The sequence below is a fragment of the Tachysurus fulvidraco genome, chromosome 6 (assembly GCF_022655615.1).
Source record: "Tachysurus fulvidraco isolate hzauxx_2018 chromosome 6, HZAU_PFXX_2.0, whole genome shotgun sequence".
NCBI lineage: Eukaryota > Metazoa > Chordata > Actinopteri > Siluriformes > Bagridae > Tachysurus > Tachysurus fulvidraco.
In genome coordinates, this window is record NC_062523.1 from 6,891,410 (window position 1) to 6,993,909 (window position 102,500).

The following is a 102,500-nucleotide window of genomic DNA, read 5'->3' on the forward strand; positions in this document are numbered from 1 at the left end:
CTCTAGTAGAAGATGGCATCCACATTTGGACTTGTATTGATGAGAACAACACACATCAATACACAATTGACTGTAGAAAGGACATTATTCATAATAACACTCTGGTGTTTATAACAGTTTATAATCACACCCTCCAGTGTCACACAAATGAGGATGAGGTTCACTTTTGTGTCTGGTTCCTCTCAAGGTTTCTTCCTCCTCCATTTAAGGATTTTCTGTTTGAATAATATTTATGTTGTTATTTTAATATTTGATTATTGCTATAGTAACAGCTCATACACAGGGACTTGTATGGCTGATACGATATGATATGTGACTAAGAGCAAAAAGTAAAAAAAAGCAAGTTGTTTAAAAAGTGATAAAAAGTGAATTCTTATAATCGTTGATGTGGTGTGTGTGTGTGTGTGTGTGTGTGTGTGTGTGTGTGTGTGTGTGTTAGAGTCTGTTAGAGAGAGAGAGAGAGACAGAGACAGAGACAGAGACAGAGACAGAGACAAAGAGACGCTGGTAAGGAAAACACAGTGGTATAGGTTGAATAACACAATCAATAGATAGATAGATAGATAGATAGATAGATAGATAGATAGATAGATAGATAGATAGATAGATAGATAGATAGATAGATAGATAGATAGATAGATAGATAGATAGATAGATAGATAGATAGATAGACGCACAGACAGACAGACAGACAGACAGACAGACAGACAGACAGACAGACAGACAGACAGATAGATAGATAGATAGATAGATAGATAGATAGATAGATAGATAGATAGATAGATAGATAGATAGATAGATAGATAGATAGATAGATAGATAGAACATCACTGCCTGTCATTTAATTCTTCACCATGCAATATTTTTTATTGCATCATAAATCCGATTATCACCCCGAGTTGAGTTCAGTGAAGACTCTAAAGAGCAGATTGTTATTAGCTCTCAACAGTTCAGCCACAGGTTTAAGTCACTTGTCCATTTCACCTTCCACAGAATGTGTTGAACATCCTAAAATGAGTCATAGAGACTGGCTGCTGTCATACGCCACAGGACACATAAAATTACAGTTGATGTCAGAAGCAGGTGAAAGGTCATTAAATGCAGTGTTCAGTCAGGACAAATATAAAGGATCTCCTATGTTTAGGAAAAGATGTCACTCTGCAAACAGAGATCAGATCACAGCGTCTTTAATTACCGAACACGGATAAATGTGATTACATTTTATTTGTATAGCACTTTTAACAATGGACATTGTCACAAATCAGCTTTACAGAAATTTAGAAATTCAGGATAAAATATATATTTGAAGCTGATCAGGAAAAGCTCTCTGAAACGATATAAGGAAGAAACCTTCCTCAAGAGATTCAAAAGTGAACCCAGCCTCGTCTGGGTGACACCGAAGCATGTGATTATAAATCGTTTCCCTTTCACTGTGTAAACAGGACCTTCATACTAGTTTTAACATGAAGATGTTTTGTTAAAATGATCAACTATTCACTGGTGGAGACTTGAGTGATGATTGAGATGGTTGTTGAAGGTTGTCAGAAGAGCACAGAGCGACTATTCTACACTCCACACTGATAAATCCTTTGTGGAGATCCTCAAAGCCAAACTCCAAATTCCATGAAGTTCAGCAGTCATTAAACCTCACCTCATGAGAACCTCATCAGATTCTTACCCTAATATCTCAAACTATTTTGTTCTCACTCTCAGTTTTAAATGATTAAATTACCTAAGGCAATTCTGCTTGGCCTGTCCAGCTATCAGCTATCGAAACCCAGTGCAGACTGCTCAAACGTGAAGACCATCAAAAGTTACCTTCCAGCTTTCCTCTTTTTAAACTGATTAATAAATATCTGGGATGTCTTCCATGGAGATCAAGAGAAACACCAAATTCCTGGGTGTTCACCTGGCAGTAAAGCTCAGCGGCCCCTTAACACCAGCTTCATCCCCAAAAAATCCCTGCAGCATCTCTACTTTCTGCAAGGCCTATAAAATCTCCCACCACCCATCCTGACCACATTTTACAGAGCATCGTGAGGAGTTGCATCACTATCTGGGAATCTTGAGAATTGCACCGTCACGAACCACAAGACCATGCAGTAGATAATGAGGAAAAGATCATTGTAGTCTATCAACCATCGAAAATGGATATTTACACCACAGGTTGTAAATCCAACATCACTGTGGAAATTATGTCAAAAATTCAGAAGTATCTCAGCTCAAAAAAAAAAGAAGAAATAAGTGGCAGACAAATTCTCAACCACCTTCATCTACAAAATAAATTGTAGCTCTCAAATTCTATTTTTTATGCTTGTTCGAGTCTCGCAAATGTGTGCGATTAACCAACATATCGTCGCTGTCGGGCGGTAACCTCCTATGTCCAAAGTTTGTCAATTTCATATTTTTTCACATATCGATGCTATTGGTCAGTCCCCACATGGGTCTGTTATTTTTACAAGTTATTAACCAATCTAAAGTCTTGAAAATAGCTTGAGCGCAAATCTCTTAAATCCATTGGACACTTCAACTGTCCACCTCTTCTTCACTTCACGGGATATCCTCAAGATTAAGAGTCGCAACGAATCAACATGTCTTCTGAGGTAAACGTCTTCAAAACACTGGGCTCAAAGAAAAAAAAAATCTTGACCCCCTCTAGTTCTGGTGCTCGTCTGAGGACAGGAATTTAGCGCAAGACAATCCACTGTAACGCGGTTTTTTTTATTTCCTGAAAAATAATAGTTTTGAAGATTCCGCACGACAGCGACGATATATAACATACAATATAAACAACTTGTTTACATGATATACTGATTCTCTACATAGGGAGCTAGAAAGCTGATTGAGACACACCCTCTGAATATTATATATCCCACACCATAATATAACACAGTTAATATAGGATAACCCCATTAGCATAGAATGTTTTTGTTACAGAAAACTGTCCAGGCTCAAATTTTCAGGTAGCCAGTGTATAGATGATAAAATTGGTGTTATATGATCATATTTTCTTGTATTGAAAGAACTGTGTTTTGGACTAACTGTAGCCTATGCAGGAGAACCACCTAGTAATGCATTATAATAGTCCAGTCTAGAGGTCATGAATGCATGAACTAGCTTCTCAGCTTCAGATAATTACATTTCAGCAATATTTCTAAGGTGGAAGAAGGCTGTTTTTGTAATATGGGCGATGTGATTTTCAATAGACAAGTTGCTGTCTAATATAACACCCAAGTCTTTCACTGTCGAGCTAGTAGTTACAGAACATCCCTCTAAATGAAAGTGTAATAGCTTCTGTGTACTGCTTTTTGGACCGATATTTAGTATTTCTGTCTTATCATAGTATAATAACAGAAAACTACAGCTCATCCAATCCTTAATCTCTTTGTCACACTCAGTTAACCTATAGACAACTTAGATATTTCATCTTGTTTTGAAGAGATATATAGCTGCATATCATCAGAATAACAATGGAAGTCAATCCCATCCTTTTAAATAATATTTCTCAAGGGAAGTATTTATATTGATAAAAGCAGAGGTCCTAGAACTGATCCTTGAGGGACCCCATAATTTACTGGCAATAAACTGGAGAATTCTCTATTTAAATCTACAAAGTGGTATCGATCAGACAGGTAGGATCTGAACCAACTTAAAGCCTGTCCCTGAATATCTGTGTGAATATGTAAGTGGTCTAGGAGAATGTTGTGATCTATAGTGTCGAATGCAGCACTAAGGTCAAGTAGAACTAATAGCGAGATGGTCCAGAGCTAAGAACAAGTAACTTTTGTAACTTTAACAAGTGCAGTTTTTGTGCAATGATGGGGTCTAAAACCTGACTGAAACTCTTCAAAGATATTGTTCTCCTCTAAGAAGGAGCTCAGTTGAACAGACACAATCTTTTCTAGTATTTAGACATAGACAGAAGGTTTAAAATGGTTCTGTAATTTGATATTTTGTTTGGATCTAAGGTTTCTTAATGATGGGCTTAATAACTGAAAGCTTTAAGGATTTAGAGGCGTGTTTAGAGGGGTTAATAATATTAAGAAGAGGCTCACCAGTTATTAGTTCTGGCAGTTACCAGTTGCGCTCTTCAAAGTGTTTTGCTTTTAAATGTACCTAGAATTTTTACTGAACTGGGGCATTTTCCTATTTTGAACCTTTGGCATGGAATAATTTGCAAAAAGATTTAAAACTAGAGAAATTGGTGTCTATTGGTGAATTTAAAGGCATCATAAAGAAAGTGGAAATGAATGCATGTGATTGTTTTTGTTGAGAGGATCCTGTGTTTTAATATTTCTTTTTAATTTTGTACTTGTTGTATTTTAATATGTTGTCAAATCATCTTGGCTGCTACCTTGGCCAGGTCTATCTTGTAAAAGAGATTTTAATCTCAATGAGACTTTCTGGAAAAATAAAGGTAAATAAAACCAGCTTTATGTAACACTTCACTAGATCAGCTGAACTTGGTTTGTTGTCCATCCCTCCTTTCCGTCTGTCTACTGTTGGTGGAAGGTCATTTAGTATAAATGCTCCTCAATTATGGAATTCGCTGCCTCCTACACTACGAAGTCCCAGTTAAAAACATATCTATTTAACAAGCATTTCGGATAATGCAATTATATGTATTATGTGTTGTGTATATGTAATTTTCTGAATGTACTGTATTTGTGAAATGTAAAGCGACCTTGAGCTATGGAAAGGCGCTATATAAATAAAACTTCTTCTTCTTCTTCTTCTTCTTCTTCTTTCAGTAATTTAGTTGGAATGGGATCTAACACACAAGTTGTTGATGTAGCTGTAGTAATAGGTTTATCTAGCTCTTCCTGTCCTGTACTTGTAAAGCACTGTAGTTGTGAGTGTAGAGCTTTAGATGAGACTGGGTCGCAAGATGCTCTCATATGTTGAACATCAACTACAGTATTTTGTTCCTGATACTTTTTTATCTGTGAAGAAACTCTGAAAGAAAGGCTGTAATTTGGGGAGAAATCTGAGTATACTGAGGGGAAAAATAAACTAGCCCAAAATGTCCTAGCAACACTGCCGTTAATATAGCTGCTAATAGCCCTCAATGTGATTGCGAAATAAAGAGGCTGAATTGCATTCCTCTTAATTGCACACCGCTTTGGCCAAGAGACAAAAATCTTTAATTGCCTTCCCTGCAGTCGTCCAGCAAATTAGACCCTGATGCGTGACTCCCACTTGGCCTTGTAATGAATTCCACCGCCTTTGTTCTGCCCACTCAACCTTGTGCATGCTCGAGGCTTCAAAAAATGTAAATTGTAAGATTCTGTGATTATCATGCATTCTCCAAAGCAACAAGAAAACATGGAAATTTTAATCTATTCTGGACCCGACGGTTGCCATGACAAAGACATGACGCTATATGTTCATTTACCTCATGTTCAAAGACATTAACTGTGACTCAAATCACATATACGTAAAATATTTACTATTTAGCTGAAGTACAGTAGAGATGAAAAACGATCGTGTGCTAACGAAAAACTAACGATGAAGACAGAGAGGGAAGGATGTAAATAAATGGAGTTATTAACCTAAAATATTAGTAACAGTGCAGAAAAATAAGAAGAAGCAAAAAATATGACCAGATCAAAAATATCGGAACAAGGACTAATGAGAACAGAAGACAACCATCATCAGCTAATACTCAGAACAGAACAGAGACAGGTCAACAGAAGTGAATAGATTCTCAACTGCTAGGTAAAGTTAAAGTCGAACACAAACTTTACAAAAACCAGAAAGGCAATGTCACTTACGAACCGACTTAGTAACATCACAGACCAAAGGAACTCACAACGTGGCACTGAAAACGTGGTGCTTATATAGTGTGCACCACCAACCGGTGACTGAGAACATATGAGCACTGGTGGCTGCTTTAGGCCGTGGCAGCCATGTTTGTTGTCTGGGACTTTACACGATTAGACAAACGCAATCAATTTTTCTAGATGCTAATTTCTGTTCATCTAAGGAAAAAATAGCCAGCTTGCTAACGTTGCCTCTACATTGTCTCCGAAATCACACAAGCCAGAACCAACATGCTGCTCATACAACATTGTGTAGTAGATAGATAGATAGATAGATAGATAGATAGATAGATAGATAGATAGATAGATAGATAGATAGATAGATAGATAGATAGATAGATAGATAGATAGATAGATTCAATTCAATTCAAGTTTATTTGTATAGTGCTTTTTACAATGGGCTTTGTCTCAAAGCAGCTTTACAGAACATAAACATAGAACAGAAGGTAAAAATAATCAGAAATATAGAGAATTAATATAGTAAAAAAATCAAGATATATATAAATATATATAGTTCACAGTGTGTATGTATGTATGTATGTATGTATGTATGTATGTATGTATGTATATGCATTTATCCTCAATGAGCAAGTCTGAGGTGACTCAGGCAGCAGTGGCAAGGAAAGACTCCCTTAAATTGGTAAGGAAGAAACCTTGAGAGGAACCGGACTCAAAGGGGAACCCATCCTCATATGGGTGACACTGGTGGTGTGATTATAAATATACAGTTAAACAAATGTTGTATTGGTGTAAGGATCACATGGAGTTCAGATCTTCTCTTAGTATTACAGAGTCCAACTGGAGCTGGTAGATCTGTAGATGTCTCAGGATTCTCAGAGACAGCCTCATCTCATCAAGATGATCCGAGCTGGTACAATGTCTGGATGCCTCGGGATGGGTGTGAAAGAGAAAAGCAGTGTAGAGGGATTAACATATCTGCTGTTCATAAAAATGTGCAAGTCTAATGTAATGGTGCATAATTTTATGGAATGAATTATGTGTGTTTTGAACTGGGAAAGTGTGTCTGAGCCCCGAACACTATCAGGAAGACTATTCCAAAGTTTGGGAGCTAGATAAGAAAACGCCCTACCACCTTTAGTAGACTTAGATATTCTGGGAACTACCAGGAGTCCTGAGTTTTGTGATCTCAGAGAGCATGAAGGATTGTAACATGTTAGAAGACTAGTTAGATAAATGGGAGCTTTGTACGTAAGTAGCATCAGTTTATCTTCCAAACAAAAAAAAAGAAAATTTATGCCATAAAACATTCCAAAACTTAATATTTGAATTCATAATAAATTATACAATGTAGTGCTGGTGGTTAGTAGATGATAAATTCGTTATTTTATAAAATGTCATGAAACCGGGGCCCCTGGCACCTTCTCGGTGCCCCCGGTTTGAGAACCACTGACCTAGACTACTTGTTCTGAGCACGTGTTGTCAGTAAACAGGCTGTAAAACTGTTGGCTAAGTTACAGACACTCATGAAAACCTGATGCTGTTTATCTGGGAAACGTCTCTAACAGCAGTCACAATGTCATTGTTTGTGTCAAACAAGTTGTGAGTTTGTTGTAACATTAAAACAGGAGATCATGACTTACTCTGTGCTCAAAGTGATGCTTGCAGCTCCAGTGGTTTTCTATGTGGGTGAACGAGGATGATGCTGAACAATTCCAGGATATGTTTTTTTTCATTGGTTGCTGCATTAAATCTTACCCAGATACAAAAGTGCTATTTTCTAATTGGCTATTGTGCAGCCTCTTTTTTTGATTGGCTAATAAGTGTCAGGCTCGACTGTGAGCTCCAGTGGAGACGCGCTTGATACCGGCCTGGTTCCATAGAGACAGCGGTGCGGACTGATACATTTTGGGCGCTGCGGCTTATTAAATATATGATAAATAGTAAGTTTTTGTGCGTGAGACATACAATGTTTGGCGGGAGAGCGTGACAAAAGACCCAAATGCGTGACTGTCACTCTCAATGCGTGACACTTGAGAGCCCTGCTTTATCTAGCTAGTCTACAAGCCTGCATAAAATACCATGACAAAAATGTGTGATTAAGCTAACACAATTAAATAACATACTGAATAAAACTGAAAAATTTGATCTGTTTGGGTTTTTACACAGGTAAAATTATAAAAATTCATCGGTCACCGTTGTCCCAATGCGTAGTGAGTCTTTTCCAGTGTCCCAACTCCTGACATTTTGATTCAGTAACAAGGGAACTAGAGAGCTGATTGAGATACACCTTCTGTATCTTTTCTTCGAAGATTATTTTTTATGACTATCCCACAAAAGAAAAAGCTGGAAGCTAAAGCTAAATGAGTAAAGAAAGAGAAACCTTCACATGTACAGTACCCATCAGACAGTAAGTATCAGCACTGGGGGAAAACAATGACCTAAAACAATGGATGAGTTTCAGACATCAGACTGACAGTTCAATTCAGATCAAGATCACATGAAAAAGTGTTTTAAAGCATTCTGCCATTTGTCTATGGAGTTTCTCATAACTTTCATCTCACTAGATGTGTACAGAGCCTCAGATCAGTTGCCATGAGGAAGTCTGTGCCTAATCATGGATATTGGATGATTTCCAGAGCTCTGATATCTGTAACATAGAATAAATGGGGAAAATTAGATTGATGTATCTTGGGAATCTCCCAAAAATGGGCCTATATCCACTAGTTGGCTAAGACTGATTTTTCTACACAAATTGTGTCAATTGTGTCTTAACACTTTACAATATAACATTTTAAAACATTTTGAAATCAAACATTTTTTTATATTTTCTGCTTTACAGAACGCACTACACGGTGAGAGTTCAGAAAGTACTGCGTCATTGTTTTCGCGGAAACGTGGCTCAGAGACAGAGTTTCGTACTTCGCCATTCAGCTAGATGGGCTCACCTCTTTTGGTGCCGACAGAAATGAAGCACTGTGCGGTAAGGCTCGTGGTGGTGGCGTGTGTGTTTACATCAACACAGAATGGTGCAAGAACTCTGTGCTTGTTTCTAGTTACTGCTCATCGCTAGTGAAGTTTGTGACTGTTAGATGCAGGCCATATTATTTACCATGGGAATTCACAAACGGTTTTCATTGTCGGAGTTTACATTCCCCCGAGCGCTAATGGTGGAGAGGCTCTACGTGAACGACCGTGGTGGGTCTCATCTGCAAGAACGACGAGTCAGCATACAGAGAGGAGGTGCAACGGCTAACTGGTGTAGAGCCAACATCCTGTCTCTGAATGTTGATAAAACCAAAGAGATGGTTGTTGACTTCAGAAGAGCACAGAGCGGCCGCTCTCCGCTGAACATCAACCGATCATCTGTAGAGATCATCAAGAGCACCAAATTTCTTGGTGTTCATCTAGCAGAGAATACCTGGTCACTCAACACCAGCTTCATCACCAAGAAAGTCCAGCAGCATCTCTACTTCTTATGAAGGCTGCTAAAAGCCCATCTTCTTCCCCCCATCCTGACTACTTTTTACAGAGGGACCATTGAGAGCATTCTGAGCATCTGCATCATGTCTGGTTTGGGAACTGCACCATCCTCGATCGCAAGTCCCTGCAGCAGAGAGTAAGGACAGCTGAGAAGATCATTGGAGTCTCTCTTCCCTCTATCACGGACATTTTACACCACACGCTGAATCCGCAAAGCCAACAGCATTATGGATGACCCCACACACCCCTCACACATACTCTTCAACCTCCTGCCATCTGGAAAAAGGTACCGAAGCATTCGGGCCCTCACGACCATACTGTGTAACAGTTTCTTCCCACAAGCCATCAGACTCCTCAATAACTGAACTGAACTATACCATGTACAATACACACACACACTCACACACACATACACACACACACACACATATGCACAATCAGCTGTACGGACTGCAATGACCCACACCAAATACACACACACACCAATTTTACATCCATGTCTACAGCACCATCATATCAAACTGTTTACATGCTGTTTTGCACAATGTTTAAGCTCTTTGCACATGCTGTCTTTCACATTTCAGTCGATTGCTGTTTTGCACAATACTTTATAATACCACATGTAACTGCTGCTATAATACTAATGTGGGCAGTGGTGGCTCAACTGGTTGGCTCTGGGTTGTTGATCGGAGGATTGGGGTTCAAGCCCCAGCACAGCCAAGCTGCCACTGCTGGGCCCTTGAGCAGGGCCCTTAACCTTCCCTTCTCCAGGGATGCTGCACTCTGACCCCAACCTCCTCAGTTGGGGTATGTGAAGAAAAGAATTCCACTGTGCTGTAATGTATATGTGGCGATAATAAAGGCTTCTATTCTATTCTTTTCTATTCATCTGTTCATTCAAGTATTTCTGCACTTGTAATATTGTTTGAACATACAGTATTTACACTGGGCGGCGCTGTTTTTGTGTATTGTCTTGTATTTTTTGTTTGCACTGCCATTTGTCCTGCACTGTTTTTTTTTTTTTGTCTTTTGTCCTGCACTGTTTGCACCAGTTTGCACAGATGCACTTTATGTATCTAGGACTAACTTACTAAGTCCTCAGCTCTGTCTTTGTTCTATGTAGCATCATGATCCCGGAGAAACGTTGTCTCATTTCACTGTGTACTGCATCAGCTATATATGTTTGTATTGACAATAAAAGCTTCTAGACTTTTTGATATTGTCTTGACCTAAAGGAGAATTCTGATCTTGTTCTTTCTCTTTTCTAGATCTGGGTCTGTATTTTAGCAAATTATTAGTGTGAAGAGTTTCACCTAGTGATGAAATTCTGAAATTCTGAGAAAATGATTAGAAATGTGAAGAAAAGAGAAGATCCTAGTAAAGATAAAAGTTATTCACAAAGCATAATAATAATAATAATAATAATAATAATAATAATAATAATAATAATAATAATAATAATAACCTTTATTTTCTATAGCGCCTTTAAAAGAACATCTCAAAGCGCTTAAATAAAAAAAAATAAAAACAACAAAAATACACACATAATATAAAGATTAAAATTAAAGCAACAAAAATAGACTATAAAATAAGCATTATGTACAATTACAATTAGTCAAATTAAAAGCTACCCTAAAAAAAAGTATCTTAAAAAGACTCTTAAGGCCAAAAAGTGTTAAGAGTTGTGAGAAGGGGTTTAAGAATTTCTCTGTCAGAGGAGAAAATGGATGAAAGGTGAAGAGGGAGAAGAAATGTATTGTATACAATATTTAATAGTGATAGTGAGTTAATAAAATGATACAGATTAGATCATGCAGTTATTATTTTTGTGACCAATCAGATAATAGAGATAACAGAGCTAAAATGCCATAGCAGGAGAAAGGATATAATTTGGCACTATGACGTTTCCGTGCTGTGTCGGAGATGTTTACAGTTACATTTGTAACATACATTTACATTTGTAACATACAGATTTTAATATGATCGATCACGAACGTAATCCCTACATGATATAACCTCAAATATCTTAATATAGAGTCTATATAAGTCAAGGCTTACAATAGACCAGATATTTGAAAGCACTCCTATTTTTCATCTTTTATTGGACAACCAATCACAGTCTTCAAAATAACATGCCCTACCTAGTAACAGGGTTTAGCCCCGCCTCCTCTCTAAGATAAAAGTTGTTATATTTTCCTTTCTCAGAGTTGCTATGATTGGTCCTGAATCTCTCTTAAGATAAGATTCCTAGTTAGACATTTTAAAGCTAAATTAGGAGCTGTCTGAGATCATTCTTAGAACCTTTATGAATACAGGCTCTGGTGTTTACTGTTTAACCTTAATATTGTGTCAGATGAACCTAGTGATACTAAACGTGGAATCACACTAGAAATTGTTTTCCAAGCTATTCCTCCAACATGGCACAGTTTCTTCCGTGAGACTAAGGCCACGTTCACACTGCAAGTCTTAATGCTCAATTCGGATATTTTGCTCAGATCTGATTTTTTTTTGTTTGGCTGTTCACATTACCTTTTAAAATGTGGCCTATATCAGATACCAGTGTGAACTGTTTGCTGTTTCGAACTGACCCGCATGCGCAAACGAACAATAACAATGATGTCACACGCAACACGCCGTCGCACTAACGTTGGCGAGGTTATGGAGGAAGTAAGCATTTTCACTTTTCTTTCTAAATGTCTGTGTAATGGCAGCACAGAGACGCAATGTTTTGAAAATTTTCGGATGTCGAGAGCAACTTTTGATTATTTTATCCATTTTGTAGGCGTAGTCATGTTTGTGCGTACTCGCCGACGCATAATTGTGACGAATGTCGATGTAGATTGACGTAAAAGTCGCATCAAATCTGCCTTGGTTGTTCACACTGCGGCCACATTGGAAAAAATCAGATTTGGGTCTGATTTCAGGACCACATTTGGAAGTGGTCTGAATCTGATTTGAATAAATCAGATCCGGGCTAGATTTGAGCCACTTTTACCTGCAGTGTGAACGAGGCTTAAAAACCTATTTTTGATTACAGATCTTAGCGCATAGCTACAACAGAAATGCCTGACAATAGCAACATTTGTCAAATTTGACTACAGATCTATTCATCGTGCCTTTAGAAAAATAATTCCATATAACAGTCCATTTCTTAAATCTTATACACTCACCATCCACTTTATTAAGAACATCTGCACATTCATGCTAATGTATTCTAATACATGCATTCTAATTAGCCAATCATGTGGCAGCAACATAATGCATAAAATCATCCAGATACATGTCAAGAGCTTCAGTTAATATTCAGATGTGCCAGATGGGCTAGTTTGAGTTTTTCAGATATCAGACAGAAATCAGACAGATCAGACTTTTTCTTCATTTTGATGTTTAATGTGAACTTTATCTGAAGCTGTTGATGTGTACCTGCATGATTATTTGCATTTGGGTTTGCTGCTACATGATTGGTTGATCAGATAACTGCATGAACGTGTTCCTACGAAGCTGCACTGCGAGTGTATAATATCAATTTGTATAAAACCCTATTTTTCTTCCTGCTTTGTTCTGCCTCGGGTTATGGTACACCGTTTCTTTGGCTCTTTGGATGTTGTCCCTGCATTACACCAGCTGTCATTCCTAGTAGTGGAATTAAATTAAAGTTAAAGCAAAACAAAGTTCATTTACATGAATTTAATACCCACTCCCACTGATGAACACAAACCACTAGGAGGAGTCCCAAGCATGGGAATGAAACTGGTTCACTTTTTCATAAATATTGTTCAGCATAATCCTAATAGAGATCCAAAAAATACATACAGGACTTTATAACAAATGTTAAATTTATATTAAATCTACAAGAATATTATTTTTACTGATTAAAGGATGTTATAAGTTGATCATTCGCAATTGTAAATGCAAAAAGTTTCACGTATTATTAAATTCCATGCATTCATGATCAAAACAATAAAATTTAATATATGTCATATAAAATTAACCAGGTCTCAATTTCCTGACTGTTGTAAAAGAATAAATAATGCTGTTTTCAGTTCCACACACATAAAAACCCCAAACCAAGGCCCTAGATAATGTCCAATAGAAGGCAGCCCAGAGGACTGAAGATCTCAGGAGGCAGGCTGAGATGTTTACTGAATTATGTTCACAGCATTCACCAAACACCCTTATCCAGAGCAACATACATTTTTATCTCATTTTATACAACTGAGAGTTAAGTGCTGTGCTCAGGGGCCCAGTGGTGGCAGCCTGGTGGACCTGGGAATCAAACTCACAACCATCGATCAGTTTTCCAGCGCCTTAACCACTAGGTTACCACATCCCAAGAATTACAGCTCCCCTCATATGGCTAATTAAGTGAACAGAGTGGAAGAAATCCAAGCTATAATACACAGAATGTCTTTGCTTTTATAATCTTCATATGTACAAATTTTAGGTCTCTGTCCGAGATGAAAAAACATCAGCATGTACAAGGTGGAGTAAAGAAATAAAAACAATTAGGCGTTTCTGAACTCATCATATCTGATGTGAACAATATTTATTTTACAGTGCATTGGTTGAACATGGCAGGACAGGACAACTGTTAAGGAATAAAACAGGGTTTTTAGTTATTAAAGAATGAGACATGCTTTTATGTATATACTGTATTTAGAATTAAAGCTTTAAAGCATCAGCAGCGAAACAAGATCATTTCATTCATTCATTCATTCATTCATTCATTCATTCATTTTCTACCGCTTATCCTGTGCCTATCTAAGGCGTCATCGGGCATCGAGGCAGGATACACCCTGGACGGAGAGTGCCAACCCATCGCAGGGCACACACACACTCTTATTCACTCACACAATCACACACTATGGACAATTTTCCAGAGATGCCAATCAACCTACCATGCATGTCTTTGGACCGGGGGAGGAAACCGGAGTACCCGGAGGAAACCCCCGAGGCACGGGGAGAACATGCAAACTCCAGCAGTGGTGGCTCAAGGGTTAAGGCTCTGGGTTGTCAGATCTATGGAGGCCCACTTCCAGGACTTAAAGAAGCTGTTGCTAACCTCTTGGTGACAGATACCACAACACACCATCAGAAGACTTGTAGAGTCCATGTCTTTCCAGGTCAGAGCTGATTTGTTTTTACAAGTGAGACCTACAATAGGCATGTGTTAATGTATTCAGCATGTAAAGGCCTTGTGACGTGACGTGACATGACATACGGCTAAGTAAGGTGACCCATACTTCGTTCTCTGCATTTAACCCATCCAAAGTGCACACACACACAGCAGTGAACACACACACACACACACACCGTGAACACACACCCGGAGCAGTGGGCAGCCATTTATGCTGCGGCGCCCAGGGAGCAGTTGGGGGGTTCGGTGCCTTGCTCAAGGGCACCTCAGTCGTGGTATTCCCGGCCCGAGACTCGAACCCACAACCTTAGAGTTAACCTTATGTTACCATTGGTATGGAATTTCATGCAAGAATTAGCAATCATGGTAAAGGTGAAGGAGCTTTCAGAAATATTATTAAACACAACTTAATTAGAAAAAGTTTCAGATCCATAACAAAGTCCTTAAAGTTCCCCTTGGGTACAGTTGGTTTTGCTTATATGCAGGTCATGGAAGAACAACTAATCATTCTGAGACGTGAGCCACACAAGATTTCATAACACACTCTCAGACTAATGCTAAGAAAGATAACAGAGAATCAATCACTGAAAAAGAATTACATTTACAGCATTTAGTAGACACCCTTATCCAGAGTGACTTACAACTGAGGGTTAAGGGCCTTGCTCAGGGGCCCAGCAGTGGCAGCTTGGTGGACCTGGGGTTCAAACCCATGGCCTTCCAATCAGTAGCCCAACACCTTAACCACTGAGCTACCACGTTATTAAATAATATGCATATAAATAATATAAATAATAAACATATCTATTCCTACAAGCCCAGGCATAACTCCTCAGCTAAAAAATATTTTTGAAATCTAGAAGATTTTACAAAACAAAAGAAAAAACTAGAACAGAATTCTTTGGGAGGAAATCAGCTTGCCTTGTTTGGAGAATTAAGGGGTGCATGTATGATCGAAGATCTCCACACCCACAGTGAAGCACGGTGGTGGGAGCATCATGGTACAGTATGAGGCAGTCTTTTTACGGTACGGAGCAATAAACATCACACAAACTGAATCTGGAGATCAGATGGATGTGTCAAGAAGACAATGAAAATGAAAACACACCCAAAATAACTCTCCTGAATGAATCTCCTGATTTCTGAATCAAATTAAAGATTATTAAGGTCTTGAAATTGCAAGTCCATCAGAGAGATCCTCATAAGTTTAGGAAACGAGGTTGATTTGCAAAGAGGAATTGCATGAAAGTGAAGATTCAACAAACAACACAATTCTGTCAGAGCTTCTTAATGTAGACCTTTTAAGCTGTAACGTAAGTATATTGTGGTGTCTGAAAACCTTTCTTTATATTTTCTATATCTATGTTTCTGATTATGAGTGTACTTTTTATATACTGTTTTGTTTTGTCTTATTTATATGTAAAAAGACATTATGTGTGTATTAAATAGCAAAAACAAAATGTCTCAATATTTATTTGCCCTGAAGTGAAACTGAGGACTATTATTCAGTACTACTGTAAGAAAGTGACTGCATTCTCTCGGGGTTTTCAGACACCTCAGACACCTCAGACACCTCAGGCGAGACACTAAGTTCTGCAGGGAAAATATGTTTAACAGCGTTTCTGCACAGTTTTGGTCTTTTCACTGTGTAAACATGCCACATTAACGTAACATAAAAGCCGTCAATAACACCCACAAACAGCAGCTAACAGTGAGAAACCAGCCCCCTCTCAGCACCCTGAAGTTTTAAGCAGATTTATGCTTTTAAGATTTTAATCCTTTCCCTTAACTGGGGTATTTACATATCTGTGTCCCTTATTCCACCTTACCCTACCCTACGAGCCAGCATTTTATCCTGCTGCTTTCCATTCTACCCTTCTACTGTGTCCCCAATTAACCTTACTGTCCAATTTAATCTACTATCCCCCACTTTACCCTATCTTCCCCAATTTACCCCACTGTCTGCTAATTTATCTCTATATTTTACCCATTCTTTCCACCAATATTACCCAACTGTGTCCCCACTTTACGGTTCCCAATTAAACCTGCTATTCCCAGTTTACTGTGCTGTGCCCCTACTTTACCCTACTGTCCCCCAATTTACACTACTGTCCCCTAATTAACCCTACTGTACCCCAATTTACCACTGCCCCCTAATTAACCTTACTGTGCCCAAATTACTCTAATAATTACTGTGTCCCTATTTTACTTTACTCTCCCCAATTTGCTCTACTGTGTCTCTACTTTACCCTACTGTCCCCAATTGACCCAGCTGACCCTTACTTTACCCTAACGCTGCTCACTTGCCCTCACTGTGTAAACATTTATCCCCTGTATCTGTATCTTAATGTTACCAACTTTATTCTATTTTCCCCACCTTTACCCTGCTGCCACCCAATCTAAGATCCCCTTCTCTACTCTACGCAACCTCTGTTACCCTATACCCTTCTGTTTTATAATACACTTCTAACATCTTCTGCTACACTTACCACTGAAACTCTACTTAACCATCTGCACATCTTTCTGTCTCTGATACTAGTAGTCTTCTACTGCCCTCCCTAAAAAAATCTCTCTCTCTTTCTCCCTGTCTCTCTGTCTGACTCTCTTTTTTTCTCTCTCCTATTTATAGGAAGCGGAGAAAGGAGAAAGAAGGGAGGAAGAGATGGGAGGGAGGGAGAAAAAGATAAGAGAGAGAGAGAGAGACGAGAGAGAGAGAGATAGAAAGAGGGAAAAGGAAGAACGAGAGAAGGAGAGAGAGAGATCAGAGGAGGGAAGATAGAGAGAAAGAGCAAAGATAGGGCAAAAGAGAGATGAGAAAAAAAGGAAGAGGGAGGAGAACATAGGGCCAGAAAAGAAGAGAAGAGCACAAGATGAAGAGAGAGGGAATGTTAGAAAGCGATAGGGACAAGAGAGACAATAGAATAAGAGAGAGGATAGATGAGAAGAGAAGAGAGAATAGAGTATATGAGAGAGAGAGAGAGATATAATATATTATATCAATAATATCTAAAATAAACAACTAGGTAGATATATAAAAATATAATCTCTATTTAATTGTATAAAAAAGAGATATATATATCTCTCTCTCCCTCTTTCCCCCTCTCTCTCTGTCTGTCTCTCTCTCTCCATCTCCCTCTTTCCCACTCTCTTTCTCTCTCTCTCTCTCCCCTCTCTCCCCCCCTCTCTCTCTCTTCCTCTCTCACTCTCTCTCCCCCTCTCCCCCTTGTTGTAGGTTTGTTTAAACCCCAGCTGCAGTGTTAGTGTACACTTGCCTTGCTCCTGCTCTGTCCCGGTGATGTTGTGTCCCTGTGTGTGTCCTGGGTGTGTGTTCAGGTCCCTGCGCTGCTCCGTGTGCGGCTCCTCCTCCTTCTGCACCGCTGCCACTTTGCGCCTCGCGAGCACCGAGGACACGGTACCCATGAAGAGGACCAGCAACAACATGAGCAACACAAAGCACGTGGGTGTCCTTTTTTACAGCATGACAACAACGTGTCACTAATAAACCACTGCTCGCCGCTGGCAGAGAATATAAACACTGAAACTCCGTGAGCGAGTGTTATTAAGCTCATTGACCACAAGGGGCGCTGTGTAGCCTGAGTGTCAGCAGCTACAGGATTTCACTGGCATTTGCAGCATTTATCAGACGGGGATGTGGGATTTGAACTCACAACCTTCTGAGTAGTAGCCCACTCTCTTCTTCTGTTTAAATCTCAGTTCTTTTTCTTTAGAGACAGAAGCGGATTCCACCGTTCAAAGAAAGTCTAACGAATCCTTTTACATGTGGACGAGTTGCACGTGTATCGCACGCGTGATTGTGTACAATGTGATCATATATCGTTCACATGATCTCACAAGTGCACCTGAGTTTCTGAGGTGTGATGTATGTTTATTTTTTTAAGGGTCTGCAGCAAAATATTATTGAATACGATCTAACTAATCGAACAAATAATTAGAGTAGACGTACGGTTCGATTAACTGAACGTTCAATCCAACAGTAGCTTATTTCTGCTTTGTTTTAAACTACTGAGCTTTACATTAGGAATTATTGAACTAAAATCACGTTACTGATGACCGTCAGATTCTTAAAAAAAATACTAATAAAATAATCTTAAATGTTAAGGTAAAGGTTTTCTGCATATCTTTCTGTAAGAAAACACAGCTAGCAAATTCAACTCGGCAGCTTGTTAATTAACATTTAGTGCAATAGGCCTAGAGTAAAAAAATACCCTTTTCATTACAGAAGTAAATCCACTGACCTATAAACATAATCCAAATATTTGAGTGACATTAAACAAATATGTACTTTTATTTCTATTTATAGACTATATTTTTATTATTTCTTCATTTACTTCCATTGTTGTTTAATTTGCTTCTCTACTTCATGGTTGTCTCACATTGTTCTCTCTCTCTCTCTCTCTCTCTCTCTCTCTCTCTCTCTCTCTCTCTCTTTGTGTGTGTGTGTGTGTGTGTGATTCTGCCTTTGCTTTGACACTCCAACCTGCTGTCAGGTGCATCCTGTTTGCTTTCATTGTCCTTGAGATGTGTCTAGAACTCAATTGGAGTCCACTTGGTGTAATTTGGATTGATTGGACATTGTATGAAAAGGCACACACCAGGGTTTATAAGGGCCCACAATTACCGCAACACACTGCATCGAAGTCCATGAAGTCCAAGGAAGTGTCTGTCACGCTTAAAGAGATTAAATCTAGAGTTATCCATAACATATTCACTGTGATGTGTATATAATTCAAATACATAAATACATTCCTATTTAAATTCCTATTCAATTAAAATAACGCATTTGATTTTTCTTTGACTTGATTCTTTACATCGTACAGCTTTTATATCACATAGACATAAAGTGATATTACATATCTTTATATATCATAAGCCATCGTCTAACTGATTATCAGCTGATGTATTGATGAAGGTGTGCTCAGGCTTTTACCATTGGTGCTTTTCGTTCTCTCAACATGCCGCATGATCCAGTTATGCGCTTCAATTTTGACTGCGTCGCCGTGGCAACCGACTGAGTTTAAAGCGATCAAACTGGCAGCTTGTGTTTGTGCACCTCACAGTGAGCTGCCATCATTTCCCTTTTCTCACAACAATCAGGAAGCTCAATTTTTATATCATGACTTGAGGCTCAGGTCATTTTAATTTTTAGAGTATTAAGGGGAAAATATGTTAATCCGTTTTTTTCTATTAAAATATGAAGTTTTAAGAAGATTAAGATTATTTGAAAAACAATTCTGTGATTGTTATAAAATGACAGAATCTACAATCTAGATAGATAGATAGATAGATAGATAGATAGATAGATAGATAGATAGATAGATAGATAGATAGATAGATAGATAGATAGATAATTTATTGATACAGAGAAATAGATTTCGCAAGGGTGATAGCTATGAAGTGAGGTCCAATTGTTTAAATTTATAAAACTGTAAATTAACGGAAGGTTTTAAAATTTTGACATTTGCAAATTGTTAATTTTTTTTTAAAAAGCAGATCAACCAAATTCCAAGAAACTCTGGATTTGTATAAAAGAAAAACATAATTACATAAACTTTGCTTTTTCAATTTTTCAAGATTCAAATTTTCCCCTAAGTTTTTGTCATAAATTTCATTCGTAATGAAAACTGTTGTGTTTATTTAGAAAATAACACAAAAAAGAAGCATTTGTGCTCTCAGACGCTCAGACCCTGATGGAAATTAATATACAGTATATACATAAATTACGGGAAGAGTTCTGAATAAAATGTGCACAACTGAACAAGACATGTTGGGTTGGATTAGTACTAAAGATATGATAAGTCTGGTTAATGGTAATGAAATCTTTATAACAACTGATCATCCTACAGCATCGGAAACCACATGAGGAAGTCTGTCTGGGATTAATTACAGATTTGCTGACTTTCTGACTCGTCATAATCGAAGAAGACATGGAAGAAGAAGAAATCTTGGAAAGACTTGATACATTCTCAAAAGCAAAGATTAAAATCAATATGTGTAATGTGCAATTAATCAACAATCCTTTTTTCTCCAGCAACAATTCATTTGTTCATTATTTCGTAGAATTTACCCAGTCAGCCTTGAACTGGAGGAAGACAGTTGTCGTTACCCGATGACAGAGACACATATTGCAGTAAGTATCCTTCACCTACAACGATATTGTTGCTTGCAACATAATTGGTTTATGACTAAGCTGCACAACCAACAATAGCATCAACACTTTTATTAAAAAATTGTGTCAAGCTGCACAAAACAAATCCCAAAGTTACAAAGTCAGAACGAACTAAGGATGCTTTCACACTAAATAGATTATGGTTCACATGATAAACTGGTAACATGAAAGCTGTGATGTGGAACGGAAAGTGCAGCACAGTACCGAAAGCAAGACGCTTAAATTACGTTTATGGCATTTAGCAGACACTCCTATCCAGAGCGACTTACATTTTTATCTGATTTTATACAACTGAGCTTTAAGCCCCTTGCTTAAGTGCCTAGTGGTGGAAGTTTAGTTGACCTGGGATTTGAACTTACATTTTTCCAATTGTTAGACCAACACCCTAACCACTCGGCTCCACATCCCCAGCTATTTATAGGAGGTAGCGTGAGTTCAGTTGAACCGGACCTGTACAGCAATTTCTTTTAACACGAACGTGTCTCAAGGAAGTAAAGTAACTTGTGTGTGTTTTAGCCGATAACGAGATCAGTATTTCCATAGCACATGTGTGGCCCGAGTGGGAAGAGACCATTGTGGAACACAGAAGAGTTGAGGAGCCTTATTTAGATATATCCATGAGCAAGTGGTGACACTCACAGATAAAGTGACGTGACATACGGCTAAGTACGGTGACCCATACTCAGAATTCGTTCTCTGCATTTGACCCATCCAAAGTGCACACACACACAGCAGTGAACACACACACTGTGAACACACACCCGGAGCAGTGGGCAGCCATTTATGCCGCGGCGCCCGGGGAGCAGTTGGGGGGTTCGGTGCCTTCATCAAGGGCACCTCAGTCATGGGACCTGTTGCACTAAATGCACAATAAATTGTGAACCTTTTACTCTTGCCTGTGCCTACCAGTATGCTTTTTTATCAATCACACCAAAATAATATAAAGAATTCTATCATGGTTTGATAGAATCAAGTGGAGCACTGGGAACAATCTCACAGATTTGGACTAGAGCAAAGCTGTCCAGTGTGAAAACCTCCTAAGATAGATGGATACACTTTGTACCAATAATCTCCACCATATCTCATGTGAAATGGATGAAAATGTTTTTAATAGTTACCCTTACCCTTTTACTCAATTACCCTTGTTCTGTATGTCCACTTAGTTATAAAGTTTGTCTAGAAAGTTCTGAATACCAGTTTGTAAAAGTCGGATTGATTGTGTAAATAGACCACGACTAAAATACCTAAAGGTAAGGACTTAAACGACTAGACTTGTGATTTACTTGTGACTTGTGACTTACTCGTGTATTACCTGTTATTTGGACCTTTCCCTTTCAGTTACCAGTTTTACGGAGCGTGTGGATGATTTAGAAGTACATGTCGTAAGATGCCAAACAAAAAGCTATAAGCCATTCATTTTTAAGTAAATTATCTTTATTAGATACCAAAAAAAGTTTTGGTGAAGTTTAAGGATCGCTGTATGTACTGTAGTCTATTGAATAAACAAACATACATGTCAACCTACAACATACACACAACCTACAACTTTATCATTAACACTAACATTTAACATTTTATTTTTTTTACTGAATTTAAATTAAACAACAAATTAGCAGATATGATTATGGTCCAAGTCGGCACAGACGGCTTTAAAAAAATAAAAATATATTTTTCATTATTCTGTATATTTCCTGATGATTAAGTCCAGAGCATTAGCCGTGTCTTGCCTTCCTGAGAGCTTCGAGAAAAAATATAGTGTCAGAAATCTCAGAAAGCACTTTTAAGCTGATTTTCCCCAAAGGTTTTGATTTTTAATCCTTAAATACTTTGAAAAGTGAAGGGAAATGCACTGTAATGTATATTAAATGTACATTAAGGGTTTTACTGTAACTCTAAAAATAATTTAGAACCAATTATTCGATTAGAGTCAATAATTGGGTTAAGAAGTAAAATAATAACACTAATAGGTTAATAAGCTCTGCTGTGTTCCCGTGACTGATTCTCATATATATTTGTATGTATATGTATCCTCCACAACTTGTCCTTGCCAGTCTAAATGCTTGTTCCAACTCAAGCTCATATAAGAAAGAAGATCACAATTATCATGGCTATGGCCATTTCAGAAACCTCATCAGAAGCCCTGGTGCCTTTACTATTAACACACACACTCACACACACACACAATGTAAGAGGATTTATGAATGGCCAGTCAGACCATTTGCTTGTACACCAGTTTGGGGTTTGAAGTTCTTCAGCTGGTCGATGAAACCCGGGTTTGGACATGACGCTGGCCTCGATGACTTCACCTGGGAAAACGCATCATCGAATGACTGGCCTTCTCTCCACATCAGGTATCCAATGACCACAGAGACTGCCCGAGACACACCAGAGTTACAGTGGACCAGCACTACACTTTTCTGTTGGGAGGAAATAAGAGTAGGGTTGGAATGTTATATAGTATATAATGTAATAAAATCTAAACCAGAAAAAAAGGAAAATGTGGTTTACATTTTCATACAAAAGCAAGCAGCTAGGAATGGAAATCAATATGCACCATGACGCTGATAATAACATGGTAATGTTCACATAATACACACCACACTGCTTTATAGACAAAATATATAGAAATATATGTACAGTAACTACTGACAAAAGCTATCATTTCCATCTTTTTTTAGATGTCATCCATCAGGGAAATTGTTATCTACTATGTGGCTATACTGCAGTTATTTGTGCATTGGTATGTTAGTAGCTATGTGATGACTATATGTTCATATCTACATGTCAATATGTACGTGTCTACAGCTATGTGTATATAACTGCGGGTCAATTGCTATGTGTACATAGGAACATGTATACAGCTATGTGAATACAGCTATGTCTATATTGTTATGTTTATGTCTGTGTATATAGCTCCATGTCAATAGCTATGTGTACTGTATATAGCTCCATGTCAACAGCTATGTGTATATAACTACATGTTTATAACTATGTGTATATAAAAACATGTGTATAACTATGTGTATATAGCTCCATGTAAACAGCTATGTGTATATAACAACATGTTTATAACTAAGTGTATATAACAACATGTTTATAACTATGTGTAAATAACATCAGGTTTATAACTATGTCTACATAGCTCTGTGTCAACAGCTATGTGTATATAACAAAATGTTTAGAACTATGTGTATATAGCTCCATGTCAACAGCTATGTGTATATAATATACATGTTTATAACTATGTGTATATAGCTCCATGTCAACAGCTATGTGTATATAACTACATGTTTATAACTATGTGTATATAGCTCCATGTCAACAGCTATGTGTATATAACAACATGTTTATAACTATGTGTATATAGCTCCATGTCAACAGCTATGTGTATATAACTACATGTTTATAATTATAACTATGTGTATATAGCTCCATGTCAACAGCTATGTGTATATAACTACATGTTTATAACTATGTGTATATAGCTCCATGTCAACAGCTATGTGTATATAACAACATGTTTATAACTATGTGTATATAGCTCCATGTCAACAGCTATGTGTATATAACAACATGTTTATAACTATGTGTATATAGCTCCATGTCAACAGCTATGTGTATATAACAACATGTTTATAACTATGTGTATATAGCTCGATGTCAACAGATATGTGTATATAACAACATGTTTATAACTATGTGTATATAACAAAATGTTTATAACTATGTGTATATAACAAAATGTTTATAACTATGTGTATATAGCTCCATGTCCACAGCTATGTGTATATAACTGCATGTTTATAACTATGTGTATATAGCTCCGTGTCAACAGCTATGTGTATATAACAACATGTTTATAACTATGTGTATATAGCTCCATGTCAACAGCTATGTGTATATAACAACATGTTTATAACTATGTGTATATAGCTCGATGTCAACAGATATGTGTATATAACAACATGTTTATAACTATGTGTATATAACAAAATGTTTATAACTATGTGTATATAACAAAATGTTTATAACTATGTGTATATAGCTCCGTGTCAACAGCTATGTGTATATAACAACATGTTTATAACTATGAGTATTTAGTTACAAGTATATAGGTGTATAAAGCTATGTTTATAATTATGTGTATATAGCTATGTTTATAACTACATGTCTATAGCTACATGTATATAGCTATGTTTATGAGGTTATGTGTATATAAAATGCATATAGCCACATGTTTATAACTATGTATAACTAGGTGTATATAGCTACATGTACAGTATCTCACAGAAGTGAGTACACCCCTCACATCTTTTTAATTATTTTATTATGTCTTTTTATGTGACATCACTGAAGTAATGACACTGTGCTACAATATAAAGTTTTACACACAAAAAATTTTACACACCTGCTCCCCATTCACACCTGAGACCTTGTAACACTAATATGTCACATGACACCGGGGAGAGAAAATGGCTAATTGGGCCCAATTTGGACATTTTCACTTAGGGGTGTACTCACTTTTGTGGAAAGTGGTTTAGACATTAATGGCTGTGTTGAGTTATTTTTAGGGGACAGAAAATTTACACTGTTATACAAGCTGTACACTCACTACTTTATATTGTAGCACAGTGTCATTACTTCAGTGTTGTCACATGAAAAGACATAATAAAATATTTACAAAAATGTGAGGGGAGTACTTACTTCTTTGAGATACTGTAAATAGCTATGTGTATATAACTATATGTACACATACCTATAACGATGCGTATAGTTACAATACACCTATGTGTATATAGTAAAGCTGCAACCTTGTATGAATTTTACTTTAGTAATTTATTGACATGTAACGAATAGAATTTGTTGGGGGAACGACTGTCATTTAATAAGTAAAAGAAAACGCACTATAAGTGAAATAAACAGTATAAACAGAAATATTCAACCCTGAGGTGGTGATAACAACTCCACTTTGCATCAGGACACATCACACCCCCTGCTGTTGATTATTTTCCTATTACAACATGGCCCCAAGCGTTTTATCTCATTTTGGCAATGATAATGATAAAGGTTATATTTGATATGTAATTCAGGGACAGACATTTCTGCCTGCTTTTCCTCAACCTGCTGCAATTCTCCTGCACATCATTTATTTTCTGTGGCACACTTATACCCCTTCTCCACCAAAAAAGAACTGAGTGCTGGTTCAGAGCTAGCGCTGGTGCTGGTTCAAAGTTGGTTCCACTGGCGAACCTTCTAAGAACCGGTTTGCCTTTCCATCGGCTAGAGAGCTATGACAGAGCCGAGTCTGACGTCACTGTATACGTGTCATGTGTCCCAGCAACGTTAGCGCTGCAGCGGCAAACACAAACACATCATCAACAATGGCGGATGTTGCTTTACTGTTAATGCTCATGGCTTTGTGAACCTACATTGGCATCGAAATGAGGCGAATCCAACGTGTACGTGCAGCTCCATGTAAATTGTATAAACGGAGGTTGTAATCGAGAAAGTACATATTATTTTATCATTAACACAGAAAAAAGTTAGCCTTAGCATGTAGCTACTTACTATCATGTGTGCCGATAATTGATCATATTGCGGTAAAGTAAAAGTGTATTAAACATTAGTATACTTAAGGTACATTATCAAATGTGCTAACAGTAGCCCCGCCCACAGCTCCGTCCACATCTCCTGATGAAAGCGGTTCTTAGGTCTAGACCAGCAACGTTTTGGTGCTACTTAAGAACCACTTTTCCTGGTTCAGAGCCGGTGCTTTGGCTGTCGAAACAGAAAGAACTGGTTCTAAATTAGGCTCTGAACCAGCACTCAAACTGCCTCGGTGGAAAAGGGGCGTTAGACTCTCTGTCTACTCAACGCACTCAATATAACATCTCCATCATGCCTCACTTACGTTCCTCACTTAATACGTTCCCATACGTGAATGTGGAGAACACACAAAGTTGAGGCTCGGTGCTCATCTTTCCTGCATCCAGGCCTATCACTTACACATCACAATGCACTTTATCATGCTTCATGTAACCCATACTAGACTAATCACTCTTCATGGCAAAATTACAAGGTGTAAGGTGAAAGAATGAAAGTTTGGCAGTCTAATGGGAACAAGGCTTGATTAACGTGGCTTGAGTCACTCAGTTTTGTGGGGTACATGCTCGTTTTACAGAGGATTGAAACTTATTTCCAGTGGCCATTGTAATCATAAACCCTTTCATGAATTTTGCCTCATGTGGCAGTGTCAGATTAAGGCTGACTGGTGCTACTATTTGGTAAAGAGGTTGTATGGCAAACAACAGCCCTGGCAGAGATATGATCTTTCTACAACAGTATCAATAATGCATGGTGAAAACTCGACATGTATTATTCAGGCACCCGTTGGTGAGGATAAGAGGCTTGTGCCATTGGACTGGCTGTCCGGTATCAGATAGGCTGTAAAATAAACACTCAGGAAATTACTTTAGGAAAATAAAATATCTCGATTACACCCAGGCTTTTGTTATGTGGCGAGTGTTATGTCCTCTTCAGCCATAAAGTTGGCATGTGGGTGAAAATTATTCAGTGAGTTAAAACACTTACCTCAGCCTTGGCCTGGTCTATGAACTGTGCACACTCATGCAGGTGGGATATGATGTCAGTGTCGGGCAGATCCAGTATGCTCAGGGTTTTATAGATGAAGAGATCTGGGAAAGCGTTTTCCACACCGTATGCCACATTCAGTATGTGAGTTACCTGAAGTTAATAGGAATAAAATACTTTATGAACGATTAAACATAAACACCAATGATAAAAATGGATGTTTATAATAATAGCTATTTATTTAAAGTAATAACAATACTAAGAAATTCAGTACCTTGTACTTTTTTAAAGTTCCAAAGTCATGGGCGGCATCCTGTGAACCTGTAAATGTTTTAATTTCAATAATTATACAGCGAATACACGTATGATAATATACAGTACAAAATAACCTGAAAAGAGCAGACTCTGTTATGTAATATTTCAAAATCTCTATGTATAAAAATCTAAAATTATTTCTCCTGGAATTGTTTTTAACATTCTAACTGTATCAGTTTCACAATTTTTATATCCATGAAACTATTAATGTATATATTTGTAATTCAACTGCATGAAGCTCAGTTTCTTGTCTGTGTGGATTTTCTATGCATATTTTCTTCACATCCATGTGTTTTCTCCAGGTTCTCTGGTTTCCTCCCACCTCCCATGGACTGGCTAGATTGGCTTAATTGCCCCAGGTGTGTATTTGTGTGTGCACGTGTGTTCTGGTGTCCCATTTAGGGAGTATTCCCTATTCCCACCTCACTCACAGTGTTCCCAGAATAGGCTTCAGATAAATCATAACCCTCACCAGGATAAATGGCTTACTGAAAGTGTGGGAATAAATATATCATGTATGAATTGTGCAACACCTCCAGGGTCGGGGTTCGATTCCCGCCTCCGCCTTGTGTGTGCAGAGTTTGCATGTTCTCCCCGTGCCTCGGGGGTTTCCTCCTGTTTGTGCAAAGGTCTTTGCATATATTTGAAGGGGAAGTGGTAGCTCAGTGATTAAGGTGTTAGATTACTGATTGGGAGGTCCTGAGTCGGAATCCCATAGCCACCAAGCTGCTACCCCCGGGCCCATGATCAAGGCCCTTAACATTCAGTCGGTGAGCTGAAATTAATCAGTCGCTCTGGATAAGGGTGTCTCCCAAATGAATATGAAAATGAATAGGTAAATAAAGACACTCTGTTAAGCAAAGATGCCTTTAAAAATCAGAATTAATCTAATGTACCTTATTACTTATTACTTAAAATGGCAGAAGCTATCTTAAGTAAAGAACTGTCTCCTGTTTTCTAATGAATTTGTTGGTAGGTTATAGATATACTGTATATATATATATATATATATCATATGCAATAAAATGGAATAGCTGAACATGGATAGAAATAGTCATGGAAGAAAATACAGAAAGTACCAGAAATGTAGAGGAATATATATATATATATATATATATATATATATATATATATATATATATATATATATATATATATATATATATATATATATGGTAATTAAATTAAAACAGTATGCAGAGAAAAAATAGTTGTCCCCATTTTTGTTACAGTATTAGCAACTAAAATACAAAGCATTATTGTGTAGTATGTTCGAAAATAAATTAAAATTGTATAATTATAATGTCCCCATATTGTGTATACGTACAGTATTATAGTATTGAGATGATATAGGGTAGTATTTTCTAGTGCAGTTCATGTATACAAGGTATATCTAGTATTTGTTCTGTACAGTATACACTATTGCTATAGATTATATTATAAAGTATTATGATACAGACTATACAGATAATATATAGTATGGAGTCGTACACGCTCTCTCTCGGTCTCTACCTCTGTCCCTCTGTCTGTCTCTCTCTCTCTGTCTCTACAGTATTTGTAGAGCACATATTCATTACCTTCTATGTGCACTACAGAGAGCATATACTGTATTTTAAAGCAGTATTTCATACTATATACAGTGTAGGGAGGATACAGTGTGGAACATTAGTATGGAGTGTTTAGTTCTATAATGGAAGTACAGTATATACTATGTAAAAATACCATATAAATTCATATTATATATTATGTACATTCATTCATTTTCTACCGCTTATCCGAACTACCTCGGGTCACGGGAAGCCTGTGCCTATCTCAGGTGTCATCGGGCATCGAAGCAGGATACACCCTGGACGGAGGATACACACACTACGGACAATTTTCCAGAGATGCCAGTCAACCTACCATGCATGTCTTTGCACCAGGGGAGGAAACCAGAGTACCCGGAGGAAACCCCCGAGGCACGGGGAGAACACACAACTCCACACACACAAGAAGGAGGTGGGAATCGAACCCCCAACACTGGAGGTGTGAGGCAAACGTGCTAACCACTAAGCCACTGTGCCCCCCATATTATCTACAGTATAACTTAATATACTGCAATATATTAAAGTAATGACGTAAAGACTCAGTGACCAATCATCACACACACACACACACACACACACACACACACACACACACACACACACACACACACACACACACACACACACACAGAAATATAGTATAAAATACATACAGAGTAGTATTGTATAGTATATAAAGTATAGAGTATCATCATTCAGAATATACAATGCACATGAGAAAATTCAGAAAAGTCATTATACCACACCTGAGATATTATGTGCTATACTCTTACCCAGTAATAAATAAGGTCTAATATATCCCACTTGGAGATCCCATGTATTATCCTGAATGTATCCACATGGTGTCTCAGGTTGGACAGTGTCCTCGACCACATGGATGGTGGACCCTTTCCATGTTTCAATAATCCGCCTCCCGCTCAGAGTCGTCACCCGAGTGCATTGCTTCCGCAGATTGGTTTTGGAGAAAGATTTAATTTCTTGGGCAAGTGACTGCATCGCATGTGTGAACGTAGACCTCGGTAGGGCGAAATATGACAAGCTGCAGTCGTTTAGGTAGCCTGATCCACTGGTGTGATCCTTGTTAACTACTGGTCTCGTAGCTGTAGAGATGGGCACCAGCTTTTCTTACAGTCTGAAAGCTGAGACGGTTCATTACCTGGACACTAATACCTGATAGAGTCAGGACAATAGTGCCACCAAGAGGAGCTCATCACATCAGGGGCCACAGGTGAACGACCTGAATGACTCTCAGTTCTCTAGACTTTTGGAGCAAATCCTAACCTATGTTTTATAGTGTCAAAATAAAAAATATATATATATCAAATAAATTTTTATATATATTTTTAATGTCTTAGGTTTCCAACATGTGGTCCATGAAGGAACTGCAGGGCATCAATGCCTCGGTTTTCACACCTGAACTTGTGCAATGCCTAAAACTATTTAAACCAGTATAATTATCAAGGAAAGAAAACATGGGTAACTATAAATAAGTAGTAATTTTTGATAATCTGCACCTAGCCTAAGTATTACTGACATTAAAAAATTCTATTTTTTCAATGCTTTATATTTTGTACACCTTTCTTTCTTTCTTTCTTTCTTTCTTTCTTTCTTTCTTTCTTTCTTTCTTTCTTTCTTTCTTTCTTTCCTTCTTTCTTTTTACTTTTTTCTTTAAAAATGTAAATATCAGCCTTCAGAATTCAGCATCACATCTGAAGAAGAAAAATAATACTGAGTTAACTTTAAATTCAGTTTCTCTTGTAAGTTACATTGTTTGCTTAAAAATAGCTTGCTACGTTAACTGGCTAGTTAAGTTTTATAAATTATCTGGTGAAACTACCTAGTAGAGGGGGCACGGTGGCTTAGTGGTTAGCACGTTTGCCTCACACCTCCAGGGTTGGGGGTTTGATTCCCGCCTATTACATAAGCTTAAGAAAACTAACAAGCCACATTCTAGATTTGCCTGCATTTGGGAAACATTTTTCTTATGAAATAGTGAACTAACTACTCTTTTACTCTCACTCAAATACATTTTGTCTCCATACTCCCACCTTTAACTGTTCACAGTGGACCCATACCTTTTCTTTATTACATTCTGACTTTGCTTTCATTGTAGGGATGTAGACTGGTTTTGAAGCTGAGACTTCAGAAGAAATGGAAAAGAAGTGAATCCTTTCTTGTCCATTGTTACCCCAAGGATGTGAGCTGTGACTGAAGGAGAAATCAGATCATTATACAGGGATATTGCAAGATCATGACTTGGGGATGATTCACCTGGGATGAAGAGCAGTTCAGTTTTGCTAGGATTGAGCTTTAACTGATGAGCCGTCATCCACGATGATATGTCTGCCTGACATGCTGAGACCCGAACAGAAGCTGTGGTATCTGAGGGTGGAAGAGAGAAGATAATTTGTGTATCATCACCATAGCAGTGGTAAGAGAACCCGTGTGAGGAAATAACTTCACAGAGGGAGTGATTATACAGACAGGAAAGAAGATGACCAAGTACTGAGCTCTGTGGGACATCAGTGGAGAGTCTGCCTGTAGCGGATGTCACTCCCGTCGATGTTATCTGATATGAGCGTCCTTCCGGGTAAGAAGCAACAAGAGAGTGAACAAGAGAATCTTGTGGTTGACTGTATAAGAGTCGAGGAGGATGAGGACGGGTGACAGCTTGGCTGATCCAGCAGCATGTAGTTTCTCAGAGACATGCAAAAGGGCTGTTTTTGCCGAATGTGCTGCTTTAAAGCCAGACTGATTGGGATCTCGGAGGTTGTTCTGTGAGAGATAGACAGACAGTTGATTATAAACAATGCGTTCAATAATTTTTGAAAGAAAAGAGAGACGTGATACCTGTCTGTAGAAAAACAAATAGGACCAAGCAAAACACTCGGAAATGATCGAATTAATTAAAACAAATATATTAGTAAAAAAGTAATGAAAAATTATATCAATAAAAAACAAATTACTTTTAGTAAAAATCATTCAACTTATGAACGTTTCAGTATATAGTAAACAAACAAACAAACAAATAAAAATAAACCAGTCAATCAATATTTAAATATGTATTTAATGCATTCTTTTTTTTAGCTTGAAGTATATTTAATTCAATTCAGTTTTGTATGTATAGCTCTTTTAACAATAGACTTTTCTCAGAGAATTGTCTCAGAGTAGCTTTAGAGACCATGAAAAACATCATAAAAATATTTTGTGTCAAAATTGTTAATGAAAAACATTAGACAAACACTAAGATAGATAGATAGATAGATAGATAGATAGATAGATAGATAGATAGATAGATAGATAGATAGATAGATAGATAGATAGATAGAAGGCTCTCAGGTATCACGCATTGAAAGTGACAGTCACGCATTTGGGTCTTTTGCCACGCTCCCGCCACACATCGTATTTCTCACGCAGAAAAACTGACTATTTATCATATATTTAATAAGCCGTAGAGCCCAAAATGTATCAGCCCGCACCGCTGTCTCTATGGAACCGGGCCAGAATCAAGCGCGTCTCCACTGGAGCTCTTAGTAGAGCCTGACACTTATCAGCCAATCAAAAAAGAGGCTACACAATAGCCAATCAGAAAATAGCATTATTGTATCTGGGTAAGATTTAACGCTACAACCAATGAAAAAAAAAACATATCCTGGAATTGTTCAGCATACGGTAATCCTCGTTCACCCATAGAGAAAACCACTGGAGCTGCGAGCATCACTTTGAGCACAGCGTAAGTCATGATCTCCTGTTTTAATGTTACAACAAATTGAGACAAACAATGACATTGTGACTGCTGTTAGAGACGTTTCCCAGATAATCAGCATCAGGTTTTCATGAGTGTCTGTAACTTAGACAACAGTTTTACAGCCTGTTCACTGACAACACCTGCTCAGAACAAGTAGTCTAGGCCAGTGGTTCTCAAACTGGGGGCCCTGAGATGGTAAATTAAAGTGTATTTCATTGTCAATGTTATAGGTCACTTTTAAAATCATGTCATATTTGATATCCTGGCCATTGATGCATTAATCATTGCATCTGTCTTTCAAAGATGAAAACTAAAAGGCAACTAAGCATTCTCTCATTCGCCATGAGAGGAAAGCCCCCGAAAAAGGCCAGGTTGCAGGATGCTGGCCCAGAGCAGGTGGTGAAAAGGGTGAGCCTTTTGTTGTGTTTGGGTGGAGGGGGGTTGGAGATGTCACTCTTGCCTGTCTTCAAAACTTGAGAGCCCAGTTAAAGGTGGGGTCTCTGTTGTTTGAAAGCCAATGTAGACATTTGAAATCACCAAAACAAACATGCCCCTAACCCAAATGGGTCCCACCCCTGTATTGATAGCTCCGCCCACACATACATACGTAACCCAGGCAACTAATGGAAAAAAATGTGTTTTTATCGTAGCTGAAGGAAAGAACAATACAATTGCAGATAAACAAACAAACAAAAATGACACACATCATAATCATGTAAAGGACAAAAGCATATATTAGTTCTGTGTAACAAAGCAAAACCAACGTTACTCACCTATCGAGAAGGAAAAAAGCCCCTCGGCGTCTTAAGTAAAGTCGGCCACATATTCACAGATTGGAGTTTTGTGTAGTAACAGCGTTTAGCTCAGGAGTTATTGACTCGGGGTCAATAACTCCTGAGCTAAACGCTGTTACTACACAAAACATGGTTGTAGCTGTCTCTCTACATTACTATGATAGAAAAGAGGTGTTATTTGTGTAGTAACAGCGTTTAGCTCAGGATTTATTAGGAAACTCCAATCTGTGAAACCACTTCAGGAGACCACCTCCTGAAGTGGTTTGAGCGATCGGATTTATATCCCTCTCGAAACCGTTTCGGAGGGCATTTACACCTGGTCTTTTTCCGATCGGATAGTTATCGGATCACAGAAAACGCATGAAGTGACCAGGTGTAAAAACCCCCATACTGTACATCCGATCGCTCAAACCACTTCAGGAGGTGGTCTGGGACGCATTTCAGATGAAACTGGACAGGTGTAAATGCATGTGGTTGTTCAAGCCACATACGTCAGGGCTATACTCCTCCCAAACGGAAGTACGTCACTCGCAGGTGACTCGTGAGTCGTGCATCGCGCCAGAAACAAATATGTTTTCCCACCAGTCTTAAAATGCACTGCTGGCACCAGTGAAAATGCAGCAAACGGTAAATGCTGTTTTTTGTAGCAACCGCACACACCAAAGCGTGTTCCATTTCAATTACCCCGGAAATGAGGTAAAATATATTAGCATTTTGGGCGGGAGTAGAAAGATCGGATCGATATCCGATTCGCCGAGACGCATTTATGTGGCCTAATGTAAATGGAACGGTTTTAACAAATCAGATAGCTATCGGATCAGAGAAAACACATGAAGTGACCTGGTGTAAAAAGGCCCTCAGTTACTAGCCTAAACTGGGCTGAGACACGGGGCGCCCTGTAACTCACACACTTGCGTGTGTTCACAATTCACACGGTGCAGATGGGAGGGAGAACGGCAGTTTATGAGAATAAATTGTTTATTTCCCTCACAATTTCACAAAAAACTCACTGCACTGTCTGTCTGGTCTCTCTGCACGTTGCTTTGTGAGATCATGGGATCATGATCATGAGATTTAGGTCAATTGCTTGAGTCTCACGCTCAAGTCCCGACTCAGTTTTCTGAAGCATTTCTCAAATAATGGAGACCCCACCTTTAATAGATAAACAGATAGACAGATAAACAGATAGATAAACAGACAGATAGATAAACAAACCCACTATTAAACAAAAACAAATAAAAATATCCATGGATTAATCTACAGATTTAATGCTGATCTTAATGACAGAGTTGTTCAATATGCTGCTGCTCTAACACCTACAGAGGAGCTCGTCGTGCTTTAGTGTCTTTTGCGATTTGAGACACGGCCCATGATTTTCCAAATTCCAGGAATTCAAAATGGCGGATCCCGAGTGAAGTGTGCTGCGTAGTGCGCGCTTTGTGGATCGGGACACGGCCCTGCGTTGGTGTTGCAGGAAAAGAACTGGGCTGAGGTTTGATAGACGGGGCAACACCTAGTGAAAAAAAAAAGAAATCGGGAGAGGAGGAGGGAGAGAGAGAGAGAGCTCGACCAAGCCTTTTAGCCTGTAATATGGGCTTCATTTAAACACTATTTTCAGCTGTTTTATCGTTTTTTTTCTCTCTTCTGACACTACGGACAAAACGGAGACGGGTTTTCTTTTGGTTTGAATTAAAATAAGAGAGAAAGAGAGAGAGCGAGAGAGAGAGAAAATGTCTCGGGGTGTGCTGCAGCCGAGCCAGCAGAAACTGGCCGAGAAACTGACCATCCTGAATGACCGGGGTGTCGGGATGCTCACCCGCATCTACAACATCAAAAAGGTACAACAAGCTCCGGCTTTCAGCACACACACGGATCCTAAAATGGCTGCATTTATCCCACAAACGCTCTGATGCTGTGTCTCTAACTAGCGCTAGGTTTAAACCCCTGACATTCTCATTAAACACGGCTCGGGTAGACAGGAGGGGCGATAATACCACATATAACATATATGCAACATATAAATAAACAATGTGTTCTGGCTGCGATTCATCGTTTAGGATCATCTCCGTGTAAATACACAGGATTCGGCTTTCGATGTTGACGTTAGACGCTAACGCTAGCTCGGTTACGCTAATGCTAGCAGACGCTAATGCTAGCAGACGCTAATGCTAGCAGACGCTAATGCTAGCTCGGTTACGTTAAGGCCATTGATATCTATGCGCTAAGGCTAGCAGACGCTAAGGCTAGCAGACGCTAATGCTAGCTCGGTTACGTTAAGGCCATTGATATCTATGCGCTAAGGCTAGCAGACGCTAAGGCTAGCAGACGCTAAGGCTAGCAGACGCTAAGGCTAGCAGACGCTAAGGCTAGCAGACGCTAAGGCTAGCAGACGCTAAGGCTAGCAGACGCTAAGGCTAGCAGACGCTAAGGCTGTACAAGCTCACGGTTGTTGTTTCATCAAGAATCCGCGAGTAAACGTATCGTGGGGGGAATTTGTTTAAACGAATTTTTGGACCAAATCTGAGTTTTATTTACATAGATTTATATCCGCGGTGCTTAGCTAAGGTAGCCGGATAGCTAATGCTAAAGGCGAATCGTTTAGCTGCGGGTTGATGGAAGCTAAGTTTCGTTATAGCAGTAAATATATTTATACACATATTCTACTACTATTAGTAATAATTTCCTTAAGAATAATAACTATATTATTTTTACTAGTTATAACAATATTGCTATTGACCGATATATGGCTTGTTTGTTTGTTTATTTATGTATTTATTCATTTGGTATAATTGCATATTACAGGAATGTGTGTGTTTATAGTTATATGCTTATTATATTATCGTCAGATTTTTTTGTTAGTTTGTTTATCTATCTACTTGTCTATCTATCCATCCATCTATCCATCATTCATCCTTGTGTTCTTAATTTGACATAATTGCATAATTAAGATATGTTCTAGTGATTAAGATATGTTCTAGTAAAATATTGCTATTTTACACAAATAAAAATCATTTATGATGCTTGAATTAATAATCATAATTATTTATAACAATTGTATAATAATTATTTAGCCATTCCCACATTTTGCTTAATTTGTGTTTTTTTTTTCTTTATTTAATATTTATGAAATAATTGATACAATTTTTGTCTTCAATTATTTTGCACGACTAAACCAGTTTTAAAAGTATATTAAAGAAATTTTTGAAAATTATTATTAACAGCTCTTTGAATCTGAATAGTATTTATTTAATAATATTTTACACAACTAATGTTTATAATACTAAACAATATATTGTAGGAAATGTCTTTTTCTTTAAATATATTTATTTAAAATGATTTCTTTGGCATGACTACACATAACAGGAACTTTTTAAATAATGTTTTATTTATTGAACACAAGAACGACCGTCATGTCTGTAAAAGTTTTTAAGTAATAGTAGTAAAGTTGTAATTTGTCGTAATACATTTTTTGGGGGTTTAAAAGTGAAAAAATTTTTCACACTTTCTTTTTCTTTTTTGTAGAATTGAGGCTTTGTGAAATTCTGAAAAGTTTGGCATTGAATGAAAATCATTTCAGAGTGCAGTTAAAGACCCTCTGTAGAGTTTTCTGCTGTATCGTCACTTCAGTGCTGTGTGAATGCCTGGGTTTGTGCTCTGTTCTCTCTGATGGTGTGTGTGTGTTGTGCCTGAGTTACTCTGGGTTGTATACGAGTGTCAGTAGTGTTATCTGAGGTTTCATCTGCTTCCTGTTTGGGTCAACAGGTGTGTTTTGTGGTTTGCAGATGCGGTTTGTCAGTAGTAAGGAGTCAGAAGTCAGGAGTGATTTGGCCTTGGATTTAAATCAAAGATTATTTTCTGTCGTCTCTGACGGTCATCCTGAGTAACTCTCTTATCACACAAGCGGACATGAGGCTGAGATGGGTGTGAAGGAGTGTGTGCTACATATAACCAGGGTTGCAAAAGTCATGGAATTTTCAAGGCTGGAAACTTTCCATGGGAATTAACGGGAATATATGGGAATTGGCAGGGATATGGGGGCAGTCGTGGCCTAATGGTTAGAGAGTCTGACTCGTAACCCGAAGGTTGTGGGATTGAGTCTCGGGCGGGCATAGATGGTGTGTGTTCACTGTGTGTGTGTTCACTGCTGTGTGTGTGCACTTTAGATGGGTTAAATGCAGAGAACAAATTCTGAGTATGGGTCACCGCACTTAGCCGTATGTCACGTCACTATATCACTATATATGGGAATTACCAGGAATATATGGAAATAAACTGGGAATGTAAAAAAATGCAGAGTTGCCTATAACAAGGAACTTCAATGTAGTTAAAAAAATCTTGCAGCATAATTTGGTTTAAAACAATTAGATTTAATGCAATTTAACCCTGCATTCCTCGGTCACTTGCACACAGCACACTGCTTACTGGAGGGCCATTGAGGCCAAACCCCCTGCATGTACTTGTTCTTCCATAACGTACACAGTAACACTTTATTTTAGGGTCATTTAACTAGTTGCTTATTAGCATGAATATTAATAGAATATGGGCTATTTATTAGTACTTATTAAGCTTAATGCCTTATTCTGCTTTACCTTATCCTACATTCTTAATTGTACCCAATACCTAAACTTAACTACCTTACTAACTCTTAATATGCATTAGGAGGGTTACCACATGCACAGATTTGACCCTCCCCAACACACTCACTTGAGATTTGATTGGGACATTTTTAGACGTTTATATAAATTTCCCTATATTTGCAAATAATTCCTGTAAATTTCCATAAATTCCTGTAAAGTTTCCAATTTGGAATATTTCCAAAATTCCCCAGATTAAGTTTCCATTTTAAAGTTTCCGGAAATTTACCGGAAACTTTCCACCCTTTTGCAACCCTACTTAAAACCCCCTTATGACACAAGTGGGTGTCCGTGCGGGCGCCCGAGAGAGGGTGTCCATGCGCGTGCCCGAGAGAGGTTGTCCGACCGTGTGGTTGTGTGTGAGCGTGAGGGACCGTGTGTGTGGTTGTGTGTGAGCGCGAGGGACCGTGTGTGTTTGTGTGTGTGTGGTTGTGTGTGAGCGAGAGGGACCGTGTGTGTGTGTGTGGTTGTGTGTGTGAGCGAGGGACCGTGTTTGTGTGTGGTTGTGTGTGAGCGAGAGGGACCGTGTGTGTGTGTGTGGTTGTGTGTGATCGCGAGGGACCGTGTGTGTGTGTCTGTCTGTGTCTGTGTCTGAATTCTCACCTCTGTGCTGCCTTGAAAGGTTTTGTCCTGGATTCAGTCCAGTTCTCTACATAAAGAGGATTGTGGGACATTGAGCACAATCTTCTGTGTTAAACTTTCCCACTCACCTTAGGGTCATGTTCATCCCCCTATACATACACAAATGCTCGCATATACACACACACACACACACACACACACACACACACACACAAACTTTACCCTCACTCTTTCTCACCCATCTCTATTCATCTTTTCAGTTCTCCCACAGTTTCTATTTCTATTAACAACTTTTTAAAAATGTAAGTTCTAAAATTGTAATTTTATGTCGATTAAACGAAGCGACTGTAGCAAAAAAAGTGTTTAAAAAAAGCTTATTTAGATTTTATTTTAGTTTATTTAGAAAGAGCATAAGTTTATTCTAACTAGGGATGCAACAATACAGTTAGACCACGGTTCAATACATACCTCGGTTTTTAACCACGGTTTTCCTTTTGGTTCGGTTCTGATGGCTTAACACATAAGTGTTTTTTGTTATTCTATGCTTAGGCAATAGGAACATTTAAGAGGTAAAGAAGAAATAAATAAAAACGATTTATTGCGATACTCCTTTATTTCACTTAAAAGCAAAGAAAAGTCCACTGGTTCCTAGTGTTTTGTATAATATAAACATTTTTTATTTTAAAATTAACACTGACATCTCACAGCTGCTGGTAGCCCAAGTACAAACTGGGAAACACATAAATTCCTAAATTTTGAAAATAAACATGTGATGTTAGTAAACATAAATTAACCCTTTTCAAATAAACATACTTAAATAAATAAACCATCTTAATTAAACTTAACAGTACTCCAGTACAGTATCCTTCATTCAGAATGTAAAGTATCCTTCAGCTTTTCATTTCCCAATCCGACATGCAGTGAACAGTTACAGTGAAGTAACTCACGGTTGCCCGCGAGGTCCAACCATCTGTGGTCAGAGCAAGGCTCTGTGCTTGAGCCAATTCGTACACAATACTGTTGCATGTCTTTTCATAGAGGTCGGGAATTATCTCGATGCTGAAAAAAGTGCGAGTTTTTATAAGATGACAAAAGCCCGCATTTCCAATCAACGAAAACGGCTGCAAATCTTTGGCAATGAACACCCCCACTGCCTTTGTTATTTTCATCAGTGTTGTATAAAGTATTAGAAAGCAAAGATCAACTCTGGTAATAAGAATAGTGACATTTCACTGCTTTTGGTTGCCGCCGTTATAGATACCTGTAAATGCCTCCAGCTCTGACTGCGCGTGCACGCTGCGCGTACCTGTGCGTCTCCGTACAGCGTGCGGATCTGCGTAATACAATCTAGGAGCAGTGATTCGCCAAACCTCCCTTATTGCAGTCGCTCACATTTATTCAGATTTTATTTTGTAGTAAAAAATAACAAAGATGCTTAGGGGAAATATAACGGAGTAAAAGTATACATTTTATCTAGGAAATGTAGTGGAGTAAAAGTGAAAGTTGACAAATTTAAATAGCGAAGTAAAGTACAGATACGTGACATTAGTACTTAAGTACAGTAACAAAGTATTTTTACTACGTTACGTTACAAGACTGATTTTCATGTGTCTCTCGGAACCAGTTGGGTATGTATGCTGGAAGGATTCAGCGAGGGACTGTTGTTTTTTGGAGGACTTTATTACCTGCTCTGCTATCCTGCATTCAGACATTGATATTGCTGGGTGATGGCGCCGCGGATGTGCAATCATATTGGAAGTGTTTCCGTTTGAGTAGGCTACACGTGTAAAACAATGCTTGCAGACAGTCATTTTTTTTTGTTTACCGTTTTTTCTTCCTCTGCGTTATACTCAACAGCAAAACCGAAATGTCTCCACACCACAGATTTAAAAGACGCCGGCGCCTCCTCGTACTGTAGCCTCGCTTCACCACCGCTCGCCATTTTAAAGTGTGGAATGAAGGTTTAACGCCCCCTAACTTTAGAGCATAGTGATTGAACATTTACTCACGGGGAGGAGTTTCCTCATCTCAGCTCGTAGACATACAGGCACACACAAACAGTCAATTCGGAGAGAATGAAAAGCACATAAATTATTTAAACGTAAAACCGAAAAAACCGCAATTCACAAGCACGTATTGAACCGTGGATGTCGTACCGAACGGTTCAATATTATATTGAGAATTGTGGCATCCCTAATTCTAACTGAACTGAATTTAAATTCTGATGATTATGGAAAAGGAAACGTGTGAGTCTGTCCCTGTGAGCATCTGCTGCTCTTTGACATTCTCCTTCCTGGATGAAATCTTGTATAAAATCAGTTCATACGCTGTGGTTTTTAGGGAGCACACAATCCGACTTGCTAGACCACCTTTTCCTGAAGGGCTTCTTTAAAACCTCCACAACGAACGTTAAACATACCGCTAAGCTAACAGAAACTCTCTCACTCACTACTCTTTGATATATAAAGCAGAGTTGCCTTTTTATTTTAATTAAAGCTCATATGTGTATATCTATGTAGGTATTACTTTCTTTCTTTTATTTATTTTTATACTTCTCATCTGTTCAGCCATCGGAGCCAACACTCTGCTGCAAGATTTCAGCAATCCTGTTGCTTAGCAACTGACAGGCCATGAGATCAGTGCTTGGGGAGAAAACATGGGTTTTTTTTTTTGGTGACGTAGCAGAGTTTGGAATTGTCAAGGATTTGCTGTGTGTGTGTGTGTGTGTGTGTGTGTGTGTGTGTGTGTGTGTGTGTGTGTGTGTGTGTGTGTGTGTGTGTGTGTGTGTGTGTGTGTGAGAGAGAGAGGAAGAGGAATTCCCAAATATGTCTTGTGTGCCGTGTGTATCAGTTGTTTGATTTAATTTGAGTCAGCGTTCCTGTGTGTGTGTGTGTGTGTGTGTGTGAGAAATGTATTGTGTAGAGCTTCACACTGGTGCTCGGTTTAAATGAGGAGCCTTAAATCAAATAGCTGTCAGATAATCGAGTTCTGATGGACCGGCGCTGAATTACAGCTGGGAAGCGTAGTGTGACTAGATAATAGCAGTAACGCAGAACATTATGTCACAGCACCAAAATAGAATGTTGCTCTGCTGTTTTGGGGGATCCTGTTTGTTTGGCCGGTTAAAGAATTGCACAAACAAGCACCGACGATCCTATTAAAGGGATTTTCCAACACTACCATGATGACTGGTGGTCATTGCTTTACATGTATATGATAGCATTTGGCAGGCACTATTAGTCACAGCATCTTACATGCATCTTATTTTCTACACCTGAGCAGTTTTATTCAGTAGACGTTCGAGATGTATAATTCTCAGTAAAAGGTTTGAACACCATGTTAACATCCGGCTCGTCACCCGACGCACATCCGCTCGCACCCAGCATCACGAACACTTCACACATTCATCACGTCAGATGATAGCCTTCAAGTAGAAATGTCCGGCGAATCCGATCACATCACTGCAGGGACCTCGAAAAGCACAATTAACCCTTAACTGCTCAGGTGTAGAAAATAAGATGCATGTAAGCTGCTGTAATTAAGAGTACAGGCTCGGATTTGACGATTTTTGATCGACAGTGAAACTTAAAAACAAAGAGGAAAGCTGTACCTTGAAGTTATTACATATTTCCAGCGCCGTCTGTACACGGAAATGCTTTGGTTAAAACTTTAACGCTACAAACGTTCTCGTCCGCATCCCAGACCACCCGCGGATGTGGTTTGTGTAGATCACGTGTCTTTCCTTTGCCGTGGTCCGAACACGAGTGTAAACGCGCCACATTGGTCTGAGTTTTCAGTCTATCTATTCTATCAAATCCTGGAGCGTTTGCACTCATTTATGTCGTCACACACGTCGCTCTATTACGTGCAGTAAGGCTCCTCACCTGTCTTGTCTGTGCCCCACGTCATTCCCAATGTCACTCCCGCTACATGCGTGCTGTCGAAATGAAAGACTTCACGACGTCATCAGTTAAACACACACAAGCGTTACTTTGCTTTAGTACGAGTCGCGTTCACGCTCAAACGAAACAGTTCCAGCGCAACCGAACTCTCACCGTGTTATCACGTGACCCATGATCTGTTTTAGACTAAACTTCCAGCAGCCTCCATAGAGAAACACCTATACACCTACAACACCTTACCTGGAGGATGAAGTAAGAAAAGATTATGTACATTTCCCTTTGTAGACGGAAGCAGAAGTCAGGATCACTGGTGTCACAGTAGATGGAGGGAGGGATGGAGGGGGGTGGAGGAGGGAGAGATGGGGGAGAGAGAGGGAGGGAGAGAGAGATGCATTTTAGAGATAGATGTCTGTAAGAAGTTTTAAAAGTTGGAAACAAGAATTTTCTCTCACGGTTTCAGGTTTTTGGACTCAAAGGTATAGTTTTCTACATAGACGGGCGGACGGGCGGATAAACGAATAAAGCAATAAATAGAGCGTTAGTCTGATGGCATAAAATTTGAATAAATGCACAATAAAGTTGAAGGCACAAGTCTACCCCAGGCACCGAAGTGGCTTTAACGTGCAGTGGGAAGCAGAACGACTCAGGAAGCCGACTCTTATCTCAGAAAACGAGCGAATCCTCAGAGGAGAGAAGTAATTTCGCGCCGAAGGGTTGCGTCCTACATCGTGTCCAACGTCGCTCCGCCTCCCCGTTACACGGCGGCATCCAGCGTCCGAGCGCCATTTCATTTTGTATCGGATCATCACTTTAGCTTCTTAACGCCAAAAACTATTCATAAGAAACCTGTGTGCGTTGATGTTGAATTTTGTAATGAATTTTCCCTCACACTTTTGAAGCAGGTCACGTCTCGCACGTCTCCGCATGTGAGAGGTGTAGTCCAGTCACAGTAATTGTTCCATTCTTAATTTATTTCTTCAAAATTTTCCCTCACATTGTATTTTTGTGACATTTGTTTTTCTTTTTTTTTTTTTTTTTTTTTTTTAACATTTTTAGTTTTATTATTATTACGTAAAGTACGTTGACTTTGGCCTCATGTTATCGATTTCTTTCCTCGCATGTCATCCTTTCTGTAACTATCAAATTCGTTAATCCAGACAGACCCTTGTTTGTTTGTTTGTTTGTTTATTACTTTCTTTCTTTCTTTCTTTTTTTTATTAGTTTATTTTTTTTCCCGAAATTGGATCCACAGATATGCATGGTAGAGAAATTTGGAAACGTTTCTGTGTTTTATTGTGTAATTCTCTCTGTTTTCTGTTACACTGCTTCCCCCCCCAGCAAGGACAAGTTTGGAAGGTTTGCACAGCTTTTCCACCTTCCTCCCCCCCTCTACAATCTCGTTCCCTCGCTCCCTACCTCCCTCGCTCTCTCCGTTCCGTCTTCCTACCCCTTGCTTTCCAGCCTCATGTCCCATGATCTCTCTCTTCTTCTCTTCCTCTTCCTCTCTCTATCTCTCTCTTTCTCGTTCCATATGCAACACTGACACACACACACACACACACACACACACACACACCGGCTCTCTTGTTCCCAAACCGCACTACACACAGACGGCTTTTTTTGTTTTTGTTTGTTGCATAATCATCATTTTTACGCATCTTTCATTCATGTGTTACTTTTATGTTGCCAATTCTTCCCATGGCATCAAAATGTTTTTTACGCTGTCTTTTCCAGGCATGTGCTGATGAACATCAAGTCGATTTCAACCTCTGAACCGCTCAACCAATCAGGGTGCAAGTTGGAGCACATAAATGGAAATAAATAAATAAATAAAAAAATAAATAAAAAAATGCATGGTGGACAAAGTGGCAGCAAAATATTAGTCTGGCTAGTGAGTGAAATATGAGGAGATATCTGACCTTTTGGTGTCAGGCCAATAACGTCATTACAATGACGTCATATCATCGTTAAGCCGTTTAGATGATTTATGTCAGTAAGATACGTCATGATGCTGCAGTGTTATGCCGTTAAAACGACATATCAAGACATGTTATGAAGATGTCATTAAGATGTTATGTCATTAGGATGCTGCTAGATTCGCTGTGGAGACCCCTAATGGGAAAAGCAGAAAGAAGGTTTTTTAGGATGCTTTTATGTCATTGGCGTTATGTCATAAGGCAGCTGTTATATCATGAAGACGTTATGTCATTAGGCTGCAGTTATGTCATGTAGACGTTATGTCGTTAGGCTGCTGTTGTGTCATGAAGACGGTATGTCTTTAGGCTGCAGTTATATCATGTAGACGTTATGTCATTAGGCTGCTGTTGTGTCATGAAGACGGTATGTCATTAGGCTGCAGTTATGTCATGTAGACGTTATGTCATTAGGCTGCTGTAATGTCACAAAGACGTTATGTCATTAGGATGCTGTTATGTCATTTAATACAAGTTCTGAAGATGCTATGTCATTAAGACATTGTCATTAGGATGCTATTATATCATACCTTATGATGTCATTCAGATGGTATGTCAGTATGATGTTCTTACAGTCATTACTAATATTCAATAATATGCAATATTACTATAAATCATGGCTATTTTCTGTAGTGTTCACTGGTGTGACAGTTATTATAATCATTATTGTGATGATGTCACAGTATGTCACGGTTCTGAGGTATCCTAGATATCGTAAGAAAGTGACTTCAAGCAGCTGGTTAAAAATAAGATGTGGCTTGTTTTGAAACCTGTTTATTAGAATTTGCAAAAATGTTCAAAGTTATCATGATATGGAAATGTAATATCAGCACATGCTTGAGGAGGTTTTTTGGGGGGGGGGGGGTTCATTATGCAAACTCTCTAACGACATGACAGTGCATGGCTTTATTTCTTATTTATCAATCTTTGTTTATTTGCCAGTGCATCTAAATGGTTTTGGCTTTAATCTGCATCAGTCTAACAGCCCACAGCTTCTGACTAAAGACTAGGACGTGGCCGGTTCCAGGGGTTCAGTCATTGCCAGTGTTAAGATCGAGGAAAGTATGATGAAATGGTTGATGGACCAGGAGGGTAATTAGTCTCAGCGCTTTGTTCAGTCGAGTGTGCAGCTCGGTGGGGACTGAGGGCGAGTAGCTGCATGCGAACTCAGCCTGTGGTGTGTCTGGTCTCGGGGGCGTACTGCTGGTCTGTGCAAATGCGTCTTGCTGGCAGGTGCATGTGCAGTCGTGCTGATCATGTGACCATAACTTGTAGAGTCTCTCTCTCACCCTCCCTCCCTGCCACCCTCCCTCCCTCTCTCTCTCTCTCTCTCTCTCTCACACACCACTCTTTCTCACTCCCTCCCTTGCCCTCTCTCTCCCTCCCCCTCCCTCCCTCCCTCCCTCTCTCCCTCCCTCCCTCTCTCTCTCTCTCTCTCTCTCTCTCTCTCTCTCTCTCTCACTCACACACACCATTCTTTCTCACTCCCTCTCTCTCTCCCTCCTTCTCTCTCTCTCTCTCTCTCTCTCTCTCTCTCTCTCTCTCTCATACACACACACACACAGATCTACTCATTACTTAGTTGCATCCTCCAAAACACACCTTGCTTCTTTTTTCCATTTTTCCCCTGACTTTTAATTGTCACTCCATCTTTCTATCTGTCTGTCTGACTCTCACTCGGAAGTCTTATCTTCGCTTTACTCTTTCTGTATCTCAGGCTCTAATGACGCTTAGCACTGTTCTCCAAGACCCTCTAAACTGTCCTTTAACATTCTCTGAGCTGTCTCTTAATTTTCTAATCTGTTCTTCTCTAATCTGGCTTTCTAATCCGAATGCATTTTCTAATCCCGCTTAAACCTTAAAATCATCCTTTAACTCTTCAGTATGTTTGTTACTGTGCTAATCTGTACTCTATTAAACTTTCTAATTTGTTCTTTATCTCTCTAATCTGATCTGTCTATTAATTTTCTAATCAGCTGTTTAATTTTTTCTTAACATTTCAATTTTTTGTTGTTTTTTTACTGCATCATATTTCTCATTTCTCTCTTATATTTCTAATCTGTCTTAAATCTTACTTTTGGCTCCATAAAATTACTTGTGGTTCTTTCATTTTTGACTCTTCCAATCTGTGCCCTACTTCCTTTAATAAGGTTTTCGTCTGTCCCCTTTTATCTATTCTCATTTTTCTATGTAGTCTGTCCTCGACTCTGTAATTGGCCACCGACTCTGTTTGTAAACTATCATTGTTATTTTCCTGACTCTGCCTGTAACCCACCCTCCCCGACTTGCTCTGTTATCTAATTCTCACTCGTACTCTAACCTGCACCCGACCGTCTCTGTGACGTGTACACAACCCTTACTTTGACCAGTACCCGACCGTCTCTGTGACGTGTACACAACCCTTACTTTGACCAGTACCCGACCGTCTCTGTAACGTGTATACAGCCCTTACTTTGACCATTACCCGACCGTCTCTGTAACGTGTACACAGCCCTTACTTTGACCAGTACCCGACCGTCTCTGTGACGTGTACACAGCCCTTACTTTGACCAGTACCCGACCGTCTCTGTGACGTGTACACAGCCCTTACTTTGACCAGTACCCGACCGTCTCTGTGACGTGTACACAACCCTTACTTTGACCAGTACCCGACCGTCTCTGTAACGTGTACACAGCCCTTAATTTGACCAGTACCCGACCGTCTCTGTAACGTGTACACAGCCCTTAATTTGACCAGTACCCGACCGTCTCTGTAACGTGTACACAGCCCTTACTTTGACCAGTACCCGACCGTCTCTGTAACGTGTACACAGCCCTTACTTTGACCAGTACCCGACCGTCTCTGTAACGTGTACACAGCCCTTACTTTGACCAGTACCCGACCGTCTCTGTGACGTGTACACAGCCCTTACTTTGACCAGTACCTGACCGTCTCTGTAACGTGTACACAGCCCTTACTTTGACCAGTACCCGACCGTCTCTGTAACGTGTACACAGCCCTTACTTTGACCAGTACCCGACCGTCTCTGTGACGTGTACACAGCCCTTACTTTGACCAGTACCTGACCGTCTCTGTAACGTGTACACAGCCCTTACTTTGACCAGTACCCGACCGTCTCTGTAACCTGTACACAGCCCTTACTTTGACCAGTACCTGACCGTCTCTGTAACGTGTACACAGCCCTTACTTTGACCAGTACCCGACCGTCTCTGTGACGTGTTCACAGCCCTTACTATGACCAGTACCTGACCGTCTCTTTGACGTGTACACAGCCCTTACTTTGACCAGTACCTGACCGTCTCTGTAACGTGTACACAGCCCTTACTTTGACCAGTACCTGACCGTCTCTGTAACGTGTACACAGCCCTTACTTTGACCAGTACCTGACCGTCTCTGTAACGTGTACACAGCCCTTACTTTGACCAGTACCCGACCGTCTCTGTAACGTGTACACAGCCCTTACTTTGACCAGTACCCGACCGTCTCTGTAACGTGTACCAGACCTGCGACCAAACTTCTTTGTAACCTGTGCCCGACAATCTATACCTGACCTGTACCCAACTATCTTGTAGACCTTCGCCCGGCCCTCCCCCTTGCCACCTGCGCCCCCCCCCCCCCCCCTGCCACCTGCGCCCGGCCTTCCCCCTTGCCACCTGCGCCCCTCCCTCTCCCTGCGACCCGTACAAAACCTTCTTTGTAATATATAATATGCTAATCACTGCCAGTTCCTTTGTCTCTTGCTTGGGTCTCTGTCTTCCTCTCCTTTTTTGTATATCTAAGTTTGCTGTCATACTACTCTGTCTCTGTCTCTCTCTCTCTCCCCCGTTACATCACTGTGGCTAAATCCCTGCACTCTCTGTGCATTTTTGTCCTCTCACTTGTGTCTAACCGTTCTGCTTGTTGTGTATATGATCACTAAACCCCCACAGTCATATATTTTCACAGGAATCCATGTGAAGCACTAGTGGCTTAAATATTCCTCTCTCTTCTGTCTTTCTTTCCAGGCATGCGGCGATCCCAAAGCCAAGCCCTCGTACCTAATCGACAAAAACCTCGAGTCTGCTGTCAAGTTCATTGTGAGAAAGTTCCCAGCCGTGGAAACACGAAACAATAACGTAAGTCCCAGAGCGCTAAATGGACACACACTTTCCCTTGTCTGTTTATGTGCTGTTGCTCGTAACAGTTGTGACCTTGTGTTGTGAGAATTGTGTTAATATCACGCACTGGCAGGTTATTTTTGCAGGTGGAGCTTCTCGTGCTTTGCTCGTTGGATGTTGTGTTTTTTTTTACAATAAAATGTATTTGTTTTTCAGTCCATACTGATGAATGAAAGTCTTCAGCATAAAAATCCTCACGATGAATATATGATTGTCTGTATACACTGTCTATTCAACGTCGTCACGCATCAACTCAATCCGTATCTCTCCTTTTAAAATCGGCTAATACGTATAGCCGCAAAATTCGGGCACCGCTAAGAATTTAGTTACGTAGCACTCAGGCATGGCATAATTATTTATATGGTGCGTAATAACTGAATCTTTTTACTGTGTTTTAGCACATACTCAAAGCATGCAGTTTCTTTCCTTCAAGCCAGTGACTCCTGTTTATCGCCGAGATCCGGGTCCCGGAGTCAAACCTTTTATTGCTCGTGTCTATAGTAAAAAAAAAAAAAAAAAAAGCTTTTAGATTCCAATGAACTGTAGAAAAAATAATTGAGCTCATTCACCAAGAATATATGACCTTTAAATATGTCATCGATCCTACAGGTTCAGAGTTGTAGCAGAAAGTGTGTTCATTATTAAACACTAATTAAAAATGCGCACACATACACACACGTATTCTAACCACGAGCGGTGAGACTCACACTTCGTTTTTTAGCCTCGCTCGCCAGCCTTTAGTTACATAACATAAAAATATTTAATTCAAACCTTTATTTTATTAATATTCTCATGATTGCTGCTGCCTTTATTATTCTAATACTTTTATACCCCACAGAGACACCTAGAGAACCCGGCCATCTCTGCTCTCTTTGACTAAAGCATGATTAGTTTAAAGCTTCGTCTTCTGCCGAATCCGATTTCAACCACTAATCTCTATAATGACTGTTAAACAAGTCGTGACGTGCTAAGTACGGTGACCCATACTCAGAATTCGTTCTCTGCGTTTAACCCATCCAAAGTGTGCACACACAGCAGTGAACACACACACACACGCACCGTGAACACACACCCGGGGCAGTGGGCAGCCATTTATGCTGCGGTGCCCAGGGAGCATTCGGGGGGGGGGGTTTGGTGTCTTGCTCAAGGGCACCTCAGTCGTGGCTGGCCCAAGACTCGAACCCACAACCTTCGTGTTAGGAGTCAGACTCTCTAACCTTCAGGCCACGACCCCCCCCCCCCCCAATCATTATAACGATACAATTCTCAGACTAAAAAATTTAGATGTCATGTTAGTTATAGGACAGAACCTACTACTGCTGATCAGCGAGGCCTGCTGGCCCGCCACAGGTGTGCGCGTGTGTGTGTGTGTGTGTGTGTGCCTGAGTGTGCCTGAGTGCGCGTGAAGGAATGTGGGTGTAACACACAAGCACATAATTCTATCAGTTCACATTCCATTAGAAAGGTGGCGTTTCGCCATCGTCCGTCAGCGTGTCAGTCAGCGTGAGCACCAGTCACGATTAATTATACTCCACTAACGGCTTCGACACACAACAATACAGTCCGAGTTATCGTTCCATCATCATTTATTCTAATTAGAATGGACGTTTGTGGGCTCCTTTTTGTGTTTTTCGATGCTCTGTGTATTTACACTGTTTTGTGTGTATGTGTGTGTTTCTTTTTTGTTTCTCTAATAACCAGTCATTGTTTTATTTTTAAAACAAAAAAGCGTTGTATTTTTTTTTCAGATGCCGCTCTCGTAGCTTCTCTCTCTCTCTCTCTCTCTCTCTCTCTCTCTCTCCGCTCATTTAATGTCCAAGATGTTTTAACTTCTTTACAAACCAACGTCGAGCCATGTCATGTTTACCTGTTGTTGTTGTTGTTGTTGAGTTTGTCTTTGTGTTGTTTATTTATATATATCTGTCTCTTTTTCTTTTTGTGTGTCTCTTTGTGCATTTGTGTGCATGCTTAACACGGCTGTTTTCTGGATTGTTCTTTTGGTAAGTCTGGAGCCTGTTGATTTGTTTTAGAGCTCACACATATTTCTGTGTAGTCTATGTAGACTTTTTGTCGTACTCACACATGTATCGAGTCTTATTACTTACCAGACTAAAGGAACCTCAGAACAATCGGTGTCGGGATTTTCCGAGTAAAAAATTAACTACGTGTTTGTGTTCCTTCTAAATTTTCTTAATTCCTTAAATTATACCAGAACAGTGATATATTTTGTTTTTAATTGCTTAACGAATTGAAAAGTTCTACCTTTTTTTTTTTTTCGAAAAAAAAACTTTCTTGAAGATAAGACAATAAAATGCAGCTCGCTACGACGAAGACAACAAAATGCAGCATCTATAATGGCAGAAAAACACACAGTTACAGCTTCATCTCTGACACCGGAGACTTCCTTCGATAAATAAATATTAAATAAGCAGATCAATAAAATAGACGTTGTCACATAGACGTTAAAGCACAGTGAAATTCTTTCTTCACATATCCTAACTTTGGAGGTTGATGTCAGAGCACAGGGGCAGCTATGATACAACACCACTGGAGCAGAGAGGGTTAAGGACTTTGTTCAAAGGTGGCAACTTGGCAGTGCTGGGGCTTGAACCCTGATCCTCTGATCAACAACCCAGAGCCTTAACCACTTGAGCGTCCACTGCTCCAAATGAAAGTATCCGATGTCAGAAGTGGGAACATCAGATTATGCGTGTATACAAAGGTTTGGGTAATGAAACCGTAACACGGTAATTAATACATTTCTTTTGCATTACGTGATGCCGGTGGAGAAAAATCCAACAAAAAACTTCGGAGAAAAACTCTGCAGGTCTTTTAGGAGATGTTCGGCTTCATGTTCCACGCACCACACTGTTACCAGTCTTCCTGTGTGTCATCCTGATACAAAGCACCACCTTCAGGGGCCAGTGTTTGAACTATTGGTTTACCCGGTCCTCCAGAACGATGCAGCAGCCCTTGGCGTTGACTAGTAGTGGGACTAGAGATTCGGCGGCCCTTGATCTTGACCATGATCTTGCAGCCCAGACTATCGCTGATCTACTCCAATGCTTCACTCTGGGCACACAGTCCTTTTGGTAAGCTTCTTTGAGACATAGCTCTAGGATGGGGAGACAGTGAACACGGACTCATTAGTGAACAACGCATGTTGGTACAGTACGAGTGACCCAAAGGTTTAATAGTAGCAGCCTGACCATGATTATTAACCCTGCGGAGCTTCAGACCAACAGCTTCGGTGGAAACACGAGAGCTGAGGCAGTCATTTAAATCTGCAGTGAGTTGAGCAACTGTGGTGTTGTGTTTTTCCCTCTTATGTTTTGCGGAGTGCATTACTGCATATATTAGTACTGCTTTGCAATCACTCTGCTAAATCAACCACACAAACACACACAGCTGTGAAACCTACAACAATATAGTATCTCCATTTCATTGTCCAACCCCTGTATGTATTTTTTTTTTTGTTAAATACACAATGAGAAGAGACACAGTCTTGTCTTTAGTAACAACTTAAGAAGAGACTTCACATGAGGTCAGATTAATACAGACCCCAGAGTTAGATGCATCATCATTCCCGGTTGCAAACTATAGCAGGAGGCTGCGCTGTTTTTGGTCGGTGTGATGGTTATGAATTTAACATGGGTAGCCCCTGCCAGAATCTTCCTGTGTGTAGAAACCTGTCCTCATACATATAAAGTCCCTGCTGTTTTTCCTGATGGAGAACGTTTGGAGCCGCTCGAGGACGGGCGTATAAGTGCTCTCTACAGAGAACAGGACGATTTCTGCTCTGCAATCTGCCGGTTCGGAACCGAGCAGCCGGAGACTCCAGGATCTGGGGGGAAACGGTCATTTAGTTGCCATGGCAACTACTCGAGCAACTCCAATTGTTTACAGGAGTTAAAAATAAGCGAGGGTTTTGCAGGAGGAGCAAGAATCAGTAACAAGATCACGATTCAGGGAACAGCCAAGCCGAAACCCGTCCGAACCTTTACCTGTCGTCTTGCAGGCGGTTATTAAAAAGACCGCAAATATCACAAAAACTTTATTAACCATGTGCAGCGAGAGCACTCGATTTGACCAGAACTTTTAACTTTTAATCCTCTTTTTTAAAAATAAAAAAGAAATAATAATAATAATAGAGATAATAATAAATCAAAAATTAATAATGTTTTCTGGAGAACCACACCAGCACCGTCCTCTGTGAGCAACATGTATAAGATTTGTGTTCTTAATTTCCTGTGTCCTTCTGAGGTTCCTTGGTTTTGTAACCGCATGCGTCCGTGCTTGCTGTAAAGCTTTTGTCCATTATCTCAAAGCCAACATACAGTTTAGGGTTTGTGTACACACACACACACGCAGACACACACGCAGACACACACCCACACATGCGCACACAATGCAATTCATGGTGAATAACAAGGATGGTGGGAGTTTGGTTATAAAACAAAATTGAAGTCATTCAAAAAAATTACTTTAATACATGTTATTAATTTGTATCTTATTAAACAATTTAAATGTACTAAATCTAAGTCATTTCAATTACCAATCATTTAACAGCTATTTGTTATAATTATCATTTAACGGTAATTATGTTTCCATTTGGTACTAATTTAAATACACTTAGTAATTTGTTTTCTATAAATAATACCATTTTTATCAGTCATTATTTAGCCATTTACATGATATAGAATTAAACGGTCATTTTCCATTACAATCGTTTCTTTTAATTGTCTTTATTGATAAGTTTAGAAATTCTTTTTAGAATTTAATGTATGAATTGCACTATTTTATTTGATGAATTCTTATGATTTTTTTTAAATACTTTCACATCAATTTTACGTTTTCTTTATGTAATTATTACTATTTTTATTTTTTCTCTTTTTTTTATTACAAAGATCAATTTTATTCAGGTCCCCTCTTATTTACACTTGAAATAGCAACTTATCTATCTATCTATTTATTTATTTATTTTTTCTTTTATTATTATTAGTAGTAGATTCACCTACTTCCAGATGATTTGCTACGTTTTGTGGCGTTCCCTCCATCCTTGCTGTTTTTGCTCCTCACACACAGGGCTGTTTAACACCGCGATTAAAATGTCGTACGGCATTTTAATGTATCTGTAGGAGAAACGTTGAGACGGGTGATGTTTGTGAAATACTAGTAAACAGTGTACTGGTTAGTAGTGAAGTGTTTACTAGTATTTATTATACATTAGTGGTTATGGCATATGGAGGGTTACTTGGCCATCACAAGCTTGTGATAATTACTGCTATCTTAAGAGAACTGTAACGCTGTTACTAACTCGACTTTGGAGCAGATTTGCATTGCATGAGAGGGGGGGGGGGTAATATGGTTATAACAAGAGGATAACAATTGATTGTAACTTTATCCTCACTGTAATTAAATGTTCAGTTTCGCTAAGTAAGAAGTAAAACGCTTCTGAGGCATGTCGCTACAGGAAACAAACCAACAATCGGATCACCCGGTTGCTGACCCTGTGTTGGTTATTGTGCTGTACCAGATTATCCTGAAGTGTTTTATTGCTTTTACACCACAGCATTGTCACATTTTCTAACTCATTGATGCTTTTTAATGAAACGTCAACCCAAGTTATTTCCTAAGCTAATTCCCTTTTTTCTGATTATTTAATTTTTTTTTAATTAATACAAAGAAATCAGAAAGCACAAACTCCTTTCACCTTTTCTTTGTCAGAAATCTTTATTATTTACTAAATACTTCCATGTGAACGAGTAGTTTCTATAGTAACAATTACGTATTAAAGAGAGAGCATTAAAATAAACCACCCTGCCATTTGGATTACAGCCAGAACTATCCGAACCGTCCGAGCTGCTTTTATAGGACATCCTTCACCCGTCTTCTGACCAATCAGGTTAAAGATTTCACCAATGCTGTGGTATCACTTACACAATATCTCCTCCTTTTCGTAAGGCCTTTGGGTTTTCTTTTGGTATTTTGCAATGCACACTTGCTGTAAAGTCACTGGTAACTGGAAGGAAGCTGGGTTTTAAGCTAGCTTACAGTTTACGGCGCGTTCAGACTCGACGCAGGGTTCAGTCAACACACCGTTCGGCTTTCGAAACCGCTACGCAACATTTTTACGATTTATTTAAATCCTCTCAGACGTTTTACTCAACTGCTCAATAATAAATAGTAGTATAGAAGTTTAAGACTTCTTAGACACTATGTACAACGTGTATTAAAAGATAACGACAAAACATTCTTTGCCTGAAGTTTAAAGAGCTTCATTAAAACAAATAAATCAATTTTACTGGTTTGGAATTTGATTGAATTCCTTTCAGGAAAGAATCAAATACTCTTGGATTTGGATACGAGATTAAAAAGACTTGCTCAGAGGAAATATCGTGATAATATTGTGAACCGTGATTCACCAAATCTGCTTTAACGATGATGATGATTTATTATAATTAGAATAATCTAGTAGCTTTTGTCCGACGGAGATGTATATAAAACCCTGCCGACCAGTCGATCGAGTTGTTCTGATTGCATTACTTTATAAAAATATGCCTTTTTACCCCCCCATCAACATTGTGTTCCTCTTTTTTCTTTATTATTACAGCAACAGCTTGCACAGCTCCAAAAAGAAAAGTCAGAAATACTAAAGAATCTCGCTTTATATTACTTCACATTTGTGGATGTTATGGAATTTAAGGTAGGCGACTCAAACTCTCTCAGAATCCCCCCCCCCCTCTTGTTTTTTTTTCTCTGGGCATGTTCTGGCTTAGCTCTCTAAACTGGGTGTTAACTAACACACCACATTTACATGCATTTTTTTTTTCTCCTGCAGGACCACGTGTGTGAACTGCTGAACACTATCGACGCTTGCCAAGTTTTCTTTGATATTGTAAGTCGGGGGGGGGGGGGGGGGTACAGGTCGGGTTCATGTCATCCACGTTTTTTGTTGTCGCGGAGAAGCGATCATTTCCGGAGCGTGGCGCGGCCGCCGTAAACAAGCGGGACGATTACACGTGGTTACATGACGCAAAGCCGAGTTACTGTTGCAACTTCGAAGAAGCTCCTAGAAACTCATGCCTTGAAATTGATTTTATTCCTTTTCAAACTATAGTGAACTGATTTAGCAAAATTGTGATTACAATTTTTTTTATTTATAAAGGAATAATATGTAGATTTCATGCATTCATTGGTAAAGTTAATGATTTAGCTACGAATAGCCCGTTTTTGGTGGAATTTGCATTTGCAAAATCCCGGACAGACTCGTACAGTCGTATTGTCGCCGGCCTTTCTTATTTTTCCTCTTTCTTTTCATAAGCAGTTCTTATCAAAATCTTAACAAAATCTTTTGTTACTAAGATAATATTCAATTCAAGTTTTTGTTATAGCACTTTTTACTTTGGACATTGTCTCAAAGCAGCTTTACAGAACATAAACATAGAATGAAGGGTTATTATAAGAATAATAGAAAGATTAATAGAATACAAAATTCAAGATTATTATGCTATTAGATAGATTTAGTTCACAATGTGTATGTATTTATCCCCAATGAGCAAGTCTGAGGTGACTCAGGCAGCAGTGGCAAGGAAAAACTCCCTTAGATGGTAAGGAAGAAACCTTGAGAGGAACCAGGCTCAAGGAGAACCCCATCCTCATATGGGTGACACCGGAGGGTGTGATTATAAATATACAGTCTAACAAATGTCGTATAGATGCAAAAGATCACATGGAGTTCACATCTTTTTAGTATAGCAGAATCTAAGTGTAGCTGGTAGATCTCTGGACGCCTCAGGGTTTGCTGGGTCGGCCTCATCTCAGTGGTCCAAAATCTTCATCGCACGGAAGACGATCAGGGCTGGTATCATTCCTGGATGCCTCGGGATGGGTAGAAAGCACAAAGTTGGGAAGACTTTCACAATGTATGTTTCAGCCTTGCCTCAGAAAGCACCGACACTGGAGACTCCTCCTTTAAAAGTCCCTGTGTCGGTTAGTTACTGTAGAAATGATCCTGAATTAGAATAAGTGCAGGTAATGATATGCAGGGTTAGCTGTATACGTCAACATATCGAATATGGGAAGTAAAAAACCAATTTCTTTCCCCCAGACTGTAAATTTTGACCTCACGAGGAACTACCTCGACCTCGTCGTGACGTACACTACACTGATGTTGCTGCTGTCTCGTATCGAAGAGCGCAAAGCAATCATCGGCCTCTACAACTACGCGCACGAGATGACACACGGAGCGAGGTACGCTTTAATGTCTCTATCCATGAATACATCCTGATACCGGTTCATTAGATCACAGACTAAACATACCATCAGTATAAAGTCTGTAGACTTTGGGTCTAGCGAACAGAATGATGTAGTGGGAGTGATGAAGCAGTCAGACTGGAGCTCAGAGAGCAGCACTCATTTGAAAGCTTTTTTTTTTTTTTTTATTAAGATGGTGGTTTAGGGATCTCCGGAATTATAACCTTTATGACCAGTATATGCTGGGATTATAACCTTTATCTTCCAAATGACATCACAGCGTGACATATTTGTGCCGACATCACGCGTGACGTTTTTGTCCTTCAACAGCGATCGAGAGTATCCTCGGCTCGGACAGATGATCGTGGACTACGAGAATCCTCTGAAGAAGATGATGGAGGAGTTTGTTCCTCACGGAAAGGTAACATTTAATTCACTCACCCAGGGATTTCTTACTATTTAGAAAGGCATCACATGTTTAATGCAAAATGTCTTTTAATACCAATTCAGTTCAATTCAAAATTATTTGTATAAATAACGCTTTTTAACCGTAAAAAAATATTTTACCGATTTATATGGTAGAAATATGGTGTGATCGCTCCCCCCACACACACACACACTTTTGGCTCAAATGTAAAAACATTTGCCACACTGTAAACGTAAAATGTACTACAGGTTTTCCGTCTCTAACGAACCAACGATTCGACTGATTCTGCCAAATGTCCGGGTCCCTATTTGTAATGTGAGTATTTTGAGCGGTCACTAACCCCACTTTTCCTGCAGTCCCTCTCGGATGCACTGATCTCCCTGCAGATGGTTTACCCACGCCGTAACCTTTCAGCCGACCAATGGAGAAACGCTCAGCTCCTGAGTCTCATCAGCGCTCCCAGCACCATGCTAAACCCGGCGCAGTCCGACACGGTAAGACGAAGGACCGCGTCGTTATTCAGAAATCACAAGACCTTGATAGAATTCACGACCTCGTAAGGGTAGCGCATTCACCAGCAGATACAAGACTCGAATTATAATAATAATAATACGACAGAACAGGATTTAAAGAGCACTTTGGAATAAACACGCAATTTATTCATCTGTATGTGGTGTTTTAGACTTTTAGCTAATTACCGTAATTATTATCTCTATTGTATACATTACAGATGACGTTAGTGTTTTGCTGTGATGAACACATGGTCTTGCGATGGGACAATGTTGCTATTAAAATGAGCTGTGAACACATTTTACCCCACGTTGATATTTAATATTTCTCTCAAAATTGATCTGAATGACTACATATACGATAGTGAAGTAGTCAGACTGTATGCCGGAGTCCGTTTCCTGTCATTAAGAGAGCCGTTTCCTGTCTTCCAGATGCCATGTGAATACCTGTCGTTGGACGCTATGGAGAAGTGGATAGTGTGTAAGTAAATGTCTTTAGGGAAAAAACCTGTGATTTTGGACAGACTGCAAACTTCTGTATCCTCTCCAGATCATGCACAACTCTGTATAAGCACGTTCAGTTGTCTGAGAAATTTCTGAAGATTTCTTTCTGTTCGCACGTAGTTGGGTTTATTCTGTGCCACGCGGCTCTAAACAGCGACACCACCGCCCTCAGTTTGTGGAAACTTGCCCTACAGAGCAGCTCCTGCCTCTGCCTCTTCAGAGACGAGGTCTTCCACATCCACAAAGCCGCTGAGGATCTGTTCGTCAACCTCCGCGGGTCAGCATTAGTCTGATGTCTTGCCCAGGAGTTTCCTGTGTACTAACACCTTATGTCATATTTATCTTTGAAACGTTAAGAAGTCATCAGTGGAATAATTCGCAGTTGTTTTGTTTTCTTCTCTTCTCTCCAACCTGTTTATCTGTTGTAGCTACAACAAACGTGTCAACGACATCCGTGAATGTAAAGAATCAGCGCTGTCACATGCGTATGTGTATCTTTCATTCAATTGCTAAGCATCTAAATTCCCCATCAGACCCACACCAACACTAACATTCCCCATCAGATCCTAACCAACACTAACATTCCCCATCAGACCCTAACAAACACTAATATTCCCCATCAGACCCCAACAAACACTAATATTCCCCATCAGACCCCAACAAACGCCGACATTCCCCATCAGACCCCAACAAACGCCGACATTCTCCATCAGACCCCAACAAACGCCGACATTCTCCATCAGACCCCAACAAACGCCGACATTCTCCATCAGACCCCAACAAACGCCGACGTTCTCCATCAGACCCCAACAAACACCGACGTTCTCCATCAGACCCCAACAAACACCGACATTCTCCATCAGACCCCAGTAACTACGATCCTTCTTGGTGTTTCCTGCAGCGTGGCCTGTTTTATGTCTCATTCTCCTCTGTAATGTTTATGCTCTGTCCAGAGGCTCGATGCACAGGGAGAGGCGTAAATTCCTGCGTTCCGCTCTGAAGGAGCTAGCCACCGTACTGGCAGACCAGCCAGGCTTACTCGGCCCGAAGGTACTGACCTCTGAACCCTCTGCTCTTTTTTATTTTCTATACGAGTCAGTGCAAGCCCATACAGCAACGTGTACACAATCTTTTCTTTTTTTTCTCCAGGCTCTTTTTGTCTTCATGGCTCTCTCTTTCGCTCGTGATGAGATCATCTGGCTGCTCAGACACGCAGATAACATCCAAAAGAAAAGCACAGATGACTTTATTGACAAGTAACAAACACACACATACACACACACACACACACACACACACGGTCTGCTTTAGTTGTCTTAAGTGGTTTAATTATCTTGGTTAAATAATAAATAGTCTTTAGATTACTGCTATGATTAATAGTACTATAACCTGATCTTGCTTTTATACAGCAGTTTTACAAACAGGAAATAAACATCTCACACTCACTCGTGCTGGTGCGATATTCCTCTAATAGTTAAATGCATTAGCTTTGTAGCTCGAGCACAAAAAAGCAAAGAGAAGCAAGCTTACCCCAAAATTGTACACGTTTTGCTGAACATGGTGTCGATGTGAGATCAGTTCTCTGCCTGTTCTTCTTCTTACTTTCTTTACAGTAAATAAAACAAATTTAAATCATTCTACGTTACACACAATAATGCCGCACAACTTCAGAGTGTCTCATGTCATGCCGCTTATCACACATCATCCCAGGCACATTGCCGAGCTGATCTTCTACATGGAGGAGCTGAGAGCCCATGTGAGGAAGTACGGCCCCGTCATGCAGAGGTACTACGTCCAGTATCTGTCCGGCTTCGATGCGGTCGTCCTCAACGAGCTCGTCCAGGTGAGGCTGTGAAATGACACTTTATATATATATATATATGTGTGTGTGTGTGTGTGTGTGTGTGTGTGTGTGTGTGTGTGTGTGTGTGTGTGTATGTATCTGAGGAAATTTAAATACAGCATGATTTAATCTCTAGTTAAGCAAGATGCTGCTGCTGAAATGTCATGATATCAGAACATGATGGATTACAGATTCACTCCATGTTCAAACTGGTGCTCAATAAATAAAATGGTGTGGTGGTGTTGGATATACTTTATTTTTTTGTAAGCGCTAATACACATGACCACTAGATGGAGACAAACTACTAGCATTTTTGCTGTTCACCCATTCCAGTTAAAGGTGGGGTCTCTGTTGTTTGAAAGCCAATGTTGACTTTTGAAATCACCAAAACAAACACGCCCCAAATGGGCCCCACCCCTGTACCGATAGCTCCGCCCACACACACGTAACCCAGGCAACTAACAGAAAGACATGTCTTTATCATAGCTGAAGGGAAGAACAATACGATTGCAGATAAACAAACAAGCAAAAAGGACACACAAGCATAATCATGTAAAGGACAAATGCATATATTAGTTCTGTGTAACAAAGCAAAACTAACGTTACTCAGCTATCGAGAAGGAAAAAAACGCCTCGGCGTCTTAAGTAAAGTCGGCCACATATTCACAGGTTGGAGTTTCCCGAGTCAATAACTCCTGAGCTAAACGCTGTTACTACACAAAACGTGCTTGTAGCTGCCTCTTTACATTACTACGATAGAAAAGAGGTGTTATTTGTGTAGTAGCAGCATTTAGCTCAGGAGTTATTGACTCGGGAAACTCCAATCTGTGAATATGTGGCCAACTTCCTGCTCCTTCAGTTCTCTCCAGCGCTGGAAAGCTGATCCTATATTAACACGTCCTACTTCTTGCCTTATTGTAAGCCTTTCTTTGCTTTCTTTCTTTGTTTTTATCCTCCATGTCAATGTTAAAACCGCTTTCTGCTAGTGTCACACATGCGCACTGAACACTCTCTCCACCGCATATTGACAAGACACGCCCCTTTCTGCTCATTGGCTACACTTTTGTTTTGATTTTGATTTGTTTGTCGTCCCGACTCAGTTTTCTGAAGCATTTCTCAAACGACGGAGACCCCACCTTTAATTGTTTAAGACTTACAGAAACACTTTTTGTTCATCATTCATCTGTCTCTTGCAGAACCTTTCTGTGTGTCCAGAGGATGAGTCCATCATCATGTCCTCCTTTGTGAACACAATGACTTCACTCAGCGTTAAACAAGGTGAACGTTTTGTCCTAGGTTTTGTTTATGACACTAGACACCTGATGAATCAAACTAAAACTACTTTTTTCTTCTAGTAATTTTTAGTACGTTTTAACACGTCAGTGCAGAATAGATAGAAAATGTCTTTTTGTATTTTATGGCTTTATTAGAGCCAAGGTTTACATTTTAGCAGCGATGCTTTGCCGCTCCGGGTTAATTCCACGGTCGCGCGAAACGGACACGAAGTCAAATCGAACTCTGCAATATATCTGAAGATCTTGCAAAGAGTTTTCAAAATGGCTACAGATCCAAAAACCCTCTTCGATTCATGCGCATTGAACACCGGTCCATCTCTCGTAGAAAGTAATTACATATACGTCCGCTGTGTCTTCATCGGTCGGAATTAAAAAAATCTTTTGCTTGCAATTTCACTAATAATTAAAAAAAAAAAACAGTGTTAAACAAAACAAAAAAGAAACGTTATCTTTGTCGTACGATTTATCTGCATATGATTTTGTCCCTGGCCAGTGCCGTGAACACTTCTAGGCCTCAGCACTAAATTCAAGTTAGGAAGTAAAGTTGAGAGTTGAGTATTTTGGAACTGTGTGTATATATATATATATATATATATATATATAAAAAGAATAACACTCATTGCTTGATGCTGTAACCTGAATCAGAACACTGCGGAACCCAATGAACAAGAATGAATAGTGAATGTTGAGTAGTTTATCACCGAAACTCCACCACTAAAAGAAAGATCTCTTCTCTCTCTTTCTCTTGTTCTCTCTCTCTCTTGTTCTCTCTCTCTCTCTCTTGTTCTCTCACTCTTGTTCTCTCTCTCTTGTTCTCTCTCTCTCTCCCTTGTTCTCTCTCTTGCGCTCTCTCTCTCTCTTGTTCTCTCTCTTGCTCTCTCTCTCTCTCTCTCTTGTTCTCTCTCTCTCCCTTGTTCTCTCTCTTGCTCTCTCTCTCTCTCTCTCTTGTTCTCGTTCTCTCTCTCTCTCTTGTTCTCTCACTCTTGTTCTCTCTCTCTCTCCCTTGTTCTCTCTCTTGCGCTCTCTCGCGCTCTCTCTCTTGTTCTCTCTCTTGCGCTCTCTCTCTCTCTTGTTCTCTCTCTTGCTCTCTCTCTCTCTCTTGTTCTCTCTCTCTCTCTCTCTCTTGTTCTCGTTCTCTCTCTCTCTCTCTCAGTGGAGGATGGAGAGGTGTTTGATTTCCGAGGCATGAGGCTGGACTGGTTCCGACTTCAGGTAAGCAGAACGATCGTAACCGGATTCCATCTCACCACCCGAGGCTCTACCGAACAGACTCGAGTCTATTTCTCTGAATCTTATCATGCACTAATCAAGCTACCGAACTAAATAGAGTTTTATACCTCCGACCCTCTACCAGGCATAACGAATTAAAATCTGAACACGTACACTACGGTCATATGTTCTGTAAGACATAATTAATCGACTCCTTAAACCAGTATCTGAGCCCGATGTGGTGTATTGCGTCTGTGGAATGAATGAATGAATTTAACTGGGTGAACGGGTCTGACTTAATTAATCAAGCACTGGTGTCACTTCTTGTTCATAACAGAAGTTTTTTTTTAATTCGATTATTTAAAATGCGTGACATACATCTCCAAACTTTAATAATTCTGTGTTGTAACGTCTACATCATTTTCTTGATATATGAACAGACACGCACATTTCCCCACATCGTTAGCCCTCCATCCTGAAGCATTTTTGCTAGATTGTTTGAGATTTGTACCATATGTGTCTTTTATTTATTTATTTATTTACTGTGGTCAGTCGTTCCCAAAAGTCAGACTCCTGGTGAGCATACACTGGACCGTAGTCAGGTTCAATCGTGTTAAAAGCACGATTACTCATCTCAGGAGTAGAAATATCGTTGTTAAGGAAATGGGGGGGGGGGGCAGCAGCTAAAAGTCGTGGGATGAAAAACAGATCGAAACAGAATTGCACAAGTTTAATGACCTCCATCTATCCCCAGATCCAGACACATTTATTGGTCAAAAAAATAATTCTGCTTATAGGTTGATTTACTCACTCACTCACTCATTTTCTACCGCTTATCCGAATTACCTCGGGTCACGGGGAGCCTGTGCCTATCTCAGGTGTCATCGGGCATCGAGGCAGGACACAACCTGGACGGAGTGCCAACCCATCACAGGGCACGCACACACTCTCATTCACTCACACAAAAGGCACGGGGAGAACATGCAAACTCCACACACACAAGGCGGAGGCGGGAATCGAACCCCGACCCTGGAGGTGTGAGGCAACGTGCTAACCACTAAGCCACCGTTTCCTAAAATCTCTTAAGTTTCTCTTGAGCATATGAAACCGTTGAATTTTTTTTTTTTACTATTTTTTTCCCCTCCACTGTACTGGATTCTTAATCGGGTCTTGAATAATTGTTCATCAGTGTGGTTGTGAAGAGCCATAACATTTATCGACGTTATTTACTTCACCTGTCGGTAGTTTTTACCCTGTTGCAGTGGCATCTGTTAGGGAACGCGATACATTAGGTCGCAACTGAACAGTCAGCTTTTGCAGTTGTTGGACACAGGAAAAAATGTGTAAGCAGGGATGTGGCAGCCTAGTGGTTAAGGTGTTGGGCTACCGATCGGAAGGTTGTGAGTTCGATTCCTACGTCCACCAAGCTGCCACTGCTGGGCCCCTAAGCAAGGTCCTTATCCCTCAGTTGCTCAGTTGTATCAAAATGAGATAAAATGTAAGTCACTTTGGATAAGAGCGTCTACTAAATGCTGTAAATGTAAATGTGTAAGGACTTGGAGCATCTCCAAAACAACAGCAGGTCTTATTAGAGGTTCCTGGTATCCAGGCTTAGTACCTGGGCTCTAAGGCTATCATGTGTGGTCCAATCAAGACAGACTACTGTAGTACAGATTGGTGATTATGACAGAAAGGTGTCAGAAGTTTAGCCACAGACCGGTCAGAATGCTCATGCCGAATGCTTGTACACTGCCAGACACACCTACAATGGCCAGGTGTGTGTGTGTGTGTGTGTTATCTGGGGAAAAGTGTGGACCAGGATGCACTATGGGAAGAAGGCAAACTGGCAGAGATGGTGTGAAGCTCTGGGCAACAGTCTGCTGGGAAACCTCAGGTTCTGGTGTTACTGTGACATGTTCCACCAAACTAAACATTGCTGCAGACCAAGTACACTCCTCCATGGCAACAGTATTCTCTAATGCCTGTGTCCTCTTTCAAACATTGTTCAGGAATGGTTCGAGGAACACGACAAAGACTTCAGTCTGTCGACTTGACCTAAAATTTCTCAGATCCCAAATCCATTCGAGCATCTGTACAACGAGCTTGACAAACAAGACCGATAAATGGAGACCCCACCTCGCAACTTCCAGGACTTAAAGTATCTGCTGCTAACAGCTTGGTGCCAGATACCACAACACACCTTCAGAGGTTCTTGGAATTTGTGCATCAACAAGTCCTACACAATGCAAGGACAATAAGGAAGACCTACAGAATCTTAGGCAGGAAGATTTAATAAACTCTATAAATTCAATTTATTTGTATCGCGCTTTTTAATGATTCACATTGTCTCAACGCAGCTTAACATAAATGTAGAAACCAAATGAAATTTTTGAAGTTTAATATTAAGTTACTATATATTTATCTAGCAAGTCAGAGATGATGGTGGTGAGGAAAAACCTCCCTGAGATGATGTGAGGAAGAAACCTTGAGAGGAACCAGACTCGGACGTGAACCTCGACCTCATTTGGGTGACACTGGACAGGAAATAATGTCGATGTAAATAATGTCCTTTCTACAACAGTTTGTAGTCCAGTGAACTAACAGGTCAGCGTAATTTCCCAGTTCACCACAGACCCACCACACACCACTCCTTCCTGCCCGAAATCTTCAAACGATCACTGACGAAGACTCCGCTATATAGCTGACTGACGCAACAATGGTTCAGAGAAGGTGTGACAGTCTCCAGACGGCACCGTCTACAGCAATCCCATGAGTCACCGGCTGTCCAGGCAGATCGATCCACCAGCATGGTGAACCCCAGGCGATGAGACTCCAACCACGTCTGGAAGAAGAGGCCATCAGACTTTTTGCCATAGCTTAACACGTGTTCTGTACCAGTACCTCATTAATTAATAATTAACAAAAGAGATTTCTTTTTAGGACGGAAGGATCAGAGACATTTGTGTGCATGGATCTCATTTTGAGTCAGAAAGATTCATGACGTGGTTTAAGCCGCCATCTCGGCGACGTTAACCGAAAAGCTGCTTTTGTGACACTTTTATTATTCTACATGGGGGGAAGGAGAGCTATGGCCTGTTGTGTGCTAAAGCATCTGCTGATAATCATTTATTCAATATATCACAATAATCACCGGCGTATACACGATCATCCTGGACCCTGCAGTCGATCCCAATCTCGTTGTTGTGTTTTGGAACGAAGCTTTGGAGTCGTCCAAGGCCTTTTTGGGCAGCACTCGTGTTCCTGAAGGCAGCCTAAGGACAGCAGCCTGCTAATGTTCTTTGCCTCATTCTTACGTTTATCTAGCGAGGAGGTTGTAAAATTTCCCCCCGGGTTCACTCGGTTCATTTTGTTTCTCTTGTCCTTCCAGAGCTGCTGTACTGTTGCTGTACCGCTACAGTTGATTAAACCAGCAGAAATAGCAGTCTAAAAAAAAAAATTAAGTCTAAAAAAATAAGCCCACGGTTTTAGAGATTTATCCTTTTTTCATGAGCTCTGACTGTGGGGCGAAAGTACTTCTCATCACCTGAGACTCCGAAGAGAAACGTTTAAACATCTTACCGAAATCAGAGATAATGCAATTTTAATTGTGAAATAACTTCTTAAAAGTCTGTTTATGATGTGAACATCCACCACAGTCACTGGTTGTGGTCTGGAACATAATGAAGAAAGAAAAAGGAAGAAAAAACCTCCAGATTTTGAGCAGTGGACTGTTAGCCAGGCGACGCTTAAGTCTTTCACTTCAAAGCGGCATCTGCGCTGGGTGGGTGTGTGTGTGTGTGCGCGTGTGGGTCGCTCGGCCCGGCCGTGCTGTGATTCAGCAGTATTGTGTTTGTGTGAACGTTTCCCAGAAGTCCTGCTCCGAGCTTTCACACGCAGAAAACCACACATTCCTTTACCGAGCTCGGCTTTCCATCTGTCAAAATGCGTTTGGGTTTCTGCAGGGTTGTCTTAATGAAGAAATGACCTACTGTGTTTGTGTGTGTGTGTGCGTGTGTGTGTGTGTGTGTGTGTGTGCACGTTCTCAGGCCTACACCAGCGTATCAAAGGCATCTCTGGGTATTGCGGACCACCGGGAGCTGGGTAAAATGATGAACACCATCATCTTTCACACTAAGATGGTGGACTCTCTAGTAGAGATGCTGGTGGAGACGTCAGACCTGTCCATTTTCTGGTACAGTCCAAGCATGTCCTCTTTCTTTCTATTTTTCTTTTTTTAAATGTCATGGGATCCTTATATCGTCCATGTCTCTGTGGCAGTTGCCAGGGGAAACAGTGTGTTTGGTTGTTTTGCTGTCTGTGTGTGTGTGTGTGTGTCTGGACTGATTAGATATCACTTTAACAGAAGCTTTAAGAGGAAACTCAAACTGTGTCCTGCTTTTCACTCTTATTCTCTCTCTTGCCATATCTTTAACTCTCTCCCTATGTTTTAATTCTCTTCATCACTCTATTACCTTTTCTAATCATTTCACTTCACACTTTCTTCCTTCTGGTTTCTTCTTTCAATTATTTACATTCTTCTCTCTCTCTCTCTTTCTATCTCGCGCTCTCTCTCTCTCTCGCTCTCTTTCTATCTCGCTCTCTCTCTCTCTATCTCTCCCTTCTCTTATTGCCGTTTGCTCCCTTCCTGTTTTTCCTCCGCTCCCATGTCTTTGTCCTCTGTCTTATCACTCCTGTTTCTCTGTGTCTCTCCATGACTCCCTACTTTCTTCTCTCTTCCCATTAGCCCTCATCTTCTCTCTCTGTCTGTTTCCTTTTCATGTTTTCAGTCCTTCTCATTCTCCCCTTTTTCTTCTTGTGATTTTCTTTCTTTTTTTTCTCTCCCTCTCCATTTTCTTTGCTCTCTCTCGTTGCTTTCTTATTCGCTATCTGATTGTTTTTAACCCAGTTCTCCCTCCCTTCCCCCCCTCTCTTCCCCTCTGTACAGTTTCTACAGCCGAGCGTTTGAGAAGATGTTCCAGCAGTGTTTGGAGTTGCCGTCTCAGTCGCGTTACTCCATTTGCTTCCCCCTGCTCTGCACCCACTTCATGAGCTGCACCCATGAGCTTTGTCCTGAAGAGGTGACTGTCACACACACACACACACACACACACACACACACACACACACACTCTCTCACACACACACACACAATTTGAAATCTCTGGATTAGGCTCTGTTTGGTCAGTGGAACAAGGTCGATCATGGCCTACAGTGTGGCTGTGTTAAGATCAACTAATTATACACCATGGGGCTGTTTACCTCACTCACTCTCTCTCTCTCTCTCTCTCTCTCTCTCTCTCTCTCTCTCACACACTATTCCCTGGTTGAATGCCCACCTTGTTTTAATATAATCTCACCTTCCTGTAGTGATTGGCTATAAATAAATGATGGCAGATTGAAGGATGATCCGAGGTCCATTTTTCTACACAACTATTAATAAATAACACAATCCCTGTGATTTTTTTTTTTTACATCCCTGGATCAATTTTCAGCTTTAGGAAAATGTCATCAGCCATTTGCAATTGCGTGTGACAAAAGCGTTTCAAAGTTGCTCAGCTGGAATATTACACGTAGTTATTTCATCATACGAATAAAGGACAGCATCATCGTGTGTGTGTTTTTTTTTTTTTTTTTTTTTCACAGAATGATAGAAAGCTCCACAGCAGGTTTCTTGTCCCTCAGTAATAAAGATATCCACATGGCTATCTCTGTCATATATGATATGTAAGTAGCCCGCAGTAGGGTTTATTGCCTCTGCAGTTTGTTTATAGACATCATCCGTGGGGCTCGTGCACAGACACCACCGCTTAAACAGACCATTCACTGTGCGCCTGCCATGAAACCCCTAATTATCTGCTTTCACTGGATTTAATAGGCACATTTACATCCAGAGGGCAAAAATAATCAATAGTGAATTATTCATACACTAAAACCTCAGTGTTTTATTTAGTCAGAACTCATTTGTTTAATTGGTAGACGCAAGCGAAAAAAGTCTGCCGTAAACACTCGGCACATGCGAGGCTAATTAACTCAATACAGCCGTGATAATGCCGTTCGCTCAGTCTGCTGTGTGTGGCTGAGTGAAGGAGACTGTGTTCTCCTTAAAGAGGCGTTTTATACATCTCTGAAATGTGCCCTCAGTGAATATGGTCAGTGTGGACCAAAATAAACCAGTCTCTCTCGATCTCTAGGTCTCTCTAGGAGAGCTATACAGTGATTTTACCATTTGTCCATTTATAGATTTATTTATTTATTTATTAACAAAATGCGGTACTCTATCGCAGAGACCCTCAAAGAACGCTATAATATTCTTTGGTCTATCGAATCAGTATTTTCCCCAGCAAAGTCGATTATATTATTATTATTGTCCTGAAATCCTGACGTTCTAGCTAAAGCCTCCGCTAGTTCTAACCAATCTCCAAATTTGCAAACGTAGTTCTGTAGAAATATTGATGTCCATGCAAGTCTATATCAAATGAACATTTGTGTAAATAAAAGCTACCTTTTCCATATCATGGCCTTTTTATTATACACTGTATGAACAAACGTTGGTGGACACGTGATCATCAGATTTATGGTATTTGGCAGATGCTCTTATCCACAGCGGCTTCCATTTATCTCATTTATACAGCTGAGCAATCGAATGTTAAGACCCTTGCTCAGGGGCCCCGGTGTGGCACTTGTACCCCTTTTCCACCAAAAAGAATTGAGTGCTGGTTCAGAGCTAGCACTAGTGCTGGTTCAAAGTTGGTTACACTGGCGAACCTTCTAAGAACCGGTTTGCCTTTCCATCAGTTAGAGAGTCGTCACAGAGCCGAGTCTGACGTCACTGTATATGTGTCACGTGTCCTAGCAACGTTAGCGCAGCAGCGGAAAACACAAACACAACATCAACAATGGCAGATGTTGCTTTACTGTTAATGCTCATGGCTTTGTGAACTTACATTGGCATCCAAACGTGGCGAATCCAACGTGTACGTGCAGCTCCATGTAATCTGTATAAACGGAGGTTGTAATCGAGAAAGTACATAACATTATTTTATCATTAACACAGAAAAAAGTTAGCCTTAGCATTTCGCTACCTACTATCATGTGTGCTGATAACTGATCATATTGCGGTAAAGTAAAAGTGTATTAAACATTAGTATACTTAAGGTACATTATCAAATGCGCTAACAGTAGCCCCGCCCACAGCCCCTGACGTAATCTGTTCATAAGTCTAGATTAGCAACATTTTGGTGCTACTTAAGAACCACTTTTCCTGGTTCCTGGTTGCTTTGGTCAGGATATTTGACTCCTTCCATGCCGACCTTGGCAAACGTGGCACTTGCTTTGTGCACAGGAACGTTGTCATGAACATTGAACATTCGTTGACATTGAGCAGGTTCTGACCTCTTAGTTCCAGTAAATGGAAATTGTCATTCTATACCAGACAAAGACATTCTCTAGAATTGTTTCATTTCTACTGTGGGTTGAGGTCAATATGTGGTTCAACACAAAAGAGCAACAAATGGCTGCTATGGTTAAGTGTCCACACACATAGTTAAGCCACATAGGGCACTTCAAGCACATTTGGAACATGTCCTCATGATGATAGCACATTGCATTCCATTATTTCCTGTGTGGTTAATTGCATGGAATGAACCCGCATGATCTCAAGATACTGTCCTTCCTCATGGACAATAGGGAAGTGAGCTGACACTAATCTATTGATGATAGCTAACAACAAACAGTTCTAATGAACTCTTATCGAACAGGCTGGAAACCAAACATAAACATGAGCCTAGAACACAGTAAAGTACTTGATTTGTATTATCGGTAGATTCACAGGGAAGTGCCGTGCAGCAGGGAGCGTAAGTCATGTAATCCTTTGGAAGCAAGTTGGGTTCTTGCTCGGGACACAAGAGAGGTCCAAGTCCTGGTATTTAAAGTGCTATTAAATACTTTCCCCAGATTGTTGCTCACGCAATCAACTCTGAAATTGCTCAGGCTCAGTTTGTTCCACTCTAAGGGATTGGTGTAATTCTCAGCTCCAGCTATTGGGCACAGCCTGAGCTCAGAATAATTGGACTAGTAGTTCAGGGCCACAAGCTGTATTAGTGGTTGATCAATATGGCTTTTATGGCATACTTAAATATTTATCCAGCCAGCACTCCTTTATCATACAACCAGTTATGGGTGAGGGCTAAAATGGTTCTTCTGAAAGACAGCCGACTGCATCACAGTGCATAGTAACACACTCAGATGTACACTCTTCCACATGTACGCACTTATAAACGCTCACCATTCACGGTATCGCTGGGATTTACACGAAAGGGAGTAATCGATACCTCTCACTCTGAGAGCATGGCAAATCAAGTGAGCATTTTTCTGTTGCTCCAATAGCCCCTTGGTGAGGTCTCTCTTATTGTTACAGTTAGTTTTTATAGGGCCCATTAGATTACTTTTTTTTTCTTAAAGATCGTGGATCCAAAGATTCATGTGTATAGACTTCAAGTTAAAAAGGTTTTGAGATTCGCATTATTTATTCCGCTGGAATCTGCTTCAAAGGTTCAATTGAGGTTTGGACTAAAATATCACGGTACTTTACAGAATTCTCAATGCCGTCCATCCATCCCGTACCACTAGTTGCACTGGGAAAGCAATGGCAAAGATTCTGTTTCTTCCTTATCACTTTTGTCTCATCCTCCTTTTCCTCATCTGTGAATTTCCCTGCCTTCATTTTCGCTTTGGTTCTTGTCTCTACATTAGTTAGTACTCCTCTTTTCTCTCTTTACTTCCTTCTCTCTCTCTCTGTCTGTCTGTCTGTCTGTCTGGCCTTTTTATGAGTATATAGAAATGTTGTGCAGAAAATGCATACTGAAACGATCGATTTATTTTGTCACTAATCGAAGAGTACGCTTGCCGGGCTACCAGGGCTCAAATGGGTTAAACATCCTTCAGCACACCAAACTCAACAGCTTCCTGTTCCACTGGATGCTCTTGGCATCGGACGATCTGCCTCCGTTCCCCCGATCTGATCTGGTAAACTGTGTGTGTGTGTTTCCTCCGAACTCAGGCTTAAATGTGCACTCACACAGGCCATGTGATTACTGCAGCAGGACCGGGCAGGCTGAACTGTCCCAGAGCTCTTAGAAGAATAAAAGAGATTTATGGTGGGGTAGGTGGCTTGGGTTTCCCTTGTTCAAACATGAAACTCCCTCTCTCAGCAGCTCTGAAATGTGCCTCTTCCTATGGCCACTTCACATCTTTGGACAGCTGCAGCCTTTGTTTATGTTGGAAAGGCATTAGAAGTTTCCAGAAAAATTTCCATCCTTACACAGGAACCTCTTTTTCTTCTTCTTCTTTTTTTTTTTTTTTTTAACAACAAAGGTCTTTTTTTTTGCGAAGGTCAGGGTGTCTGTTTCTTTGGAATAACTCCAGCTGAAGAGCATCAGTGTTGCAATCCACATTCACTCTCCAAGCTGGTGCAAGTTTAGGTTGATCAGAAATTGCACTCCTCCTATGAGAATGCGGTCTTTTTTCTGTGGGGAGACAAACTGCTGAGTTCTCGCTGGACCTTACAGGTGGTAGAAAAAGACCGAGTGCGTTGGGGGGAAAAGAGAGAGGTGGATAAAAGTGGACAAGAGTATTTAAAATGACCGTGACAAAGAACTGTGAGCTGAAGCTTAAAAAATTAGACACTTGTTCTGTTTTTTTTTTCCCCCCTCTGACAGAGGCACCATATTGGCGATCGCAGTCTGTCTTTGTGTAACATGTTTCTGGATGAGATGGCCAAACAGGCTCGCAACCTCATCACTGACATCTGCACAGAGCAGTGCACCCTGAGTGACCAGGTCAGTATCACCCTAATCTCAAACCATCATGCTGATTTTTAATCTCGTACCTCTCCCTGAACACCGTTACTTATCCTCCTCGTTCTCTTCCTGAACCTGATCCTTTAGCCGCCCTCAAACACTCACCCCCAAAACCCTTATCTATTGTTCTTGCTTCTCTTTAATACAGTCCCCTTGTTCATAAGGTCTACCCTACCTTAAACACCATGTCCCTGATCCTGAACCACTAACAACCCTATAAACACCTTTATCCATAAACTAACCCCCTAAAAGCCCCACACTTTATCTGTATCCTCTGACCTTGCCTAAACGCATATCCTTAACCAATACAGCCCTATCAACACCATGACTCGATTTTAACCATTAAACACCATGACCTTCCATAACCAGTACAGCCCCCATAGACACCATGACGCAATTCTTAACCAGTGAACACCATAAACTCCCTTAACCAGTCCAGCCCCGTCAAAACCACCATCTCTCACCTTATACATTGACACCATAACCACCACAAACTTCCTTAACCATTATCATTTGAACACTCCATACACACCATGACCTTCCAAACCATTAACACCATGACTCCTATTCTTAACCATTAACACCATAAACCCCATGATTTTTACATCCTTTAAACAGCATGACCCTTGCATCCCATAAACACCATAGCCCTTGCGTCCCATAAACACCATAGCCCTTGCGTCCCATTAAACCATTAATCGCCCCATGGACACCGGGGACCTTACTCTAAACCCTAACCTAAACACCATCTAACATCTGATCATTGTGACCTTAAGCCATTTCACTTGGCCACAAATACTATAATTCCTGATTTTAATTAGACCATTATTATTATATCTAAGTTATTATTGTAGCTCCCGTGCAAAACTTAGCAAACCTTTGACTTTGGGGTAAAATGTTTTGTTTTTGGTTGAACTTCTTATTTAAGTGCCATGTTACCAGATGAGAAATGTGCTGACTTATGAAGGCTTCTGCAACCTTGTGTGGAACAAATCTGCCCTTCGGCAACCTCAATATTTTTTTCCTCCAAAAAATGGAGGTGCTTTTAGGAAAGCAAAACTTCACCAGATGTTTTGTCCTCAGCCAAGCGCATATATCAACCCCTCCCCTCCTCTTGAGATAATGCTCAGAGATCTCTCCTCAACTGTGTTATTGTAATAATATGAGCAAACAGGATAAGGACTCGTAACTCTTCCAGAGTATGCTGCTCTTGTCTCTTTGCTTGCTCATTGGTATAAAAAGTGAAGGGGCCCTTTTTCCTGTTTCCCCCTCAACCATGCAGCTACTGCCAAAGCACTGCGCCAAAACCATCAGTCAGGCCGTGAACAAGAAGTCCAAGAAGCAGACTGGGAAGAAAGGAGAGCCAGAGCGAGAGAAGCCTGGGGTGGAGAGCATGAGGAAGAACAGATTGCTCGTCACCAAGTAAGCAGCACCCCAGTCTCAGTGACACGGGCACAGGCACACATGCATCATCATCGGTACATCAGTCACTTCAACACGGCTTACATGACACACAAGTATAGCTAATTCCAAAACTTGGCACTACAAACTTCAAAAACTCTCTTTATATGCCAAGAGTTCCTCTTAATCCTGCCTGCTGGTGGTCTCTGCTACTTGATCTGGCCTCCCTGGAAACACACATACATACATACAGATCCTTCATCTATTAGAAAGAAGATAGATTTTGATCCCTTACTCAAATATCCCATTTCCACCAAGGCATTAATATACAACAAGCTCAAAATCAGTGTTGGTTATGTTTTCTTCAAGGCCAAGCTTCATTCTGTCTCATTAATCTGAAGAAAATGAGTTTTTAATGCTAGCTGCTGTCTGACAGAAAGCGTTGTTTTTTGTTTTTTTTTAATGTTCCTAGCTTGGATAAGCTGCACACTGCACTGTCAGAGCTTTGCTTCTCCATCAACTATGTACCCAACATGGTGGTCTGGGAGCACACCTTTACCCCACGCGAATATCTGACCTCCCACTTGGAGATCCGCTTCACCAAGTGAGTCTCTATTTCTTCTTTTAATAATATTCAGTTTTAGCTTAAACCTTACTTGCTACAGTGGTATGTCTGATTGCCAAAGTATATAAGAAAAAAAGTAAGATCTGCATAACCTTTAGGGAACATATGAAGAAATCTATCAGCTACGCCAATTGTTGTTCAATTCTTTAGGACTTTTTCATAATATCGATTAAAATATAGAAGTTTGTTCTTAAGTAGCGCTTGTGTATGATAAAGTTAGGAACATGCTAGGAGTGGGAGCAGACGTAGCAGCGTAGCAACGGCGGCCAATCGCACGGCCGAAGTTTTATCGCATTATTCATGGCAACTCTGGAGGACTGGGCATCGGGAAGGCTGACGTACATTTTTGGAGAATCACAGCTGGACCTAATAAGTCTCAGCCTTATCAGTGATATTAAGTAAAGCATACAGCTTTGTGTAAGAGCACCTCTTATACCCCAAAAAGTCACTCATCACAGTGAAACATACAGTAGGTCTGTAGTGTTTTGTTTACAATACATTTTGTTATTGTAAAATTGAGAGCTTTTATGTTGTGTTGTAATAATACACTATAATCGACATCATTCATTTATTTATTTAGTTTTTTTTTTTTACGTCCAAAGATTGGTGATTTTGCGTGAAATCGGTTTTATCTCATATGCTTTACAACAGTGATTCCCAACTTTTTTACTACCGCCTACCGGTCAACATTTGATCATTTTACCGCGGCCCGCTGAGAGGGGGACGTTGATATCTGTTTATATTTTAGACATTGTTTATATTTTAGATGTTGCTTATGTCCAGTTTATTCCGTTGTTTTGTTAAACATGAGAAAGTACCGGTGAACAGACAGTCTTGTAAAGGACCACATCCAAGTCCAGTTCATGTAAACCTCCATGCTTCGACAGCCTACTTCACATCTCTTTGGTCTATCCCAGGACTCGTGTTATCCAGTTCTCACTGTTAATACTGTTCTGTATGTTTCCTTTCCTCACAGGGAGGTTTTACTATGCTTTATTTCAGAGAAATATACAGCTCACTGTTTAATTAAACCGCGAATTGGAAAACAAGAGTCAAGGGCCGTTTTGGCCTTTATTGTTCCACCTGTGATTTATTGGTGCAGCTGACAGGAGTTTGGGTTAGAGTTGACTTTTGACGTGGCTCCAAATCCAAGCCCTGTCCAAGCACATAAACACGCGCTGAGGAGTAACAGGTATTTTCCACTGCGGGGTTCAGAAACTCTGACGCGTTTAGGCTGGCCGTGTCTGCGAACCCTTTCTAGATGCTCATGCTTTTTATCGACGAGGCTTTATTAGTACAGCTCCCTACTACGTCCTCTCCTCGCCTTCCTGTAGGTCACGTTGTGGAAATCTGGGAAAAGGGTTTTATAGTAAAACATTTCACCCAGAGTTTTTCCACTGTATTAGCACCATCTTGATAACCTTACAGCGGTGATGCAATGGTGCCGTAAACGAACACCAAATGACGTTACAGCAATTGTTTAAAAATTGTTTTTAAAAACTTTATTTAAAGGTTATACATCATTTTATTGATTAACCGAAAAGTATTTATTGTTGTATATTAATAAATAGTATAATAATAAATAGCGTAGTATAATAAATAGTGATTATTTATTGAGTTTTGGTACTTGTGAAGGTTTGGCACTGTTAGCTAGTATGGAATAGTTTATATGCTCACTAATTATGTCCTGATTGTTAGTTATTTCTACACCAATAGCTTACACGGGAGTTTTCCCAGTAGTAATACTTAGTTCAGTTAATTAGGGTTTCAGTGTTCCTCATTTCTCACTAGTACAAATCCTGTTGAAAATTAAGGAGGGGGGGTTTAATCCGTCATACAATCACAGAACAAGTGATTTACAAAGCTGAAAAAGAAACCTGCCTTCTGGTTTGGTATGTATGTTGTGTATGTCCAATACCACCTTCTGGTACATCTACAATAAGACTCAAGCTAATTTATTCAACAGATTATTAGCATGAATAATTATGCGTGTAAGCTTCCTAAGTCAGCAGGTGTCACTATACCATAATAAGAATAGCAGTTAGTAATTTATGAATACGTATTTATAAAATTTATTGTTGTGCTCCCAGTTTGTAAAAGGCAGCCATTTAATGACCACATACATTGCTTTGCATCATCTTGATCCTTTCAGGTCTATAGTTGGAATGACCATGTATAACCAGGCCACACAGGAGATCGCGAAGCCGTCTGAGCTCTTGACCAGCGTGCGAGCCTACATGACGGTGCTGCAATCCATCGAGAACTATGTCCAGATTGATATAACCAGAGTGTTTAACAACGTGCTGTTGCAGCAGACACAACACCTGGACAGCCACGGAGAGCCAACCATCACCAGCCTCTACACTAACTGGTGAGACAAACACACACACACGTATATAATGTAATTATGCCAGTATGGCTAAAATACTTCATCCTAATCCCTTATTTGTAGTCTAATCTTAACTACTTTGTAGATCCGTATAACTAGAGCACTGAGTTGATTATCCTAACTACTTTCTACTCATAGTTTTAGCTTTACCATCAGTGTTTCAGTACTCTTTACCATAATTTAACTGTAAATCGCACTTGAGGCATACCTCAAGGTTCAGTTTTAGGACCTATGTTCAGGCTGAAATCAGCACCAGCATTAAAGGTGGGGTCTCTGTTGTTTGAAAGCCAAAGTCGACATTTGAAATCACCAAAACAAACACGCCCCTAACCCAAATGGGTCCCACCCCTGTATTGATAGCTCCGCCCACACATACATGCGTAACCCAGGCAACTAATGGAAAAAAGTCTTTATCATAGCTGAAGGGAAGAACAATACGATTGCAGATAAACAGACAAGCAAAAATGACACACGAGCATAATCATGTAAAGGACAAAGGCATATATTAGTTCTGTGTAACAAAGCAAAACCAACGTTACTCACATACCGAGAAGGAAAAAAGCGCCTCGGCGTCTTAAGTAAAGTTGGCCGCATATTCACAGATTGGAGTTTCCCGAGTCAATAACTCCTGAGCTAAACGCTGTTACTACACAAAACGCGGTTGTAGCTGCGTCTCTACATGACTACGATAGAAAAGAGGTGTTTATCGTGGTTAATGGGGACCGGAACCCCTCGCGATAGGTGAAAATCTGCGAAGTAGGATTGGCCCTAAGTTTGACCTTTTCACTGATGGTCATCATCTTCCTCTTGGGCTCACTAGAGGAATATTTCACAGGGGCACGGCGCTTAGGAGGCATTGTATGGGCTTAAGGAAAAGTTAATTTCGAACACAATACGCGAGACACAGTTGACAGCGTGAACGAGAGTGGCGAGATACAACAAGGGAAGCTGGAAGAGGATGCAATGATGCACAGCCAATCAGCTCAGATCTCGTGCCAGGAACCAATCATGTGTTTTGTCTGAGTTCCCGTGGGTATGTGCAAACCCTCTGAGAGAGTTTCTCTCTGTCTGGGATCCTGGGAAACCGTTTTTATTTTTATTTTTCTATGAATATTTTTGAAAAATCAGCGATGCACTGAGGCCACGAAACCTGAACCACGAAGTGGCGAGGGATTACTGTAGTATGTGTATGCCTGACTAAAGAGAGAGGTCTTTATTCTACAAGATGTTACCCCTTCTTTCAGGTATCTGGAAACTTTGCTTCGGCAGGTGAGCAACGGACACATAGCTTACTTCCCTGCCATGAAAGCGTTCGTCAATCTTCCAACTGAGAACGAGCTCACCTTTAACGCCGAGGAGTATTCCGACATCTCTGGTAACCTCTCAAAATTCACCCAGCACTTCTAAAATATCCGGATATTAATAAATGATTTAACGACCAATAATTAAGCACTGTTTTGTTTTTAACCTTATTTTGTCTGAATTATGTCTTCTGTATGCAATTCAGAAATGCGTTCCCTTTCTGAGCTACTGGGTCCATATGGAATGAAGTTCCTCAGTGAGAGCCTGATGTGGCACATCTCTTCCCAGGTGGCTGAACTAAAGGTGAGGAGTTTATCGTCTTGCTAACACGTGTCACGTTTGTCACGTTTAGATGTTTGTCAGATATTAAAGCTCATGAACTTGCATCAGTCCACTGAGTACAATGCACCTAGATGTTTTTAATCATGCAGTAGGTGTTCAAAGCCATGGTCCAGGTCAGGACAAAGTTTCTCCTGGTAAAATTATTTGGTCATGTCGAAAGGTCCACAAGTTATGTTTAGGTGTCCGTAGGTATTAAAGAATATTCACGATCGAGATTTTGTGCCTGTGAGGATTCAAAGTAACGGTTTAATTGTCCCCAGATTTTAGAGTTTACGGCCAAGTGTTCTCAGATGATGTAGGGTGAGGTGTCCAGGATACGAAGTCATGGTCATTAAAGATGAGATCATTAATAGTCATGGCCAAGTGTCCTCAGATTTTAAATCTAATGGTCAGGTGTCCCTAAGATATTAAAGGTCATGGCATTGTGTCCTCAATGATCATGTGCCCGCAGGATTTTAAAGGTAATGGACAAGTTTCCTTAGGATTATAAAGTTAGTGGTCATGTGTCCTCAGGTTTTAAAGGTATTGGACATGTGTCCTCAGGTTTTAAATTTATTGGACATGTGTCCTCAGGTTTTAAATTTATTGGACATGTGTCCTCAGGTTTTAAATTTATTGGACATGTGTCCTCAGGTTTTAAAGGTAATGGTCAAGTGTCCTCAGGTTTTAAAGATGGTGGTCAAGTGTCCTCAGGTTTTAAAGATGGTGGTCAAGTGTCCTCAGGTTTTAAAGATGGTGGTCAAGTGTCCTCAGGTTTTAAAGGTAATGGTCAAGTGTCCTCAGGTTTTAAAGGTAATGGTCAAGTGTCCTCAGGTTTTAAAGGTAATGGTCAAGTGTCCTCAGGTTTTAAAGGTAATGGTCAAGTGTCCTCAGGTTTTAAAGGTAATGGTCAAGTGTCCTCAGGTTTTAAAGGTAATGGTCAAGTGTCCTCAGGTTTTAAAGGTAATGGTCAAGTGTCCTCAGGTTTTAAAGGTAATGGTCAAGTGTCCTCAGGTTTTAAAGGTAATGGTCAAGTGTCCTCAGGTTTTAAAGGTAATCGTCAAGTGTCCTCAGGTTTTAAAGGTAATGGTCAAGTGTCCTCAGGTTTTAATACCAATGGTTAGGTGTTTTCATATATAAAAAAAAAGATCAAGGCCAGTGATCACATAATGTAAAGATGTTGATGAGGTGGCCCTAGGTCATATTTTGATGTTATGAGGTGTAATTTGTGCTCCAAGGGTAATTCTTATGGGGTTTAGAAGTGAGCTGCCCCCTGGTATTGAAGATAATGACACCATAGTGTCACCAGGTAACAAAGGTCACGATCATGTTCTCTCAGAGAGTAACAGTCACAGGTCTTGACTGAACATGTCTAGGTATTACAGGTGCTGTGTCCTCGGGTACTGGAGATGTTAAAGGCTATCACGAGACTTTAAGCCGGCGGTGTCTAATCTTATCTACAAAGGGTCGGTGTTGGTGCAGGTTTTCATTCCAACCAAGCAGAAGCCACACCTGATTCCACCTGTTTAATCAGTTGTTCTTGGCTTTTAGTAGACTCTGGTGTGGCTTCTGCTTGGTTGGAACGAAAACCTGCACCCACACGGGCCCTTTCCGGATAAGATCGGACACCGCCGCTTTAAGCCGTCTCAGGGTAATAATTGTCTGAAAGCACCAGTCGGTGTTGGCTTCTTCGGCTGCTAAGAACATTCTCTATCTGCCTGGGAGCATTTAAATGCTCTTATCGTTAATGGCATGGTCATTAGAACCCGAGGGACTGGTGTGTACCTGTAACTCTGTTCGGTAATATCAGACAGTAGGTAAACACTCTTGATACCATAATCAAATCTAAAGTTTACATTACTAACGAAATACTGTTGTAAATAATATCATGCAGTATTAATGTTTTTCTGTTCGAATGTCAACATGCTGAAAGTATTTGAAACCCAGTCCAATATCATAATCATACTCTGGGATGTAGAAATGTGTGAAAGATTTATGTTTTTCCAACATGCAAAATGTTTCTCCCCACCTGAAAATAATTTACAGTTGGAAAGAATAGCTTTGCTTATCTGATTTTTTTTTTTGATTTTTTTTTTTCGCCTCTCGCGGTCTCGCTCTCTTTACAACATGCTGTGTTTGTGCTTAATGCGAAACATATTCGAACACAAGCACTTTGTTCATGGATGAAACAAATGTGTAAACAATTCAAATGTACGCGATGAACGATCGATCGTATTTATTATGTCTTTCGTTTTATTTCAAACATGCAGTCAGGACATAAACGTTAATAGATGATGATGTGTAGAATTTTTCGGATTCTTTTAATCTTAGGGCGTTGACCAATCTTGCGGTTGTTTTTTTTTTTTGTTCTACAGAAACTGGTGGTGGAGAACGTGGAGGTTCTGTCTCAGATGAGGACCAGCTTTGACAAACCCGAACACATGGCCGCACTTTTCAAGAGACTCACGTGTGAGTGTTTGTTTAAACCCCTGTGTGGAGTGAATGGGAGGGTGTCATTATAGTTTCAGAATGTGTCAAGAATTGTGCAGGTCTAATTCCGTGTACTTGAAGCAGTCAGTCAGGCACTGGTTTTGAAAGAGAGGGTTGATTTAGATCAAGGCTGCCTGTTGTTTTAATGTCAGATTTCCGTTGTCGCCTTTTAGCTGTGGACAGTGTGCTCAAGAGGATGACCATCATCGGAGTCATCCTGTCCTTCCGCTCACTGGCACAGGAGGCGCTCCGAGATGTAAGTATGACTACGTACTAGAGGTCTTCACGGGTCCACTTAGATCCGAAAACCCGAGGCCCGACCTGAGACTCGAGCGGGTTCGGGTCTAATAATCGGGCCTAATAATACCGGCATCGGGTCTCGGGTAATTTAAAATAAATGTGTTTTTACCGAACGGACCAGAGAAGACCCGAACTACTGCATCGACTCGTCCTTTTCCAACCGCTCCTCTGTTTGCCAAGACCGCTTGTGACATCGTGTGACTGGCGGTAAGCTAATTTTCGTTGAAACAGACCTGTCAATCAATTTTGAATCCACTCTGTAGCGGTTACTTTAGTGTAGAGTTATGCAGCGTCCGGGTCCAGTCGAGTTAAAAAAAAAATTGCCGTCGGGTCGGACTCAGGTCTAATTTTTTGGGTTTGGCTCGGGTCGGGTCTTTATTAAAAAAAATAATAATAAATTATGCACATCGGGTTTGGGTAAAAAGTGCTTCTGGTCACTTCAGGTCGGGTGCATTTTTTTAGACCCGAGAAGACCTCTATTACGTACGCTAATCTTCGTCTTAGGACACAGGCCTGATCTTCTGGGCTTTATTACAGTGTTAAAATGCATGGCAAATATTTCATGCTGTAATGTTATTAGGCTGAGATTATTGATTTTGTAGCAGATATTTCTGTCATGAAAGCTGACAAAGCAAAATTAAAAACAGCAAAGAGACGCGCGTCGCGATACGAGTTACCTGTTAGCGTATTTTGTATCCAAAACAATCTGATATGCCTTCTTGTTCTTTGAAGGTTCTCTCTTGCCACATTCCTTTCTTGGTCAGCTCTGTGGAGGATTTTAAGGATCACATTCCTCGTGAAACAGACATGAAGGTAACCAAACACAACACACTCACACTCGATCACTCGCCACCCACAAAACCCAACCCCCACCACCACCACCACCCACCCACTCACCCACTCACTCACTCACCCACTCACTCACTCACTCACCCACTCACTCACCCACTCACTCACCCACTCACTCACCCACTCACTCACCCACTCACTCACCCACTCACTCACCCACTCACCCACTCACTCACTCACCCACTCACTCACTCACCCACTCACTCACTCACCCACTCACTCACTCACCCACTCACTCACCCAACCAACCAACCTGTGTTTTGTCCTTAGGTGGCCATGAACGTTTATGAGCTTTCCTCAGCAGCAGGCTTGCCCTGTGAGATTGATCCTGCTCTTGTCGTGGCTCTGTCCTCCCAGAAGTCTGGTAAGAAGTGACTTCTTCTATTAGCAATCAGCATGTCAGCAAAAACGAGATCAAAAGGAATGCAGCATGTAGAAACAGCGTAGAAAGAACTTTTACCAGTCGACAGACGCGTTCTGCCGGTAGACTGGAAACGGACCTACGGTTGCGAGTCAAGAGAGACTTTCGCTGCGAGACGTGTGTTTTTCTCTCGGTTGGAATAAACGTACACAGAATTTTAGTGGTTGTTGATAAAGCCTGCTTATTATGCTAAATAGGTGCTTAGGATCGAGCACTCGGGGCGCCTCAGACAACAGGTGGGTTCGGTAGCATCTATTACTTTGTAGATGTAAACATTTGTACGAACGGGGAAAAACTAACCATTTTTTTAAAAAATATAGCTCTTTAGTAGGTTATTAGAAAATATAAATTCTGTGCTTCTAAGTAAGTTATAAATAAGTTCTTAAATGCCTACTTTCATACGAGTCATTAATCATGACAAAGACATTCAATGCTGGACATGGACACAGCCAAACAGGTGAAAGTTCTATAATTTGGCCCTTTGGCACACACAAGTTTCTTTCATAAAAAGAAAGTGAAGTTTATTCCATTTTCAACTAGTAAGGTCTGAGTATAATATTTTCTTAGAAGCTCAACTCGGGGCCTGCTAGAGATAACGTTTTCTCCCAGCGCTTTCTGCTTCGTCGTTGTCCGAGCCAGAATCGAGGTGTGTTAGCGAAGGATCGATGGAGTCATTCTGCCTATTTTTTGTGCGATAACAGAAAACATCAGCCCCGAGGAGGAGTACAAGATCGCCTGCCTGCTGATGGTGTTCGTGGCCGTCTCCCTGCCGACCCTGGCCAGCAACGTGATGTCTCAGTACAGCCCCGCAATCGAAGGTATCTGTGATGGAGAGAATCCATATGTAATGGATTACACTAACAGCTGAACGTTTTTTGACCCGAAGTACAGCAGTGTATCATATTATTATGTGTGTATGGATCATGTAGTAAACCTCACAGGTAACAACGACTGAGAACTCTGCCTTAATGCGTTGTTAGGGCACTGTAACAACATCCACTGCCTGGCGAAGGCGATTAACCAGATTGCTGCTGCTCTCTTCACCATCCATAAGGGCAGCATTGAGGACCGCCTGAAGGAGTTCCTCGCTGTGAGTTCACCACGTCTACACCTTCAGCAACTTTGACACATTCCTTTACATCACCCAGATTTACACAGGGTTCACTTATTTGATGCAGCTGTTCTTAGCCTTGGCGCTGAACTGCCTCGAACCTCCATTCGGTGTGACAGCCAAGAGCTCGCTCTTTAAGCTAACTGCTTGTGTTTGCCAGAAAGGGAACACTAAGTAGCTCTCAAGGTCTAGTCAAGGTGTCCTCTCTCTCTTCCTCTCTGTCTGTCTCTCTCTCTCACTCTCACTCTCTCTCTGTCTCTCTCACTCTCTCTCTCTCTCTCACACTCTCTCTCACTCTCTCTCTCACTCACTCTCTGTCTCTCTCACTCTCTCACTCTCTCTCTCTCTCACTCACTCTCTCTCACTCTCTGTCTCTCTCACTCTCTCTCTCACTCTCACTCACTCTCTCTCTCTCACTCTCTGACTCACTCACTCTCTCTCTCACTCTCTCTCACACACTCTCTCTTTCACTCTTTCTCTCTCTCTCTCACTCTCTTTCTCTCTCTCTCACTCTCACTCTTTCTTTCTCTCTCTCTCACTCTTCTTCACTCTCTCTCTCTTCCTCACTCTCTCACACTCTTCCTCACTTTCTCTTTCACTCTCTCTCTCTCACTCTCACTCTCTCTCTCTCTCTCACTTTCTTTCTCTCTCACTCTTTCTTTCTCTCTCTCACTCTCTCTCTCTCTCATTCTCACTTTCTCTCACTCTCTCTCTCACACACACACACACACACACACACACACACACACACACACACTCTAGTTCCCTCACTTACTGACATAAATGTAACGCTGTTAGATTTTCTGCCTCCAATCAAGAAACCCATCAAAAAACTTGACACCTCGACAGTCGTCTCAACAGCTAGTTTTTTCGTCCCCGGTTTAGAGAGTGACCTCAAATCAAAATAGCTGCTCACAGTAAACAGTGTAAATTACTTTGGAATGAGTTTATTGCAGTTTTATCTTTAATTAATCAGTTAATATACAGACATTATATCATTAAATAAATAACGTAAACCGTAAAATCACGGCTTTGAGAAGGTCATCAGCAGCAACAATAACGTTAGCACTCGCGTTAGTCTAGCTAACGTCTAGACGTTACGTTAATGCATACCTTAACAACTGGATGAAGGAGTACACCAATGACATTAAAGTTCAATACTTGTGCATTAGACTTTCCACAAAGCTCCAGTAGATGTTGGACTTTTTTAACTTTAATAAATGACGGGAAAACTTGTTGGAAGTCGCTCACATCTCTCGACAAAGTGTTTGGAATACTTCCATGGCATAACGAAAGTGACTCACGCTTAATCGGTTCAGACGCCAGCTCTCGTACAACAGAACAGGCCGTACGAATCAGCAGTTATTCATATAATAATCTCACCCACACAAACACACACTTATCGGTAGACAGATTTCAAACTTGTAGAACTTTTTGGAACATCTGAGAGAGATCCATACCAATGAGAAACATCTTTAATTATTTGTGCTTTTCTCCGTGCAGCTCGCCTCCTCCAGTCTGCTGAAGATCGGACAGGAGACGGACAAGACGACCACCAGGAATCGCGAGTCTGTTTATCTTCTCCTCGACATGGTGAGACTCACCACCATCACCACCACCTTTCTTTCTCCTGGCCTTCTGTTTTTAATCATTTATTATCTTATCTTTTAATCACCTTACCGGCTGGAGCTCATTGCAACACTAGCGTATCGATGCTTCACACAAACTTTGCGTCATCTCTTTAAATAGATAAAGAGATGGAATAGCACCGCCGGTTGTAGTATTATTTAAAAAAAAAAAAACAGGCAGCTTTGCAGAAGGGTGATCAAACGTAAATCCTGTAGTCATGCCGTCCGTATCTATCTGTCGTCTTGTGATCAGAGAGCAGCTTGTGTGGGATTTGTCTGAAGGATTAGCGGCTCTTTGAAGCGTAATCTACAAGTAGCTGGACTCTGCTGGGTAATGGAAAGTAACGAGCATCTCGATTAGGCAGAGGACATGTTTGTGTGTGTCCTCCAGACAGTGCCAGAGCTGTCTCTCTCACACACACACACGGCATCATTGCAGATCGGCAAGCCCACCGCCAAACCCTGAAATCTGTTCTCACATGGATTTGTGTGTGTGTGTGTGTGTGTGTGTTCTAGATTGTTCAAGAGTCTCCATTTCTCACCATGGACCTGTTGGAGTCATGTTTTCCGTATGTGCTGCTCCGGAACGCGTACCATGCCGTCTACAAGCAGTCAGTATCTGCTTCTGCGTGAGAGCAGACCAGTCACATTCCACACACACACACACACACACACACACACACAATGTGTACTCATTCTCAGTCTTACTGGCTCAACACTTCTTATGGGATCAAATCATCTTTAAAAGGTAAAAAAAATAAATAAATAAAAAGAACAAGCCGATATTGACCAGGTAGGAGACACAAGTTTTGCTTGTCAAAGACTAGTAACACTAAATATCATTTTTGATGTTTTTCTTGTTTTAATTTGTTTTATATATATTTTTTTTTAGAGTGGGATGTGGAAAGGGAATTTGCAATGGTTTAAAAAAAAAAAGAGAGAAAAAAAAGAAACAGTATTTGGTTGTGTGTCGTGAGGGTGGTCTCGGGTAAAGTAATAAAGCACCACGTTATGCTAAAAACGCTCTAAAACACTATGAAAAAGAAACAGTGATTTTTTTTATTTCGGTGTCGTTCTAGCGCTAATCTGTGTGGGTTAACATGCACATTCTTTCTCTAAAACCTTTTTTTATTATTATATTTCACACAATTTCATGTTCTTTTGACACATTTGACAAAATAACGATATGACACACAGCATCTCATTTGATTAAGCAGAAATGTGGGTATTTACGTGTTCTAAAATAAGCCTATGGTGGTGTTTGTATAAAGCATATTATAATTTTTTAACTAACTTTCATGATGCCTTGCGGCATTTCCGCGACTCCATTGTAACTTTCTGTGCGGTTATGATAAACATTCGTACATATTTATTGAATGTTTATAAGTTGCCTCCCCGTCCCTTTCCTCTCTCTCGTCCCTTCCCTGTTCCCTTTTACCAATTTTATGGTTTTTTTTTTTGTTTTGTTTTTTTTCTTTTCTATTTTGGAAATGACCATGTATCTTCCATAACACTAAATAAACATTGGGTCACATGCACTCGACCCGTGTGCTGTCCTCCTGCGTCAAGACGTCCTGTTTTTTTGTTCTAGCTGATTTAGGTCAAAGACCAGAGCCGATCGGCTCTATACGCTCACTACGCAAGTCGCGTAGGGCCCCGCAAAGTACGCAAGGCCCCGCCAGCCCCTGCCTCATTTTACAGCGCGTGTTAATGTTTACTGTGTAGATGACAATATGAAGCAGAGCTATCAATCTGGTCATGAAAAGAGAAAAAAGAAACAATATGAGAGTGAAATGCGAGAACAGCATTCAGGTAAACTTGTTCCCTTCAAGTTTGATGTCAGCAAGAGCAAATAACAGTAAAGTTAAGTTGATGTGATTCTGTCTCTAGTCTCTATCTGACTAGCTAATTTAGCTGCATCTCTTCGCCTGTCTGTCTGTCACACAACAATTTATTGCGTAAACATTCCCTTGAATAAACGCCCTAGGGCAACGGTGTTTATTCAGCAGCAACATCTGTGTGGGGACCAGTACAAAAAGTAATGTGATAGGTTACAACGACGTTAATGCAATATGGAAAGCAATGGATTTACATTGGAGTGGGCATAATGCCAGGTCAATATGAATTCAATTAAATTTTTCAATTCAAGTATATTTGTATAGCGCTTTTTACAATAGACATTGTCTCGAAGCAGCTTTACAGAACATAAACATAGAGCAGAAGGTAAACATAGGAATAATAAAAGAAATAAATAATAAAAGAATTAACAGAATAAAAAATCTCCCTTAAATTGGTAAAGGAAGCAACATTGAGAGGAACCGGACTCAAGAGGGACCCATCCTCATATGGGTGACACTGGGGGTGTGATTGTAATAAATGAATGAATGCACATCCCTCAGTAAAAAAAAAGCCCCTAAGACACTGTATACTAGGGTTATAACACCTGTGTGGAGAATGTGTTGTTCCTTATGACCGCTGAGTCATAAGACATCATATATACTTCTGTAGATGCGGTGCTATTGGTTGGAATCAGCTACATGGTTACTTATGTGGCTTACATGAAGGTCAGGTGGATTTGTGTTGTTGTTGGTGCGCGCGTGTGTGTGTGTGTGTGTGTGTGTATACTCTATATGACCAAGGACACCTGACCATCACACCATCATATGGTGTTACCAAACTATCTTGAAGTTGGATAGAAGATCTTTGTATGCTCCTAGTGATCAATTTTCCCTTTCCTGGAACTAAGAAGCTCAAATAAGCTGTTCTAGCATCATGATGCATCAATTAAGGTTAAGGTTGGAGTAGAAGAACTTGAGTGTCCAGCACAGAGCCCTGACTTTGACTCAACCCCACTGAACACTTTTGGGAGGAACTTGAACCGGAGCCTCAAAAACATCCCAACATCGGTGTCTGAGCAGTAAGCGTAATGCATACTCATGCTCTTGTAGCCGAATGATCACAAATCATGTGACCTAGTGGAAAGCCAAGGGTCAAGTCATGAAGCTTTGTTGTCATTTTGACTACATGGAGCTGATTCAGTACATAGTCGAACAAAACTATGCTACATAAAACAAAACAAAGGACTAAACAGAAAGCCCAGCACATGCAATTGCAAGCTAGTGTAAGACATGAGACAATAGTGACATACAACTAAGTACGGTGACCCATACTCAGAATTCATTCTCTGCATTTTACCAATCCAAAGTGCACACACACAGCAGTGAACACACTCGGAGCAGTGGGCAGCCATTTATGCTGCGGCGCCCGGAGAGCAGTTGGGGGGTTTGGTGCCTTGCTCAAGGGCACCTCAGTCGTGGCCGGCCCGAGACTCGAACCCACAACCTTAGAGTTAGGAGTCAGACTTTCTAATCATTAGGCCACGACTTCCCCAACAATACAATACACTTTTCCCACGCAGCCTTCCCAGATGAGAAAATGGAGCAGAGGGGGAATAAATTTGCAACGGGATGTTCATCAAGTAAACACGAGTGTGACGGTCAGATGTCTGCAACCTTCTGTCCATATAGTATATTCACCAGATCAGGATGAATTAATAAAGCTGAGTGGTGCTTATTAGCTTGCTGTGAACCAAGATTGGAGTCTCTGTAGTATTTTAAGTCAAGTCAAGAAGCTTTTATTTTACATCAGTATCATGAGACGTTACATAAATCAAAATGGCTGGCATTCATTTTTATAGATGACATAAAGCACTACATGGAAGCTTGTATCATCTTATAAAAATATGACTTTAAATTAAACACAAAGGGTAACACAGATGAATCATTGCAGTATTTACTGTTATTCAGATTAATGTTTAATTGATGAGATTTTTAATAAGCCGAACAAGCTTCGATAATATAATAATAATATAGTTATAATAATAACTAGATTTTTAAAGTTTGTCGCAACAAACTTTGATGTTGGCTTTGACGATGCAAGTATTCGCAAAGGCTGACGTCACATGCTCATCTCCACTTACCTCCAAATGTTTTGTCACCCTATCTTTCTGTCCACTTGCCTCCAAAAAGATAGGGTGACAAAACATTTCGAGGTAAGTGGAGACAAGCATGTGACGTCATCCGAATACTCCTGAGGAAGTTCCCCTCATTGGGCTGAGTGTTTTGATATGTCACATGTTCATGTTGTGCTAATTTTTTTATTGTCACGTGACGTCATCAGAATACCCGTGAGGCAGTTCCCTTCATTGTGCTGAGTGTTTTTATATATCACATGACCATGTTGTGTGAAATTTTTTTTCACGTGAAATCACATGACGTCACGTGACGTCATCAGACTACCCGTAAAGCAGTTCCCCTCGTTGTTCTGTTTTGATATGTCACATGTACATGTTGTAAAAAGTTTTTTTATTTTGCATATTTTGGGGCGGGGCTGTGGGACAACCGAAAGGCCAGTCCGTACACCAATTTAAACCTTTGTACAGAGTATCACCCTAAAGTAGCTGGCCGAGTTTGGTGTAGCTAGTTCGAAAACTTGCCGGGATGTAAACCTCCAAAATTTATAATGTGAGTCAATGGGGGGAAAAAGGCCACTTTGAGACTCGGTACCGGAAGTACCGGTACTCGGATCGCTTAGAAAAGTAATAGACCAAGGTCTGCAACATATCCGAATTTTGTGCATGTGGCTCAAAAGCCCTAGGAGGAGTTACAATTAATACAGTTTTGTCTTAACTTAAATAGGAAAACAGAATGTTGGCTACTACAATGCCAACATCATAAGACACTGTAAGTATAGTTACACAATGAAAAGTTAAGAGCATGAGTTTATATATACATGAGTTAAAATAAAGAAGTGATACTCCATCATACATACACATGGTGGTTGTCTCTCTTATCTTATCTGATCTTCTGTTTCTCTTGTGGTGCATTTTACACTAAAGATATTACAATGTATTTCCAAAAACGTTCCAGCATTTGGCCGACACTTTTATCCAGAGTGACTTACATTTAATCTCATTTTATACAACTGAGTAAATTGATGTCTTACCGCCTTGTTCATTGGCCCAGCAGTGGCAGCTTGGTGGACCTTGGATTTAAACTTACAACCTTTCACTTTATAGTCCAACATCTTAACCACTAAGCTACCAAATCCCAAATACCACAAAACCGTACATTTACATCAGACAGGGAAATTAGGGAATCTACTTTGTTCACGTCAGAGTTCATTTTAAAACAATGGATTAGAGACCGAAGTTTCATCTTCCGTTCGATATCAGAAAAAGTTGACACTTTAAACAGGCTGAAAGATTTCAGAAATTGCTGAAATGACTTGTAAAATTTTCTGATGGGCCTACTTTCATACGTAGGAGTTAAAAAGGAGCACGAAGGATGAACGCACGGAACTCCAAGAAACTGATGATGATGGAGTTGGAAGCATCAGGGACCAAAGTATGTACTTCCATCATTAAGAATGTTACATGGCCATGGCCTAAAAGGCTGTTGTTTAAAGAAGCAGCCTGTAAGAGTGGCATAAAAGCCAGGCTGACATTTGGAGCTGGTCATCAGTCTTTTGGAGGTGTGTATTCTAGTCCAGATGAACCACAAATTGAACCAGTTTGCCATTACAATCAGCAGTGAGCAGAGAGGAAACGACATATTGAAAGGTTGTGAGTAGCGTTGGAAGAGGAGGAAGAGCCAGAAATACTAAAATTTTAAGATATCAACCAGAATGTTTAAATATTTACAGCATTTGGCAGATGCCCTTATCCAGAGCGACATACAGAAGTGCTTAAATCTGTAACATTGGCTACATTAATGCTGGCTCACTAGGTTACATACTTAAGATACTTTAAAACATTGTTCAAAGTTACAATGAAAAAGTGTCAAAGTTTTTTTTAAATGTTTATATATATATATAAATGTGTGTGTGTGTGTATATATATATATATATATATGTGTGTGTGTGTGTGTGTATATATATATATATATATATATATATATATATATATATAAAATGGGCATGGTGGCTTAGTGGTTAGCACGTTCGCCTCACACCACCAGGGTTGGGGGTTCGATTCCCGCTTCCGCCTTGTGTGTGTGGAGTTTGCATGTTCTCCCCTTGCCTCGGGTGTTTCCTCCAGGTACTCCGGTTTCCTCCCCCGGTCCAAAGACATGCACGGTAGGTTGATTGGCATCTCTGGAAAATTGTCCGTAGTGTGTGAGTGAATGAGAGTGTGTGTGTGTGCCCTGTGATGGGTTGGCACTCCATCCAGGGTGTATCCTGCCTCGATGCCCCATGACGCCTCGATTCCCCGTGACCCGAGAAGAACGGATAAGCGGTAGAAGATGAATACACATATATATATATATATATATATATATATATACACATATATATATACACATATATATATGTGTATATATATATATATATATACACACACACACACACACACACACACAACCGCCGTTTGAAAATAACCAATGACTCAGCTGTCCGGACCTCTAGGGGAAGTTCATTCCACCACCTTGGTGCCAGAACAGAGAAGAGTCTTGTAGTATACTTGCCTCTTACCCTGAAACATGGTGGAACCAGTCGAGCAGTGCTGGTAGATCTGAGGGTGCAATGCGAGGAGTGATGAGGGCTTTGAGGTAAGAGGGAGCTGGAAAAGTTTTGTGGTCACAACAAAGTTTTCTAGCAATACCTCCGAAGTTCATACAAAATAGCTTAAAGAAAAAAAAAGTAGAAAGGATTGAAGTGGACCCAACAATCATCGGTGTGAAGCTTATGAAATTTTTTTTTTTTTTTTTTTATTCATCATCTAAAATGCAATGGCACTAAATACAAAGTGTCTATATACTTTTGTCCAACAGAAAATCAGATATACCGTCCTTAATAAAACCTGGCGGAAATTATACAAATGTTTCTTTGCTATTAATGTGAAATTAGCTTTGATGGAAATAAGTAAATACTGTAATTCACTAAAATCTTAAAAGAGTGGAAAAATGAAATAAAAATGGAATGAATTCGAAAGTCTTTAACCTGGGTGTCTCGAAACTTTTGCCATTTTGAGACGCGTCTGATTTGGAGAACAATGGAATAAACCGAGGTAGAAAAATCCTTCCTCGGTCTTGAGTCTTTGGACATTATCTTTATTGGATCATGATTACTCCAGCCTGTCTGCTTCTTTGCTATTTACCATCATTCATTACATCCAAATCCCTTTATCACCTCGTCAAAGATGTGAACAGTTAACACCCTGCTAAAACACCTCCGGCACTAATTGACTGTCAGTGGAGCAGCTGGTGTGGATGTAGACCTCTTGTGAATGTTGACTTAACATGTTGGCTTGCAGTGTCGTCCACCTGGTTTTTAACCTCGACGCCAAAGGAACGTATGCGCCGTACGAATCGGGTGTGTCCTTTGAAGTAAAATGTTTCCTCTGAAGTTTGAACATTTCCCATCATGAGTTGGTTTGGAAATTTGTGCCAAGAACTGAGTGGGTATGATTATAAATGCTGTCAGCATGTCAGGGCTGCACAGGAATGAAATGAATAAATATTTATTTTACCTCCGTGTCACACCGAGTTTAAACATCAGCACTTTGCTTTCACATTTAAATGCAGCCATTTAATTGTAATGGATTTCTCAACAGATGTTGGGATTCCTCGTATACGCTTTTGCCATGATAACTTTTAATTAACTGCTTTTATCAAGCAGATTAGATTATGTTTGAGTTACAATTATTAGATTAGATTAGATTCGACTTTATTGTCATTACACATGTACAAGTACAAGGCAATGAAATGCAGTTTAGGTCTAACCAGAGTGCAATAGCAGCAAGTGCAGGATATAGTGTTCACATATAGAGTTAAATAAAGTGTTAATATGGAAGTAATTTACAGATGTGTGTGTATTATGAACATAATATACAGATGGCTATAACTATAAACTGAAATTTACAGAAGGATATGTGCTGTAACAAAATGTATGGCTATTACTATGAACATAATATACAGATGAATATATGTGCTATGAACATAATATACAGATGAATTTATATGTCATATGAAAATAATATGCAGATGAATATATATATGTGCTATTAACATAATATACAGATGAATATATATGTACTATGAACATAATATACAGCTGAATATATATGTGCTATGAACATAATATACAGATGAATTTATATGTCATATGAAAATAATATGCAGATGAATATATATGTGCTATTAACATAATATACAGATGAATATATATGTGCTATGAACATAATATACAGCTGAATATATATGTGCTATGAACATAATATACAGATGAATATATATGTGCTATTAACATAATATACAGATGAATATATATGTGCTATGAACATAATATACAGATGAATATATATGTGCTATGAACATAATGTACAGATGAATATATATGTGCTATGAACATAATATACAGCTGAATATATATGTGCTATTAACAATATACAGATGAATATATATGTGCTATGAACATAATGTACAGATGAATATATATGTGCTATGAACATAATGTACAGATGAATATATATGTACTATGAACATAATATACAGCTGAATATATATGTGCTATGAACATAATATACAGATGGCTATTACTATGAACTGAAATTTACAGAAGGGTATGTGCTATAAACAAAATACATTGTTATTACTATAAACAAAAATATACAGGAGGATATTTATACAATCATCCTTTAAGTTGTATATTTTGTCAGTTACTTAAAGCTCAATTGACACGAGGTAAGTGGCAGCACCGACACTGACCTGAGCAAATAAACAAAAAAATTATTTGTATTTTTCTGAATTTTGGAAAATGAATGTAATCGAATAAGTCCATTAAATAAGAAATCAATCACAACTAACTAACTGTGCTGTTGTACAAAAATAATCCACCCAGAAATGGTACGATGAAGTGGATTGTTTTCATCTAATAGCTTGGTCTTGAGTGAGTTATTCTTTTACACCCCAGCCAGATGTCGGCATTTACACTGTTTCGTTTATTAATTCATGGAATTAATAGATAGATAGGAAAAGTTTATAGATAGATAGGAAAAGTTCACTTCTATTATTCTTTATAAAAATGTTAAAATTGCAGCTTGTTGTGGGACTGAGAAACCAGAGGGCATCAATATTTCTTTAGTATGTAAAACTTCCTGTTAAGAAAGTGCTGGTACTGGAGACTCCTTCCATTAATGTTACATAAACTCCTACTAACAGAAAGCTTCACAACATCAATGATTGTTTTATGCTTTAAAAATAAAGTTATCATTGTTCTTGTGGCACATGTGCTATAAATAAGTAAGTCCCTGTTTATGAGCTGTTAATATAAAAACAATAACTTTTACAGCTAGCGCATTATAATATAAACCTGAACTCCTGATGCTGAATAAAATTAATCCGCACTTTCTGACGGATCAGATTTGAGAAATCTGCTGCGCTGTTTAATTATTTGCTCTAAAAATATGCAGTTTTATCAGCATGATGTTATATATTTAAGCACTTATGTACGTTTTAAGCACTTATGTACATCGCTCTGGATAAGGGCGTCTGCCAAATGCTGTAAATGTAAATTTAAATGTTATAAGCTTGGGGGATCGACTACATTGGCGATAAAATCAAAACACAAATAAAACCTTTACATTTTTGGCTGAAAAAAAAATCTATCCATTCCATTAGCGCATTTAAATCCTTTTTTTTTTTTTCATTTTTAATGTCAGCCACAAAAAACTGTGTAAAACTGCTGGGAGGCTCGAGTTAAATGAGTCAGCACAATGCAGCTGGTTCTTATGAAGGCTACCGAGGCAGCGCTGTAACACTGAATCAGTCTGTCCTTAAAGACAACAAACAATTGTTTGTTAACTAACATTTTTACAATAAAAAATTTTAAGTAAATATTACTATTTGTAATTTAAGTAAATAAAATGTGGAATCAGTGGGTCACTAGAGGACAGTTTAACATTGTAGAGTAAGCACAGGTTGCTGTAATGTGCTTTTTGTGAAGTGAACTTTCTATGGCCAAAAATGATCCCTTCCTTAGAGCCAGGAACCATTTACTTTTTAAATTTTTACATATTTATAACCATAAATAATGTTACTTCCATAATGTAAGACTGATTACAAATGTGATCTCAACCTGGTTATCTACATATAATATTATATAAAAGAAATTCCATACTGAATCACAAGTCACTGAAAATATTAATTCTACATTTGTTAAATGATTGAATTTATTTCCTAAATAGATAGATAGATAGATAGATAGATAGATAGATAGATAGATAGATAGATAGATAGATAGATAGATAGATAGATAGATAGATAGTAATTTGTCCAAAAAAATTTGTCAATACCTTGATTTTCAGTTATTACATTATCAGCTGTGTGTTCAGCAGTTCTGAGTGTTATGTCTGTGTTTTCTTATAAAATGTTAATGAAACAATTCCGTGAAAAAATAAATTAATAAATTGAGACACTCTTACGTAAAGTTTGACTCTTGCGAAACAAACAAAATTCTAAGAAAAAGTAAACATTTGTTGTATTATTACATTTGTCACTTATATATACAACTTATATATACAAGATTTGTGTATAATTAGTGTTTGTGTGTGTAATTAGATTTGTGTATAATTAGCCTAGATGTGTATAATTAGATTTGTGTATAATTAGCCTAGATGTGTATAATTAGATTTGTGTATAATTAGCCTAGATGTGTATAATTAGCCTAGATTTTGTGCTTTATCTCATTTGCAAATTTCATTAAACAAAAGAAGAGTATTATAAAATAAAACATTCTGTTATTTTTAATATGTTTTTTTTTCTTTCTTTCTTCATATTGTTATGGATAAAGGGGGATGGGACAAGCCTTTAGGGGCTTGGACCTGACTTTAAAATGTTTCAGGAATTTAAACTATTCTAACTGCATTATAAGTTTCCCTACAGGGCAGGGCTGTCACACTCCAGACCTGGAGAAAGATTATTGTGTTCTCTATGCAACTCCTTGGTCATGAGATAATGAGCCAAATCACGTTGGTCAATAAAAGGTAAGAGATAAACTTTGTAGTGCTGTGATCCTTTCTGTTTACATTCATTCATTCATACATACATGCATATACTCTTTATGTATTGGAGAGTGTAGGATATAGAGCAGATGTTAGATGAGTGTGTAACACTCTCACTCACTCTCACTCATTTTCTACCGCTTATCCGAACTACCTCGGGTCACGGGGAGCCTGTGCCTATCTCAGGCGTCATCGGGCATCAAGGCAGGATACATCCTGGATGGAGTGCCAACCCATCGCAGGACACACACACTCTCATTCACACACTACGGACAATTTTTCCAGAGATGCCAGTCAACCTACCATGCATGTCTTTGGACCAGGGGAGGAAACCGGAGTACCCAGAGGAAACCCTGGAGGCACGGGGAGAACATGGAAACTCCACACACACAAGGCGGAGACGGGAATCGAACCACGACCCTGGAGGTGTGATGTGAACCACTAACCACTAAGCCACCGTGCACCCAAGTGTGTAACAGTGACCAACAAATAAAAAGTGCTTAAAATCAATTCATGAATCGACTCTTCTTTAGCTGAATCAAATGGTTTAAATGAACTGAATCAGTTTTCTTGGATTAGTTCAATAAAAATCTTGATCTAGGCTGAATCATAGGGCTTACCATAGCTCAATTATAATGCTCATCTTGGCTGAATCAAATGTGTCATTTAATATATGATCTTAAAGGTTATATTTTACAACTCACAGCATTTTACCTGTGAGAACATTTTGTTTGAGTTGTTTTTAGAAAAAAAAAAGTTTGTATAATAACTCAATATATCATGTCTCTGTCACATTAATTTTTCTTTACAGTCAGTAAGATGGGTGGGTGCAGTCACAAGGTGCTGAGTTGTTTAAATCTAGATGCATTTATCAGACAATGAAAGCTGAAATTTAGATCTATTATCTAATAGTCACAAATTTTGTTTGACACAAAAATTAATCCTAAATGGATTCAGTGTATAACTAACTAACTAACTAAATAAATAAATAAATAAATAAATAAATAAATGGCCTTGTCTAACTGATACTGAGGGTCCTGGATATTTTGGGAAGCATTTTAAGTAACAAAGCACTGAATCTAAATGTGAGAGCTGCTGGTTTAATCCGGTGCGTCTTGGTACTGAAGGAGCAATGAGAAGGTCCTTAATGTTGGGTGTTGGAGCTGTGATATGATGTGATGAGGACTGGAGAGGAGGAGGTTTGTTTGCACGTCAAAGTCACCCAAGTCCTGCCCAGTGACGTCATTTGGAGACTACACCTGCGCGCGCACTCGTGCAAAGCGCCGTCTTATTGCTCGGGACGTTGGAGCGCAGCGCACAATTCGCTCCGTGCGCGGAACCGCAAAGTCGACTTACGCCCAGCGTTCTTTGTGGAGTGAAGATCACTTTCTTTTCATTTCTTTTCTTTTGTTTTTTTTTCTATTTTATAAGTTTGTATTACAGGAAAACGATGAGATTTGTGCACGTACTCGCGTGACCCAGACGCGAGGTTTTACACTTCAGCACCGGAGATCAGGAGCGCTGTTGCTTGAGCTGAAGTCTCTTCGAGATTAGATAACCGAGACGATGTGGCGTGTGTTTATCCCTGAGCTGGTGTGTGTGGTGGCCGCGGTGACGTGCCTGGTGCTGTTGTGGTGTCCGAGTGGAGCGGCTCTGGCCGGGTCGTGCGAGATGGTGCGCATCCCGCTGTGCAGCCCCATGCCGTGGAACATGACCAAGATGCCCAACCACCTGCACCACAGCACGCAGGCCAACGCGGTGCTCGCCATCGAGCAGTACGAGGCGCTGCTGGACACCGGCTGCAGCCCGGACCTGCTCTTCTTCCTCTGCGCCATGTACGCGCCCATCTGCACCATCAGCTTTCAGCGCGACCCCATCAAGCCGTGCAAGTCGGTCTGCGAGCGCGCAAAGTCGGGCTGTGAGCCCGTGCTCAAGAGATACAACCACACGTGGCCCGAGAGCCTGGCGTGTGACGAGCTGCCGGTGTACGACCGCGCGGTCTGTATCTCACCTGAAGCCATCGTTAAAGCCGAGCCTTCAGGTACACACCAGCTTCAACCTACTGGTTTTATTTTCTCCTCTTAACTAGTACACTTCTAACACTGGCTGTGACTTTGCACTCTTTTACCTAGAATAATATTCACACATACACACAAAATAATATTTTACATCTATTATTATTATTATTATTATTATTATTATTATTATTATTATTATTATTATTATTATTATTAGCTCTTTAAAAAAACTTTCTAAATTGGGTTGTACTTTGACCCTTTGATGGAAGGTTCGAGATAAAACTATTAAAAGGTCTAAATCAATGTCATGTACCAATTTTGGGGTTTTACCGAATGGTTCTTGAACTTTTCTCTGACTCCAGGAATGTTCTGCAAATATTGGCTCTTGTGGTACAAAGAAAACGGATAAAACCAAGAAGCAGAATTATTATTTATCCCCATTGAGTCTGCTTTTTGTCACGTTACATCTGTAATGCAGTTGTTTTCACGAAGCAGCTTTACAGACAGCTCAATATCAACTATTAACTATCGTACAGATACATTTAATTTTACAAGAAGAATCACAGCAAGGTTATATAATCAGGGCTATAGTGATAATTGATCCTTAAGCCAGTCACATAAACTTAAATACACTCTATTCACATACCCACGTAAGTGATACTGAGTAAAGATAGATACATAAAAGTAGAACAGAGGTTTCTTTATGGGTACTACAGTACTTTCAGTGACTTTACATGTCCTGAAAATACCGTTTAGTAGATGTTTTTCGGAGAGTATTTGTGAACGAAAGTGACTGTGTTGGGGGAAAAAAACTCTTTAAAGCTTTTGGAAGAAACCTAATTCATCCGGTGGACCCAGAACAGTGGACGTACAGTAGGAATAGTGAAGTAACATAAGGATCAAGATCCTAGAGATATGACTAAGAGCTGCTGCTACTGGGTACAAGTCACAAAAGTATCCAAAAAAAAAATATTTCACTGCATCGATTTTAGGAAAACTTTATAGAGGATTAAACTTTGAATCCACATCTTAAACATTTTATGAATAAAAGATTAATTAGATAAATAGATTTGTTATTATAAATCCTGAAGCAAACCAGAATCATAAACAAGTAACTATGTGAGAAGAATTGTAAGTGTATTTTATAGGTCAAATACTGCCAAGACAAAAAAAGAGATAGAGACCTGTTGTGTTGTGTTGTGTTGTGTTGTGTTGTGTTGTGTTGTGTAGGGATTCGTAGAGATGAATAAAAATCATGGGATATATGTTTAATGTGACCAGGAATCTGGGAGTAAGCCGTGTAGGGGGATGTGGTTGCTTAGTGGTCAAGGTGTTGGACTACTGATCGGTAGGATGTGAATTTGAATCCCAGGGCCACCAAGCTGGCACTGCTGGGCTCTTAAGCAAGGCCCTTATCCCTAAATTGCTTAGTTGTACAAAAAAAAAAAAACGAGATGGATAAAATGTAAGTCACTTTGGATAAGGTTGTTTGCCAAATGCTGTAAATGTAATCACACACACACACACACACATTATATATCATATCATTTTATATTTATATATATATATATATATATATATATATATATATATATATATATATATATATATATATATATATATATAGGTTAAATCTGATTCTGATATCTGCTTTACTCATATGGGTTGTGACATTTTAAGGTTTATATTATTATTTATAAATCTATTAAAGATCATTCTTTCCCCAGGGTGAAATATCAGGCTGCAGTGGGTGAAATATCAAGTTTACAGTGTACAAGTTAAATCTGTCTGAAAAATCAGGTTTACTCTTGGTAGAATCTCATGCTTTCCTCTAGGAACAGTTCAGACTTACACTGGATAAAAGTAAAGTTTTACCTGGATTAAATCTCATATGCAGGTTTAGTCTGTGTAAAATATAGAGTTTACAGTTTACCTTATGGCTGGGTGAAATCTTAGGCTTACCCAGGGTTAACAATCAGTCTTACATTTAGTAAGACTGGGTAAAATCTCAGGCATAAACTGGGTAAAATCTCAGGCTTAAACTGGGTAAAATCTCAGGCTTAATCTGGATAAAATCTCAGGCTTAAACTGGGTAAAATCTCAGGCTTAATCTGGGTAAAATCTCAGGCTCAGTCTGAGTAAAATCTCAGCCATATGCTGGATTACATCTCAGATTTACACTGGGTTTAATCACAGTCTTAAACTGGGAAAAAGCTCACATTCCATTGTAGAAATGAACCCTGACTTTGACACAAAGTGAACAATGACAACTAGTCAGTGATATTTAGCACATTTTTTTCCCCTCATCACTTTTGCATGTGCATTCGTTATTACAACAGGTTCAGATATGTCTTACATCGTGTCCCTGGGTGCTTAAAAAGTCTTCTCTGAAATGATATTTTATGAAATGTATTTAACAGCTTGACCTTTCATGCTCTAGACTTCAGGCTGTGGAGGTTGTGGTGTTTGTAACACATGACACTGGAGTGATTCTCCTTATTGGCATGTTGCTGTATGTTTTAACAAGCATTTCAGTTCACACCAGATGCACGTGATCTCTCTCAATCATTTTCAGTTTGAACTTCCACATGGCTTGAGTAGCTAGCTCAGGTTTCATGAAAATAGAACCAAGAATCAAGTCCCTGTACATCAAATAAATAAATAAATAAATATAAATCAAACCACTTCACACTCTGTATCTTCAACCAAAAGATGGTTGAGATGGTTAGCTGGACAATGTGCAATTTTATGTGTAAGTTATTTCAAGGACTGTTTTAATATTTAATGCACCACAACTGCAAAATTCTTAAACTGTACATTAAATGAGACATTATCGAATTCTTATTTTACTGAGGATATTAAATTAAATGTCATGATGCCTGCATGTTCCCTGTATTTCATTCCTGACAATAATCATATTAACGGTCCATTTGATCGATAATTAAAATCGTTCGAAAGCAAAGGAACTTTCTAATTACACTGCATGGCAAAAACAGACACTGACGCTGAAAGGATGCTGTTTAATGACCTTTAAATATCTTTTCACGTATTAGAGATCCTTATTTTTGTAACCTATAAAAATATCGATATACTATTATCAAGCATGGTTAATTAATTGTCAGCATTAATTACATTTAATAGCTATTAAATCCAGTGCATTCAATATAGATGGAAAGTCTCAGGACCGTAAATCATTTGGGTAATTTGTTTCATCCGTGTTTGTTTATTTATTTATTTTTCACAGCATATGTGTTTTCTGTTTCAGATCGATGCAGGTGCAGGTCTGTTAAACTCGGCCAGAAGACCTATACAAAGAACAATTACAATTATGGTGAGTCTCTGATTTAGATTAGATTAGATTAGATTAGATTAGATTAGATTAGATTAGGCAGATCATTAATTCCAAAATGTGAAAGTATATTAAATGCTACTCTCCGATATCCACTGGCAGTAATACGTGCACGGGTGAAGGAGATAAAAACACGCAGTCACGACCTCAGAGCCTTTGTGGAAGTGAAGGAGGTGCTGAAGTCTTCTCTGGTTCACATTCCCCGGGACACAGTGACGCTGCACTACAATTCGGGGTGTCTCTGTCCCCCACTTATACCCAATGAAGAGTACATCATCATGGGCTACGAAAATGAGGAACGATCACGGTACTGTTTGTTTCTTTGAGACTTTGTTTATGGGATTTGACACTCAACTGTACCCACTGTAGTCATAATAATAATAATAATAATAATAATAATAATAATAATAATAATAATAATAATAATAATAATAATAAATAAAATATCAATAATATTTCAGTAATTTATT

At 39.7% G+C, this 102,500-nt stretch overlaps 3 protein-coding genes across 6 annotated transcripts in view; 2 read left to right on the forward strand and 1 right to left on the reverse strand.

The window, feature by feature from the left end:
- Nucleotides 1-22,107: 22,107 nt before the first annotated feature.
- On the reverse strand, nt 22,108-30,843 carry dusp19a (dual specificity phosphatase 19a). The gene is made up of 4 exons (XM_027162560.2): nt 29,850-30,843; nt 27,450-27,496; nt 27,176-27,328; nt 22,108-23,001 (listed from the first exon to the last, which is right to left on the reverse strand). Exons 1-4 carry the CDS (start codon nt 30,070-30,072, stop codon nt 22,780-22,782), a joined length of 645 nt encoding a protein of 214 aa, XP_027018361.1. The 5' UTR covers nt 30,073-30,843; the 3' UTR covers nt 22,108-22,779.
- A 4,216-nt stretch (nt 30,844-35,059) lies between these two features.
- nckap1 (NCK-associated protein 1) lies at nt 35,060-87,160 on the forward strand. Of its 4 annotated transcripts, none has more exons than XM_027162553.2 (32): nt 35,060-35,456; nt 44,075-44,092; nt 48,715-48,825; nt 55,481-55,573; nt 55,709-55,765; nt 56,978-57,120; nt 57,454-57,544; nt 57,907-58,044; nt 58,492-58,540; nt 58,684-58,840; nt 58,992-59,048; nt 59,517-59,613; nt 59,713-59,819; nt 60,274-60,406; nt 61,603-61,684; nt 62,855-62,913; nt 66,957-67,102; nt 67,856-67,988; nt 72,627-72,746; nt 74,050-74,189; nt 74,641-74,772; nt 76,946-77,164; nt 78,427-78,557; nt 78,690-78,787; nt 81,181-81,274; nt 81,469-81,551; nt 82,328-82,408; nt 82,715-82,808; nt 83,567-83,683; nt 83,846-83,955; nt 85,480-85,569; nt 86,121-87,160. In XM_027162553.2, exons 1-32 carry the CDS (start codon nt 35,349-35,351, stop codon nt 86,235-86,237), a joined length of 3,405 nt encoding a protein of 1,134 aa, XP_027018354.1. In that variant the 5' UTR covers nt 35,060-35,348; the 3' UTR covers nt 86,238-87,160. The 4 variants fall into 4 exon arrangements, with proteins under 4 accessions (XP_027018354.1, XP_027018355.1, XP_027018356.1 ...); XM_027162554.2 differs by having other exon boundaries at nt 55,487-55,573; XM_027162555.2 differs by lacking the exon at nt 44,075-44,092 and having other exon boundaries at nt 35,061-35,456.
- A 10,779-nt stretch (nt 87,161-97,939) lies between these two features.
- frzb (frizzled related protein) overlaps nt 97,940-102,500 on the forward strand; it is an 8,142-nt gene continuing 3,581 nt past the window's right edge. The window contains exons 1-3 of the mRNA XM_027162548.2: nt 97,940-98,704; nt 101,947-102,012; nt 102,133-102,337. Coding sequence (XP_027018349.2) covers nt 98,230-98,704; nt 101,947-102,012; nt 102,133-102,337 — 746 coding nt within the window. The 5' untranslated portion in view covers nt 97,940-98,229. The remainder of the gene's footprint in view (nt 98,705-101,946; nt 102,013-102,132; nt 102,338-102,500) is intronic.

Coding starts and splice junctions, on each gene's coding strand:
- dusp19a (XM_027162560.2), bottom strand. CDS start 30,072: ATGCAGTCACTTGCCCAAGAAATTAAATCTTTCTCCAAAACCAATCTG. Junction 27,497..29,849: donor TAGACCTTATTTATTACTGG/GTAAGAGTATAG, acceptor AAACATTTACAG/GTTCACAGGATGCCGCCCAT. Junction 23,002..27,175: donor TAGACCAGGCCAAGGCTGAG/GTAAGTGTTTTA, acceptor TCCTCCCAACAG/AAAAGTGTAGTGCTGGTCCA.
- nckap1 (XM_027162553.2), top strand. CDS start 35,349: ATGTCTCGGGGTGTGCTGCAGCCGAGCCAGCAGAAACTGGCCGAGAAA. Junction 67,989..72,626: donor ATGAGCTTTGTCCTGAAGAG/GTGACTGTCACA, acceptor CCCCTCTGACAG/AGGCACCATATTGGCGATCG. Junction 85,570..86,120: donor TTTATCTTCTCCTCGACATG/GTGAGACTCACC, acceptor TGTGTGTTCTAG/ATTGTTCAAGAGTCTCCATT.